The sequence below is a fragment of the Podarcis liolepis genome (assembly GCF_965112155.1).
Source record: "Podarcis liolepis genome assembly, chromosome: 16".
In the NCBI taxonomy this organism is placed as follows: domain Eukaryota; kingdom Metazoa; phylum Chordata; class Lepidosauria; order Squamata; family Lacertidae; genus Podarcis; species Podarcis liolepis.
This window is the reverse complement of record NC_139567.1, coordinates 7046329-7163511: the sequence shown is the minus strand read 5'-3', so window position 1 is coordinate 7163511 and position 117183 is coordinate 7046329. Positions and strand designations below refer to the sequence as shown.

The 117183-nt window shown below is 46.4% G+C and overlaps 3 protein-coding genes and 2 long non-coding RNA genes across 8 annotated transcripts; 1 reads left to right on the top strand and 4 right to left on the bottom strand.

The window, feature by feature from the left end:
• Positions 1-9173: 9173 nt before the first annotated feature.
• LOC310695763 (prolactin-releasing peptide receptor-like) lies at positions 9174-27556 on the bottom strand. The gene is made up of 3 exons (XM_083480714.1): positions 27416-27556; positions 21535-22424; positions 9174-16207 (listed from the first exon to the last, which is right to left on the bottom strand). Exons 2-3 carry the CDS (start codon positions 21951-21953, stop codon positions 15574-15576), a joined length of 1053 nt encoding a protein of 350 aa, XP_083336840.1. The 5' UTR covers positions 21954-22424; positions 27416-27556; the 3' UTR covers positions 9174-15573.
• Positions 27557-42503: 14947 nt separating this feature from the next.
• On the top strand, positions 42504-49204 carry LOC310695872. Of its 2 annotated transcripts, none has more exons than XR_014520319.1 (3): positions 42504-42864; positions 43389-43523; positions 48746-49204. It is a non-coding gene; the product is annotated as an uncharacterized lncRNA (long non-coding RNA). The 2 variants fall into 2 exon arrangements; XR_014520320.1 differs by lacking the exon at positions 48746-49204 and adding an exon at positions 47586-47862.
• An 8535-nt stretch (positions 49205-57739) lies between these two features.
• On the bottom strand, positions 57740-69478 carry GOT1L1 (glutamic-oxaloacetic transaminase 1 like 1). 2 transcript variants are annotated; one of them, XM_083480633.1, is made up of 9 exons: positions 69263-69478; positions 67074-67255; positions 66676-66802; positions 65534-65646; positions 64291-64383; positions 62676-62826; positions 61090-61255; positions 59862-60004; positions 57740-57985 (listed from the first exon to the last, which is right to left on the bottom strand). In XM_083480633.1, exons 1-9 carry the CDS (start codon positions 69372-69374, stop codon positions 57780-57782), a joined length of 1293 nt encoding a protein of 430 aa, XP_083336759.1. In that variant the 5' UTR covers positions 69375-69478; the 3' UTR covers positions 57740-57779. The 2 variants fall into 2 exon arrangements, with proteins under 2 accessions (XP_083336759.1, XP_083336760.1); XM_083480634.1 differs by having other exon boundaries at positions 69175-69311.
• A 2213-nt stretch (positions 69479-71691) lies between these two features.
• On the bottom strand, positions 71692-79645 carry LOC310695832. The gene is made up of 2 exons (XR_014520251.1): positions 78384-79645; positions 71692-71849 (listed from the first exon to the last, which is right to left on the bottom strand). It is a non-coding gene; the product is annotated as an uncharacterized lncRNA (long non-coding RNA).
• A 2721-nt stretch (positions 79646-82366) lies between these two features.
• Positions 82367-109550, bottom strand: ADRB3 (adrenoceptor beta 3). Of its 2 annotated transcripts, none has more exons than XM_083480545.1 (3): positions 106510-109550; positions 94606-94672; positions 82367-86808 (listed from the first exon to the last, which is right to left on the bottom strand). In XM_083480545.1, exons 1-2 carry the CDS (start codon positions 108138-108140, stop codon positions 94633-94635), a joined length of 1671 nt encoding a protein of 556 aa, XP_083336671.1. In that variant the 5' UTR covers positions 108141-109550; the 3' UTR covers positions 82367-86808; positions 94606-94632. The 2 variants fall into 2 exon arrangements, 1 of the variants encoding a protein (XP_083336671.1); XR_014520218.1 differs by lacking the exons at positions 82367-86808; positions 94606-94672 and adding exons at positions 103932-105130; positions 105511-106183 and having other exon boundaries at positions 106343-109550.
• Positions 109551-117183: the final 7633 nt, after the last annotated feature.

Genomic DNA, 117183 nt, shown 5'->3' with positions numbered 1-117183 from the left:
ACTGGAAGATGGAGAGGTGTGTGTAAAAATTAGCCTACAGGACTAAGGCAAATTTTACATTTGCTGCTCCTCCCATAGGACCCTTGGAAGGTTGCCAGAAAGGACAGAATGAGGCCCTCAGGCTAGAAAAGCTCCCCACCCCTGCCCTAAGGACTGGGATAACCCCACTGCAAGGAATCCCTGCTGAACACCCTTGTATTATTAACACACAGACAAACTTGAGAGAAAGAGAGAATTACTGTTGTCAGTTAACCCTTGAAGAATTATGATATCATCCAAGCCTGAAAATCCATACTGCTTCATTTTAAAAAGTACCTTATAACAGCAGCCCACAGAAATCAAGCATGAAGCTTTTTCCTGGAGATGTCATAAAGTAATGGGGAACAATTTGCCTGCTTAACTGTGGTGTGTCAGGCTGCTATCGATAGGCGCAGGAGCAGGGCTACTTATTTATTTTAACTAGCTTAAGTGTCAAGCTGAAATACAGATGGTGAAGCTGTTCTGATTGCTCCTTGATGCTGGGAAATGGTGTCTGTTGAATTTCTGTCCATGCTTTTCCAGGTATATCAGAGGGGAAAGGGTGGCATCATTTCCTCGATTAGAACATTCAGACTAAGATTAAGAGCTAGCTCTGAGTTCATTCTATACATACCAGTGAATAAACTTGCCCAGACCCACATTGGGATTAGATAATAGTTGTTCCACCTCAAAGGGAGTAGCTTCCAGTTGTAGACAATTCTGAATGTATTGAACTTCTGTTTTTCCCCCGAAAAACAAATTAGACTCTATTTCGCATCACAACAATCTTTTAAAAATAAATAAACAGGTCCTGCTGGCATATTGTTTGGCTGCTCCACAACTGAGCAGGTACTAAATTTAAACCTTAGACTAAAGCTTACCTGGCAGCTATGTTTATTTGGCTGACATGATGGAATCCAGTTTGGGAACCAGAAGTTCTCACCTTTTCTTATGTAGTAGAAATGCAGGCATTTTTGCCATCCAAGGGATTTAGTAGGATTTCGGGGGGCGGGGGCTATGTGTGCAGAATCACATTCTATATTGATTAATTAAACCATACTTGTTGAAACTAACATTGGACCTGTTATAATATCACTCTGCCCGACTTCTATATAAAAATGTATTACATGTGAAAACCTTATCTCAATATTTCATGCCTTAGAAGCTTTTTCAGTTGAATACTTAGTTATTTATAGATGGGACTGTTCTGTTGCTTGCTTATGTTGCAAGACAGATACAGCATAGCACAAAGCTGAACGCAGCACATTCTTCAGCTGAGTGGAATTTCCTTCTCTGGATTGCTAGGATGGAGATGTAGGGTTTTGGAAGATGGTGCTCCCTGAATGTGATTTATTCACAAAGTAACATTAAAGCAGGGACGCGGGTGACGCTGTGGGTTAAACCACAGAGCCTAGGACTTGCTGATCAGAAAGTTGGCGGTTCGAATCCCCGCAACGGGGTGAGCTCCTGTTGCTCAGTCCCTGCTCCTGCCAACCTAGCAGTTCGAAAGCACGCCAAAGTGCAAGTAGATAAATAGGTACTGCTCTGGCGGGAAGGTAAATGGTGTTTCCGTGCGTTGCTCTGGTTCGCCAGAAGCGACTTAGTCATGCTGGCCACATGACCCGGAAGCTGTACGCCGGCTCCCTCAGCCAATAAAGCGAGATGAGCGCCGCAACCCCAGAGTCGGCCACGACTGGACCTAATGGTCAGGGGTCCCTTTACCTTTACCTTAACATTAAAGCAAGGCATCTGTGAACTGCATGCAATCCTGAGTCTATCAATCCTGATTTCATGTGGCTTTAATGTCATGCAGCCTCCAGAAAGAATTTTAGAACAGGCCTACTCGATCAGGCAAAAGGTCTATCTGTTCCATCATCTTGTTCTCACAGTGGCCAGCCAGGTACCTATGAGAAGCCCACAAGTGCAACAGTGTTCTCCCTTTCTGTGATTCCCAACAACTGCTATTCAAAGGCATACTGCCTCCCAACAGTGTAGGCAAAGCATAGCCCATTGTGGCTGATAGACAGTGAAAGCCTTATCCTGTATGCTTTTATCAAGAGGATGCAGGAGTTCGCTTATGAGGAAAAGGCTTCAACCTTTGGAGCTTTTTCAGTTTAGAGAAAAAAGCATGTTAAGAGAAGATACTGTATAACAGATGCATGTTATGGAGAAAGTGGATAGAGAAAGTTTTTTTCTCCCTCTCCCATAGCACTTGTTGACATCCAAAGAAGCTGAATGCTGGGAGTTTCAGGACAGACCAAAGAAAGTACTGTGCATAGTTAAACTGTGGAATGCATTTCCACAGGAAGTAATGATGGCCTTAGAAGAGCACTTTACATTTTATTGTCATTTTCATTAACAAATGGATTCTCATGCACACTTCCCCCTAATATACAGTACATATTTTTGGTTGAAGGACTGCGTCTTTAAGAGCTTGAGCTTGCTTTCCTCTCCTTCCTCTCATTTCATTTTCCTTGTGTGTCATGTCTTGTCAGCCCGAGGGTAGGGTCCGTCTTAGAATCATAGAATCATAGAGTTGGAATAGACCACAAGGGCCATCGAGTCCAACCCCCTGCCAAGCAGGAAACACCATCAGAGCACTCTTGACATATGGTTGTCAAGCCTCTGCTTAAAGACCTCCAGAGAGCCTTTTTTTTTCCTTTCTAAAGGGTGGGGCAGAAATTCTGTAAACAAAGAAGTGCGTGACAAAATTCAGTAAAGAGCAACTTTCTAAGGACACCTGGGTGCTAGTTTACATCCTGTTTCAGGAAGTGTGAATTAGGTCGGTTCACATCAAAATGCAAACTGCTCCACATCACTCATCCACCAAATCACTCACCCACTCATCCCAGCCATAGGTGTCACAAGTATTTTGGGGGTTGGTTTGCTTAAAATAACAATTGAGCTAAAAGACTTTTTCTTTGATCAGTGTTGGGAAGGATGTAGAGGAGCACTTGTTTATTGGAGCACGTGCTGCTTAACTTCCAGCCTTGTCCCAAGATCAGTTGCCAACAACAATCTCTACTCTCCCGTGGGCGGTGTATGTGTTGTCAAATTTCCAAGTTTTGTCCAAAGGAAAACAGTGAACATGGGCGGGATATGTTGTAAAGGACAATGAGCATCAATAGCTTCTCTCCCCCCCCCCAACCCCCATTGTGTTGCTGATAATTTAGCACCAGACGGTCCTGTTCGTTCTAGAGAAACCAGGGAAAGAGCAGGCAGGTGGAAAGTGTGCCGCAGAGTTTCGGTGTTTGTTGGCTCATGGCTCTGATACGCTTCTGAAGGGTGTGGTGCTCCTTGACTCAAGAATGAGGATAGTTACTCATTTGCACATGGGTTAGCGAACAGTGATCTCACCTGTTTCGCATCCCTCCTGGCAGGTGCCCAGTGAAAGCCTTCTGTGCCCTGTGCTCCTTGCATACAAATTATTAGACTTGAGCTGAACAGGGAGAGCCGGGAGCCAATGAGGTACACTGTATTACGGACAGGTTGCTGGACTTAAGCTGGTGTATTCACTTCCTGGACAATGACTCTCACGATGCAACTGCATATCATCTTAGGAAGCCCATATACTGTGCTACAAACCTGTGTTCCCACACGTGGCACCTGTAAGGGAGAATCAGCAGGAGGGAGGAGCGCTTTAGCCCTCCCATGCCTGCCAATTTTCCTCTGCAAAATGCCTCTCTGCTGTAATTTGTATTTGCAGGCAAGGATCAACCAGAGTACTGGAACCACTCCTCTACCTGCCCAGGCTCATTTGAAATACATCTTAGATGTAATTTGTACTTGCTTAATTGCATGTGCTTAACCCCTACCGCACCTGCCAACTCTCATCGTATTTGAACTTGAAGGGAAGAATTGCCAGAGGGAGCGCTTAACTCTTCTTGCTCCCACCAACTCTCCCCCGCTTCGAGGAAATGTCGGTATCATAGCTCAGCCTGAGAGAAAACATTTTTAAGTGACATAGGGCAGGGTTGCGGAAGCCATGCCTCCGCAGGACACTGTGGCAGGTGTAATGGGAGTTTATACCCAACAAAATATGGAGGCCCACAGATTCCATGCCCCCGACAAGGAACTACTCTATGAGAGAACCAAGAGGTGGGGGAAAGGAACAGGTTATTCTTCAACCTGCTAATAGTCACCTGCAGTGCCTCCTCCACCCCCACCTCCAAATGGGTTTGCCTTATGAGAAAACCCAGAGGGCAAACTGGATTATGAGGGGGCAACCATACCTTTTTATTCACCTGCCTGTCCCAATCATATATAAAACAAGCTAAATGGTGTTGCCTGTGGTTGGCATAAAAAAAGAGTACATGACTAGGTGCCTGTCCTCTCTCAAGCATAGTCTGTTAACCTATCATTCTGCTGTATTCCAAAATCTTCTTAATCATTATTTTAAAACTGGAAAATCTGGAAATGCCTTTTTAATCATCACCATCATCACATCACCATCATCATAATGCAAAGAGTCTTGTGGCACTTGAAGGACAAACAGATGCATCACTGCAAAAGCCAAGGATAACCAATGGTGTCCTCCAGATGTTGATGGATACCAACTCCCGTCAGCCCCTGCCAGGATGGCCAGTGGTCAAGGATGGTGGAAGTTGGGAGTTCAACAACATCTGAAGGGCACCATATTGGCTTAACCTGGCACAAACTTTCTAGTCCACGAAAACCTATACCATAATAAACTCGCTAGTTTTCAGAGTGGTGACTCCATTATGCTTACTGCAAAAGATTAGCATGACGGATTGATATACTGTGTGTGTGTGTGTGTGTGTGTGTGTACTTGCACAAGCTTTCCTTGTGAGAGGAAGCCAGGGAGCCAGTGTGGTGTAGTGGTTCAGAGCAGTGGACTCGTAATCTGGTGAAACGGGTTCGCGTTTCCGCTCCTCCACATGCAGCTGCTGGGTGACCTTGGGCCAGTCATACTTCTCTGAAGTCTCTCAGCCTCACTCACCTCACAGAGTGTTTGTTGTGGGGGAGGAAGGGAAAGGAGAATGTTAGCTGCTTTGAGACTCCTTAGGATAGTGATAAAGCGGGATATCAAATCCAAACTCCTCCTCCTCCTCTTCCTTCCGTGAATACCTTCTCCTCAGTAACTACCCACTTGACTGGCAAGAGGTTATGGAATGCCTTTGAATTGCTTCAGCTATTGTTGAATCAGTACAGAGAAATCTACTGTGGGAGTAAACATTCTTCTGAGCATTCTTCATGCCTTAAAAAAAGAAAAGCAAACAGCTAGGGTTTATTTACTTTACTAACACACCCAGATTCGGAAGCTGGTGCAGGTTAGGCGATAGGTAAATAAATACAGAACAGATCAGAGCCTTGAGCACTGGGGAATAGTGGTGACAAACATAGGAAGCTGCTTTGTGTCGCCTAGGGAGAAACTTATTGACAGTAAGAGCAGTTTGATGATGGAACTAGAATGGCAGCCAAGGTGGTAGGACTGAGCTGAAATCTGTTGAAGGAAGTTCTGAGCTTAGCCTCTGCTCCTTCCAGTCCTCTTGCCTAAGCTGACTGCTTCCTCTTTGCTATTTCACTAGTATATGCATTTTTATGTACCCTTTAGCATACTATATAGGTCTACATTGCAATAGAGTTGGGCAGCAGCATTTGGAGGAGAACCGAATCGCTGAAATTTGCCACCGCATAAATTCCTCACAGTCCTGTTCTGGTCTTGCAGGGGACTGGGCAGCAAAGCATCAAGGTGAGGTATCGTCACACCATGGAGTAGCTAACTTGGCTCCAACAAAGGCAAGATGCACCAATGGTTTGAGTCAGTATTTGTCTAGTGATTAGAGTGCTGGGTCTAGGACCTGGGGTGCAAATGGTTCAAATCCCTTCTCAGCCACAATTCTCATGGGTTGGAGACCTTGGGGCCAGTCAACGTCTACCTAACCTACCTCACAGGGTTCTTCATCATCAAACCTTTTATTGGCATCACATACAAACATCCAAAACAAATCAATACAGAATTGCCACTTCCCCAGTGGCACAAAACATTTGCTAAAAGAAAGGAGGCAGAGGAGTCTGTCGTCACATCTCTTGGTTTCCAGGGAGATCAGACGTCTGCAGTGTATTTTGACGACAAAAAAAACAAATAGAGATATTTAGCCACTAACTTGGTGAGCTCCTGATCATTCCCCAGTAATAGAAAATATATGACCTCCAACTCTGGTTTCCATTTAGGGATACAGAGTTGATCTAGAAATTGCTGACGGAGATCAGCATATAATTTACAATTGAGAACCATAAGTGTAAGGGCTTCCACCAGGTGGTCTTCACATGGGCAAGTTCTTTCTCCTTCCACCACACAGGGTTCTTGTGAGGATAGTATGGGGAGGGTGAGAACCATGCACCCCACTTGGGACTCCTTGCAGGAAAGGTGGCCTGTAAATATAATAAATTTATGAATAAATTCTCGCTTCATGGTGTCCACTTGGCAATTTCCATTCACCTTTCATTTATTTTATCTTGATCATCATGTTTAGCTGAACACCTGAGGCAATGCCCTTAAACATATTTTCTCTTGTGCATCACTCAGAATCCCAGCCCACATCAATAAGCGTCCCTTGTCATTTTGCCTTCCCTTGAGGGCCTGTGGCCTTTCGAGAAAGAGTCATCTGAACCATGAAGAAAGCCTGTCAGGGTGTACAAGTCAGGCGTCTGATGCTCAGCAGGTGTGGTGATGGTGCAAAGCTAATTAAAAAAAAATATAAAGGGGAGGGAGGAAGAAGTAATCCTGTTAGCTTGCTGGTGGCTTCTGCTGTTGCACTCAGATCCTGCTTGGGAGCTCCTTATTGGCACCTAGCTGGTCATGAGGAGAACACAATGCAGGAATATATATAGGTCTTTGGTCTGATTCAACAGGGCTCTCCTAAACCCGGGAAGTCACTGTACGTTAGCATAAGAGGAGCCCTGATGGATCAGACCAAAGGCCCATGTAGTCTAGCATCCTTTTCTCACAGAGGCCAGTCAGATGCCCAGCGCAAGCCCACTAGCAGGACCCAAGGGCAACAGCATCCACCTCACTTAACAAAAGCTATTAAAGGTGTTCAGCAGGTGTAAGAAGTACAGATTAAGGACACCCCCAGCATCAGAGGCAGTATACTTCTGATAACTATTTGCCATAAGAAGAAGAAGATGAAGAAAGAAGAAGAGTTTGGATTTGATATCCCGCTTTATCACTACCCTAAGGAGTCTCAAAGTGGCTAACTCCTTTCCCTTCCTCCCCCACAACAAACACTCTATGAAGTGAGTGAGGCTGAGAGACTTTAGAGAAGTGTTGACTAGCCCAAGGTCACCCAGCAGCTGCATGTGGAGGAGCAAGGAAGTGAACCCGGTTCACCAGATTACGAGTCCACCGCTCTTAACCACTACACCACACTGGGGAAAACTATTGCCTTGATTTCCTGCTTGGCCACTGAGAGAAGCAGAATGTTGGGTGGGATGGACCTTTGGTCCAATGCAGCAGGATTCTTAGGTTCTTGTGTTCCCCTTAGGTAGATATAGGTCATTGGAGATACCTTTGGTGTGATGTGTCCTGTTACCTAAGCATGTGCTAAATGGCACGGCTGAGTGTCAACAAAGGAAATCTTTCACAGACTTGAATGGATTGCCTGATTTCTGACTGTTGACCTGTTTTGGGAACTTGTTTCAAGAATGCAAATGTCTAAAGTCCTGATGCAGAGGGTACAATGTAAAGTTGGGCAGTGGGTTGGAGATCTCCAGGTCATGGCTTCCAGTTTCCATGAATCAGAGGTCCTGCCACTATAGGAAGCAGCACATACACACGCTAATGGGTGTATGCACTGCATGTTCAATCCATACTCAAAGAAAATGGAGGGCATGGATCATGCATTTGGATGTGCCAGTATGCAGTAGAGACTTCCATATTACAATTTGTCCATATCCTTGAGCAGATTTGTTCAAGATTTGCCCAGAGCTGAATGCAGTACTCCAGATGAGATCTGGCCAATTCAGGAGAAAGCAGAGCTATTGCACCCTAAAATGCACTCATCATTTGCAGCAGCCATATCACACATTTTGCCCAGTATCTCTATAATAGTATTTGTCTGAAATACTCCAGTTAAACCTAATCACAGTTCTGCACATTTCTGCTATGTCACACACATTAACAAAAAAGGGACAAAAAATTCTTCTCATCTATTTTTACAGCTTTTGGGGGCTATCGTGCTCAGAACTGACTTCTGCACTGAGAGTGCATTTTTCTTTGTGCACCATCAAAGTTTGATTCAGCCTTCCCTTATTCAGACAATGGATTGAACAAATCTGTAATGTAAACCACTTTGAGTAAAGTGATTAATAAATATAAATCATCATCATTAAAATAATGGAAAATTGTTCTCCATAGTAGGGCAGAGCAAGTCCCTAAAGCAGAGCTTTCCAAACTGTGTCGGGACACATTAGTAGTGTGTCGTCTGCAGTGTGTAGGTATGTCACGTGAACACTCCCTGCACTCCTCCCGGGGCTGCAAAGGGGTTAGTATAACCTCCGGTTTGCTAGTAAAACTGAATTACTGTGTCACTAAATGATGCATGTCTAAAAAGTGTTTCACCAACCTGAAAAGTTTGGAAAGCTCTGAACTGAGGAATAGTAATGAAGGGGATGCAGGTGGTGCTGTGGTCTAAACCACTGAGCCTCTTGGGCTTGCCGATCAGGAGGTCGGCGGTTCAAATCCCCGCAGTGGGGCGAGCTTCCGTTGCTCGGTCCCAGCTCCTGCCAACCTAGCAGTTTGAAAGCACCCCAAAAAGTGCAAGTAGATAAGTAGGTACTGCTCCGGTGGGAAGGTAATCAGCATTTCTGTGCGCTGCTCTGGTTTCGGTGTTCGGTTGCACCAAAAGCAGCTTAATCATGCTGGCTACATGACCTGGAAAAACTGTCTGCAGAGCAGACAAACACCATCTCTCTCGGCCTGTAAAGTGAGATGAGCACAGCAACCGAGTCGTTCATGACTGGCCTTAATTGTCAGGGGTCTCTTTACCATTACCTTTCAATGAATATAAGGGCTGGGTGGGCTAGTCTTTTGCTTGGGACCCATCAGTAACATATTGTTGTTCATGTTGCTTTTCTCCAGGTGGTGAGAACCTAAGTTTCCTTTGGAAATGAGAGCATGTGAGACGTCTTGGTATTATATGATAATAAGGTTTATTTGCACATATATACAGGGGGAGCATAGGTGGAGCATCACAGCACTAAACATTGCAACAGATGCCTTATGAGTTCACTGTTCCCCAAGAGATTTCTAGGGAAACCACCAGACCTATCATGATTTTTTAGAGAAAGTAGATTTGCCCTTTGTGCCCCAATCTACCCCAGTTACAACCATCCCACCTGCTTTCTTTGTTCACACTTACCACATGTGCAGCTTACTGGTGATCTTCACATGGCCCTCCCTGGAGGCCTTCAGTGTGGTCCACGCAGTGCCCATGCCAGCCCTGCCACCAAATTCATTCTTGCAAAATTCCAAGGAGAGAAAAGCACTTTGCAAGTGATAAGTCTTGGTTGTCTTTACCTCTGCATAATGTTGGCTTTCCTGCCTTCCACAATGGACACCATGCACTATTAGCCAGATCCAACAGTGGAGGAAAGGATGAGGGAGATCACTGATAGATATTTATTTGCATCAGCAACAAGCCATTGCAATTTGTGTGCAAAGTACATACATATGTAAGACAATAAAGCAGATGAAATTGTCAGACTAAGTTAAAAATTATACGTTTTAAAACTAAAGGCGCATATTGTGGCATATATTTTAACGACAGTTGCTGGAAATGCTGTGGTGTTTGCCATCACCAGCATACCTTGATCCACAAGAGAAAACAGATGGAGAGTGTGGGTCTAAATGAGCCCAGCCCCCCCCCCCCCAGCTGCAACATGGTATCTGGTCACCAAACCTTGGGGCCAAATTCCTTCTTACCCCTGCCTTACACAGACCAAATTAATTAATTCCACAGTAGGAGCAGGTTGGGGAAATGTATCTGTATGATGTATTTGTATGCCACTGTTTTATCAACAAATGATGCACTCAGAGCTGCTCACAATAGCATTAAAAAACAAAACACTGCAAACACTGTAATATCAAATGCAATAGCATATAAAGCAAACAACAACACCAAATTTATCAAAACAATCGATACAGTTCAACAAAGTCATAGGCTTCCTAAAATGCTGTCTTCTTCCAGAAAAGACCAGCCAGCCAGCATTCTCCATTGCAAGAAAAAAAACCTGACTACCCAACCAGAGCCACTAGGATAATTTCTGGCAGTTCTACCAGTTCATCCAGTTTGGCAGACTGTCAACAGTCATAAACAGCCAAGAATCATGGGGCTAAAAGGGGCTCTGAGGTCAGCCGGCTCATCAATCCCTAATCTCACTTCAATATCTGTTTGAAAATCATTGCAGGAGACCTAACCTTTGACACACCACCAACAACATATTGCACTGTTGAAAGGGAATCGTGGAAATAGCACACAAAATTCAACATCTGGAGGAGAAGACCAGAGATACTGGCCCGCAAATGAAACTATTCCCAAAGTGCCCCCACCCTGATCCTACTGTAATCCACTGAGCAATCACCTCCTTTTGCAATCAGGTTCCTTGCCTTAGGTTGCAATGTCCAGATGCACCGTTCAAAGCCACCATCCAAAATTCCTAGGCCTGGTAATAAGCTTTGAGGGACGCTAATCTTTTGTAATCAAATGCTATTGTTAAGGGAACTGGGCAAGATCATTTCATGACTCAGAGGAAATGGTGAGCTTCTTTCTCAGAACGTTCCCCCCACCATCTCATCCTTTCTGCTACGGACCATGCTTTTCTCGTAGGCCATTTAAATCCACATTATTCTCCTTGCACCCATTTCCTATCCTATGAACACAGACAAATTCCCTTACTTGCCAGAAACTTTTATAAGGCTTGGTTATATTTGCAAGGTTTTCTCCAGATTTTAAGTGCTGCAAAACGGAGTCTTTGTTTTTTCTTCAGTCGTTCTGTCCGTTTCATCTCTGAAAAGCTACGTAATGATACTCCTTGATGCGTTCCATTGTGGAAGCGATGTAGCAGTCAAAATAGAACATTCCTCCCTAACGCCCATCTCAACTGGACTTTTAACCCAGGAAACCAGTGGTTTATTGAGAACCAGTCCAAGTTACAGTTTATAGCTCAGTGATAGAGTACATGATTTGTGTTCAGGTAGCCCTGGGTTCTTCGGTTCCTGGCATTTCCACTTAAGAAGAACCCGGGAAATGGTACTGGGAAGGACCTCGCTGTCCCTAAGATCTTGGAGTGTGGTGCCTTCCAGATTTTGTGCAACTACAACTCTCATCATCCCTGACCATTGGCCTTGTTAGCTGGGGCTGAGGAGGCAAAACCTGGAGAACACCCCATTGACTACCTCTGGAGTCTGCAATAATGGGGTAGGTGGACAAATTGTCTGATTCAGTAAAAGTTGGTCACTGTATATATGCAGTGAAATGCCCATCATAAGCTCAGTTTTGAGATAAACCACAAGAAGGGAGAATGGGGGCCTCAAAGCTGCCCATCCACAGTGAGCAGGCACCTGGTCAGTCTTCCCCTCTATGATGAGGTGCATTATATTTCTCTCTAAATTACAGTCATCATTTGTGAACCATAGATAGATCTAAATCATTAGATATGCATTAGCATCAATAGATACAAATTAGCACATGCAAATTTCATGCCATTTGCGTCCTTGTTTTTTGATGCATTTCCTCTGGGAGTGGCTGGGAGGTGTTCATAACTCGTCAGCCTAGCAATATTCTTTAGCAGGCTGGGGGCTGGTGTACAAATAGGACTATGCGTCCTAGAATTGTAGAGTTGGAAGGGACCACGAGGGTCATCCAGTTCAACCCCCTGCAACAGAGGAATCTTTTGTCCAATGTGGGGCTCAAACCCACAACCCTGAGATTTAGGATGCTGTACTGACTGAGCCATTCACTTTCTGGCCAAACAACCCAAATTCAGATAACAGTTAAAAATTAAGTTCTATTAAACATTCTTAAGGTACGGTTCACTCCACTAACCCACGATTCTTCTGAAGCCAGTACAGGGCAGGTTCTTGCAGAATAGAGAGAGTCTTCAGCAACATGTAATAGAGAGGCGCCCTCAAGCTGTGAACACAGGTGTACAAGAGCCTCTCCATTTTCATCTCTGAAATGTGCAAATATAAGCCTCCGTTCCTGTGACGCTTGGAGCAGGATACTCAAGAGGAGAACGTAGCTTGCTTGCGCAAGGGTGCTTAAAAGAAAAAAAACACTGCAAAAACAAAGCAATTAGCAGATCCTCTATGTTTATGCCTTCTGCTTCATGCTCAGGGCATCCATCTCATTATCATCAGAGACCGCAAAGCAATTAGCCTCCATGTGGCTCCTTTATAATGCACTGACCCTGCCTGAAGGCTGCCTGGAGTGGGAGACCTTAGCTACATACAGTGGAGACACATGCAGCAGTATGAAGTGACAAAATCCAGACCCACTGGCAGTTCTTTTCAACTAGCTTAAAATATACCTTTGGTTAATATATAAGAACCTCTTCTCTGTGTATTCTTTATGTGTTGAATATGCAAAGAACTGTGAATCACAAATGAGACACAGAAAGAATGAGTTGGCTAGCAGAGATTTGGTAGCTGCTTTGGGAGGGAATTGATAGCTTTTTAGTTGTTTTATTGAGGGTAATAAATATGCTGTAAGTCACTTCCAATGGCCATTACCTGGGAAGGTGACCAATAAATATATAAAATAAATAAACACAGTTATCTTTTTATTAACCCCCTTTCTGCTCAGAGCCTATTTAGCATCTTTGCAGAGAGAGCTAAATACCGCCTGGATTACCGTAGATCTTAGATTTGGGTGGGCTAACCTCATAGAGGTCAAAGCTTTCACTGTGTACACACCATACATTTAAAGCACATTCCTCCCCAAGAATCCTAGGAATGGCAGCTTACTCCTTCCAGAACTTCAGTTCCCAGAACTCTTAACAAACTACCCTTCCCAAGATTCTTTGGGGAATGCATTAAATGATTGGTGTGTACTAATGTACTCCCTCATTTAATAAATCTACCTTCTAGAAGCACAGAAAACAAAGCTTGACTTGATTCTAGTTACCAGGAGTATACCTTGGGGTTTGGCCCCTGCCAAGAACCACAGGCCCAGGGGGGTACAAAAATCACGCCTCTGGCTCAGAGTGGCTAGGAACCCACCCAATCCCACAGGCAGCTCCTCCACCACTCTGGGCATACACATGACATCATGTGTGTGACACAGATGTGTGACATCCCACACGTCAGGATAAGCCTGTGAGGCCCAACAAGGCCCTCTGCTGCTGCGGGGAGACCTGGCAGGGCCCAGCCCCTCAAGATTGGGGGGGGGCTCAGCCCTATCCCCGCATACTGGGGAGCTGTCCTTAGCCCCATAGAGTTGGTGCCTATGATAGCCCAATAGTAGAGCACATGGTTCAGTCCTCAGCATCTCCAGATAGGGGCTGGGAGAGACTTCCTGTCTGAAACCCTGGAGAGCCGCTACCAATTAGTAGTGACCCTCCAGATGTCATTGGAGTCTGACTCCCATCAGCTCCAGCCAGGATGCCCATTGATTAAGGAGCATATCTGGAGGGTCACAGCTTCCCTGTTCCTGGTGTAAACAGTACTGAGCTGGATGGAGCCGTGGTCTGGCTTGGTGTAAGGCCCCTTCTTGTCTTCCAATCCATGGGTTCTCCTGCAGTTCCATGTTTCTACCCTAATTTAACAACAAGAAACGCTTAGACTAATTTATGAAAGATAAGGCTCTCAATACCTACCCCCCTCTTGTTTACCATCTCCAGCATCTGACACAGCATGCCTCTGAAAACCAGTGGCTGGGGAACATGAGCAGGATATTCTTATGTCTTGCTCATGGGCATGTGGTTTGGCCACTTTGGGAACAGGAAACTGCACTAGATGGCTCTTTGCTCTGACCCAGCAGGGCTCTACTTACGTTTACAAGGATCTAAGCAGCAACATCTACAATTATCTTTTCTGTGAATGCCCCTGAAGCAATCAGAATTCATCCAGCATGTTTTAACGGTTGCCCTGTGGGAGGGCTGAAAGAGAGCCATCCTTTCATGCCTTTGTCCTTCTGACATCCAGTACCTGCTCTAGCAAAGATATCAACACTTTTGTAAATTGTGTTCCGTGGAAAGGGAGGGATGAGTCAAAAGCAGTGGAATGTACGTCATTACGGCTGGACTGCTTCAGAAGTGAGGTGTTTATGTTGGCTGTAATCTGATTAGAATGTAGTAAGAGCAATCACACATTCCCAGAGAGGATGAAAATCAAGTTATGTTGCATCTGCAGGATGTGGGAAAGAGCTGGAAATATTAAAGGCGGCACACGGCTGTTGAAGCCTAAAGGAAAATGGGATTATTTTGTAAAGCCCTAAGATTAGCCGTGTGATTATAGCAGGTAGTATATTGGGAATTGTCAAGAGAAACTCTACTTAAAACATGAGCCAAAGCATTTTTGTGCAAATGGCACAGCATGCAATGAACTGGAAATATAAGGTTACAGGTAGGTAGCCGTGTTGGTCTGCTGTAGTTGAAACAAAATTTTTTGAAAATTCCTTCCAATAGCATCTTAGAGACCAACTAAGTTTGTTATTGGTATGAGCTTTCGTGTGCATTGGTATCTGAAAAAGTGTGCATGCACATGAAAGCTCATATCAATAACAAACTTAGTTGGTCTCTAAGGTGCTACCGGAAGGAATTTTTATTTATTTGGAAATATAAGGGTTCAAGGGCCTATAGAAAATAGAATCACAGATTTTTGGGTTGGAAGAGACCCCAGGGTCACCTAGTCCAATAGCCTGAGGAGAATTCAGTATTCTCAGTTGCCACAGAATGCCGTGTGACTGTTTGGGAAGGGTAAGGAAATGGGGGAGAGGGAATTGGATGGAAGAGGGCCTGGCTGACTCTAAACGGGAGCACTTCACATTGCAGAGTCTCATCTGCCATCACCATCATGTGTGTATATACTAATAGATCATTGTATATACTAATAATGGACTCAAAACAGCACCTAAAGAATTATCCCCTCCCCCAAAAAAGGTCTCCCCTCCCTCACAACAGTCCAATGAGGACTGAACATGCTCAAAAATGAAGAAGCAGGGATGAAATGGAATATTCTGGAAAATGGTATGCCCGGCTGGCTGGCAGCCTGAACAGAACCACTCCATATTGCAACATCTCATTGCAGATTCTGTCTGTGTGTATGTTTGTGTGTGTGTGTGTGTGTGTGTGTGTGCATGCACACATGTGTATGAAAGAGGGAGAGATGGAAAAATAATTGGGTGCTTTTAGGGTCTTCTCTAGGAGAACCTTTCTCCTACAGAGGCGGTGGACTTTTTGCTCAAGAGGCTTCGCACTTCCAGTTCGTAAGACTGAGCTTTGGTGGGCTAGGGAGTGCAAATCTTATGAGCTAAGAACAACTAATCCCCCCCACCAACTAACTGCCATGGATCCTGCTCCAAGTCCAGCATGTCAGAGCATTACACTGACTGCTACACAGTTATTGGTGGGCATGATCTTCTGCTTGAAGGTGAACACCTCTTTCAATCCGCTTCGGAAGCGATCGTGCAGCCAGGCATAGAGGAAGGGGTTGCAGCAGGAGGAGCTCATGGCAAACCAGTGGCAGAGCAGCTGGATCAGAAGGAAGTAGTCCTTGTTGATGAGGTTGATGTCAATGTCACGGAGGACGTTGAAGACGTGGATGGGGAGCCAGCAGATGGCAAAGGCGGCCACCACCAGCACAAGCAGGCAGAAGATCTTCCTCTTCCGCAGGCGGTCGAACTCCGCCTGGTTCTGCGTCGGGTGGCCAGGCACAACGCGGTTCTTCAGCTTAATGGTGATGCAGATGTATGAGAGGGAGACGGCCGAGAGGGGGAGGATGTAGGTGATGATCAAGGTGCTGTAGGCATAGACCAGGCGCTCTTTCCCCTCTTCCATCCAGAACTCCTCGCAGATGGCAAAGCCTTCCTTCTGGAACTCCACATGGTAGGTGTGGGCAATAGCGGGGGCCACCAAGGCACCGGAGAGCAGCCAGATCCCACCGATGATGTACACGCAGGTAGTAAAGGAAATGCGCTTCTTAAGGAGGTGCACGGTGGTGTAGTACCTAGGGAAGAGACGAGAGGAAAGACAGTGACATCCCTCCTGCTGCTTTCTCTTACGAAAGCCCTCCGGATATCATTGGACTCCCATCAACCACAGCCAAAGGACAGGGAGGATGGGAGTTGGAGTATAGCGATTTAGCGCTTCTGCGCATGCACAACCACCGAAACCCAGAAGTAACCCATTCCAGTACTTCCGGGTTTCAGCGGTCCGTAACCCGAGGTATGATTGTATATGAATGAAACTGCCTTATCCTGAGTCAGTTCATTGGTCCATCTAGTTCTGTACTGTCTATTCTGACTGCAGTGACTATCCAGGGTTTGGGGCATGGGTCTTTCCCACTCCTACCTGGACCCTCTGGGGACTTAACCAGGGATCTGCAAAGCAGATTCACCGCCAATGAGCTATGCCCCCCCAGCTCCAATGAGAGAGAGGATAGCTCCTTATGGTTAAGGATACTTAAGATCAGTGGCCAACAGCTGCAACCTCAAACCAGAGGGAGCCTGTCTACAGGAGAGCAGCCTGGCTTCCCTTGCAAAGTCTCCTGTTTTAATTCTTTTACAGTGGTACCTCGGGTTAAGAACTTAATTCATTCTGGAGGTCCATTCTTAACCTGAAACTGTTCTTAACCTGAGGCACCACTTCAGCTAATGGGGCCTCACGCTGCTGCTGCACGATTTCTGTTCTCATCCTGAAGCAAAGTTCTTAACCCCAGGTACTATTTCTGGGTTAGCAGAGTCTGTAACCTGAAGCGTCTGTAACCCGAGGTACCACTGTAATGGGATTGTTTTAATTTTGTATTATATATATATATGCATGTTTTTAAATCTCAATGGGATTGATGCTTACAATTTAACATTTATGTAACTGGTTTTTATATTTTGTAAACTGCTTAGAAGCCTGTTTTGGCATATATTACTGATTTATTGGGTCTGTTTTATAGATTATTGTATGGCTTTTATTGTAGCGTTCTTTTTTTCCTGGTTTTAAGGTATGCTTTCTGCTCTTAAAATTTTGTAAGTTTCTTGGAGACTCCTTATATGTCAAGCCACTAATAAACTGAATAAATAATGTTGATAATAATTAAGTGGCATATAAAATAAACTAATAATAATAATAACAATAATAAAAATGTATTTTTGTAAAAAGGTAGGGCAGCATGGTCTCCCTTCCTGACGAAGAATTCTCAAAAGCTTGCTATCCTACCATAATCTATGCTGCCGACACAATTCATAAGACCAGTAGCCACAATGAATGATCCCCAAGGTCCCTACCATCTCTGTAATTCTATGTCTTATGTCTTGAGCAACTTGGAGGAAGAGTCAGAGACAAATGCAACAGCAATCTCGGGTACATTCCCTGGTTCGTGCAGCATGCTCACTGTGAGCCGCAAAACCCCTTACATGTCTACTTGGGAAACCATCCTACTGAGTTCAATGGGGCCTATTTTCAGGGATGCAGGTGCAGAACTATAGCTGCTGGCTGCCTTCTCCAAACAGCACTTGCACCATCTTGGACGTCTTTGACAGCTCTTGCTATACTCAGATCCTGGTTGAGTTCCCCACCCCCACCCATCCCTGGCACGGGCCATAAATGGTTTCTGTCTTAGAGCAACACTGGCAATATTGCAGTTCAGCAAGAACCACCAGAAACACTAAGAGTACTAGCAAATGGCTAATGATCAGCAGCAGAAAAGTCCAGGGCTGCACACAAAAGCAGCAGAAGGCCCATGTATTTAGTCAAACATACTGTTCCCCTTGCTTTGATTTCAATAATATTCCATTTCTATGCAAGTTAATTAAACAAGAAAGGACTGTCACAAGGCAAAGCTGGTGATGGAAATTACAGCCTTCCACCCCAGAAAAGCGCTACTCCTCGGGAACAGCAATTTATTCCATCAGAAGCCACGTTGCTGAATTAGGTCACGTGGGAAAGTAGGTATTGTAGGGGAATGAAGTAACACAGACTTTTATTTCCATTCAGCGGGAAGACTGGTGTTGCACAGAAGGGTTCCTACCAGCCTCTCCAGAAACTCACCAACCACCCAGAACACTCATTTAGATCTGACTTTTCCAAATGTGTTTCCCCCCGCCCTCTCTGAAGTGTGCTAAAGCTTGGGCTTCGAGAGATAAAGTCAAAAAGTGCCTTGAAGCCCTTTGGAACTTCAACGAGCTCAGTGAGAGGGAAGAAGAAAAGCGTCCCTGTATCTGCCTGTGTCAGGTGGAGCCCAGGCTTCTTGACCTCAGGGAACCTTTTCATACATGCACCCATCTGCCTAAGAACACTTATGTGTTGCAGAGCATTCCTTGGTGCAATTGAGGGCGCAATCTCCATGCGCTCCAGGCCTATTTGGCTTAGCTGTCCCCTGGCGCAGACTTTGCATGCACCATGCTGAGAATGGGGCTACAGCTCAGTGCTGGAGGGCCGGCTTAGCCCTCTAAGGCCCAGAGCAAGTGCACCCAGCTTCCCAAAACACACACACCTGCATGTATGTGTTCCGTAGTGGCACCCTGGCTATAGAATAGCTTCTCCAAAGATGCTTGCCTATGGTGCCTGGTCTTTTCAGTGCCAGGCGAAGAGACTTTTATTCACACAGGCTCTTTAATCGTGTTTTAAAATAATCTCGGGCTGTTGTAACCTACAATTCTCAGAGTGTTTGAACTGTCAATCCCTTTTCTTGGGGAACCATGGGAACTGTAGTTCTTTGTGGGGAACAGGGATCTCCCAAGAACTCTCGGCAGCTTTAGCAAACTACAGTCCCCAGAATTCTTAGGGGGAGCCATGGCTCTTAAAGGGGCATCACCTAGACAGCATCTTAAAAAGCAGAGACATCACCGTGCCAACAAAGGTCCGTATAGTAAAAGCTATGGTTTTCCCAGTAGTGATGTATGGAAGTGAGAGCTGAACCATAAAGAAGGCTGATCGCTGAAGAAGTGATGCTTTTGAATTCTGGTGCTGGAGGAGACTCTTGAGAGTCCCATGGACTGCAAGAAGATCAAACTGATCCATTCTGAAGGAAATCAGCCCTGAGTGCTCACTGGAAGGACAGATCGTGAAGCTGAGGCTCCAATACTTTGGCCACCTCATGAGAAGAGAAGACTCCCTGGAAAAGACCCTGATGCTGGGAAAGAGGACCAACAGAGGACAGAGAGATGGAGGGCACAAGGAGAAGGGGACGACAGAGGATGAGATGGTTGGACAGTGTTCTCGAAGTTACCAGCATGAGTTTGACCAAACTGCGGGAGGCAGTGGAAGACAGGAGTGCCTGGCGTGCTCTGGTCCATGGGGTCACGAAGAGTCGGACACGACTAAACGACTAGACAACAACAACAACAATGCTTTAAGTGTACTGTTTGGACGAGGCCACAAAGAGTCACTGCCAGTCAGTGTAGACAGCACTGAGCCGGGTGGACCAGTGGTCCATAAAAGGCAGCTTCCTATATTACCATTGCCTACTAGATTTATGTTGCCATGGAAACATCCTATCAGAAAGATATCCTTGCCCCCCCCCCCCCGTTAGCTTTTACATCACTGTCCTGCTTTTCAAAGAGAAAAGCTACATTCAGCCACCTGAACAATTTGTTTCTCTGCAGCAAATAAACTATCATAACATTAACCAGAGGTTGGAAATTATACCCAGCAGTGCAAAAATACCCCAAAGCCCTAGCAGGCAAAGACTTCCTTCTTTGATTGCTGAGAAAATTCAGTGGCAGCTCAAATAGGCACCATTCTCTGGTCTTACCCTGTTGGCTCAACTAGACCCACCTGGGGAGAAGAGTGGGGACGAAATTAGCTTGTTCGCCTACTTGGCTCGTCACAAGTTAGAAACATGATGAGAGCTTGATGGTCCTGCAGTGGGAAAGGGCAACTGTGAGGTACTGAGGGAAGATGGTTCACAAAGTGGGAACGGCAAGCAGCCAGCGATGTCTTTGTGGTTTGGTCCCAAATTGGAAAGACAGCAGGAGAAAGTACCCACTTAATGTCTGCTGCCCTGTAACGTCCCTTGGGTTGGTCAAGTTAAATCAGTAGGGCATCTGCGGAGCACAAAACCTAGGAAAGAGATGAGCTCGTTTGCAATCATCTTGATATAAGGGCCAGTTTCTGTGAGGAGCTGCAGCTCAGGGGTTACAGTGCAGGCTTCCCACGGTTGCAGAAGGTCCCAGGCAGGGCCAGCCCACCTATGAGGTGGATTGAGACAGCTGCTTCAGGCAATGGAACCGTGTGGCTGCTCTTGGCACCGCTGCAGAAGTGAGGAGAAGCAGCAGCAGTGGTGGCTTCCAGCGAGATCTCACAGAGCTCATGTGAGATTTCGTGAGAGTTACACAGGGAGATCTCACCGAAAGTCACTGCCATGTGACCCTGGTAAGTGAGGCTTTGGCAGGCGGGCAGCAGGGGGACGGCACCTTCCTGTTTCGCCTCAGGTGGCAGAATGGGATGGTATGGCCCTGGTCCCAAATTCAATCTCTCACATTTGCAAGTAGGGCTAGGAAAAGCTCCCACCTGAAACCTTGGGGAGCCTCTGCCACTTTGTGTAGAGCTCATTTCCCCAACGTGTTGAGAAAAGGCTCAGCTGGATTTCCTCCCGAAGGTAATTACATCTCTTTAATGAAAAGATGAGTTTAAGATGCAACCCACTGGGCTGCAACAAAAGTGCAGAACGTTGATGGAAAACATTTGTGATTGATGACGAACAGCCTTCTGTCAAAGCAGTGGCTGAATGCGAGTCCTTCTGAAAAATACTATTGCATGGGTAGGCAAACTAAGGCCTGGGGACCGGATCCAGCCCAATTGCCTTCTAAATCCGGTCTGTGGACGGTCCGGGAATCAGCGTGTTTTTACATGAGTAGAATGTGTGCTTTTACAGTGGTACCTCAGGTTACATACGCTTCAGGTTACAGACTCCGCTAACCCAGAAATAGTGCTTCAGGTTAAGAACTTTGCTTCAGGATGAGAACAGAAATTGTGCTCTGGTGGCGCAGCAGCAGCAGGAGGCCCCATTAGCTAAAGTGGTGCTTCAGCTTAAGAACAGTTTCAGGTTAAGTACAGACCTCCGGAACGAATTAAGTACTTAACCTGAGGTACCACTGTATTTAAAATGCATCTCTGGGTTATTTGTGGGGCATAGGAATTTGTTCATTTATTTATTTTTTAAAATATAGCCCAGCCCCCCACAAGGTCTGAGGGACAGTGGACCGACCCCCTGCTGAAGAAGTTTGCCGACCCCTGACCTGGAGCAATCTGGAGCTATGAAAAGATGCAGTGGTCTGGGAGCAAGGATGGGAATGGGGATAAGGGTTCCAAATCTTGATCAATCATTCAGGAAGCAGTTACCTGTCCACTGCGATAGCCGTGAGGGTGAAGACGGACACATATACCGTCATGGGCTGCATCAGAAACACAAAATAGCACAAGAACTTCCCAAAGACCCATCCCTGGGGGTTGAAGGCATATGCTAGAGTAAAAGGGACACAGGTTGCACACATCAGCATGTCAGAAAAGGCCAGGTTTCCAATGAAGAAGTTGGTGACATTGTGCATCTTCTTAGTCTTACAGATAACGTGGAGGAGGAGATAGTTCCCAAAAATGCCCACCAGCACAACCAAAGTGTAGCAGGGGATGATCAGAGGCTTGAAAGACTGGATCATCTGCACGCCGGTAAACTGAGAAGTGGAATTGGAGCCGTTTCTGAGCTCAACCTCATAGGTGCTGCCGTTGGACGGGCCATGGTCCCAGCGACCAGCGGATTCCATCAGTTGGTAGCAACCAGGGACTGCACTTAAAAACACAAGGAGGATGGAACTGCAGTGAAGCAAGTCTTCTGAAGTTGGCTTTGGGGCCACCCTGTGTGCACAGGGCCCTGAATGACTGACTCCTTTATTTTGTTCAGGGATGAAAGGCTGATGTATCTATTGCACAAAAGGAATACTGGGTTTAGCTTGCCTGGTGCCAGAAGACATCTTCTATTTCTCATGCAAATCTGTATTCACAGGCTACCCTTTGAAGAGCTTACTTCTGCAGCAATCACAGCTTGCAGGGCAGGATGAAATGCTTTCAAGTTTGACTCACTTACACCCATTAAGCTATAATATATCCTCCCCCACTTTGATGCCTTTCCATTTTCTTCTGGGTTGCCTCCGTTGCTACTTCATTATTTGGCTCTTGTGTTCCAAAATTGCAGCATTGCTACTACTTTTCAGGGGAATGACTGGTTCCACTGGTGTCTGAGAGATAAGATAGGGAAGGAAGCGGGGAAAAGGAGGTTTAGAATGACAAGGAATCGGGTAAACAGCTTTCCCCTAAAGACAAGCAAACTGGAAAATATGCTAAAAGGCATGACGAGCCCAGAGAGATGTTAGATGGAGAGCTTCAGAATTTTGCCACAAAGCAATTGCAGTTTGGTAGGAAACATCCCACTGTGATGTAGGGGTTGTAAATCTGTCCATTTCAGTTTACCATTTTTCAAACCATAAGTTCAGTTCTCTACATTTCGACATCAGTTTGTGATTTTAAAAGAAAGTCTGGTGACAATTCGACAGCATTGTACTGCAAATTTATCCCAGTATGCACATTTTTGCAAAGCAATTTCCCCCTAGTAGAATGCATTTTGCGTGTTATTTTCATGGATATACTGTATGCATTTATATGCGCACGTTACCCTAGTATATGCACACATTACTTGCTTGGAGAAAGGCACCGCAGCTATTGTTTGGAAAGCGCTAATCAGGTATGCTCTCCTTTAAATGCAAATGGAATTAAATTCTCTCCCATCCCTAAAGTGGAGGCAGCTCTCTGAGAGCTCTTAAGGCAAAACAGCAGCGAAAATACCCATTAACTTTTATTACAGTGTAACTTTTTTTATTTTCCAGCACCCCATCTTTCCCAGCACCCCACTAAATCTGTTCTAAGGGTTCCCCCAACCACTTGGAGCAGAGTTGGGGAGGGTATAAGGTGTACGTGATGGGAGGAGAGAGGTGAAGCCCACTGCGCAAGCAGGAATCCTTGCGCAGATGGCACAGGTTAGTTGAACATTACCCAAAGGCTCAGCTATGAAGCACACGGGGTGCCTTTTCTATGAGTTGCTGTCTTTCAGATCTGTTTTCCAGCGTTAAGGATAAAATTTGATAGGAGCCTGTAAGTAGATAAAGGGACTAGATGCGAGGCAATAAAGTGAAGCTCAATCTAAGACAGAGATACTGCTGGTGGGCATATGAACATAAAAAGCTGCCTACACAAAAGTGAGACCATTTGCCCATCTAGTTCAGTAGTATCTGCACAAATTGCCAGGGCCAGCCCTATAATGAGGCAAAGTGAGGCAGCTGCCTCGGACAGCAGGTGCTGAGGGACAGTGCCATGTGGCCTCCCCTGTACCTACTGTGCTAGCCTGCTGCCCTCCAGCACAATGAAAGGTATTTTCCTTTCACCAGTACTGGGGTAAAATACAACTGTCAATCTGTATGTGCCTTTGGGAAGGGCGCCATTGTGGTCTTTGCCTCAGGCAGCAAAACATTTTGAGCCAGCCCTGCCCATTGCCCACAAGTCTTCAGGGTTTCAGACAAGTGATGCCAGAGCCTGGCATGCTACTGATGTGTTCTGCTACTGAGCCACGGCCCTTCCCCAGTTTGTCTGCCCCTGAGTAGTGTTCACAGTTTGGCAGTGCTCATAGATTCAGCTTGTTCACAAGAGAGCCCAGCAACAGGGAGCCCCTTTCATGAGAGCTATCCATGCTCTGGCATCCTCCAAATTAGACTACTACAATGAGTCCTATGTGAGACTGCCTTTGAAGACTGCTTGGTAGCTGCCAATTAGGACCACCTACATTGGGTGTTCGAAAGCATGCCGGCTCCCTTGGCCCATAAACCCCATCCATCTGGGACATGGGTGGTGCTGTGGGTTAAACCACAGAGCCTAGGACTTGTCGACCAGAAGGTTGGCGGTTCGAATCCCCGTGATGGGGTGAGCTCCTGTTGCTCGGTCCCTGCTCCTGCCAACCTAGCAGTTCAAAAGCACGTCAAAGTGCAAGTAGATAAATAGGTACTGTTCCGGCAGGAAGGTAAATGGCGTTTCCGTGTGTTGCTCTGGTTCGCCAGAAGTGGCTTAGTCATCCTGGCCACAAGACCCGGAAGGTGTATGCTGGCTTGCTCAGCCAATAAAGCGAGATGAGCGCCGCAACCCCAGAGTCGTCCAGGACTGGACCTAATGGTCAGGGGTCCCTTTATCTTTTACACTGGGTGTATTTGTCCAACATTTAAACGGTTAAACAAACTCCTATCTATTGAATGGGAGGCACAGTGGTCCCTGCATTGCATAGCAATGAATGCATGTAAAATACACAAATACTTTGGGGAAAGGAGCACAGATCAATGAATCAGACAGAAAGTAAGGGGTAGTAAACAGAGTGCTTTCCCTTTTACCACGCTGCACTTTACTACTCCACCTGTGAATAAAATAAAACAGATAGAGAAAAGCCTTTCTGCATCTCTCACAACTCTAGGACTCACAGACATTTAATGAAGCTGAATGTTGGAAGATCCAGGACAGACCAAAGAAAGCAATTCTTCATATAGTGCACAGTTAGACTATGGAGTTCGCTGGGAAGAGGAATCAACTGTTAAACCACCCCAAAAATTGTAGCAGGGGCACTGACTTGCCCCCACATTGAAGGGGCCCAGCGTTGCGTGACATCATATGCACAACATCATGCACCAGGTGGGGGGGGGATGCCATGGGGGCTGTTGCCCCAGGCATGCAATCTGGGGGAAGCGTGAACCAGGAGATCCCAACAGATTCATTCATTTCAGTGAGACTGCTTTGAGTAGAACTTAAAACTCTTAGTGTCCAGCAGGAAAGTATCTGCCTTTTACAGGCACGTTTACAAAACCTTTAGCTGTTTTATCACTACAGTACTTTAACTAGAGCTGTATGGCATGTTAAGGGAAGGGTGGGGAATGTCGTGTTCCTCCTGGGGTAGTAGTTTGACCACCTGTGACCACCACCCTGCACTCAGCTCTCACCTGTGGCTCCTAGAAGCTGCCAGCATGTGACAATGGCCAAGCTCCAGGAACAGATTCAACTGGCCGGCTAAACCAGGTGAGGGTAGCCAATGGGTCTCAAACCCTCAGCGAGTGAAGGACTTCTCCTGTACAGTGGTACCTCAGGTTACATACGCTTCATGTTACAGACTCCGCTAACCCAGAAATAGTGCTTTAGGTTAAGAACTTTGCTTCAGGATGAGAACAGAAATTGTGCAGCGGCGGTGCAGCAGCAGCGGGAGGCCCCGTTAGCTAAAGTGGTGCTTCAGGTTAAGAACAGTTTCAGGTTAAGTACGGACCTCCGGAACGAATTAAGTACTTAACCTGAGGTACCACTGTAGTTGAAGAAAGGCTCTGGCGGACTGAGCAAACGTGACTGAGATTAAGTCCAACGGTCAAGAAGGCGGTTACTACACATGCTTTAGAGCCGGGGTCAGCAACCTTTTTCAGCCATGGGCCAGTCCACTGTCCCACAGACCTTGTGGGGGGCCAGACTATATTTTGGGGGAGATACGAATGAATTCCTATGCCCCACAAATAACCCAGAGATGCATTTTAAATAAAAGGACACATTCTACTCATGTAAAAACACACCGATTCCCCGACCATCTGTGGGCCAGATTGAGAAGGTGATTGGGCCGCATCCAGCCCCTGGGCCTTAGGTTGCCTACCCCTGCTGTAGAGGGAAGTGAAGGGCAGATGGGGCCCATCAGCCTGGGAAGGTAGCTCATCTAGGAGAAGGAAAATTCTGATCCTAAACCTCTACCGCCTTGTGGCTATACTCATTCATGGGAATAGCTCCACCACTGCTGCCTTGCAGCACATCTTTGGGTGAAGAAAATGCTATGCAGAAAACCCCACACAAATTCAGAGTCCCTAAAGATGATTGGATGGCATCTTGTATGCCTCCTTCCAGCAGCTCCTGCAGCCAAGCTGGTGCCAAACCTATTGCTTTCCTTTCCTTTGGACCACATCAGCAAGGCTGAGAGGAGGGGTCTTCTAGTCTGGGCAACCCAAGACCTCCATACACACTCCCCAGCCTTGTACCCCAGAGAGGTCACTTTGGTGCTGCTAATGCAGCAAAAACAACATGGGGGCAGCAGTTTCGGGTTCCCTGCCTCTGCAGCCACAGCAGGCGCTGTGATTCTCCAAAGGTTTGACTTCACCCCTGGTGGCACACTCCATTGTCTCTTGAGACAGATGGATGCCAGCAACAACTTTAACCGAAACAGTAACTAGGTGGGCATGCTTTACATTATTCAATATGCATACAGTTATAGAGAGCAGCCACATATGATATTGTAGCATATCCTTAATTTTGGCTTCATTTTATAAAATGGAAAAGAGAATTTTGCTCTGGGCACAGAATCCTACGGAAGGCAGCTCAAAAAAATACATCTTCCTTCCACCTCATGCTGAGTTGGTACTGAATGTTGTTGCTTTCTCCCCTAATAAATGTCATGGAAATCTTTTCAGAACGGAAGCACTGTGAGCTACAGGAGGTTCTTCAGAAAACATTTCCGAAAGAACATTAAATATTTTCCCAGCTTGATCCTGAACAAGGTTATCGGAAGCAAGCTTTGTTGAGTTTAGTGTGCTTACAGTGCCGTCTCAGACTTCTTTACTCAGAAGTAAGTCCTTTCGGTTTCAATGGGACAACGCTTGTCCTTAGTAAGGGTGCGTGCATATAATTGCAGCATTAAGACCCAGAACCTTTGTTTTCCATGGTCCATTGAGGACAAAACACATACTTTGAACCTCTGTCCAAACATACACACACACCACCTTAAGAAGGAACACCAAAAGACAAAAGCAGAGTACTATGAATGGAAGGAAGCAAACTCTCATTTTCAGCCCCTCCTCCCCTACAGAAGCTAGTGCTTCTACTTGCCAGAAACACTACTTCTGAACTGCATTCTTTACTTTCTGAACTTTTGGAAGACTTTTTACCAACAAGGTTTCTAAAAAGAAAATGGACACTATAACCCTGCAACACCTCACCACAAAGCTTTGACATCATTTTAAGCAAGTTCCTTTAAAAAAATATTATTAAATGACTCCCAAACTTGAAACGAGGAGAGAAAATGAAAATAAAGAGGGGATGCTCTTATTGCCTGGGATCAATTTGGCATGCATATGTTGCAAATAGGAAACCATGCAGTTTTTTCTTTCTTTCTACTGACCTGAACAAGCAGAGCCAAGTGAGGATAAGAAGACAAGCTAAGGATTCCTAGCACACAGGGTCTGTGCAAGAGAAAGTGTGTGCAAGCAAGAGAGAGAAAACGTTCAGGCTTTATCCCTCCTATGTTCCAAATGTGTACTGTACTCACTTCGCTTGGTGGATTCAGGTCTAAGCAAGCTTTCGGTTCACCAGCCCCCTCTGCTGGCTCCTCTCTCTTCTTTCTCTCTACAGTTTTTCTAATACGTAATGGCATTCTAATCTCAGACTAGTGGAGCTCGAAGGGATTTTGAGGGTCATCTAGTCCAACCACCGGCAATGCAGGGGAATCTCAACCAAAGCATCCATGGCAGATGTTCATCCAACTTCTGCTTCATAGCCTCCAAGAAAGTTCTCCCTGCTGTTTAGTCGGAATCTTCTGTCTTGTAACTTGAAGCCAATGGTTCAGGTCCTGCCCTCCAGAGCAGGAGAAAACAAGCTTGCTCCCTCGGCTATGTGACAGCCCTTTAGATGTTTGAAGATGTCTATCATCTCTAAATCAAGATGATGCACAGGTGGAGAATGGATGGCTATCAGGTGCTTACCTGTCACCCAAGCCTGTCCTATTTTCACTTGTTCCTGGTCTCCCACTAAGTTAAAATGCAGGCAATAACTGGCAGCAGAATCACTGCCTGTGTCGTTTGTGTGTGTGTGCTGAACTACTGTTTATTTCTTTTAATTAGAAAAGAAATTACTGTTTTTATTTCTTTTAATTAGAAAAATATCCTTCCTTTTCTAAGGTTCCAAGGATGATGCCAGGCAGGTGTTGAGCAGGTCATCAAATCAGGAGGTCTGAGGACTTATTTGATTGCAGTCTTCTTTATTCAGCAATCCGACCATCTTCTTCTTTGGCGATCACTCGTAGCCGAGTAAGATTGTCTTCCGTGAATATGGTCTTAATGGTGCGTGTGTCCGTAAGTGACTGTGGAGGCCAGTTCTGGATCCACACGTCCTTCCACAGTGGGGACATAGGTTTCCGAGCAGGAGTTGATCCCGTGCCTTCCTCTTAGCACGTTTCTCCCTTTCATCCTGAGTTTGAGAGTCTTCAAAGTCCATGGCACCTTTGGTAAAGGCTGTTCTTCAATTGGAGCGCTTGTAGGCCAGTGTTTCCCCATTGTCTGTGTTTATACTACATTTTTTTGGATTTGCCCTTTCAGACTCTTTTGTTGACCACCAGCATTACGCTTTCCATTTTTAAGTTCGGAATAGAGTAGTTGCTTTAGAAGAGGCTATTCTCCAGTTGGAGCGCTCCAGCTGGAATGATCAGGTATAGATTTGCTTGCATGCTTTCCCTTAGTAAAGGTAAAGGGACCCCTGACCATTAGGTCCAGTCCTGGCCGACTCTGGGGTTGTGGCGCTCATCTCGCTTTATTGGCCGAGGGAGCCGGCGTACAGCTTCCGGGTCATGTGGCCAGCATGACTAAGCTGCTTCTGGCGAACCAGAGCAGCACACAGAAACGCCGTTTTCCCTTAGTAGATCTGCACAATAAAAGATCTTGTCCAAATTGAGGATCCTGACTGCAACCTTTCTTGCAAGGCACTTTATTTGTAGTATTTATTTGTTCATTAAAATATAACCTGCCTTTTAGGATAGTTGCCCTCTAGGTGGCTTCTATGTACTATTTTCCAACCCCACCCCCCTATAAAAGCAGCCATAATAAGAAATTCTGCCACCTCTGGATTGTTAGTGTTTTGTGACAGGGATTTTACCATATACCAGAAATGTAGGTTTGCACAATTAAAACAGATTAATGTGCTTGGTGGAACAAATCTATGTTGTCCTCTAGGGAAGTGACTGGGAAATGCCCTAAAATATGTGAGATAAGCAACCGATTGATGAGATGGCATGGTATATCTGTGAAAGCAGATCAAGATGAAAGCTCATTATCATATAATTTTCCCACAAGCAAATAAGAACAAATGCATAGTAAAACACCATATGACATCCATGTAAACAGGTCGTCCACAAGAACCTCTAATCAAACCAACATAATACAGTGGTACCTCTGGTTAAGAACTTCATTCCTTCCGGAGGTCCGTTCTTAACCTGAAACTGTTCTTAACCTGAAGCACCACTTTAGCTAATGGGGCCTCCCACTGCTGCTGCGCCGCCAGAGCACGATTTCTGTTTTCATCCTGAAGCAAAGTACTTAACCTGAAGCATTATTTCTGGCTAAGCAGAGTCTGTAACCTGAAGCGTATGTAACCTGAAGTGTATGTAACCCGAGGTACCACTGTAATACCATTTAAAACATGTGAAACTTTATAGTCAATTAAATATCTATAGAAGTGCAAGAAGTTTTACATCTGAAATAGAGGGGTCTTTATGTGAGCATTAAAGTTCTGAAGAAGAAAAAAAAGCTACTTCCACTCTCCCTGGAAGAAGAGGGTTTCATAGGAGTGGGGAATAATGAAATTCCACAGCCTTCTTTTTAGAGTGAATTTAATATCACATCCTCAGGGCATCTGCCGTTTTTCTTGCCTCTCATACCCAGGACAAGTATTTCCCTTTTAAAAAGAACGCTTATCCTTATGTGAACGGGAGCAGAACAAAAGCTGTGCCAACAACTCCACCACAGCCAAGCACATTGGCTTTCTTCAGACTTTGTTCCTTATGAGGAGCTGCAGAGAGAGATTAGGAGGGAGCTTTTACAACAGCAGTCACTGCAGAGGGACAGAATTAGCCCGGGAGAAATTCCAAAAGCTACTTTTAGCTTATGGCTTTTTCATTATTACCAGCGCCCAACGGGGCAAAGGCATTAGTGTTTTCTTCCACATTAAAATGTTCATCAAACGCTCCAATGGTGTTAATTTGTGCTACATGTACCTCTTGCCATCTTGCATTATGTATGCAAAGTGCTTGAAGGCTGTTTCTCACTCAGGAGACCATAACCAGCAAAAGGGCGTACTTTGTTAATTCTGCCTCCCATGCTAATCTCTGTCTCCAAGCCCCCCCCCCCCCCCCGCATAAAAGTGTTCTGCAGGGTGGCATTTGCAACAAAGAATTTATATTTATATTTCTGTAGCGGCACTCATCTCAAATGACTGCACGGCCATTTCCAGCAAGGAATATTCATGAGACAAAAATGACATGTAATGTAAAAACGAGAACGGCGATGCAGGTATCTCTTTGTTTTCTAATAGGAGCCCATATACAGAGAAGCTCCCATTTTAGGTACAGCTGAAATGTACTACTTTGTGTGGGGCTGGCAGCAGCTAGCAGAAGGAACCGCTTTTGTCACAAAAGGGCCCCAGTCACATAAGTGTAACCCGCCCCCCCCCCTCCCACCGCTAGTTCATTGCCTATTCACAAGCTTTGATTGTGAGGGTGTCATTTTGGGAAAATCTCATAGGGAATAATTATTTTTGAGTTTCAAGGAAGCACAGTATTTATTTATTTAAACAATAATTCCCTGGGAAGATGGACTGGCTGTTAAATCATGATGAGATGTAGCACTATGAGAAGAATAGGGGGGGTCTCCTAGCAACTCTCAACACCCTGAACAAAGCACCTGTTTGGGGGAAGCCATGATTACTAAAGTCGGGGCGATCCACACTAAACTTTTGCTCCACGCTTTCCAGGCAAAGGTCCGCATTTTCCTAGTTGGTGCCCAACCCCCCAACCCCCGCTGCCTTCCCCAGGAAACCCACTCAGTCAGAACAAACTGAGTTTCCTGTGTAATGCTGAGAGCATTAAAGACATACCCTCCAACATTTCTCCGATGAAAATAGGAATGTCCCATTGCATAATGATAATTTTAATATTTATACCCCACTCATCTTACTGGCTTGCCCCAGCCACTCTGGGCAGCTTCCAACATATAAAAACATAATAAAACATTTTTTAAAACCCTCCCTATACAGGATTGCCCTTCAGACAGCTTAGGGAGTTGGATAACTCCATACCCTCCAACATTTCTCCAATGAAAATAGGGACATCCTAAGGAAAAGTGGGACCTTCCAGGATCAAATCAGAAACAGCAACGGCTTCTCTAAATCAGGGACGTTCCTGGAAAATAGGGACACTTGGAGGGTCTGTAAAGAATGAGTTTTCATGGGGTAAACTGTGAAGCAAAAAAGGGGGCACTCGAACCCAGAACCCAGATTTTTCTCAATGCCTAGAAAGCATAGAGGAAACTCAGTGTGGATGAGAAGTAAGTACCATTGTGTTTAAAGTGTGCAGTGCAAATGTGGCCTAATACTGTGTCTGCATCAAGAACTCGTGGCAGAATACAGCCGCAATGAAACACCGGTCTGGAGAGGCCTTTACTTTAAGCCTGGTGATGGGACATGTTAAGTTGTGGGTGAACATATCAGACGACACAGCGATTCTTCCGACAGCTCTTGTTTATTCACAGGCCAGAACAGAACTGAACAGAAGGGTTCAGCCAACCTGCTTATATAGAGCTCCACTACAAAGCAACAGTAACATCTTTCTGTAACTATCCAATCACTGAACGTCACTTTCAATTCCTTATTTGCATATGCGGACCTGAGTGAAAACTATCTACAGTATCCCCCTGCTGGCCCAGGGTGAGAACTTCAGTACATAACAGGACAGAGTCCTCTGCTGCATTTGAGGGTAGTAGGATAGTTTAGGGGGGCTCTGGGTATGGCCGTCACAACTCTGCTCAGTCTCCTCTTTTCAGCATTGGCCTTGCTCTGCCATGTTTCTCTTATCAGTCCTGACGAGCTGCTTTTAGGAAAGTGGTCTGTTTTAGAGCCACAAGGCAGTAGCAGCTGCATAATGGACTGGGAGACCTCAATGTGCAATTTAGTTGAAGAAGAACTCGCAAAATCACCGCGAGGGATGCTATTATCCCTGGCGACACAGTAGGCTGTCAGCCCATCAGCAAATTCATGCAGAGTTCACAGAACCAGCCAGAGATCTGCTAGGTCTGTGCATTTAGGGTTTTTATCTCAAAATAGGTTTCATTGATTGGGAAGTTTCTGGCGTTTGCACCTGAAGTGGTCATGACTACCTGGGGGTGAGGGGGTGGGGAGCGAGGGCCACAACAAAAAGCTCCCTCTGGTGTGTGTGTGGGGGAATAGCTATTTCAGGGAGCTGCAGCTATAAAAAAGGGAAAGTACACTGAAAAAAATTACTAAGAAAGGGATCAACAATGAAACAGCAAGTATCATGTTGTCATATACAGTATAGCTCTATGGTGCTGCTCAGTTATCCAAGGCGAAAAGGATATTACAAGCAGGGCTTGTAATTTAGTCAACAATCATCTATGCCCTTTTACAGAATACTCCATTCCATCCCCACAGTTTTCTTTCTCCTCTCCCCCTAGCCAACAATGAGCCAGCATTCAGTGGCAACTCAGCATGCTTGGTCCTCACTAAACCACTTTGGGGCTGCTGCTATTTACCTCTTTGGGGTTTTCACCCCTAAATCTTTTTCTTCTGCTTCCACAGACCCTAGGTCCATCCAGACCTCCTGATGCCTCCTTCCACTGGTGGGTGTGAAATTTTGGCTGCCTAAGGATAGACATTCACTCCTGAACTTTGGAAATAGAGGGATGATCTGCAATTTGGACCTATTAATGTTTTTAGATGATATTGAAGAGAAATGGTTCAATACAGATACCAGAAAGTCATATCATAAGACACTGGAAAAATAAATTGGAACATTTTTTGGAAATTTTGAATGACAATAACCAATCAGTGAAGGGATCAGGGTTTCCCCATCCTCTCCCATCAAAGGATGAGATAGACCAGGCTTCTGGAGAGAAGACGGCAATTTTAGGCAGACTGAGAACAACACAGATACCTGAGTTTCACCCTAGTCTCCCTCACACCATACATTTAAAGCACATTGCTCTCCCCAAAGAATCTTGGGGAACTGTAGTTTGTTAAGGGTGGTGAGAATTATAGTTCCATGAGTAGTTAAACTACTGCTTCCAGGATTTATTTATTTATTTTGGGGGGGGAGCCATGTGCTTCACATTCAAGGTGTGGTTGTGACCTCTGTGAGTGTCTGAAGGTTCCTTGAGATTTCATGTGGGAGCAGCGGACTGTTTGCTGGAGTATTTACCGTATTTTTCGCTCAACAAGACGCACCAGACCATAAGACGCACCTAGTTTTTGGAGGAGGAAAACAAGAAAAAACATATTCTGAATCTCAGAAGCCAGAACAGCAAGAGGGATCGCTGCACAGTGAAAGCAGCAATCCCTCTTGCTGTTCTGGCTTCTGGGATAGCTGCGCAGCCTGCATTCGCTCCATAAGATGCACACACATTTCCCCTTACTTTTTAGGAGGGAAAAAGTGAGTCTTGTAGAGCAAAAAATACGGTGAGCTTTGTCCCTCCCCTTGTGCTCAGTCAGTATAAATGCAAATGTTACCAAATGCCAGCAAGCATCCAGTTGCCTCCTTTCAAAGGCAACCAAACCCTGGTAGGTGCTGCACCCACGGAACATCTTGCCACTTGGAGGATTGGCACAAACACTCCATGGGAGGTACAGGTGGGGATGTATTTCTTTGGAGAGGAACTTTATTGTGGGACCACAGGCAGGGAATGTTTTTCTGCTCATGGGCTACATTCCCCGCTGGGCAATCTTCTTCCTCAGACTCAGTGTGTTGTTCTTGTAGAAGTCAGCAGGGAGGGGGGCAATACTAGAATTAATTGGCTTTTTCTGTCATTGGCTCTTGGCTGTGCTTGTCATTGGTTCTGGTGCCACCCACTCTTGGTCTCCATATTTTCTGCTCCACCAGTCCCAATATCTTCCAGCTACCCCTGGGTATGAATTGATGCTTTTGAATTATGGTGCTGGAGGAGACTCTTGAGAGTCCCATGGACGGCAAGAAGATCAAACCTATCCACTCTGAAGGAAATCAGCCCTGAGTGCTCACTGGAAGGGCAGATCCTGAAGCTGAGGCTCCAAGACTTTGGCCACCTCATGAGAAGAGAAGACTCCCTGGAAAAGACCCTGATGCTGGGAAAGATGGAGGGCACAATGAGACGACAGAGGATGAGATGGTTGGACAATGTTATAGAAGTGACCAACATGAATTTGACGAAACTCCGGAAGGCAGTGGAAGACAGGAGTGCCTGGCGTGCTCTGGTCCATGGGATCACGAAGAGTCAGACGTGACTAAACAGCAACAACAACCACTGGGTATGGCCCAAAGGGCCTGAGCCCAAGGTCTTTTGAACTGGACCCCACATTTCCTGGACCCCACATCTCCTGCCCCCACATCTCCTACCCCCTTTCCCTTAACTCACAAAACATTTATTAGTGTCTCATACCAAATGTAAACAAACTGTGAAAAAAGACACTATGAATTCAAATTGGAGAACCTATGTACTTTCCCTTGCTTATTTGTTTGTTTTGTATCACAAAAAATATTTAATAAAAACTATTTTTTTAAAAAACATCTTTGCTTAAAGGCTTCCAAGCATGTTGCGAAGCTCTGTATGTGGTGAGAGCCCAGGGGCCCACCCTCCTAACTTGCCCAGAGGCCTAAATCTGTACCTTTACACTAGCATAAGCACATTTTACGCAAAACCATCCCCTGTGACTTGAGACTTTTAAGTACCTCCCAATTCCTCTAGTTATAAATGACTGTGGGGTGGACTTATAACTAGTCAAGGCCCTTTAGAAAATTGGAAAGCTTTTGTTACATTCCAGAATCGATTATGACCACGTGAGAAAGAAGGAATGTTAAGGAGCTTGGACAATGCTTAAGTCCTACCAACAGATTCCACAGGGCTTCTGTAAGGGATTGCATTCAGCGCAAGGAAAGAGGAACTAATTCCCTCCCTTTGATAAAAGGAGAAATAAATTATTTTCCTCCCTCCGGTGGGAAGAATGAGAGGGCCACTTCCAAGCTTCCTGCGCTACGCATTTTGTGATGCACATAGAGAAATCATGAACAACCTGTGTTTGCTCTTTAATTGTTCCTGCTGCCATTGTGCAGATCTAGGAAATGACAGTGGTTATCAAATGCCACCGAGGACAGCTGCTTTCTCAGCACCACGGGCTTCCCTTAATACATTAGCCTGCCTGTTGGTATGGAAATAGAATAAACAAGAGAATGATCAGACAAAGAATGGAACAAAGACTAGACAGCCTGCCCAGAGCGGATGTTCCAGTTCCAATCAGAACCAATTCTCCCTCAAACTCCATTCTAATCCTTATCTCCCATCTCAAATCAAGCCCTATCTAATTCTCTCCTCCAGAAATTTCTCCTTTTATTCTCCTTCCCCAAATGCTTCTCTTCTCCTTCTGCCTGGGTAGCCAATCAGAGAGAGGCTCCAGCTCTCTGGTGGAATTCTGAGGCACTGCATCACCAGACGCTGGTCTAGCTCACCTGTCCATCACAACACCCTTCCCTGACCCTACTTTGGACTGGAAGGTGCAATGGAGGGAGCAGTGGGCAATGCCAATGTTAACTGGAGCACCAGCCATTTCCAAGCAGTTATCATGACCGCTACTACACCAGTGTGGTGTAGTGGTTAAGAGCGGTAGTCTCATAATCTGGAGAACCGGGTTCACGTCTCCGCTCCTCATCTGGAGTACTGCATTCAGCTCTGGGCAAATCTTGAACAAATCTGCTCAAGGATATGGACAAATTGTAATATGGAAGTCTCTGCTGCATACTGGCACATCCAAATGCATGATCCATGCCCTCCATTTTCTTTGAGTATGGATTGAACATGCAGTGCATACACTCATTAGCGTGTGTATGTGCTGCCTCCTATAGTGGCAGGACCTCTGATTCATGGAAACTGAAAGCCATGACCTGGACATCTCCAACCCACTGCCCAACTTTACATTGTACCCTCTGCATCAGGACTTTAGACATTTGCATTCATGAAACAAGTTCCCAAAACAGGTCAACAGTCAGAAATCAGGCAATCCATTCAAGTCTGTGAAAGATTTCCTTTGTTGACACTCAGCTGTGCCATTTAGCACATGCTTAGGTAACAGGACACATCACACCAAAGATAATACTATGTATCTCCAATGACCTATATCTACCTAAGGGGAACACAAGAACCTAAGAATCCTGCTGCATTGGACCAAAGGTCCATCTCGCCCAACATTCTGCTTCTCTCAGTGGCCAAGCAGGAAATCAAGGCAATAGTTTTCCCCAGTGTGGTGTAGTGGTTAAGAGCAGTAGTCTCCTAATCTGGTGAACCGGGTTCACTTCCTTGCTCCTCCACATGCAGCTGCTGGGTGACCTTGGGCTAGTCAACACTTCTCTGAAGTCTCTCAGCCTCACTCACTTCACAGAGTACTTGTTGTGGGGGAGGAAGGGAAAGGAGTTAGCCGCTTTGAGACTCCTTAAAGGGAGTGAAAGGCGGGATATCAAATCCAAACTCTTCTTCTTAGAAACCTAAGGGCACTGGAAATCAAAACGTAGCTGCATTTACCGGAAGAAGAAAAAAAAGAAATCAAGATAACAAACTTTTTTAAATAAAAGAATGGAAATGGTTTATTGAATATTTACAAATAAACTGTAAACGGATGAGAACACGGGCAGGATTATTGTAGTAACCTGCAGTTTTATAAGAGTATATATTTAAAGTAGATGAATAAATGAGCAGATTAAGTTAATTTGGATATGCAGAAAATATTAAAAATAAATTTAAGGAACCGCAGAAAGAGGGGGAAGGAAGGAAGTCGAGTTTTGATATGTTAAAATGGTTGTAAAATTACTGAAATGTATAAAACTGAAGTTGATGAATATAATAACAACAACAACATGTAGCTGCAAGAATGAAAAGAGGAAGTGGTATTGCCTATGTAAGTGCGTCCACTGATGACATCAGCAAGTACAGAGCCAAACCCAGTGCAGGTACGGCCCCCTTGCACTTTCAGTCGGCCACACCAGGGGGAGGCAATGCCAACCCACCATGCATTTCCTTCTTTTTCGCAGTGAAACAGGACTGAGCTGAAGGGCACTAAACTCAAGAAAATTAAGAGACTGGCCAGGCTCCCCAGGCAATCCAGTCAAGTGACCATTAAACAGGTAACCTGGCAGACAGGAGGTAAACAAAGCACTCAGATTTCTGCTATAGACCGCCCTTTCTGTGATGTAGGTATGATGTATCAGCGGGGGTGGTCTTGAGCTACACCCCTTCTGTGATGTATGTATGATGTTTCTGGGGGTGGTCTTGGACTCCAGGGAGGGAATTTAAAATGTCTATATAAGAGCTTGCACACCAATGTTCTGGGTTCCTCCTCCCTCCTCCTGTATGTGAGGGGAGCACCCTGTTGCAACAGATCAATAAAGATCAGGCTTACTAGCTGCTTTGCTTCTCAATATTCTCTGGTTGGCCTCTGTTATTTTCTCCTACCAATAGGGAACCTACGTAAGGACTCTATATGGGCCCTTGGATACCCCATAAGGGGAAAAGGGTAGATTTTTGTTTACAACAGTGCAGATTGAGGATAACGTGTGGACTGTGCAAAAAAAAAAAAAGAAAAGAGAAGAGACCAGAGTGCACTGAACACATTGTTGAATGTTGTGTGCACACAGCTAGGACGTCAGGCAGAGACATGAGCATAGCCAGGATTTTTATTGGGGAGGGGCAGGCCTTTTGTTGTGTGGGGGGGTAGAAACTCAGCTATGTATTTTTATTGATTTTTCTTGATGGGGGTGGGCAGCTTCCCTGCCTTGCAACCCCTTGGCGATGCCCATGGGCTGAGACCTTTGACAGTGACTGCTTCCCGGTCCTCTTAATTAGATGTTTAATATCTAATAAATATTTCCGCATATAGACCCACCAGGAGAGGAGCAACAAAGTGTTTTTGTGTGTGGAGCAGTGTGGAGTTGTGGCATATTTAAGCCAACGGCCATTTGATTCATTGAATGGTAGCTTTGCTTAATATTTAACAGTCTCTTTGTGGTATACAAACATAGAATATGGAAAGGGACATAACACTAAAACCAGACACATACGAGCCCCCCCCCCCCAATTGTGTGCACATTACGGGTTTTCTGGCTCGCTCCCATTGCTGGTGCTTGAAGCTAAGTACAAAGGACATTAGCTGCCCTCCCTAGGTATCCTTTAGCTTCTTGAGAAATGCTGCTGTTTGATGTGCTGTTCTTCAAAGTGGCTTTCATCTGATTAGTGGTTAAGCTGTGGCATGGGCAATGCATTTCAGGCAGCGGTTGTGCATGCACAGATGACGGATGCTGTGAACTGGATTTTGGCGTGGAGAAACGAATCAGGTGGTGATGTGCATCAGGTAGAGACATCCCTGCCCTCTCTCTGGTCTGTCCAGCAAAATAAAGAATGAGACTTGAAAATAGCTGCTGATGCGTACGTACCCAGTGCTTTTGTTCCTTGCAACTGAAAACCACCTCTGAGGTTATGAACTTCTCTCTGTGTGTCAAACAGGAAGGAGGAGCTGCTTCATCTTTTTCCTTCCAGCCTTTTCCCTGCTCAGAGTCAACATCATGAGCAGTTTTTCATTATTTCCGTTGGAGAAAAAAGCCTGCTTGCGAGGATAATGCTGAGCAGAAATGTCAGAAAAAAGGGGATTACACAGCCCTTGCCCACACTGTCCTGTAAACCTGTCAAACATTTCTTTTCCAGTGTTGAAGAAGAGATAAAATGCACTTATGTGTATCATGTAGTTTGGCCTCCAGAAGCCGCTAAAACAGGGGTGGGGAACTCTTTTCAGCCTGGGGGCCACATTCGCTTCTGAACAACCTTTCAAGGTCCAGTGATGGGCAGGGCCAGAAGGAAAAGCAGGTAGAGCAACAGATATATATATATTTGTTGTTGTTGTTGATGTTTAGTCGTGTCCGACTCTTTGTGACCCCCTGGACCAGAGCACGCCAGGCACTCCTGCCTTCCACTGCCTCCGCAGTTTGGTAGCTTCGAGAACAGTGTCCAACCATCTTGTCCTCTGTCGTCCCCTTTTCCTTGTGCCCTCCATTTTTCCCAACATCAGGGTCTTTTCCTGGGAGTCTTCTCTTCTCATGAGGTGGGCAAAGTCTTGGAGCCTCAGCTTCAGGATCTGTCCTTCTGGTGACCACTCAGGGCTGATTTCCTTAAGAATGGAAAGAATGGATAGGTTTGATCTTCTTGCAGCCCATGGGACTCTCAAGAGTCTCTTCCAGCACCAGAATTCAAAAGCATCAATTCTTCGGCGATCAGCCTTCTTTATGGTCCAGCTCTCACTTCCATACATCACTACTGGGAAAACCATAGCTTTTACTATACGGACCTTTGTTGGCAAGGTCATGTCTCTGCTTTTTAAGATGCTGTCTAGGTTTGTCATTGCTTTTCTCCCAAGAAGCAGGCGTCTTTTAATTTCATGGCTGCTGTCACCATCTGCAGTTATAATGGAGCCCAAGAAAGTAAAATCTCTCACTGCCTCCGTTTCTTCCCCTTCTATTTGCCAGGAGGTGTTTATGTGTGTGTGTGTGTGTGTGTGTGTGTGTGTGTGTGTGTGTGTGTGTATAAAAAAGGTAAAGGGACCCCTGACCATTAGGTCCAGTCGTGGCCGACTCTGGGGTTGCGGCGCTCATCTCGCTTTATTGGCCAAGGGAGCCGGCGTACAGCTTCCGGGTCATGTGGCCAGCATGACTAAGCCACTTCTGGCAAACCAGTGCAGCACATGGAAATGCCATTTACCTTCCCGCTGGAGCGGTACCTATTTATTTACTTGCACTTTGACGTGCTTTCGAACTGCTAGGTTGGCAGGAGCAGGGACCGAGCAACGGGAGCTCACCCCGTCGCAGGGATTCGAACTGCCGACCTTCTAATTGGCAAGTCCTAGGCTCTGTGGTTTAACCCACAGCGTCACCTGCGTCCCTCATTCATATATATATATATAAAACCTTCGACAGTAAGCCACTTTCTGCACACATGCACACACATCATTTAGACAAGGAAAAGGCATTAGCAGAATTCAAGGCAAGCACACCCACATCTTGTGTGACCAGCTTGTGTACTCCACACCACATGTCATGATGTTGGTGCTATGTGACGCCATGACCAGTACCGTGGTGACGATTGGGCCAGGGCCTCTACCTCAGGGCCTCTTTTGAGGCCTGCTGCAGCCACAGATGTGCTCCAGAGGCCCTACAGCAGAGGTGCAGGCCCCAGTCCAGTTGCCGCCTCAGCGCTGGAGCACCAGACGTAAGGCGATGGTGTGTGGCGGTGGCAGAGGCGGAACCTAGGCACCCACAGCACAAAAAATTGTGGGTGCCTGGGCCACCAGGGCCTCCTGAGTTGACACCAGTGATTCAAGGACGCTTTCGTGCCTGGCAAAAATATTAAAGGTGAGAAGCAGGACCAATGAGCCCCTAAAACCAACATTAATTTTGTTCCTTTGGAATGCTACCAGCAGGGAGGGTCAGTCACAAGTTATAATGATTCCCGGACATCCTGCTGCTGGGGACAGTAATGACTGTGAATTTGTCTGGCATTATCAAGTTCCCCCTGCTTTTCCTCTTCCTCCTCCTTGTGTGAGGTGGCAGAACAAATTTACACCCCTTAATTGATTTTAGCCAAGGACAAGATGAAAAATGCATAGGGTAATGGCAGGATCTAAAGGTGTAACTAAGTAATGTAGGACGATTGGATGTAGCCTGGAAAGGGGTTTTCTGTCTGTTCTCTGAAATTTAGCAGTATACCAGAGAGTATTTCACACATCGCACATCAGCTGAGTCACCTTCACTGTTAAGTATAGACACTCACGGAAAACCTTAGCTATTCCTGGCTCCCCATTGCAGGTACAAGACAAGGAGGGAGCTCATCAGGAAATAAGGAAGAAACAAAATGGGGAAGAAAAGCCTGAAGCAGGAGCTCAAAAATAGTATTTGGCCACTATCTGTAAATTGCTCAGCTCAATATTAAATCTGGTGCACCAAGCTAAGAGGCAAGAAAACCCACCATCCCTGAGAAGCTCTTATTTCTTACTTTAAACACATCCCACTGACACATAAGAGACATGTTAAAACTATCAGGGGAAGCTAACATGGCTCTCTGGCGATCCCTCGTAGCCAAGTCTTCCATGAACATGGTCTTAGCAGTGAGTCTGTAAGTCACTGTGGAGGCCTATTCTGGATCCACACATCCTTCCACAGTGGGGACATAGGTTTCCGGGTGGGAATTGATCATGGTGAGGGTTTGCCAAGCGTGCCTTCCTCATAGCACGTTTCTCCCTTTTGACCTGAGTTCAAGCATCTTCAAAGCCCATGACACCTTTGGTAAAGGCTGTTCTTCAGTTGGAGCGCTTGCAAGGCAGTGTTTCCCCATTGTAGGTGTTTAAATTACATTTTTGTAGATTTACCCTGAGAGGGTCTTTAAACCTCTTTTGTTGACCACCAGCATTACGCTTTCCATTTTTAAGTTTGGAATAGAGTAGTTGCTTTGGAAGACGATAATCAAGACATCTGAACAACATGACCAGTCCAACGAAGTTGATGTTGAAGAATAATTGCTTTGACACTGGTGATCTTTGCTTCTTCCAGGACACTGGCATTAGTTCACTGCCACCCTCCAGATGTCAGTGGACTCCCAGCTCCAGAACCAGCCCAACCATGAGTCTCAGTGAGGCAGTTGCCTCAGGTGGCAGGATGGAGACAGCTGGGAGATCCAGCAGATCCGGGGGACCCAGGTGTGTTCCACGTGCTGCCTCCTGCATTTGTCACCTGCACACTGCTGTCTGCTCCTCTCTGGCCTCCTCCCCCCCCCCCGCCACCTTCAGTACACCAAGGCTTCCCCAGACCACCTGTGGTCTACTGAGGTGGTGGCAGCAGGGACACAGGCCGAAGAGATGCCATTTTCTGTTTTGCCTCAAGCGGCAAAATGTCTTGGGCTGGCCCTGCCCAACTGCAATCGTCCCTGACGATTGGCCAGGTTGTCCGGTGATGATGGGAGTTGGAATCCCACAACATCTGGATGTTGGCTACCAGGGAGCTCTTGTCACTGTCTTACAAATGGAAGCAGGTGTCCCTTTCTGAGGACAGTATCTTCTCACCAGCACCACTAGGAAGCAGGAAGCAGAAAAATGACCTATTTTGAGCTCAATTTTCCAGTGTTTTTGTGAAGAAATGTGGATGGGTCTTTTTTTTTTTAACATTCTCCGTTTTGTTTTGGGTGTGAGTGATTTGACTGTACTGGCTGCATCTCCATGAACACAGAAGGAGAGACAGTATTAGATAAGTCTCTCTCTAAACGTGATAGAGGAGAGGAGAGCTAATGTTTCTGTGTGAAAGTATGTGACACAAAGAAGTACAGAGGTTGATGTTTTCCCAAAGAAACAGGAAGGAGAAGCGAGCTGGAAGGAGAAAGTGGAAACATCTCAGAAGGAACTGCATGGCCAAGATGGTTCATGGACAGAAGGCTGAGTGCAAGTCCTGGAAAGAGAGAGAGACAGGAAGAAGCTGCACTCTTCAACTAAGTAAAACTAAGCCCATGCTTACATTAGCACGTAAATGTAAATACTTTGCATATATTCTTCTTTAGCTATATGTTTTGTGAGCAAAAGCTTTTGAATATTTTAACGAGTGTTTGGGCATTGTTCTAATTTCAAGAAGAGAGTCAGTATTGCACATGATTTGGCTTCCTAGCTGCAATTTAGCTACGCTGCCAACAGGGCATTTGTAACATATAACCCATCATATTTATAATTAAAGAGGAAAAGAAGGAAAAAGAAAAAGGGTGCATCAAGGGGAAGAACTATTATATCATGAAAGGAAACATTTCTAAAGCCAAAACTTCCCAACCCCTGACCCACAACATTCATAGCCGACTTAAAACCTTGAAATGAATTCCAGAAGCCCCAATTCCATTGGATTTCATGAACCTTGTAAACATACATCTGATTTGCATTCTTGTTTGTATTTGGGGTTGTATTTAGCATATTTGTTCAGAAAACTTGGGGGGGGGGCTGTCTGTGCTAGATCAAAACCCATTTTAAAGAAACATAATGATTGCATAATGTCTGTTTCCAAAACCTAGTGGGACATATGTGAAAACAGTTCATGGAGCTGTGAAGCTGTTGCTGCTGGTACGTCAGCTTTGAAGGCTCCTGGAAGCCCAGCATGGACTGGAACGTTTTACTGGTGCCATATTGCAGGGAGTACAGCACTTCAGGTAAGTTCCATAATTAATTCCCAAGGAAACCACTTAGCTCTCTTTTGATAGAGATCTTGTTAAATGTGGTCATGGAGAGGGAGTGATTTGCATGACAGCCTTTCAACAGCAAAGAAACAAAACTGGCAAGGGAGCACAACAGAGAAAAGCAAAGCCCACACAACTGCTGCCCTCCTGGGAAAGTTGCATCTCTAGAATGTTTCCAAAGGGCTCCTGTAGCAATTGAAACACAGAGCTTCTTTTGCTCTGATGGTCATAGCAAATGTACACTGGCAGCACACAATCTTGTTAGCAGGTGGCCATATTGCCCTGGTAGCCAGCTAATTATTTGACCATCTGGCCACTTTCAGGAAGTAGCAAGAGAGATGGCAAAGCAAGTTTTTCTTTGGCAAGCTTTTTTTCCTCCTCCTCCTCCTCCTCCACCACCACCACCACCGAATCAGAAAGAGTTAACCTTCTGTGCAGCTGGATGACATCCCGTGAAACCTAAATGTATTTTTATATATTTTTATATATAAATATTTATTAGGTTTTCACAAATTTTAAAAGCACATACAATACACACAATACAAAAATATACATACAATAACAAACAAACACGTATAATTTCAACTCCTTTTTCCCCTTAAACTTATTTCCTCGACTTCCCCATACCTCCCCTTTCTGCATTCCAATTCCCCAAATTTTTTCAGCAAATCCTTCCCCTTAATTTTGTCCGATTTTTCCCTTTTCTTTTCTTTTACTTAATCTTTAACAGCTGTAATTCCTTACTTTATGTAACCACAACATTTTAACATTCATTAATTTTGCAATATTTCTTAAGATAAATTTTAAATTTCTTCCAATCTTCTTCCGCCGTCTCTTTCCCCTGGTCTCGGATTCTGTCAGTCATTTCCGCCAATCCCATGTAGTCAATCACCTTCATCTGCCACTCTTCCAAGGTGCCTAAATGTATTTATATGTATTTAATGTGCACCCACATCCACACACCCAGCTAATTAGAAAGAAGTTTAGAGTATCACTGAGCCGCTTCTATAGGGAGTGGTTGCCAAACCAGGGGCCTCTTCCTGCAGAGCTTTCCTGGGCATCTTAGATGAATGCTGCTTGTTGTTCTGATCTAATGATGCCACTTCTGCAATTGTTGCAATGTTTGGAGACCCTAGAAATACAATGATAATATGAACCAAGATGTTGTTGTGCCTTTTTCTGATCAGTTGAGGAGGTTGAGAGTGCTGCTGAACCCAGCCCTGCTTTTAGAGGGGAAGGTAATTGGGGGTGGGGGTGGTCAAGTTTCAAAACCAAAAACAACCCAGAAGACTAGAAACCAAATGTGCTGAGAAGGTTCTCAGGGAAATGGTAGAAAAAATCATTTTGGGGCGGCAACAGGAATTCAGTGCTGCTGGTTTGATCGGCTGAAAGTTAAAAGAAAGACACAAGGATTTTTCTATATGAGATTGCTCAGCCTCTGCCCTTCAGTATACCAGCTGCCAACCCAAATGCACCTACCCTACAGTTTCGGGAGGAATATCAGGGCCAAGAGGATGTCTTATGTACTGAGTTGAATAGGATCCAAACTGCAGCAGTCTAATTGGTCCTAGAATAGGATCCAAATTGCAGCAGTCTGATTGGTCCTAGAACAATAGGATTCAGAATGCAGCAGTCTGATTGGTCCAAGAACAATGCAACAGTATGATTGGTTGGCAGGAACCACCCAATCATGCTCCAGATATAAGTGAATCCACAACCTGATTGGCTTACAGTAGAATTCCAGAATTAACCAATCATGTGCAGCCCATTGTGTAAATACTGTAATGTATATAAAGCAGATACTTTGATGGGACTTTCATTCATTCCTCCTCACCACTATGAGCTGAATAAAGAGCATGAAATCACTTTGCGACTCTGAGTATATTTCAGGATGGAAACGGATGAAATAGACAAATCAGAGCAGTCTCATAAAAATCTTCAAGATAAGATCAAATTACTTTTAGCCTACAACCAACGAGAGGAACTCAATGCCATAATCAGTGCAGAACACCAGAACTTGATCTCCTCTGAGCAAGTCTCCCCAGTGGCGTAGGAAGGAGGGTGCGGGCTGCCCCGGGGGTCACCATTGAGGGGGGTGGCAAAACGCCGGGCGGTGGCTTGGGCGCAGGCTCCGCGCTGCCCAAAATGGCAGCGTGGGGCTTGTGTCTACCCGCCGCCTTCCCCTCAGCTGCCTCCCTCTCATTGAGGCTCCGCTGCTGCTGCACGAGTTCCAGCCGCTGATGGATCGCGCGCGCGTGGCTGCTGCTGGAGGGCAGCGCGCGAGAGGGTGATCCGGCGCTGCTGGAGACCTTCGCCACTTCGACCGAGCTGGTGCCGCGCAAGCAGGAGGAGGTAGCGAGGGCGCAGCCGGTTCCTCCCGGGGCGCGCAGGGTCCGTGTGTGCGTAGGCAGCGGAGGCGCCGTGCGCGCTGCTCTTCGTGCTCTTCCGCGCAGGATTCGCTCGCGCCGCCCCCGCGCGTGCCAGGAGCGGCTCTGCTGAGCGAGATCCTCCACGACGTGCGAGGCTCTGTGCAGCGCACCGTGCCTTGCTCACCCCACCTCCATCCCCGGCTCGCCCCAACCCCTGGGCGCAAGGCATGTGCGCTGCACCGGGCGCCCGAGTGGCCAACTCCGCCTCTGAGAAACAGATGCCTATAACACAGGATTCAGGCCAACTTTTGGAACCAACTCCAGCCCTGGACACTGAAGTTGAAACTTCACCCTCTGGACTCCAACCTGGAAAAACCCAGCATTAACCTCAAGGAACGAGGCGACTGCCAGTGCATCCAGCCCCCATCCCAGGAGAGGGAGATAAATATGGCAGATCTGCATCAAAACGATTTATACCCATCTGTCACCATTGTGAAAAGATGGTCATCCCATACAAAATCTAGGGTGAACGAGGTAGTCAGTCCAGTGGAAGATATAAGGTTGCTAGAGAAAGAAAGCAAAGAGGCAGAGCTGTTTCTATTTGTTTAGCTATGGATATCCACAACTGCATCCAAAAGCAGAAGACAGCCAGGGAGCCCCAGACACATGCAGAAGCAAGGGCCAGCAAGTGAGTGATGGGAAAGATCTTGACTTGGTTGGTTGCTGCCAGTCCGAGCATACCATACTGGGCTAGATGAACCAACACTCTGGTGTGCCATAAAGCAGCTCCCCATGTCTGATGTGTGCTTCTGGGTATGTATGGCGCAGCTGTGGTTCTAACGATTAATTGCTCCCATTGTGAGCCGGATGTGCATTATGTGACTAATTTTCGCTGCATTAATGAATCCCCAGATTGACATTCAAAGACTTTCTCCCCTTTCTTCTTACAATAACCTCTGCTGTTAATGGATTTTGATGGACTCTGGTAAGTGCACGATGACGGGAACACTACACAAAGGTTCTTGTTAGTGTTTTTCCCCAAACACAGTGTGGGTCATACTAGTCACGGTTTGTACTGTGATGGTCTTCTCCACATGTGGGCACTCACTGCAAAAGGGCCACTTCCTGAGGGTTGACCCCAGCTGGAGCTTTTGTACTTCAAATAACTGCATCTGAGCAGGGATTTGAATCTGAGTATCCCACATCCAAACCCATCAGCTCTCTATGGAAGCACCATCCCAATATTATTATGGCACATGGGGACAACAATCGGATTTTGGCACATGCCAAGGAAACCCTGGAGGTAACATGAGCCCTCCACAATTCAGATGCTCATCTAAATGACCACAGAAGGGTGAGCAGGTCTGTTCACATTCCTGGCAGGTAGCCTCACTAAAAGAGCATTTGGCAGAATGTCTGAAAAAAAGCTATGAATGTGCAAACTGTGGGCAGATCTACACCATACATTTAAAGCACATCCTATGCACATACAACAAAGCATACAACATCCCCCAAAGAATCCTGGGAACAGTAGTTCTTTAAAGGGTTCTGTGAATTGTAGCTCTGTGATGGAGAAACTACAGTTCCCAGCATTCTTTGGGGGAAGTCAGGTGCTTTGCAGATGCACACACACTATACCTTTAAAGCACATTTATTTGTTTTACAGTCATACCTCGGGTTGAAGTAGCTTCGGGATGAGGATTTTCGGGTTGCGTGCTGCGGCGACCCGGAAGTAACGGAGCACGTTACTTCCGGGTTTCGCTGCTCGTGCATGCGCAGATGATCAAAATGACGTCGCGCACATGCGCGGATGCAGCAAATAGCGACATACACAGACACGAAGACGCAGGTTGCGTTCACTTCTGGATGTGAACGGGGCTCCAGAACGGATCCCGTTCGTAACCAGAGGTACCACTGTATTTCATAGAATGTATACACTGCTTGATTTTAACACCAAAAAATCCCCAAAACCCTCATTGAAACACATTATTTCCCTCTGAGCACAGAGTTACCATCCCCAGCAACACTTAATAGTACCATCACTGGGGCCCATCATTGTCTCTTGTGGGAATGAGTTCCATAGTTTAACTATTTCTTTTATCTGTCCTGAATCTTCCAACATTCAGCTTTACATGGGTGGCGCTGTGGGTTAAACCACCGAGCCTAGGACATGCCGATCAGAAGGTTGGTGGTTTGAATCCCCATGATCGGCTGAGCTCCCATTGCTCAGTCCCTGCTCCTGCCAACTTAGCAGTTCGAAAGCACGTCAAAGTACAAGTAGATAAATAGGTACCGCTCTGGCGGGAAGGTAAACGGTGTTTCCGTGCGCTGCTCTAGTTCGTCAGAAGCGGCTTAGTCATGCTGGCCACATGACCTGGAAGCTGTACGCCGGCTCCCTTGGCCAGTAAAGAGAGATGAGCGCCACAACCACAGTCAGCCATGACTGGACCTAATGGTCAGGGGTCCCTTTACCTTTATGAGTTCTTGTGACCTGAGAGAGAGAGAGTTTTTCTCTATCCACTTTCTGTATGCCAGGGATCAATTTATAAACTCCTATCATTTCACTTATTTGCCTTTTCTCTAAACTAAGAAGTCCCAGACTCTGCAACCTTCCCTCATGGGGGAATATAAATACAAACGAAGGAAAACAAATCTTTATACATTTGCCACTGCTAATACTACCCACTTGAGGACACTATATATTCTTGCACTTTATAAAAATCCAATTCTGTGAATAATTGCAAATTATGTATAATTGCAATTGGGATAAGTATGAATAAAGTATGCTAATTAGACATCTTATCTAATTTACTGTCACGTTGATAGCGTCTGTCTTTTGAAGAGAAGCAAAATGCCAACGATGACGTTTGCTCGGAATGAAATACAAAGGCAACAGGGGAGAGAAACATGTGCCGTAAGATGAACATAATAAAGCAAGAGAGATGTATCTAGGGAGAGCTAATGAAGTAACTACTGGAAAACAAGAAAATCTACAATCAGATGGAAGCTCAACTAAAATGGTGGCTCTGCACATGGGCACATAAAACATCAATATTATCCTACAATGCTTGGCCACGCTGTCAAGATCTTTCTATAACATATACTTAGACTTGAGTCCTGTTCTGCAAAGGACCCCAGCAACACTTTATTTTCATGATTTCTGCCTCCAATTGCTTCCTGTTCAGCAGGGGTGGGAAACTTTGTTCAGCCCAAAGGCTACCTTCCAATGTAGATAGCTTCTCCAGGGGCACATTCCAGCGCTGGGCAAGGCAGGGGCAGAAGTGAGTGGAGCAATAGATCATAGAATCATAGAGTTGGAAGAGACCACTAGTCACTCTTCTCCAGGATGAAGAGGAACCATTGATGAGCACCCTTTGGGTTCGGTCAGTCAGCCAGTTACAAATCCACTGAGTGGTAGCATAGTCAAGACCGCATTTTACCAGATGTGTGTCTTCCTTTTGTACATTAGATTTCATCTCTTCTTTTTTAAAATAAATAAATATATTCAAATTTTGAAATTTACAAACAACTGTCAAACGACCAAAATAAAAAGAGAATTCCGTAGATTCCTCTGGACTTCCCTCCTCCCCTTTGTGGGTCCTTAGTTAACCTTTTCCTCCTGCATCTTCTCTATTAATCCAAATCTATTAAGTCTCCATTACAACCATAATTCAACGTTAACCTACAGGTATTATTCCAATCCTACTAATAATTTTCATTGTTTACAATGATTTTTAAGGGAAATTATATATTTTCCCCATTCCTTATTAAAGTTTTGGTCTTTCTGTTTTTTGATTCTTCCGGTCATTTTTGCCATTTTGGCATAGTCCATCAACTTAACCTGCCATTCTTCTCTGGTAGGGACTCTGTCTTCTTTCCATCTTTGGGCTAGTAACATCCCAGCAACAGTGGTTGCGTACATAAATAGTATTTTCTGATCTGTTGGTATTTCAGCACCTAGAATTCCTAGAAGGAAAGCTTTGATTTTTTTTAAAGAAAAAAGTTATTTTCAACATTTTTTTCAGTTCATTATATCTCCCAGAATGTGCCGCAATAGATTACATTTCAACCCCACAAAAGTCAGGGGGTTATATATGCACACATACCTCTCTCCATTTCTGCAACCAGCCAAGAAAGAGTTCCAAGATCCTAGTTTCAGGATACACCACTGTCAGGAAAAATCAGTGAGTTAGGGTGTGCAGCAGAGCTCCCTGGCAAGAGGGATTGACTGGTAACATGCTTTATGAATTGTAGCTGTAGCAACTCTTAGCACCCTTAAAAAACTACACTTCCCAGGATTCTTTGGGTGGGGGAACCATCACTGTTGTGATGGTCAGAGGCAAGTTTGCTTCAAAATACCAGCTGCTTGAAACCGGAGGGGAGAGTGTGTCTGGCATTACGGCTTGCAGGTTTCCCATAGGCATGGGGTTGGCATGCACAAGAACCAGATGCTAGATAATAATAATAATAATAATAATAATAATAATAATAATAATAATAATAATTTATTTATATCCCGCCCATCTGGGACGCGGGTGGCGCTGTGGGTTAAACCGCAGAGCCTAGGACTTGCAGATCAGAAGGTTGGCGGTTCGAATCCCCGCAATGGTGTGAGCCCCTGTTACTCGGTCCCTGTCTGCTCCTGCCAACCTAGCAGTTCGAAAGCACCTCAAAGTGCAAGTAGATAAATAGGTACCACTCTGGCAGGAAGGTAAACGGCATTTCCATGCGCTGCTCTGGTTCGCCAGAAGCAGCTTAGTCATGCTGGCCACATGACCCGGAAGCTGTAAGCTGGCTCCCTCGGCCAATAAAGCGAGATGAGCGCTGCAACCCCAGAGTCGTCCACAACTGGACCTAATGGTCAAGGGTCCCTTTACCTTTACCTTTTACCATCTGGCTGAGTTTCCCCAGTCACTCTGGGTGGCTCCCAATCGAGTGTTAAAAACAATACAGCATTAAACTTGCCTAAACAGGGCTGTCTTCAGATGTCTTTTAAAGATAAGATAGCTGCTTATTTCCTTCACATCTGGTGGGAAGGCGTTCCACAGGGCAGGTGCCACTACCGAGAAGGCCCTCTGCCTGGTCCCCTGTAACTTGGCTTCTCACAGGGAGGGAACCGCTAGAAGGCCCTTGGCACTGGACCTCAGTGTCCGGGATGAACAATGGGGGTGGAGATGCTCCTTCAGGTATACTGGACTGAGGCTGTTTAGGGCTTTAAAGGTCAGCACCAACACTTTGAATTGTGCTCAGAAACGTACTGGGAGCCAATACAGATCTCTCAGGACCGGTGTTATGTGGTCCCAGTGGCCACTCCCAGTCACCAGTCTAGCTGCTGCATTCTGGATTAATTGCAGTTTCTGGGTCACCTTCAAAGGTAGCCCAATGTAGAGTGCATTGCAGTAGATGAACCATTTGCCTGATCCAACAAGGCATCTTCTTCTGTTTTTACTGATAAAGTGCTTTAAATGTCTGATGTGGAAGCAGACTGGAGAAAAGGAGAAAGAGAGAAGACGGAATTGACAGATTCATCCATCAGAGAGAGCCGGTGTGGTATAGTGGTTAAGAGCGGTAGACTCATAATCTGGTGAACTGGGTTCGCGTCCCCACTCCTCCCCATGCAGCTGCTGGGTGACCTTGGGCCAGTCACACTTCTCTGAAGTCTCTCAGCCCCACTCACCTCACAGAGTGTTTGTTGTGGAGGAGGAAGGGAAAGGAGATTGTTAGCTGCTTTGAGACTCCTTAGGGTAGTGATGAAGCAGAATATCAAATCCAAACTCTTCTTCTCCTCCTCTGCTTATTCTTGTCCTTTTCTGCATTGTTAGAAAACAGAACATACATAAATGTCCTTTGCGAGGTGTCAAAATGACGTGTATGGTTCTCTGGGCCCTTGAGAACATTCAGTACTTGCAACTTCACGGGGAGACTGTTCAGAGAAACAACACAGGTTGTGAGTTTGGTAACACGTTGTTAGTTATTTTCCCTGAACGCTTTTTTTTAAAGCTACTTTATCGGCTTTCCTCATTTCCTGCCTTGTTGTTAAAATATCCGCACCCTCATTTTTTTGAGGGCAGAGGCTGTTGAGTCCTTTCTCTTCATTAGTATCACTTTGGACGCTTCTCTCTTGGACATCTAATTTTTCCAGACTTAGCACACTCCGGTCCTCTGCAATTTGCTTGCCTCCCATTGTTTGATCTTCTCAGTCTCTGCTTCAGGCACGGCCCATGAGGTTGCCATAGAAACCACTCAGTTAACTAGCCTTGCCACAGGATTTCACACACACACACACACACACACACACACAAAATACAAACTAGGTGTGCTGGTCCTGAGGGTTAACCGTGCGGCAAGGTCTGAGTCCAGTCCGAGGTCGAGGGTGCAGTATGGAGGCTGTCCATCAAAGCTGAAGCGGGGTCCAAGGCAGGGAGTCTGGTGAGGTCAGGAACTCTGGCAGAAGAGCAGGACAGGGTACAGGCAGGAACAGGCTACCAACAATGTTGCTCCCGCAACCTGGGACTGCGGCTGGCTGGCTTTTATCGGCCCTGAGGCATAGGGCGGCCCTGGTCCACAGGTGACTCGCCTCTCCTGGCCTGGAGGTGAGCACTCCTCCTGCGGGAACTTAGTTCCCTCCGCCTCTCTGCCCTGAGCCTCTGCAGCTCAGGAGAGGCTGGAGGGTTACTGGACCCAGAGGCAACCTCAGCTTCCCCTGACAGGGCTGAAAGTGGAGCACCTGCAGGCAATGGGTCCTCCATCACTTCAGGAGCCAGAGCAGACTCAGTTGGTGCCTGCACCTGAGGATCCAACACAGGTGAGGACCCTTCAGGCTCATGCCCCAGCCCCAGCCCCAGCTCAGCTCCTGTGCAGGCTGGGATTCCTCAGGCTCAGCCTCCGAGTCCGAATCCCAGGCCATCAGACCAGGCCCAAATAAGCCCTAAAATGCTTTAAATGGAAAACAACAGTTTGATGATTAGCTGTATAATGACATGGCATCTCAACACTTCACAGCTGATAAACAGGAGCCCTTCAGAATCACAGCATCGTAGAATTATAGAACAGTAGGGTTGGAAGGGCCCCAAGAGTCATCTAGTCCAGCCCCCTGCAATGCAGGAATCTCAGCTAAGGCATCCATGATTGAACTGTAGAGCTGGATGGTTGTAGATGTTGAGATGATCCTCCCCACCCACACATCCATACACCTTGAAAGAAGGCATGAGGCAGGTGGTGAATCTAAGGAGGCTTAGCATGGAGGAGGAGGAGGAGTTTGGACTTGATATCCCGCTTTATCACTACCCTAAGGAGTCTCAAAGTGGCTCACAATCTCCTTTCCCTTCCTTCCCCACAACAAACACTCTGTGATGTTTCACAACTTCAAAAACCTATCTGTAACTTGGAGAAGTGTTTTCCTTTGAAGTATGAATCAACCCCCCCCCCTAATCCATGGCAGTATGCATAAAGAACTAACATGGGCAAGTGTCCAGCTTATGGTCCAACTGTGGCCCCCCCAAAAAAGTTTTCTGGCAAATAAACTGTGACCAATGTAACGTGACTAACATAACATGGGAAAATTCATTGATCAACACCCATAAATAAATCCTCTTACTTCCTCTATGCCAGGGATACCCAATGGAATGCCCTTCAGAGATTGTTTGACTATATCCGCAATCGTTTTAGACTACCAACTATCCCAGTGGGCTTGATGGGAGTTGTAGTCCCAGAACATCTGGAGGGTACCATGTTGGCAGCCCAACCCTATGGCAATCAGCCACAGGCAAACTTGAAAGTTTCATTATTGCCTCATTCATTTGCCAGAGCAAGTTGAGATACCAATTACCTTGCAGGTCCAGGTGGTTATTTTGCATCATTTTATTAAATTTCTATACCAGCCTTCATCTGAAGATCACTGGGCAGTTTATACCAGCACTCCTGCTCTGAAAAAGGACCAGAGCTGTGCTCCTCTTCATCTCCCCTTGACTATGCCACCGTTAGCTTGGCCCTTTGAAAAGCCACACTTGCCGAATCGTCCTCTTCTATACATGACTCTATTGCTGGGATGGAAGAAAGAGCCATATAGTTTGTGGGCACACGCGCTAAACCCTGTCTGTGGTGCCTACCCCTTTACCCCAAATGATGAGACAAGAGACCAGAGTATGGGTTCAAATTGGCCATAACTTTATTGAACTTCAGAAATGGGAAACTTGGCACAGGCCTTGACAGGTAACCCTCTCAGCCCACCTGGCTGAGGATACACAGGCAGATGAGGTTCAGTGAGAGGGGACTGCAAAGCGCAAACTTACACAGCATGCCCTTCCACCGACCTCGTCCTGGGAGTTTGACCTACATGCCGCTGCTCTAGGGCCAGGGACTCCCGGTTTTGGCCCTTTAATGGGCCCTGCAAGTGCTGCCGCATGGGGAGGGAGCATGAATGTTAGACTAAACTTGATGTTAGACTAAAGGCTACCTTGCCAAGGCCTAAAATTCACCACCCGAGGCCGTAAGGGGCCTCGCCGCCAAGTCCCACAACTGAGGACCAATAAAACCCTGCCGTCTATCCAGTCCCCAAGGACTCGTCGCAAGTCGTGGAGCCAGAGGTCATTGCCCAGTGGGGTCAGGTGCACTCCATCCTCCCGGAATAGGTCAACTCTATCTGCTGTGATGGTGGGATGTGGGATAGAGAACCCACCAATTTGCTGCATGGTATTGCGCATGGCCCTGTTAATTTTTTCCACTGCATAATTGATGTGAGAGGGATTGGAAGCCCCCCTCCAGTGAAGACGGGGTAGGAGATTGGACCAGCCGATAGTCATTGTCGGGTGCAAGACATGCAGGCTTTTTATATCTGCCCCTGCAGCAAGAGCCAGGGCAATGCCTTTTTGTTCCACTAAATCATTCTCTCCCGCATGTTTAATCAAGACCCTCGAAGGGCCATGCGCCGTTGCTGGGATGGAAGAAAGAGCGATATAGTTTGATGGAGAAAGTGAAGATAAACAAACAAACTGGGAGGGGGTGGGGGCTCTAGTATTTTGGTCATCTTCTTCTTGGTTTCTGCTCAAATCTCAGTGTGCATTTCTGGCACTACTGAATTTTAAATAGGCTGGCAAATACATAAACCCACAAGACGAGAGACAAAGCTAATCCTGGAGAACAACAGCAAGAGCCCAGGAAGGACTCCTGCTGCTCTTGCTCAAAAACCAATCAGGCAGCCAGAGCAAATGATCAAGCACTTGAGCAAAGAGGCTTGGAAAGGGGAAATTTCACACAGCTACATCCAGGAGCCACACAGAGACATTCAGAAAATCATGACATGGGCCTGCACAGACTAGCTCAGCAAGCGAAGGACTTAGAAAAGAATCATCCAGGATTATCGGATACTGTCAAACAAAATGAGCCAAATCACTTAGTTTCATAAAGCAGGGATGTAAATCCAAAACGCCTACGCAGTACATCTTTTTCTTTTCTTTTGGTGCATTCATCATGATTTGCGCTGATATAGAAAAATAGGGGTGGTTGTCTTTTGCTGCCCAACTCCCCAAGGGACTGAGTCCCCTAAGTCCATGATCAGTCGGAGATGAAAGGATGGCGGTAGGATGCAGTGAAAGCAAAGCAGATCTTTATTTTTCTGTTGCAACAGAGTTCCCTCCCCTCCTAGCAAGGAGGCAAGAGAGACCCAGAACCAAGAGGAAACATCTCTTTTAAGGGGATGCATTTTGGCGTGGAGAAGGAGGACAATTCCTTCTATAAACAGACAGACACCACACATAAGATGGCGTTACTGTGGCTCAGGCAGGCCAAGGTGGGATATTCCTGAGGATTTATGAGTAACAATTGACGGAATTGTGTATGTTTCGCCTAGGAAAGAGGAGATATTATAGCCATCTTCAAATATCTAAAGGGCAGTCACATGGAAGATGGAGCAAGCTTGTTTTCTCCTGCTCTGGAAGCTAGGACCTGAACCAATGGCTTCATGAGAAAGTTATGAGAAAGGAGATTCCAACTAAACATCAGGAAGAACTTTCTGATGGTAAAAGCTGTTCAATAGTAGAACGGTCTGCCTGCCACCTCCTCCTCAGCTGTCGGGCGGCTGAGTGGGAGGAGGCAGACAGACTCCGGAGGCCCCCCCTGCCCCGGCTGGCCCTGCCCTGCAGGTGGCTGGCTCTGTCCCTGGGTGCAGGGCACACACGCCATCCCAGTCGCCCGATCAGTTTGCTCCGCCGCTGCCCTTGAGGTCCCTTCCAACTCTACAATTCTGTGATTCTGTGGTAACAAAGTACAGTCATACCTCATGTTATGTTTGCTTCATGTTACGTTCTTTCAGGTTACGTCCCACAGTGACCTGGAAGTACCGGAAAGGGCTACTTCCAGGTTTTGCCACTCGCACATGCGCAGACATGCAAAATGATGTCACGTGCATGCGCAGAAGCGGCAAATTGCAACCTGTGCGTGCGCAGATGCGCCGCTGTGGGTTGCGCTCTTTTCATGTTGCAAACTGGCCTCTGGAATGGATCCCATTCACAACCAGAGGTATCACTGTACAGTGGTATACCTTGGGTTACATACGCTTCAGGTTACATACGCTTCAGGTTACAGACTCCGCTAACCCAGAAATAGTACCTTGGGTTAAGAACTTTGCTTCAGGATGAGAACAGAAATCGTGCTCTGGTGGCGCAGCAGCAGCAGGAGGCCCCATTAGCTAAAGTGGTGCTTCAGGTTAAGAACAGTTTCAGGTTAAGTATGGACCTCTGGAACGAATTAAGTACTTAACCTGAGGTACTACTGTATCTCTAAATTTCATTAGAGAATAAAATGGCAGATTTGTCCATCCTTACGTCCAGGTAAGTGGGATTAGGACTACAAGCAGTGCTTTTTTTCTGGGAGTACGAAAGGGTATGCAGTCCCAGCTTCCCCCTCCCCCCCATTAATAGTGTGGCACTTGGACACAGAGCTTTAAAGTGTGAGCCATGTCTGGAAAATGCAGAGGAAAGGTAAGTGCAGATAATCACTGTACTGTGTTCAGTTCTCTGCGCAGATATTTAAGAACACGGAGGAGCTAGAATGTGTCCACAGGAGGGTGATAAACATGATGAAGTGCCTGGACACTATGCTCTATTAGGAAAGGTCGAAGTCACAGGTTATGGTCAACCTGGATAATAGATGTCTTAATTGGTGATATGATAGCCATCTTCAAATATTTAAAGTGCTGCGACATGGTAGATGGGGCAAAGTCGATTGCTGTTGCTCCAAAGGTCAGGATTTGAACATATATTGTTCAAATGGCAAGAACAGGGTTTTTAAAATAAACATTCCAAATAACTTCTTGATGGTACAAGCTGTGTGGGACAGTTTGCCTTGGGAAGTGGTTTACTCCTCTTCAGCAGAGGTTTCCAATAAAAGCCTGGATGGTCACCTATCAGGGATGCTGCAGCTGTGGATCTCCTGCATCAACAGGGGGTTGTACCAGAGACCTTTAGGTCATCCTCTGACCCTCCACCTAAAAATCTAGATGGCAGGGGGGAACAGATCTAAAGAGAGCCTTCATTCTGACATGTTGTTTTCTATGTGCAGCAATTATCACTTGTAGTTTGGAAGTGATGCAAAGCAATCAAATCAAGAAAAGGGGCTTTGTTGTTTAAATTAGCTAACAAATACATAACTGAAAAGGTGGCTTTTGATGTCTTTGTAGTAAAGTACAACAGATTGTTTTAATGATCAATGGTGGCTGGGTAGCAAACTTGACATTTTGCATCCAGAATAGGAGATTACGTTTTTAGAAATTATTCATGGCTTGAAGTCCAAACAAATACCTTTGATCTAATCTTATACAGAGGCTTTGCAAAACGAAGTTTTATTGCACCTATTAAAAAATCATTCAGGTGGACTCTCTTGAAGGTTCATGGCTCTCACTCGAACTCTCCATGAGCTCACATTGGACTTGAGGGATTGTGGTCACAATTGCTTCATGGATGCTCCGTGCAACATAGTCCAGGTTCTTTGAATTAATGCTGCAGATGTTGATCTGCTTGTTTGCGAGGAGGTAGATATGTTTGTGCTGCGCCAGGAAGTCCACTTGGGAAGCTGGCAGGAAATAAGTAACAGTATTGGCCTGGGCATAAAACCAGCTACGATCAAAAGGCTCATCACTGCAAACAGCCTCAAAAGAATTACGAAACACACAGGATGCAAATGAAGCATGCATACAAATAATGCACGCGTTTACTTAGCTTGAATGGCTACAGAGTTTAGGGCTGACGTGATGCAAATCTGCCGCTTCGAGAATTTCCCATCCCCAGTGTAATGGATGATGATGATTAAAAAGTTATATCTCACCCTTCCTCCCAAAGGATTCCAGGCAGCAGACACAGAAAAAATAAAACCATTAATCTAACTTATTTTATTTTTCAAAAAAATGGTCCTGCCATTCTCCTGATTCTGCCTGTTCACTCAGATAATCTCTGAGCTGGAGAACTTGCTTCATTTTCATGCCCAGTCTGAATGAAGTGGACGTTTCAATTTCTTATTTAACTCTAATACAGCTAGCTAATTGGGAAATTTAATTAGTGCAGAATCCAAAGCTTTTGTAATCATTCATGAATCGTGACTTTGTGGAGAAACATTTTGTTTAGAATGAAAACATTTCGAAGCATGACTCACATATTAAAAGCATCCACCTCAATCCAACAAAGATTTGGGGACCTGTACCTCAATACATGTTTTTGGGGTGAAATCTGCAGGTCTGGGGGATGATTCCCCCCCCCCCCGCAAATTACTTGTAACCTCTGATTCCATCCCTTGAACATAAACAAAAGTTAGAGAGAGAAGTGAGATCATGGGCCCCCATCCCAAGATCTCTTATAGGCAGGTGTGGAGTCTTCACCTCCACCTTCTGGTGGCTCTGCCCTGTGAGTGGTATGTGAGCCAGGAAGTCGCACGTGTATAGACTCTCAATCTCAGTAGGAATCTGGTGCACTCAGGGTTCCCACTGACATGCGCAAGCACCTTAACTGATGTTCTGCTAGGGATGGGGTCCAAATTAGTTTTTGTTTGCAAACTGGCATCTGAGCAGCCGAACAGAAAGGGGAGTGACCAAGAGAGTAGGAGGAATAGGGAATGATCTGGGAGACAGGTGGGGCAGTGGATGGGAATAGAGTAGCCGGGGGGACTGGGAAACAGCTCAATGAGTGTGCTCAGTGGCTACAGAATTATGACTCACTGCTGGGGAACAAAACAGAAAACCACGAGAAGGGGAACAAATGGGAGAGACTGGAACCCTGAACAAAAGCACTTCATGCTGCAATGGTTTGTTGCACCTCCAACTTCCACCTTTTAAAAAGCATATAGAAAACAGTGCAGAGGCTGTGATTTCCCCTCCTCAACACATGTTATTTGAGTTCTATCTCTTAAGGGCAGTTTAGAGATGTGAGATGGAAGTTACTTCCAGGTGGACAGACCACGCCAAACACACAGTGAAGCAGTCCTGTTGTTCCTCTACCATGCATCCAGATCAATGGCAACTCACCATGGCGAAGCAGGGAGCAAAGAGAGATACATACCCCTGGTAAGGTTTGAGCCTAGTGCTTAGGAAGGGCACAGTCCAGATGCAGACCTGTCTTGGGCTCAGCAACAGACAATGGCGGCTGGTGCCCGTTGGGCCTTGTAGGGAGGAAGGCAGGGAGGTGAACAGTAGACAGAGCAAGAGCCAATGGCAGGCAGAGCCAACTAATTCTAGATTTGTCCACACAAATCCTCCTCTCTGCTGAGTTCTACAAGGCAAACACTGAGTCAAAGGAGGAGGAAGCAGATAGCCACTCCCTCCAGCCTCTGGACTGGTTTTAAGTAAGAAGGCAGCCAGGTGGGGGCTGACTTAAGGCAGACCAAAGTGGTGGAGCAGTGTCCCATTTGCCCTAATGGACCGGCTTCCACTGGCAAGAGAATAGGCTTATTGGATACATACGGAGGAGCCCGATAAAGCTTTTGACTCCTGATTGGGCTGTGATATGTTCCCAGGAACCCGGTGTCCCCAGGATACGCAGCTTTTCCTTCAGTTTTTCTCTAATCAGCATAATTCTCTTTACTAGTTTCAGCAGACTCTGTTTCCTGAGGACAGGGATAGAAAAGATATGGCATGAGATCCCCCCGCTCTCTCCTCAAAACGGCTGTGAAGTCTGGTTCAGACATAATGATTACAGCCCAACAAACTAAAGTTTGTTGAACTAGGAATGAGTCATGCGTCCACATACTCCCACATTATTTCTTTCCTCCATTCGCTTTCATGCTTTAATTCAATGTTCAGTTAAACCACAGTTTCCTTTTGATATCCATACCAAGAAACTGTGGTTTGAGCAATCCATACAAATTACGATATCAAACCAGAATCAAACCAATCCCTGGATCTAGGCATCTATAGATTTTAAGAATGAGGCATTTCTCCTTTCACAGTAGTACCTGCTGTGACATGTCCACGAATCCTCTAAAAAAGAAAGAGGCTTTTTTGCTTTAGCAGCTGGTCTTATGTATAGGCATCTATGCAGATTTAAAGAGTGGATGAATGAACCAGTCAACCACCCATAAATTAACCATTCCTGATTTCTTTTGACAAGTGGACAACCCTAATTTTTTATACTAATGATATAATCTGTATATGAGATCTCTGAGTGCTTTTAAATGTTCCCGATCATCCCTTCATCCTTAAGGGTACCAGGGCAGAATATTACAGGCATGAATAAGCCAACCATACCAAGACAAAATACAAAAATGCAACAAAAACAAAACAATCAATAAAACAGTTCACACAACAGAGCAAACCAACAGCGTAGCCAACATTTTAAATGTCCAGGCAAATAAAACGGGTGATCATAGTTGGCACCGCTTGCAGCCACACTAGCTGGGACTGATGGGAAATGGAGTCCAGAGGGCTGCAGGCTCCTCACTCCTGCACTGAATGCTATTACAGCACTGGTGCCTGCAGAATATTTATTCAACCCTTGCCTGGGTTGCTCATCTCCCTCTTTTCTCTTGCCTTTTCCCACTCACAATTGCAATTGTGCAAAACTATTTTGGGAAATATCTTCATTACAGGTGCATCAAAATATTCACAAAACAGCAGCAGTCTGTATTGGACGATTGCTTTTTTTTTGTCCAATACAAGCCCCGACCGCGGAGTTACCTGCCTTCCTTCTTACCACTCGTACAGCAGTGCAGGGCTGGTCAGCACCATTGCGATGACCCTTGCCCCCAAGCTGGTGGGGCTAAACCACGCCATGCATATTTGCTTGGACAGCTGGGATTGGATTCTGATCAGTGTCTGGTTGTTTTTCGTCACCACAATGAGATTTCCAACCCGCTCCTCTGCATGAAATAATAGCAAAAGGGAACAGGGCATGTTGAAGATGGGGTTGCCAAATCAATTGTATACCAATCAATTACATGCGTACGCAGCCATCTCTCCCCACACAGAACAGCTTCAGACTACACTTCCTATACCTCCACCAAATTCAGAAATTGCTGGGGCTGGTGGGAGTTGCAGGGAGTATCCCTGAGGCTGCCAGTCCAGAGGACAACCCACCCAAGCTTTCAAAGGAATATAGGAGCATGCCTTGGTCCTGAGTCAGTCCACTCAGGACCATCAGCCATACGGTCGTCTACACTTTCACCATATGAACCTGCCCTGAGATCGTCACCTGAGCCCCTTCTCTGTATGCCAGCTCTGAAGGACATTCAGAGGCTGGCCGTGAGAGAACATACCTTTCCTATAATAGCTCGATATATATGAAAGGCTTTCCGCAGGGTTTTGATTTACTGGGTACTGGGCAGTACCAGTGATTGGAAGTCTGCTTTATGATTATTATTTTTTAATATGCTTGTGCATCTTTATCATTGGATTTTTATATTGGTTGTAAAATCACTTTGGGGCTTTTTGTGGTGGGATTTAATAAACCGAAATCTACACTGTCAGTGACTCCCCAGTGCTTCAGGTGGGGAACATTCCTAGCCAAAATCAGAAATACTGGGGATTGAACCTGGAACCTTCTGCATGCAAAGCAAATGCCCTCCCACTGAGCTACGGCTCTTCTTCTATGTGATTAGTTCCTGAAGAGGATCAGTCAGTTTTTACCCCTCCCATTCAATCCAATTTTGGAAGCGCTTTTGGATGGCACACAATAGGAGTGGATTTTTAAACCACTCCATAAAATCATCACAAGCATAAATGTGATATAAACTGGGCATTGATGTGGCAAGCTGAAGTCTAGGATTTCTACCAGAAAAAGAAGAGAATAACTCGGAGTGAGTGCACTCATTGTTACTCGCTAATTTCTGAACTCCTTTCTCTTGTCTTTGAGGACCTCTAGTGTTTAAATATAGGTATGATATCTTTTCAGAGCAGTCATGGACTTCCAGGCAGCCTTCCCAACTTTTTGACACCTGCTTTATCTTACAGCTCCTGGGTCCCCATGATGACGGGTAGATTTTAAATGCAAGTGACAAACAAACAGACTCATGCACTGAGAGCATATGCGAGGGGGGTGCAGAGCTGTGCTGCCTAGGCCTGCATCACGCCATCAAGACACACGGCAGCAATGGATTTGGAGCAATGTAACACAGGTTCCTGATACGGTGATAGGGGACGACGTTACCTGGGATGATCCCACAATCCTCTTATGCATGCTTTTGCTCTTCAACGTGAAAGGGGTTTCTTGTGATTCCACTGCCCTCCCCCAAGATGCTTGGTCTGCCTAAGACCCACTTAGTGTGACCATGAGAGTCCTACCGTATAGGCCAAACATTTTGGAAAAAGACTGAGCGCACAGAAGCTCAAATCCCTTTGCTACAAAATGCCGCACTGTCCAGGCATCCTTGTCCAAGTTTCCTGAAGCCAGTCCTTGAGCTGCGATGTCGAAAAAGGGGAAGAGGTGCTTTTTCTAAGGACCCAAAAGAGGTGGGAAGAGAGAAGAAACAGATGCGTTGTGAATTTGGGTGACATTATTGTGAACGATAGCTATGGGTTTACCTAAAAACAGCTTTGCATTGAAACACTAGCCTGGCAATCGTGACAAGAAATTGTGTGTGGGTCAGTAAACGGAATTCCATAGAAGTGAGTGAGTGAGGTAAAGGAGGATGGATGGAGCACTCTGTTCCTTCTCTGTAGCCCAGCATACAAAGCAAATTTGCTATCAGAGCAGGGAAGCCCCCTTCTCTATGCCTAGCACAAAAATATAGCAGGCTGCTGTAAGAGGACTGGAGCTCCAGCAGAATAGAGGTTTTGTGTTGTTCTTTTAGGCAGGCTAGTGACTTTTATGGTCTTATTTACAAGGCTGCTTAAAAGTGCCTCTTGATGGGTGTCTAGGATTTGACTAAGGAAGCTTAATGTTCTTCCTAATGGCTTGATGTTATTTCCTGAATGCACAATTCACCTGCAAGGCGGGATCTCAGAATGTGCATGGGGAAAACAGGCAGGCAGTAGGTTTTTTTTTTTAATGGAAGAGAAAGGGAAAGATTTTGGGATGTAGTCTCTGGTGAATGTGCAGCCTGTTTTGCCTCCGCTGTGATTTGCTTGTAAATTTGTAAATCAAGCCAGTGTTACAAACAGAGCTGAAGTCTCTTAAGTGTCCACTCATCGAAAGAACAAGAAAAACCCTAAAGTTCTGCCCTAAAACATCTCACTTCTTGGAAGTGGGGATGGCATAATTATTTGCAGTGAAGCATGGGATATACTTGCACATTATCCTTTTTCCCAAGTAGGACCTGCAACAAACTGGGTGTCAAGTGCTTCTCCCCAGGATTCTAACCACTCCACTCCATAGTATGCCCCTTTTCCCAACAAATTTCCATTTTCCCACTATCAGACAGGCCCCATATCCCCTATGCTTTTAAAGCAGCATCATACCCAGGCATAGGCAAACTCCGGCCCTCCAGATTTTTTGGGACTACAACTCCCATCATCCCTAGCTAACAGGACCAGTGCTCAGGGATGATGGGAGTTGTAGTCCCAAAACATCTGGAGGGCCGAGTTTGCCTGTGCCTGATCATATCACTTTGAACAGTCACATCACCCTCTCCACCACCAAAGAATTCGGCTAACTTTACTTCCTTAAGCTGCTGAGAGTCATTAGGAGACCTCTATTCCATTAATGGATCTACTGTTCCCAGAGTGGTTTAACAATCGATCCCTCTTCCCAGAGAACTGTGAGAATGGTAGCTCTTTGAGGAGAACAGCGGTCTCTTAACAATTCTCAACACTCTCAACAAGCTACATTTCCCAGGATTCTCTGGGGGAAGCCATGCCTGTTTAAAGTGGTTTGACTCCTAGAACATCAGGAGGGCTGCAGCTTCCATATTCCTGGTCTGTCCAGTCATTGGCCTCTCTAGTGGATTCCTATATTTACCTCCATCACTGCTGCAACTTCTTCCCACTGCTTGGGTGTCAAGCCAGTTTCCTCAGGAGAATGCAGATACACGATGGAGCCTTCTGGTGCATCCTGAAACCAAACCAACCCTTATGTTGATTTAAAACACTGGGGGTCACAGAGGTTGGGTGGGGGAGAAGTCTGGGAAGAAAACTGGGATTGCCTGAGGCAAATGTTATGGTTTATCAATGGCTGTTGCTATTATTCTGAAGTATAAAACCTTCACATTCAGAAGCAGTGCACTTCTGATTACAAAACGCTAGGGACACAGAACAGGAGCGATGGTTTGTATCGGGCACATGAGCGCGAGGGGCACGACACTATAGCTCAGTGTCAGAATACATGTGTTGCTTACAAGAGGTCCCGTGTTACAAAGGAACAAAGGAGGCTGCTTTATACTCATCTCAGGGCTCATCGAGACTTGCATTTGCCCTGAGGTTAGAAAGTGTGGGTCTGAGAGGTTTTCCTCCTGCCCCATCGTTTCTTCCCAGGGGAAAAAGCCCACTCGTTGGCACAAGGTCAAACAAACCTCCATCTGGGAAAAATGATGTTTGCTCTGATTCAGTGATAACAATTGGGTCTTCCCAGGGGAAGGCGGCAGGGGAAGAGGGCATGTGGATGAGCCCATAACTGGTATGGTCTATGCTTACTTGAAACCGATTTCCATGATTTCAGCCAAGTGTCTTTTCCAGCCTTGCTTGGAGATGCTGGGGATTGAACTTGGGACCTTGTGTATATAAGGCAGCTGCCTCCTTCACTGAGCTATAGACCTTTTTCAAGGCCAAGCATCTCTTAGCAGCATCAGGAGGCAGACAATGAGGAAGACTTCAGACTGAGGCTCAGCCAGGGTAGATAATACTAGGCTAGATGACACAGCTTCCTGTGTTCTGTTGACAACTGGGTGGGCACTGCTGCAGGGGTCAGAGTGCACACACCATCCCTGTGAAGTAGGCCAGGCTAAGACACAGTTACTTGTCGGTGGGGCAAGCAACCCTAAGGATGTTAGTATAGTACATGGAGGAAGGTCAGCACAGGCTAGGCAAGAAAGGATAGTCTAGCTGTTCCTTTCTCTCCCTATTCTTTCCCACACAGACACATCAGCTTCCAGTGCAAGCTTGGTTTCATCCCAGCATTCTCACTGCAAGAATCTGTAAGGGTGAGTGCAGTCCATCTCTAGCTCTGGCTGATCAAGTACAGTAGTCTTTTATTCTCAGGACGTTACCTGCAGCTCCTCCAGGAATCCTTCTGTGTTGACAGTCAATTTGATGGGATCCCAGTAGTGGTAAGAACGGATGTCTGAAAAGCCAGCAACTTGGAATATGCAACCAAGATTGTCTGAAAAGATAGAAGGGGGAAGCTTGTGGGAGCTTTGTTTTGTGCCAGCTTTGTTTTTTGGTTGAAAATGAGGGATGCACTCGCATGTAAGAGATGAGGAATGGGGCAGAGTTCAGTGGTAGAGCACATGCTTGAATGCAGAGGGCCCAAGATTCATTCTCTAATTACGTAAATGATGTCAGGGAGAAGGGCTGGGAAAGACCTCTGCCTGAGTCCATTTATTTTTCGCTCTTAAGACACACTTTTCCCCCTCCAAAAATTAAGGGGAAATGTGTGTGCATCTTATGGAGCGAATGCAGGCTCCATGGCTTCAGCAAAAGCAACGCAAAGAGATTGACTCTCGCAATACAGTCTGAAACTCTGAAGCTCTGAACAGGGGTCTCCTACGTGTTCTCAGCACCCTTATTGAACTACATACCATCCAACATTTCAGGGCGGCAAAGCAGAACACCCCTCTCACGTCCTCCCTGCCTGATCTCACCACTCTTTCGCCGATTCCCTGCCCAATCCACATTCTTTCTCACCCCCACCCATCCACCTGATCTTCGCTCCAATCTTTGGGCCTACCTGGTCTCTTCCTGGCCACCAGAATTGGTGTGCCCACTTTCAGAGATGTACTTCCAGATGTGCTGTGCCCGCTTCTGGGAGTACAGCAGTGGCAGAGAAGGTTGTGGAGGCTGCCATGGCTGCCCCAGAAGATGAGGATGAGGAGGTGAGGAATCCAGGATTTCAAACAGAAGCCGGGGCAGCTGCTGTGAATCTGGGATGTCTCGCTCAAAGCAGGATTGTTGGGTAGTATGGAACAGCTCTCAGAATTCTTCGGGGGAGGCAATAAGTTTTAAAAGTGGTATCATAGTACTTTAAACATATGGTGTGTGTGCCCTCTAGATTATGTTTTCTGCACTGCTGGCACTGCTACAGATTGGGATTCTTTTTTTAAATCACAGCAACATTTCCCATGGGCTTGCAGCTTCAACTGTAGGGCTACGCATCAAAGTGGTGCTGGGAAAACAACAACAGTTTATATACCTAAGTGGGGTGCGGCGATCAAAACAGTTGCTGGAGCTGTGCAGTAGCTGGGCTTGTACCATTGGTGGAGAAATTCAGCTCCAATCCACAAGGCTCCGGTTCCACCATTTGTCTGAACACCACATGCCTATTTACAAAGGAAGGTTTTGGGTAAGTCAAGACGGGGCAAGAGTAGGGATTTAAGAAGGCATCAACTTCCATTCTGCCCTGCATTTGCCATGTTCCGCTGCAGCTCCCAGTTCTGTTTTTGTCATAATTCTCCAACATCTCTAGACAGAAGGACCACATAAGTGAAGCTAAGGTACAGGATAAGCACAGGGTTAATTTGTGTACAGAATGGCTTAATTAGCACGGAGCTGACTTCTAATTTAGCTGCTGTTGCTGATAAAAGCTGTTACCCTGTTGTCTAGGAGAGCGTGGCTGTCCTTGCCAATAGCTAGCTCCATGGCTGCTCGGGTGAATTCCAAAATTCCGAGCTGTGGGAGGTATTCGTGGTTCAGTGTTGGGTCCTCAGGAATTTGAAGCAGGATTCGTTTTACCACTGGTGGGATCCAAACTTCCTCCAGATCTGTCTGGCAGCCTGGGAAGAAAGGCAGTGCTGATGTAAGCTGTACCCACCAACATTTCAGAGACAAAAACAGGAGGGCACACCCATGCGTTTGGTCATGCTCTGTTTCAGTTCTGCATCCATAAGGGACTTTGGAGGTTCCAAATTATTTGATCTTGCTGACAGTTGAAAAAAATATGGCCCTCTCTTTCTCTCTCGGTAATCACCTTGGGTCTTTGCAGCTTGCGTCCGCTGCCAAAGTTATGTGCCTCTCTCATCACTAGGGATGGGGATGAAATCTGCTCCAGTTAGCATTTAAAGGCAAACCTATCTAATTCATATTTTCTGAAACAATACAAAAATCTCAACGAGAATGTGGAAATCTGAACTTAAGTTCGGGGAAAATGAGAAACTGATATTGATAGTTACAGATAGGTAGCCGTGTTGGTCTGCCATAGTCAAAATAAAAAAAAATTCCTTCCAGTAGCACCTTAAAGACCAACTAAGTTAGTTCTTGGTATGAGCTTTCGTGTGCATGCACACTTCTTCATGTGCAAGTGTATCTGAAGAAGTGTGCATGCACACGAAAGCTCATACCAAGAACTAACTTAGTTGGTCTTTAAGGTGCTACTGGAAGGAATTTTTTTATTTTGACTATGGCAGACCAACACGGCTACCTATCTACTATGTGGAGTTAGTCTGCCTGCTGGTTGGCTGCACTCAGAGAATTGGTTTCTGCCTTAGGGTGAGAATCTGTTGGTCAAACCTGCCCTCCACCCCCCGGTGAGAGGTGGGACATGTGTGTATTCCCCCTGGATGAGACATGACAATGGCCTGCTTAGTGGAGTTTTTTTGTTTTGTTTTATGCTGCAGGCTGATTGATGTTCCTGGCATATATGATTTATTTTTTATGTAACTGATACTGTTTTGATTTGCTTAGCATATGAATTATACTTCTGGTTCATTCATTGTGCTTACTGAATCTTTGGTGTGTGCGTGTGTGTTCTGAATTAGGAAGTGTTCTTTATATTGGTTAATCCTTCGTTAATCCCTCAGAGCTGCTTTCAGCTAACTTCCCTGCTGGAAAGGGGGTGTTCAGATATAAAATCAAAATATAGAAAGGCTCTGCACTTTCTGTCTGTATGCTCAGAAGTCCCTCCCAGAACTCCTGTGGGTGCTAAAGGTAAAGGTAAAGGGACCCCTGACCATTAGGTCCAGTCGTGACCGACTCTGGGGTTGCGGTGCTCATCTCACTTTATTGGCTGAGGGAGCTGGCGTACAGCTTCCAGGTCATGTGGCCAGCATGACTAAGTTGCTTCTGGCGAACCAGAGCAGCAAACGGAAACGCCCTTTACCTTCCCGCTGGAGCGGTTTCTATTTATCTAATGCACTTTGATGTGCTTTCAAACTGCTAGGTGGGCAGGAGCAGGGACTGAGCAACGGGAGCTCACCCCGTCGTTGGGATTCGAACCATGACCTTCTGATCTGCAAGTCCTAGGCTCTGTGGTTTAACCCACAGCGCCACCTGCGTCCCGTGGCGTCACTGCCATCCTGTGGGTGCTAGCTTCCCTCAAAGCCCTCCCCGGACACCACCTTTTCTGTTGGCTCAACCCTTGACTTCCCATGCACTACTGGAACAAACTAAACACCCATGCAACTTTAACAACCACATATTGCTTCCCTCTGCTCCCCTTCCTCGGTTGCATCTACAGTATCCATTCCATTATAATTTTAGACTGGAAGCCGCTTGGGAGCAGGGGACTGTCCTCTTGGAAAATACTTTGTACACTTAGGTCAATGTATCTATATGTCTTATGTTTTTGCCTCTCAAAATCACAGTCGTCTGGGTGGCTAAGAAACAGTAAGCCATTAACCTCAGAAGAGCAGAAAAAGGTTGATTCCTTATGTGCCTCACATCTACAACACCATGGTCACTGAATGTTTCTTCTCACCTGTGACAACATTGGAGTTAAGTTGTGCAACCTTCCCTATTGAAACAGATTATTGTTGGAAGGAGCTAGGCTTGGCTAGGAAATCTACCTGCATGGCCAAGGTACACCTTTTGGGGTGAAGGATCTGCTCTGTACGCATCCAAGGGAACGTCTGCTGCTTTGGCTAATGGAACATCAAGGAAAACCGAAAGAGTCGCCATGGCCCAGCCTGGCTAAGACAAATGAAGCTTTCACTTGCACCTTCTTCTGCTCCAACAGTGGGGCCAACATACTTGCTTAAAGTCCTCCAGAAGAACCCACATTGACCCTCCATCTCATGGAACTGTAAGACAATTGTTTCCTGGGGTACCATGTGCATTTAAACTCAAACATTCCAAAGTAAGGACCTGGATAGAAAATAGCCCACTTAGTAAAATCCAACATGCATGATTCTCTGGGACTGCTCCCTCTCTTCTCCTCTACCAAAGGGGAGAGGGGGGAGAAAACCCCCGTATAAAGTTATTTGCCATTGCGTGAAAGTTAGGGCTGTGCAAGCCGCAGCTTCCCGATTCAGTTCAGATCCAATTGGGTGGCCTGGATTTGGGCCTGATCAGACCCAGATCAGACTTTTTGATGCTTAGGGCAGTGCAGCAGTTCAGTGTGGTAACTCATGGCCATGCCTCCAAGGATAGTCCAAAAGCAAACAGACTAAAGAGAAGGTTAACCCTGTCAAATTCCAGACAGGTAGATCCAGGGGCAGGATAGAGGTCTTCTAACAACTCTCAGCACCCTTAACTACAGTTCCCAGATTTTTGGGGGGAGGAAGTAATGACTGACTAAAGTGGTATGATGCTCTTTCAAATGTATAGTGCAGATAGGGCCATTGTCAGTGGGGGTAGCTCTCTTTGCTCCCAGGCACAGAGAATGACCCTTATTTGCCCCTGGTGAACATTACGTTCAACAGCCTAAGACCAACCCTGCTTTGTCAGTCCCATCCAGTCCAGCATTCTGTTCCCACAGTAGCCAACCAGATGCCTATGGAAAGTTCACAAGCAGGACCCAAGTACCCCCATTAGTAGAGGCAGAACACAGCCTTACCCCCCAGGAATTTGTCTAATCATCTTTTAAGGCCATCCAAGTTGGTGGCCATCATTATTTCCTGTGGAAATGAATTCCATCAATTAGCTAAGCTCTGTGTGAAGAGGTACTTTCTTCTCTCTGTCCTGAATCTTCCAGCATTCATCGGATGTCCTTGAGTTCTAATCTGCTCATCTTCTGCATAGCAGCCCTTCAGACAGGCCTCTTCATTGCATGAATACCAGTAACACATTGCATAAAATGTGCCATTTTTTTTTACACACACCCTTCAAAGGGTCCCAATGCAGCTTATGTAATTATTTCAGAAGTCTTTTTCCATGGAGGAGTGTGGTGCAGTTGTTAGAGCCTAGTTAGGATCAATCAATCACTGGTTCATCCAGTGACCTTGGGTCATAGTGACTAACACTACCTATTGCAGGAGCGAATTCCACTGTGTGCTGCGTGCAGGAATACTTACTTTTGTCAGTTCTGAATCTTCCAACATTCAGTTTCCACCAATGTCTCCGAGTTCTAGTATTATGAATGTTTGCTGCTAATGCTTACTTGCTTGAGTATACCATCCAAACACAGCTTACCAATGGAGAGAAATTCAAAGAAGAAGAAGAAGAAGAATATAAGAGTGTAATTTGTGAGTTTGGGGGCTGTGCACACACATGCATGCATGCACAAACCAACCCAGGACTCTACCCTGACCCAGGGAGTACATGCTGTCCTCAAATCAACTTTTTGGGAGGGAGAGCTAATGTTTAGGGTTAATGTGGTTAGCCCCCCAAATGGTGTCTGGCATCCAAGACCCTCACTTCCACCTCAGAAACCCTTGTGCCAAGTTTCACAATGATATCTTAGGAGGCATCCAAATTGGTGCAGGTTGGAACTGTCCCACTAAATGTGGTAAAGACCCACCAAATGGTGTGTGTGTGTGTGTGTGTGTGTGTGTGGAACATTCAGAGGTGTCCAGATTGGTGTAGTTTGGACCCCTTATGCCAAAAAAGGGTTAAGCCACTGCAAAGTCACATTTTGATCCATCATCTTGATTCAAAATGGCACCCAACATCCAAACATCGGCAAAGACCACCATTCCCACCTCGGGAACCCTTGTACTAAGTTTGGTTACAATATCTCAAAAGGTGGCTGAACCTATGCCAAAGTGATGTTTCAGTCTGCCATCTGGATACAAAATGGCAGCCAGAGACACACACGCGCGCACACACACACACACACACACACACACACTGGGAAACCCTCACAGCAAATTTGGAGATGATATCTCGAGAGACATCTGAATGCATAGAAAACATAGGCTTCTCAGCCTTTTGGCCAAGATCAAGTATATATATGGAGAAATAATTTTCCAAAATATATAGTGGGCTGGTAATATTTTAACCACAGAATGCCGCCAAACCAAGAGGACCTCATGGCACAGACTGGAAGAGAAGAAGCTTTTTTTCCTCCTCTAACAAATATTTAATAACCATTCCATAATATAATCTGTTGGTAGCATTTGGAACCATCTGAAGCTGTTCGTTTGACAGACTTCCTCCAGACGATGCTTGCCACAACGAGGAAATGGGACATCATCGTTGATTAGCTTCTTCTTCCTAAGGATGGGGGATACAGCAAAAGATCAGTTTTGAGAGCTCAAGTTGGTACAATCTTAAGATTCCCAGTTCAAAGGTGCTAACTGCTGTTGCCACCTTTTCATTTCTATTTTTTCCTTATTCAGCCCATCTGGGAGCTTTGTGAGCTGAAGAGAGGGCAAAAATGCTTTCATACAGAGCTGTGGGGCCTGTGGCCTTCCAGGGGTTGTTGAATTGCAGCCCACATCAGCCCCAGCTAGCATGGGCAATAGCCAGAAGTGGTGGGAGCTGCAGTTCTTCAACATGTGGACGGCACCACAATGACTATCCTTGCTGCTGCTTCCTTTAAAACCACATTAATCTTCAACAGCTAGCTTGAAATGCATTGTTGTTGGCATCTGTCCATCTCAAGGGTCAATGGAGTGAGTGCACCTCTGGGGGTGAAGTCAAACCACTTCGTTAGCAGCACTGAAGTGCTGGGGCGCAAGCCATGATGGTGTGTATGGAGATCCTTGGTTGCCCAGACAACAAGGCCACCACCCCTCTCGGACTTGCTGATGTGGTCCAAACAAAAGCAGAGCAATATATCTGGCAGCAGCTTGGTTGAAGGAGATGCCAGGCAGAGGTGTACAAAACACCATTGAACCGTCTTAGGGACTCCATTCTGGATTTGTAAAGCTATGGTTTTCCCAGTAGTGATGTATGGAAGTGAGAGCTGGACCATAAAGAAGGCTGATCGCCGAAGAATTGATGCTTTTGAATTATGGTGCTGGAGGAGACTCTTGAGAGTCCCATGGACTGCAAGAAGATCAAACCTATCCATTCTTAAGGAAATCAGCCCCGAGTGCTCACTGGAAGGACAGATCCTGAAGCTGAGACTCCAATACTTTAGCCACCTCATGAGAAGACTCCCTGGAAAAGACCCTGATGTTGGGAAAGATGGAGGGCACAATGACAGAGGGAGAGATGGTTGGACAGTGTTCTTGAAGCTACCAGCATGAGTTTGACCAAACTGCAGGAGGCAGTGGAAGACAGAAGTGCCTGGCGTGCTCTGGTCCATGGGGTCACGAAGAGTCGGACACGAATAAACGACTAAACAACAACAACATTCCTTATAGCCTTTTCTTTTCCCAAATATGTCCCACAAGGCAGTGGAGGTTTAGGGTCAGAGTTTTCCTTCTACTAGATAAGCTAGTGGATGAGCCCCATCTGCCTCTCCATTCTACAGTATGTGTAGAAGCCACTTCCTTGACCCTTGGACTCACTCTCGGTCTCTTCTGCTCAATCCACTGGAGCCTGTCTTGAAATGCTGCTACAGAAATCAGCTCAAAATATCCCACTCTTCCAAAGAAGCCAGCAGAGGGAATCAGAATTCATTGGTCACAGTATAAGTCAAACCTCAATGCAAAACAGCAACTTCTGGGATTATTATTTTTAACCCCAGACATGCAGGTGAACTGTACAGCTCCATTGGCAGAGCTGGCTCAATACATTTTGCTGCCTGAGAGGCAAGGACAAAGTGGTACCCTCTCCCCATTCCACATACAGAAGCCAACCAGAATGGCAGCTGAATCTTGCTTCAACACTAGTAATGGGTTAGCATCCTTCACTGCATCTTAGTGATGGGACAAGGGCAGGTCACGAGGCATGCAGAGTTCTGTTCTCCAGCAGAGGGGATTGGCTGATTGGCTGATAGGGTCAGCCCTAACCATTGATTCACAAAGGGTGCGTTCAGACGTGATTATGATGCCTGATTAGAATGCTAGTGCCTGTGTCCAATGACCCTTTCACACTGCTATACCTGCAGTATACCAGCTCAGTCGGTAGAGCATGAGACTCTTAATCTTTGGGCAAAAAAATGTGGCATTGCAGGGGGTTGGACTAGATGATCCTCGTGGTCCCTTCCAACCCTACAGTTCTATGATTCTATGATCTAAAACCCATGTGTTTTGAATAGAACTGAAATCATCACCACTTAAAATTGTCTTGAGACTTCAAAAACTCTGAAAATTTGTTAGCTGCACAAATATTTGGCCAGGTGATATTTGGTATCAGCATTTTGGCATCCAACCATTTTACAACAGTTAATGTCTTGCCATATCCAACAGCCAAGTTACTATAGGATTTATTAAGCTAGTTCTCTCTCGTCCAGTGTTTGGGCTGTTGCTTATGCGGCCAAAGCAGTATCATTCAGATACAGGGAAGGGCTGTCAGAAGGAGGGACAGGGAGAGAAATGCAATTTAGTTTGCATGTAAAGGCAAATCTACCTAATCATTATTTTTGGAACAATATGCAAATCAAAACACAACTGTCATTTGAAATCCACACTTGTCTGTATTGTATCCAAAATGCAAATTGTAGGGTGAAATGCACAGATGAATGCATATATTACTGAAAATAACATCAACATGCATTACATTAGTGGAAAAATAATTATTATGGAAACAAGGCTTGCAAAAACGAGTACATTAGGCAAAACAGCCTACAAAAATGAGTACATTAGGATAAATTAGCACTAAAATGCTGCTGAATTTTCATGAGAACTTTTGTTTTTAAAAAAAGCAATCCCAAATTATTGTAGAAAACCGAATTTAAGATTAGAGAAATTGAGAAATTGAGAGGAAGAGATGGAGTCACCCATCCCTAACATGGAACTGACCATAGTCAGTGCCACCAGGTAAGCAGAATACCTGTGGGGAGGAGGGATGGGCAGAGGCGAGTGACTGATGGCAGTTAACAGCAGTAAAGCCATGCTGATGGCAGCAGCAATGGGAAGGAGCCATTGGTGGGAGACCAAGCATGCCAACTACCAACCCTGAGGGTGGTCAATGGTAATTACGAGGAAGACAACCATGGGAAAGAGTTGCTATATTTCAATAAAAACAAAATCAAATTAATCACATCTCCTGCATGAACATAATACTTAGCTTTGCCAACAAAAGCCCATTATAACATATCCAGTGCTATTTTTCCAGAAAAAGAGGTATTGGAACTCACCATGAACACCTCCCTCGTTCTCTTATAATAGCAACAGAGAGGTGCCAGAACTCACCTGAGAGGTGCTGGAACTGAGTTCCAGTGAGTTCCAGATGAAAAAGTCCTATATATAGCCACGCGCTCACCCAGCACACTAACATCAGAAATGAATTACTTCTTGCTTTGCAGCAAGACTGTCCCTCCAGATGTTGTGGAACTACAATTCCCACCAACCATGGTAAGCATGGCCAATGGCCAGGGATGATGAGAGTTGTGGCTCAGTAACATCTGGAAGGCCACACCTGACTGACAAGAGCAATAGCTGTACAACAACAAAATCCTCTATATCAGGCATCCCCAAACTCGACCCTCCAGATGTTTTGGCACTACAACTCCCATCATCCCTAGCTAACAGGACTAGTGGTCAGGGATGATGGGAACTGTAGTCCCAAAACATCTGGAGGGCTGAGTGTGGAGATGCCTGCTCCATATCCTTGAGAAAGGCCCCATCAAACCCAGGGCAGATTACATCTGAGAAGACTTGCATAGTGTTGGAAGTACACCTGTCAACACCAGTTGCTGTGAAGCACCAGAGGGAAAGGCACTGGTGCATTCAGGCCACACTTGCAGCCTTCCCAGGCGCAGAGGGCGCTGACTTGGGCGCCACACTGTGGGTGCCCAGCACTGTGGGTGCTCACTATGACAGTGGAGGCAGCCATCTTCCCCTGAGTCTTGATAAATTGAGAGATGGTGGGGGAGGACTTGCAGTGCTTTGCTCCTATGCCACTGACCCAATTCAAGACTATTTTCTTTTATATATATATATAAATATTTATTAAAGTTTTCACAGTATTACATAATAAAAAAGAAAAAATCCAAAATAAAAAACAGTTTAAAATAATTCCATCTTTTCGTCACTTATCTTTCATTTACTTGTTTCCCGGACCTCCTCATACCTCCCTTTTTTGTATTCAAGTTCAATTTATTAGTTCAGCAATTCCTTTCCCTCCTTATTATCCTGATCTTTAATCTTAATATATTGTAACATTAAATTTTTACCTATTAAAAATCCAATTTTTCCATATTCTTTTAAACCATTACAGCTAGAAACCACTTAACTTCAATCCAACATCATTCTAACATTCCTTAATTTTGCAATATTTCTGTAAATAGTCTTTAAATTTCTTCCAATCTTCTTCCACCGACTCTTCTCCCTGGTCTCGGATTCTGCCAGTCATTTCCGCCATCTCCATATAGTCCATCATTTTCATCTGCCATTCTTCCAAAGCGGGTCTTGTGTCTTCCAGTACTTTGCAATAAGTATTCTTGCTGCTGTTGTAGCATACATAAAGAAAGTTCTGTCCTTCTTTAACACCGATTGGCCGACTATGCCCAGGAGAAAGGCCTCTGGTTTCTTCAAGAAGGTATATTTAAATACCTTTTTCAATTCATTATATATCAATTCATTTTATATATAACTCAAGACTATTTTCCAGCTGGAGGTCCACACTTCCTCTTGGCCAATTTTTGGGGTGGGGTGCATGGCTGGGGCTGAGCTGTCCCTATGAAAACCAGCTCTTTAAAGCTGAATCGGAGCAAACATCAATTCAAGCTTTCAATGGATTTATGTTTGCTAAGATTGGGCTTTAAATAGTGGGTTTCTGTGGGGAAAGCTCCGGAGCAAAAAGAAGGGTGCTCAGAAACTGAGCTTTAAATTTCTTCAATTTCTCTTACATGCCCCGACATTACAGCTCACCTGACAGCAACTTATGCAGTCACACTGGTTTCTTTAGGTTCCTCCCTCTTTTCTCTCTTGTTGGAATTGTCTGCATATGTGCCTTCAATATTTCACCCTTACAAAACTCCAGTTCTTCTTAGACTACCTTCTCTTGGCATATTTCTGGTCACGGAATCTCACCCAGTAGTTCCTTAAGCTTTTTGAAATCCGTTCAGAGTGCATGTCCAACTACACTCAACTTTCCTTTGCCTCTGTATCATGAAACCTAGGAGGACATGATCACTTCCTCCCAAGGTCCCCAGACAAACTCCATGAGCATCTAAATTAGAACAGGAGTGAAAACCTCAGGACCAGGGGCTAAGTGAATCCCCACCCAGCCCTGTCTTTCTTTCCCCAGGGCCATATGCATCACCAGACTGCTGTGTGCCCCTCACAAGTGCTTTTGCCTGCCTGGAATGTGTCCTTAAACTGTGAGCATTGTAGCTAAACCAGTAAGAGTCACCATCTGTTATTCCACCCACTTCTTGCCTTTAGCCCCACCCACCACTAACATATAGCTCACAGAAGGCTGCCCATGAGGGAACAGCCACCTTGAAAACTCAATGATGAAACAGTGAGGTGTGCTTAAAAATAGGTGGCACAGTCTTCCACATGCCATTTTCAAATGCTGCAACAGCCTTCCCCAGCCAGGTGCCTTCCAGCTGAGGCGAGTTTTAATCCAAAACATCTGGAAAGCACTAAGCTGGGCCTACGTGTGCCATAACAAAGGCTGAGCTCCACTCGGAGTCCTTGGTAGGTAAGACAACTTGGTCCAGGTTATTGGTGTGGGATAAATCAGCCTCATATAACCAACATACTTAACTCTAATTAATACATGAAGGGGTTAAGACCATAGAGTAAACTGCCCTGCCTTGCTTAGCTAAGTCAGACCCCCTTAGCTTGGGAGGAAGGGCTACCCAATTCTGTTCTTTCTCTCTTCCACCATGAGAACCCTTCCAGTAAGGAGGTCTAAGCTGGATGCTCCAAGCTTAGGCAATCCATCTTTGTGTTTCTATACAAATAATTTAGAAACCTTTACCATTTTGGAACTAACCTAAGTTTTACTGCCTGACTTTCCTTGCTGCTATATGGAAAAGCACATGAATCTGACCTTTGAAAAGAGGTATTCCCAGATATTGGAACTGCGGGGAAGGGACATAGCTTGGTGGCAGAGCATTTGCCTTGTACGTAGATCCAAAGTTCAACCCCCAGAATATATCCCGGTAGGGCAGGAGAAACTGTCTGAAACCCTGGAGAACTGCTGCCAGTCATGGTAGATAATAAAAGGTAAAGGTAAAGGGACCCCTGACCATTAGGTCCAGTCGTGGACGACTCTGGGGTTGTGGTGCTCATCTCACTTTATTGGCCGAGGGAGCTGGCGTACAGCTTCCGGGTCATGTGGCCAGCATGACTAAGCCGCTTCTGGCGAACCAGAGCAGTGCACGGAAACACTGTTTACCTTCCCGCCAGAGTGGTACCTATTTATCTACTTGCACTTTGACGTGCTTTCGAACTGCTAGGTTGGCAGAAGCAGGGACCGAGCAACGGGAGCTCACCCCGTCACGGGGATTCGAACCGCTGACCTTCTGATCAGCAAGTCCTAGGCTCTGTGGTTTAACCCACAGCGCCACCCGCATCCCCATGGTAGATAATAGCATAGACTAAATGGACCAGCGGTCTGATTCAGTGCCAGGCAGGTTGCTATGTTCCCATGTTATTTATCATGCGCTACTTAGAGGGTCCTGAATTTCACTTAGGGAATGAGCATAAACTACACATGAAATAAATGAACGCAACTTACTGCTTGTGCTTGTGTTTGTGCTTGTGCTTCAGCTGCGGTTTCTCCTGCAGCTTCAGGACCATACTGCTCCACGTCCTGACCATAATTGCTCTCCCCGAAGTCTGCTTCATTTGAATAATCCACTTCTGGCGCCCCGTAGTCCCCAGGTCCATAGCCTTGGAAAAGAGAGTTGCAAGGCAGGACGAAGTAGAAAAACCAACAGCAGCACAATTGTGCTCCTTTGAAAGGCATCGCCTCCTTCCCTTAACAAAAAGTGCTCTGGGCAAAGTGGTGAGGAGGAGAGTGAAGAAAGAAATGTCCTGGGTTGCGCAGAGAGCCTTCCTTTAATAGGGGAGCGCAGCCAATGGACTCCACAGCACAAAGAGTTCTGTGCCAGTTAAGTTGGATGTTGGTGGAGAGAATAGAAGCAAGAGCAGGAAGTGATGTCACAATGACAGCAAAGGGTGGCGTTTGTAAGAAGAACCTGATGCTGGAAACTGGCACACTGGCTCCTTTTATTTTAAAAGTTGGCTACAATAAAAGAGTTTCTTCTAGGGCTGCCCAGTGGATCCAGGCGCTGGCTGTATTGAGTTGAGGTATCCCCCAATCACACTGGGTCCACACAGATTGATCTGGGACTATCAACGGATTCTGAGAAAATATCTAAAATGAATTGAAAAAGATGCTTAGATTTTCATTTGGGGGGGGGGGGTAAACCAGAATCCTTTCTCCTAGGCATCATGTCAGAGGAAATGAAAAGAACGGTCAGACCAATATTTATGTATGCAACTACGGTGGCCAGGTTATTGATTGCCAAATTTTGGAAAAGCACAGCATCCCAACTAAAACAGACTGGTTATCTAAAATGATGGAATACTTCCATATTGCCGAACTAGCAGGGAGGATAAGAGGAGATATGGTAGAAAAAGTGAATAAAGAGTGGGCTATCTTTAAGGAATATATCAAAATTTATGTGGAAGAAGTAGAATTTTTGACAGATATTGAGTGAATCCAGAAAATGATTAGAGTGAAAGGAGAGTAAAGTTAAGATAAAAGAACAGATTAAAGAAGTAATTAAATGTGTTTACGCTAGTTGGAAAAGTAAAGTAGCACAACAAGAACGGCTGGAAGTCAAGTCCCTTGGTGGGTGTCCGTGTGAGGTAGGTGTGTAGCTATGTTGATATGTACAGTATAGGCAGGTATTATATAGAGTAATGTAGGCATGTTTTATGTTATGAAAATAAGGTAGTGTGTTATGTACGTGTATTGTGTAATTGTGTAAATGTATATGTATGTGTTTTATATGTTAATAAAATTTATTTAATGAAAATGTATTTTTTTAAAAATGATCTGGGATTGTCAAAATGGGGGGGGCAGTCTGAGGGGGAGGACCAGGGAGCAGGAAGAGACAGGTGTACAGGCAGCTTTGTGCAGCTCCTTCTCCTGCCACCCCGACTCCATGACTCTCCCAATTGGTTTGGGGCTCAGAACCAAATCAGATCCACTTGGAAGTGCTGGACCAAGCCCCAAATCAGATAAAGCAGGCAAACATGCTGCCCTACATTTTACAGGCATAATTGCAGCAGGGAAGGGGCTGAGCAAGGAGGGGGTGCCTTGAGCCTGATGGGGAGACCCCAGGGGTTGCATCTGGTTCACAGGTTGGCTGGTGGTTCCCCACCCCTGTGATAAGCATTGCCATTGCTAGATGCCTCCGGTGGCCAAGGTTTGGCAAGGTTCAGGCAAGGACTTCCCCTATAGAACAGGTGGTCGTGGGTGGGATTGAAGGTGCCTTTTTGAGAATTTACTATTGCCAGCTTGAAATCATTACTAATGCCTCTGTATTTAATGGTGAGAGCCATCGTGTTTAATGGTAGCTGGTTCTTCAATGAGCTGTATGTCAGTTTTGTATATGTAAGGTTAGAAAAATGCAGCTTATAGAATGGCATGCCCAACAAGTGAAACAAAAGCTAAAAGCCTCTGAAGGGCTAAAATTATTATTTTTAAAAAATATTTTTTTATTAGTTTTTACACATATTTTCCAGCATAACATCCTTCTGAAATTTTTGGCTATCACAGCCTAATACTTCCTTCGACCTCGACTGATGGTTTTCTAAAGTCTTTCTAATTATGCATTTTGTTACTATAATTATTGCTATAAACTCAAATTTCCAGTGCATCTATTCTTAATTCTTTTCACAAAAGCAGCTTATAGAATGGCATGCCCAACAAGTGAAACAAAAGCTAAAAGCCTCTGAAGAGCTAAAATTAAGCCTGATGTAGGAGACACACAAACTTTGTCTCTTTCCCCCCAAATACTCATACACGCCACCACAAGATTCCATGGGTTCCAGGTGTGCTTTACCTAGGATTTGTGTTTCCTTTTGGAAAATAAGGAACAGCGGAGAGAAAAAGTTGTGTTATACCACTTCAGGCTATTTGTTCAGTCATCTACTCTCAACTGGCAATGGCTTCTCTAGAGTATCTGGCAAAGAGTTTTCCCTGGCCCCATCATCAGATTTCAGGGAGTCCTTAATCCGTGAACGTGCAGCATGCCACTTGAACCTGTTTTGAACACTCAAGAATGCCAGCACTTCTGAGCATGTGCAGAGTTCCTTTCTAGTCATACCAAGACATATCAGAGCTTGCCCTCTACCGCAGTAAATATTACAGGTGAGAACGTTTTGCCCTCCAGATGTTGCTAGGCTCCCAACTGCCATCATTCCTGGCTCTGCTGGCTGGGGCTGATGGGAGTTGGGAGTACAACATCTGGAACATCACAGTTCCCGAGTTCCTGTCTTAACTGCTGCATATTAAATGGCAGTTAAATAAATGGTTACAGGGACCAATTAAGAAGTTGGCAACCTTTAGCTAGAGATGCGACTGATGAGCTGACACGGTGTAAATTTCTTATGACTTTATCGCCTATTCCCCATTTGCAGGAAGGGAAATAAATGTAGATTCAGCTTTAGCTCATGCCTGTGGCTTTTATACATTAACTGTGCTGTCCCATGTGGACTGTGGCTGATTTTATGACACATGAAAGGACTCAAGGGCACAGAATGGAAGGATGCGTGTCTATTTTAAGTCATCTTGTTAGCCTGTGTTTCATGAAGAGAAACCTGTATCCAGCAGATGGCAGCAGACCTTTGTTCTTGATAAGGTGACCAAAACACAAGTGTACAGTGAGTGTATGCACTGGCGGAGGAACAGGGGTGCGAGGGGAGTGCCCCGCCCCCAGGACGCGCACCAGCCATGCCCTGGCCTGCTCTCTGCCCCGCGCCCCCACCACAGCTTGAAGCTCCACCACTGAGTGTATAGGGTGTTAGAGGAGGGGTAATGCCTCTGGTGGGGGGCACATTGACCCCCACCCTGCACCCAGCTCTCACCTGTGGCTCCTAGAAGCTGTCAGCATTTGACAAGGCTCAGAAGGCTCATAAAGTAGAGCATGAGACTATTAATCTCAGGGTCAAGATTTCGCCAAAAATCCAACATCATCCAATTCACTTCAGACCAGTGCCAAACACCAGGAAAAGGCCCCCTTTAATGTTTGGCAATAAAAAGCCCACAGCGCCCTAACCCACGGGGTCAATATTTTGCTGAAAACCCTGTGTCATCCGATTCACTCCAAAGCAGAACCAAACGCTGGCAGAAGTCCCCCTACAATGTTTGACGGTCAAAACCCAATGTTTTAGGGCACCCCACAATATCACCCCTTGACCCCTTCTCTGATAAACCGACATTGTCCGATTTACTCCAAAGTGGTGCCAAACACAAGGGCAACCCTCCCTGCAATGACCCCTAACCTGTGGGGTCAAGATTTGCCAAAAACCCGAGAGTTATAAGCCTGCAACATGGGGAGACCCACACATCCTCTCCACCCCTGCTCTAATCCCAAGGGCCCCTTATAAAAGACTTATCAAAAGTGTCGATGAACCTCAAAGCCAGGATCTGAAATGTGAGCATGATTGCTTCTGATTGTAAATAAGACTTCTCAACACTCGCAATGTTTTCAAGTTTTTATTTTTATTTTTTTTACAAAATTTACATACATTGATGGTTAAAGAGTTCTTTGATGGGTATTTCGCTGGTAAGGGGAGGATAGGTGAAACAGAAGTAAAGTAACTAAAACACATTTATATTCACCATCCAAAATGCCATTGGTATATGACTGGAACAGCCAAGGACATCTCACCATCTGTCTGAGACTGCCCTCAGCCACCTCCCACCCACCTGTGTTCTTACATACAACCAATTTGGTGGGTGTCACTGGCTGGCCATTTCTGCTCCCCTTGTAGACGTCAGCAGGGAGGAGGCTGGGGACCAAAGTAGAATGAGTTGGCTGTGCCTGTCATTGGCTATGGCGCCACCTAATGTTGATCTCCCTGCCTTCCACCCCAACAGACACCAGCCGCCATTGCTCCTTCGGTTCTTATTAGTTGGTGAGGACCAGGGAATTTCAGCAAGCCCTGATTCTAGTGGCACAGAACTGCAGGAGTGAGAATTAAGCTGGAGTTGCCCAAATCCTCCTTGCTACCTAAGCATGACAAGTGCAGGGAGTCCCTTTTTTTCTATTGTGACTGTATGTAGTAAGCACTGAGGACCTGCATGCAAAGGTACCCCCCAAGATAGGACTTTCCATGGGGTGTCTGTGTACTCCACAGCAAGAATGGAAAGAACCTGACCCTATTGGACTCCAAGGACCCATCAGGCCCCAGCCAGCATGGACAATGGTCAGGGAGGATGGGAGCTGGAGTCCAGCAGCATCTGAAGAGCTGCAAGTTCCCCACATTTCCATCACTTATTGCCCAGCATTGTTTGGGCCAGAAGAAGAGGCAGGTGAACAAGCAATGGTGAAGAGGAGAAGCAGATCAGGAGGTTTGTCAGTGGGCCTGCCCATGCTGACCCTTGACACCACCTAGAGAAACAGCGTCATAGTTAACCCTTTCTTCCACTAAGCTTAACAGAGTGCTCTAGTGAATTTTCCCCAAATATATTATAAAATATGAAAACCAAAAGAAGGGAGGAAGAGTGCATATGAAGCTAATACTTTGGCAGAACTCCAAAGCTTTGGCTTCTGAGGTAGATAATTCAATACAAGAGGCATTCCCTCTGTGGTTGCTTTTGGGGATTTTACAGAGCTGTTCTCTGGCCCAGGAAGGACTGACAGTAAAAAAAAAGGTGATTATCTTCATGGATCAAATATAAATATTCATGGACTTGGACAGATATTTAAATTGCAAGTATTTGAAATGCAAATTGGCATACATTTCAAACAGGATCCATTCCAACTCCATTTTGATTAGGCTGTGGGCTTTTTATTCATTTTAATAAATAGAACTGGAAATGAATTTCCAAGGAAGACATTCGCTGCAATCTCTGCACCTTTCGACTGAATTAACACTACGTTCCAGATTTGTCAAAACTCGCATGAAATAAATGCCAATGATAAAATAATTACAATCTCAAACAAACTGGCACTGGACTAATCCTATTTCACAGGCATTTTACATTTTCAGATGAGTTATGGAATTTGCATATAAGTACATTAGGGAAGAAAAGCATTTTGAGTCTGCAGTTCTAATTTGAATGGATGACTTCTGAACTAGTGCAAAGCATCAGAGTGTATAGATTGTTTCAGAGGTAACATAAGAAGAGGCTGCTGAATGAGGCCAATGGCCAGCATCCTGTTCTCACAGTGGCCAGCCCAATGCCTGTGGGAAACCTAGAAAAAGGCCCTAAACACAAGACCCCTCTCCCTTCTTGCATTTTCTAGCAACTGGTCCATCTTTGTCCCCAGGGCTGCCTATCTTGTTTCACTGCCTGAGGCAAAGAGGGAAGGCGCCTTGCCCCTGTCATCTCGCATACTGGGGTTGCACAGCTGCAGTAAGGTCATGGTAAAGGGACCCTGACCATTAGGGCCAGTCGTGGCCGACTCTGGGGTTGCGGCGCTCATCTCGCTTTATTGGCCAAGGGAGCCGGCATACAGCTTCTGGGTCATGTGACCAGCATGACTAAGCCGCTTCTGGCAAACCAGAGCAGTGCATGGAAATGCCATTTACCTTCCCGCCGGAGCGGTACCTATTTATCTACTTGCACTTTGACGTGCTTTCGAACTGCTAGGTTGGCAGGAGCAGGGACGGAGCAACGGGAGCTCACCCAGTCGCGGGGATTCAAACCGCCGACCTTCTGATCAGCAAGTCCTAGGCTCAGTGGTTTAACCCACAGCGCTACCCACGTCCCAGCTGCAGTAGCTCCTGGCAAAATCCTGCCGGACGATGCCACCACTTCTCCTTCCTTCTCCAGGGATGGATGGAGTTGCCCATGCAGGCACTGTCCCATGGCATTCCACCACCCATGGTTATCACATCAGTCTGCCTCTTGGGTGGGCTGGCCCTGTTGGGTGAGCTGGCCCCTATTTATACTGACTGGCAGCTGCTGCAGCTTCTGTGGCTCATTCTAAAATGCCGCCAACTGCTTTGAGACATCAGAACTCACGGGACTCCAACAGTTGTGTAGATCAGGAAATGTCAACAGAAGCAGCTTCACACGCTCCTGACTGGCAAGCTATGTGTGCCAATATTTCCTGCTCTTCTAAAAAGCTAAAAGGGCCTCTGCCAAAGCTCTGCTAAGAGGATCCTTGTTCTCCTCTGAAACTGGCCGTTCAACAGAGAAAGAGAGAGAGAATATGTCCTTATGGGATAGATTCTTGAAGGCAAATCTGTTAGATTGCAAAAGGCTTGGATGAATTGCATCTGGCCCCTTGGAAGTTGCAGCTATATGGTGAAAGTTTGCAGTCAAAGTTGGACCAAACAAATAGATGGATCAATCAGCAGTATAGGGCAAAAAAATTCACAGCAGCTAGACTGTCATTCCTCAGTCCCACCCTGGGATTTTGAAACTGCATGAGAGAGAAATCCAACAGATGCAATGTTTCTGGAAATTATTATGAACCTAATAAGCTGCCTTCTATCAGCAAAGGCTATTGATCCATCTAGCCCAGTGCTGTCTACTCTGACCGGCAGTGCCTCTCCAGGGTCTCTGGCAGAGGTCAGCTGTCAGCTGCCACCTGATGGCTGAACGGGAGAACCTTAGGACACTCTGTGTGTAAAGCATGTGTTCTACCATTGAGCTATAGCAGGGTTGCTGCCTAGTCAGGCAGGTGGGAAACAGTCTCAATGTTGCTGAACTGCAACTCCCATCAGCCCCAGCAAGCATAGGCAATGGTTAAGACTGATGGGAGTTGTAGTTCACCACTGGTTCCCTACACTTGCTTTACAGGTTTCAGCCCCTAAAAATCAGCAGGGGAAGCTTTTGACGGCATACTGCTATAAACATTAGCACCTGCAAATTAGCACCTGCAAATCAAACGACCAGCTGAATGCTGGAAACCCTGAAATGTGGTGATAAGACAGCCCACCCCTGTTAATTCTCTGCCATCACTGCAGAACAACAGGGCCTAAAACAGTCTTCCCTAACCTGGTGCCCTCCATATATTTTATTTTACAGATCCCATCATTTCTGTCCATTGACTGGGATTGATGGGACTTGTAGTCCAAAATATCTAGAAAGCATTGGGTTGGAGATGGCTGTCTTGAAGCATGATTCCATATTCACCCTTGTTTGATCCTTGACCATCACTATCAAAACCAATCATGACAAAATCCATATCCCTACCCCCACCTTTGCTACGTTTGCCTATTGGTAGATTAGCAGCAGAAAGCCTAGAGCTCTCCAAATACTCCTAACATCCCTAACCATTGGCCATGCTTGCTATGGCTGCTGAAAGTTGGACTACATCAATGTCAGGAGGGACACACCTTCGCTGCCTCTGTTGTAAGTAATGAAACTGCATCAAGGAATGGCTTCATCCAGCCATCATGACTTGCTTAAAGTGTTGTTGTTCCTTCTTCACAATGACTGGCTGCTGGAGGAAAGGGGAATTATGACGTGTGCATTTCAAAATACCTGAGTCAGCATCAAAAAGACAGACATCTATACATGTCAAGTAGGCACCCATAGAAGCAGCTTATAGCCGGACTATGGATGAAGGACTTGTATTCCCTCAGTGTAAGTTCCATGTTAAACCAGCAGTGAGCATCTTGGGTGGAGAAACAGTATTAAAGGGACAGAACTGCTTCTAGGATTTGTAATTTAACGAGCAAGTTAAATTATAGCTGATGATTCTGGGATCCAGAGTAACTACTCCTGTCCTTTCTCAACCAAAATACCCCCCTCTGGAGTATCCCTATCAGATGACGGCAACTTCACTGTCTCTGGGGAACACATGATAGCCATTCTCCAAACTGAACACAAAAGGAACAAACTGGTTATTTTAAAAAGGGAGTTTTTCCTCCTCCTCCTTTTCTGAACACTGATGTAGAGTCAATTTTAATTATTTGGCAATCAGGAGATTCAGACCCCTCCCAGCCAAGCTTGCGTTGCTGTCCTGAAAAGAAAGAAGAAAAGGGAGTTTGAAAAGGGAAATAACAGTTTGCTGATGCACGTCAATTCCTATCAAAGACAACAACAGACCCTAATCCAACACAGCAATTTAGCCTGTCATTGACAAATCAAGCCAGGCTTAGGTTTCATTAAGGCAAACAAACACACAGAGCTGGAATCAATAAGCAAGTGTGTGTGAATTGATTGCATAACTGGTTCTTCAGAGCTCCTGGTGGATTTCTCTGGGGGAAATAAACCGTAAACCATTTCCGTCCCAAGCTAAGGCATAAAGCCAACGAAAGCAAAAGCAATTCTACGGTGACACACATTTTACTCCATCAAAATGCTGGCCCCTTTGCCTCTGTACCTGCAGAGCTATGAAAATGTGTAAACCAAGAAGACAAGAGATTGTGTGCTTCTCAGCATACATGAGTGCCATTGGGGTAAGGAGCCAGTCTTGTGCTTTGGAACTCTCTGCTCACTGATGTTAGGCAGACACCCTCACTACTTCCTTTTAGACCAGGGACTGGGGAACCTGAGCCAGGCAAGACTGCTCCCAGGCAGCAACCGTAAGAACTTTGCCACAGCTGCAGCTGTTTCCAGGGAGAACCCTATTGTTGAGGACAGGGTTTGTGATGGGCAGTTGGCATTTGCGGTGAGAGCAGGAATGCGACTCACAAATGCACGAGGTGTGATTCATGCTGCGCCCGAGTTTTTCCTGTTCTATATCTTTATTAATTGGTTTACCAGATTTATGTTTTGTATTTTTGTGTTTCTAGTTGATGCACTTTTATTTTATTTTGGGGGGGGGGTATTAATCTATTCACTTCTTTGGGGGCCTTGGACAAACAGCAATATATAAAAAAATCAATGAGGATTTGACTCACATCGCCGTTTCTCCCTGAAACCAAACCCACTCCCCCCAGGCCAACGTCAGGATGTTATATATGGTATCAGGTGTGGGGAAGGTAGAGAAGTTGCTGGATCATAAGGCTGCCAAGCAACTGACAGGTGGCTTGTCTCACCCAAGTGTCAGAGTTGGTTTAAAAGGTCTGGCTTATTTTTATCTGCACTTTAAGGGAAAATATGCAATGAAGATTTGCCTTTTAAATGATTCTGTGGATTTTAGCTGCCTTTGATCTACAGTTTTAGCTGGACATCGCTTAGAGAGCTCTTTGACGAAGAGGCTTCTAAATAAATGTGTTCTGTGGATGCAGGCAGTCACACAACGAGAATGGGAGCCACTGTCCCCAACCGCAAAATTCCTACCCACGACTGCTCTACCCTGACTCCTAACCTCCTTCCACTCAGGGGGAAGGGCTGCAAGGGTCCCCCCCCCATGCATTGTTCAACTGAATGTGCCTTTCAGAATCCCCAGCCCAACAAGGGAACGGGGCACATTCACAACATTATCATTTAGTTATTATTTTATTCCTTGCATTAATACATCATCATTTTCTCCAAGGAGCTCAAGGGCAGTGGTGTAGCGTGGGGGTGCAGGGGGGGCCGGCCGCACCGGGTGCAACATCTGGGGGTTAGGGTTAGGGTTAGGGGGCGCAAATCCACGGGTTAGGGGGCGCAAATTACTTGCCTTGCCCCGGGTGCTGACAACCCACGCTACGCCACTGCTCAAGGGGGCATCTGTGATTCTCCAACCCCCCCCCCAATTTAATCCCCACAACAAACCTGAGAGGTGGGTTAGGCTGAGAGGCAGTGACTGGCCTGAGATCACCCAGTAATCTTCATGGAAGAATGGGGACTCAAACCTTGCTCTCCCAGGTCTGGGCCCGAAACTCTAACCACAACACTGGATTATTCATATTATTATTTTAATTTATATCCCACCCTTGCTTTTGAAGGAGCCCAGAGCAGAAAACACATCAATGATAAAACATTTTTTGAAAAACAAATGAACGGTGATCTCAGGGTTGCCAGTAACAGTGTCTTTCAGCCAAAATCCTGAAAGTCAGTAATACTTTAAATACATTTAAAGCACATTACTTTCCCCAAAGAATCTTGGGAACTGTAGTTCACCCCCCCACACACACACAGAGCTACCATTCCCAGCACCCTTAACAAACTACAGTTACCAGGATGCTTTGAGGGAAGCCCTGTTACTTTTAATGTACTGGGCTCAATTCAAGGTGTTAGTATGGGCATACAAATGACTCGGGAGCAGAGTACCTAAAACAGTGGCTTCCCCAATATCAACCATCTCCACAACCAGCTGGTGAAATGGTGGTGGTGCCACCAGCAGCAGCAGGGGTTTCTTGGTCCCCAAGGACCTTGGACAGGGCCTTATCAGTGGAAGTTCCCGGCTTGTGGAAAACCCTCCCAGGTGAGGTTCATCTGTCTCCTTCTTTCAGGAGGAATTTGAAAACCTTCCAGGCATTTGACAGCTAAGAAACACTCTTCCTTCACTATTTTTAGAATCATAGAATCATAGAGTTGGAAGAGACCACAAGGGCCATCGAGTCCAACCCCCTGCCAAGCAGGAAACACCATCAGAGCACTCCTGGCATATGGTTGTCAAGCCTCTGCTTAAAGACCTCCAAAGTAGGAGACTCCACCACACTCCTTGGCAGCAAATTCCACTGTTGAACAGCTCTTACTGTCAGGAAGTTCTTCCTAATGTTTAGGTGGAATCTTCTTTCTTGTAGTTTGGATCCATTGCTCCGTGTCCGCTTCTCTGGAGCAGCAGAAAACAACCTTTCTCCCTCCTCTATGTGACATCCTTTTATATATTTGAACATGGCTATCATATCACCCCTTAACCTCCTCTTCTCCAGGCTAAACATGCCCAGCTCCCTTAGCCGTTCCTCATAAGGCATCGTTTAGATTGCTGTTGTTGGTGTTAATGTTTTTGTCACCCTGGGTTCCTTTGGGAGGAACAGCAGGATATCAATTGAAATAGTAATAAGAACTAATAATAATACTTATTAGTCACTCACTACAAACAAAGCACCAAAGCATCTTAAATTAAAAGCCTCAGGCATAGAACAAAATCAGATATGCCTTCCAAATTCCAAATATGGCATTTAGATCCTGGGAGCGCTAAGAAGATTACGAGTATAAGCAGGAAAGATAAAATTCTCTGGGTAAGCTTGGCGACAGAAAACGCTTCTGATGTTTTCCCTGCACTTACGATCCCTGCCTCTGGACTGCCTTCTTGTCCAGTCCAACATCCACATGCAGTCACCAAAGCTTTAGATTAAGAACTTAGGCTTGCAGCAGCAGCCGAAACATCCATCCAGCTGCAACTTTAAAAAACTAAAACTGTCCAGCCTGTTTGTCTCTTGAAGGTTCTGTGGTTGTGCTGTGGTTGTTTCTCCTGCTATCTAAAGAATACGACTGGTTGAATTTCTTGAATTCTTGGTAGAAAAGCCCCCTGGCCTGATTAATTTGCATGGTTAAACCAAGGATTGGAAAAGGACATAGCCTGGGGCCAGAACATTTGCTTTGCATGCAGAAGAACCCAGGTTCAACCTCCAGTAGGACTGTGGGAGACCCCTTACTCAACACTGGAGATGTGCTGCCAATACCGAGCTAATAGTCTAACTAAGACAGCTTTCTCCATTCCTGTGCAATATCTGCATCGTACAGCATGACTAAAAGAGCTTGCCAAGAAGCCATTGAGCCTTTTCAAATGAATAGGGGCATGATTCAAAACCTGGGGGAGGGATTGGGTTCTGAAAAGCACAGGGAGCCCCCATGAGTACAGGAGGCTCTCCATTTTGTTCAGCTGCCCTCCAACTCAGAGTGTTAACTGTACACGGTATCAGATCACCTAGAGCAGTGTTTCCCAACCTTTTTTGGGCAAAGGCACACTTGTTTCATGAAAAAAATCTCGAGGCACACCACCATTACAGCCCCGTGACGTCAGCGCGCAGCGTCACGCCGGGAGGGACATGAATTGCTAGCAAATTACATAATCACCTCCTTGAGGGCTGGCTCATCTTCTCCGAAGGCAGAACCCCATTAATTAACAGCACAGACTCACACCATAGCCAAGACGAGGGGGGAAAACCTCAGTCATGCACAGTCATGCACATGTGGGGGCTAAATGAGGACGAAGACCGGGCAGAGAGCAGGGTTCAAATCACTCCACCTGGCCAGGACAATCCCTGGGTGCTCCCTTGGGCCACTCGCCTGACCCACCTCGCAGGGCTGTTGTTGCGAGGATAACACGGGGAAAACCACGCGCGCCCCCGGGAGCTCCTTGGAGGAGAAAGCGGGCGATGAATGCAATGCACGAAATATATGAGAGGCGACCAGGTTTTGCAGGTGAGGGGCCCCCGCCAGCCTCCGCTTCCAACACCCGGCGCAACGACGCCAAAGTTTCCCCCCGGGCTCGGCTTGGGGAGCAGCGCTGCTCCCCCCCCGGCTCCCCTTCGCCCTCCCGGCTCTCTCTGCCGCCCACTGGGGGCCCCCCTCACCTGCCAAGTCCGGAGCGCCGGTGGAAGTTGCATGCATGCATGCAGGGCGCCGCGTTGCCATTGCATTGCACTGCACTCCATGCAACGCCTGCACGCATGCATTGCCTTGCACACCCGCCAAGGGGTCTCCCCGCGGTCCGATGCGTCCCCTCCGGCGTGGATGCAGCATTGCAAAAATAAAAAACCCCCGACGCAGCCCTACCTGGGGGGCAGCCTCCGCCTCCGCCGCTCCGCCTCCGCGGGGATCCCCGGACTCCATCCTGCCGCCCGATCTCTGCGGGGGCGCAGGCAGGCTGTGCGGGGTCTGCGCGGAAGAGCCCCTGCCCGCCCGGCCGCCGCCGCTGCGCTCATTCCATGGCCGGGAGAAGAGCGCTTCAAACAAAACGCCCGGCCCGCCAGGCCACGCTGGGAAACGTAGTTCGCACACCCCGCGCGGGCGCGGAGCCCAAGGGCAAGGGGACTACGGATCCCGGCAGCCCCCGTGCCGGGGATGGAGGGGGAGAGGCCGGGTGCAGGGATGGAGGGACTGGAGGGACGGGTGGGCGAGCGAGTGAGTGAGTGGCAGCCGCCAAGCCTTGGCCGAGAGCCAGGAAGGGCCTCCCTGGAGGAGGAGGGAGGCGCAGAGTGGGAGGGAGGGAGGGAACCCCAGGGGTCATCTAGTGACGGCACCCCAATCGAAAATTTGACTTTAAAAAAAAAAAATCTTTCGAATTTTTTAATTTTTCCCGCGGCACACCAGGCAACATCTCGCGGCACACTAGTGTGCCGCGGAACAGTGGTTGGGAAACACTGACCTAGAGAGGGATTTGGAATCCTGCTTCCTCAGCTGAAGGGCTGGAGCTGAGAGGGAGAGTATTAGCTCTTATATGCAGGAGGTCCCAGCTTCCATCTCCATCTTCTCCAGGTAGTTATAGGTGGAAAAAACGCCCAGAGGGCTGCTGCTACTCCAAGCAGGCATGAGGATCTCTTCCAGTTGGTAGAGCATCAGACTCTTAATTTGTGGCTTCAAGCCCCACATTGGGCAAGAGGTTATTGCATTGCAGGGGGATGGACTAGAATCTAGATGACAGTTCTGCCATTCTATGCTTCTATTCTTTTTTTCAGCCCAAGGACCACAGTTCCTTCTGGGCAGTGATCTCAGCACTGCATGTCAGTGGTGGGTGGAGCCAGAGGCAAAAGTGGGCGGGGTCATGAATGCAGACACTACCTTTGAACAGTAGCCTAGGTTCTACACACATACACACACACAAACACACTTCTCTAACCTCCATCTAGGGCTCAAGCAGGGCTTCTTTTCTGGGGGTACTCCAAGGTACACAGTACCAGCACCTTGCCACCCACCCCCCACCCAAATGTTAAAAGTGTTGCATTTTTGTCTATTATTTTAAAAAAGGCTCTGGGCTCAAGGGCACATCCCAATGAGGCAAAAACACTCATAGGTGGTGCAAAGCAGATCCTGTGAAGGATGCTACCTGGGGAGGTCCAGACAGAGTCCAGAGGGCTGCATTCAGCCCCCAGCCCTGATGTAGACAGTACTATGCAAAATGGACTTAGTGGATTCCTGGTTTCCAGTCTTTGCTCCCCAATGAGTGAAGCTGGGCAGCAGTGACACAATGTAGGAAGAAGGAATAACTGGTGCACCTCCCTTTTCCTATCACATGATTCCAGTTGTGTGAATCTTTGAAAATCTGCACTGGCCTATTACACTCTTAATGAAGGGAGCAGAATGCGCATAAGCAAATTAATGCATGAGGAGAGGTCTATCCACGAAGGCTAGATGGAACCTCCCTGTGAGGCAGTTTGCCCCTAAATTTCCTAGTGGTGATGCTAATTTTTATTCCTTTAGAAGATTTATAATCTGCTTTCGGAGCCCATGTTCCACAAAGCTGCTCACTGTATCAGTCAAAATGCAAAACCAAATACAGCCATACCTTGGAAGTTGAACGGAATCCATTCAGGAAGTCCATTCGACTTCCAAAATGTTCGAAAACCAAAACACAGCTTCTCATTGGCTGCAGGAAGCTCCTGCAGCCAATCAGAAGCAGCGGAAGCCCCATAAGATGTTTCGCTTCCAAAAATAGTTTGCAAACTGCAACACTCACTTCCAGATTTGCGACATTCAGGAGCCAAAACAATCGAGAACTAAGCTGTTCAAAAACCAAGGTACGACTGTACAATATAACACTGCTTAATATATCCACTTAGAACACGAAACCAAAAATCCAGCTTGACATAGACAGCAAAATTCTAAGAAGAATTCAACTGTACAGCAGCCCCAAGGAGAGGCTCCCAGTTTATACTGCATGACCAAATATAGCAGGTGGGGAACCTTTTTGGCCTACTAGGCTAGATCTTTATCGCCCTCAATACACTCCATGGGCCAACTTTGACACATGGCAATCTACTGATGTCAGGTGATTGACAAGTGGGTGGTTCTGTCCTCCTGTCAAAGTTGGCCTGCAGGGCAGTGGCGTAGCGTGGGGGTGCAGGGGGGGCCGGCCGCACCGGGCGCAACATCTGGGGGTTAGGGTTAGGGGGCGCAAATCCACGGGTTAGGGGGTGCAAATTACTTGCCTTGCCCCGGGTGCTGACAACCCACGCTACGCCACTGCTGCAGGGGTGAGGGAAAGTAGTGAGCAGAGTTCAAGTGCACCAGTAAGTTCCCTCTGGAGAACTAGACTGAGCACCATAAGCAAGCAGGATTGAACTGCCCAACCCTCAGTTGATGCACAGGGACTTCAACTCTGTGCAAAGAGTTTTCCAGACAAAGGACCCAGTTGTGTCTCCACCTGCCGCATCCCTTATGTTGCATATAATGTCAGGTGGCTGTGGTTTGGGGAAATTGGCTTAACAGGCCAAACTGGGTTCCTGAGCAGGAGGTTTCTCACTTCTGAAATACAGGTTATACCCACTATTGGCCCAACAGTACAGTGGTACCTCAGGTTACATATGCTTCAGGTTAAATACGCTTCAGGTTACAGACTCCGCTAACCCAGAAATAGTGCTTCAGGTTAAGAACTTTGCTTCAGGATGAGAACAGAAATCATGCTCCAGCAGCGTGGCGGCAGCGGGAGGCCCCATTAGCTAAAGTGGTGCTTCAGGTTAAGAACAGTTTTAGGTTAAGAACGGATCTCCGGAACGAATTAAGCACTTAACCCAAGGTGCCACTGTAATTTTTCTGCCACCGCTGCATCCTTGGAGCACCAGCAAACAGAACATGTCATCCTGATCAATCTTCTAAGGCAGTACCGCATATAGCAGATTGTAATAATCCATCCAAAGCAAGGGCAACTGAGTCTGCGTTCAAAGGCAGAATCTATCAAACAACCTGCATGTTTGGCTCAGAGTTTCAAAGGGATACTCACTGTATTTTCTTTGGCTTCTTCCTTCTCTCACATTCTAGGACAATCTGTCACTTCTTTGGTGGGAAATCTTTTTTTGAAAAGAAAAAGGCAACAAGAATAAAAACAGTTTAATTTACCAGTCAGGTTTTTTTCTTAGCCAGTCTTTTACAGCATTGAGAACTGGGTCTTGTTGGACGCAGGTGTTTCAAAGCAGAGGTTGCATCTGATCAGAGCAGATTTGCCCATGGAGCAAATCCTCAAAGTGTTCTCTCTCTCCTCCTCTGGTTAGTCTGTCATTGGCACATTTCATATTGTATTTCTTTTATTATACATATACACAGTATCCCACCTTTCCCCCATGCAGGTGAAGGTGGCCCTCCCCATTTTATCATCACAACAACTCTGTGAGGTAGGTTTGGCTGTCTCAGTCTTGACTCTCCCAGGGTCACCTAGTGAGCTTCATAGCTGAGTCATAGCTGTCAACTTACAGATTTGAAAATAAGGGACCAGCAGCCTCGAAAATAAGGGATCAGCAACCAAAATAAGGGATCAACAATTACTTTTATAAAATACCTATTTTGTTGCGTGCAAATGGCTTTAGATATCTATTAGGTCCATAAATTACCATATAGCATATATTCAACACAAAAAACAGCAACAATTTGTTGTTGACAAAGCACAGCTGGACATAGAAAGGGCCCTTTTACCTTCAGTAGCTTATTTAAGAGACATCATCAATAAGGGACAGCAGCGGGACATGGCGCTGGAATAAGGGACTGTCCCGCCAAATAAGGGACGCTTGACAGCTATGAGCTGAGTAGGGACTGGAATCCTGTCCTCCCAAGTCCTGGTCCAGCGTTCTAACCACTGCTCCACATTGCTACCCATAAAAAGTCTTCAGAAATTAATTAAGATAAGCTGAAATGGGCCCCTCTGAGGGGTGTGTCTAAAAACTGGCAAGTTTTATTCAATGTGTTACTGGTATTCATGTGAGGAAGAGGCATGTCTGAAGAGATGTCATGCAGAAGATGAGCAGATTAGAACTTGGGAACATCCAGTGGAGCTGAATGCTGAAAGATTCAGGATACACAAAAGAAAGTACCTCTTCACAAAGCTCATAGTTAAACTACAGATTTTCCTTCCAGGAACATGGAGGCTTAGACAAATTCATGGAAGATTAAGCTAACAATGGCTACTAGCCACGACAGCTATGTTCCACATCCACAGTTGGGAGGCAGTATGCCTCTGAATAGGGACGTGGGTGGTGCTGTGGGTTAAACCACAGAGCCTAGGACTTGCTGATCAGAAGGATGGCGGTTCGAATCCCCGTGATGGGGTGAGCTCCCGTTGCTTGGTCCCTGCTGCTCAGTCCCTGCTCCTGCCAACCTAGCAGTTCGAAAGCACGTCAAAGTGCAAGTAGATAAATAGGCACCGCTCCGGCGGGAAGGTAAACGGCGTTTCCATGTGCTGCCCTGGTTTTCCAGAAGTGGCTTTGTCATGCTGGCCACATGACACGGAAGCTGTACACCGGCTCCCTCGGCCAATAAAGCGAGATGAGTGCCGCAACCCCAGAGTTGGTCACAACTGGACCTAATGGTCAGGGGTCCCTTTACCTTTACCTTTTATGCCTCTGAATACCAGCTTCTGGAGATCACATAGGTGGGGAGAATACTGTTGCACTCAGTTCTAATTATTATTATTATTATTATTATTATTATTATTATTATTTATTTATTTATACCCCGCCCATCTGGTTAGGCTTCCCCAGCCACTCTGGGCAGCTTCCAACAAAATATTAAAATACAATAATGCATCAAACATTAAAAGTTTCCCTAAACAGGGCTGCCTTCAGATGTCTTCTAAAAGTCTGGTAGTTGTTGTTCTCTTTGACATCTGGTGGGAGGGCGTTCCACAGGACAGGTGCCACTACTGAGAAGGCCCTCTGCCTGGTTCCCTGTAACTTGGCTCTCGCAGTGAGGGAACCGCCAGAAGGCCCTCGGCACTGGACCACTTAGGGTTGATTGCATTCAAGAAGTATATAGAATCATAGAGCTGCAGAGTTGGAAGGGACCCCGTGTGTCATCTAGTCCAACCCCCTGCAGTTCAGGAATATTTTGCCCAATGTGGGGCTTGAACCCACAACCCTGAAATTAAGAGTCTCACGCTCTTCTGACTGAGCTATCCCCATTAACATGATCCAGAAGACTCTTATTACATTAGATTTGTTATCAGTGGCTCTAGCCCAGCCCACTTTTTCAGTTTGGGTACCACTGCACCGGGATGCATGCATCCATTCATGTAGGTACCCTCTTTCAGTGTCTGACTCCTTTTAGAAAAAGCTACGCTTGGCTTGCTTCATGATCTCACCTGCAAATCAACCCCCTCAACCCTGTTTTCCCCAGAAAATAAGATCAAACTTAGAAGTACGGGCAAGAAGACAGCATGAGATTGATGCAAAAATACCCAACCACAAGAACGAAATGGATATGGCCATCTGTACGGAGGCATGAGGAGGTGAGGGAAAGAATGTAACTGTAAGTACTGGGAAATAGTGTAATGGGTTGAAGATGTTGCTGTGGAGACCCCTAGTTCAGAGGCAGAGTACATACTTTGCATGCCTAGGGTTTAAACCTTGACATTTCCAGACAGAGTATGTTAGCTCTGCCATTCAGAAAGGACAGTATTAAACTCCAGAGGTCAATGGTCTGACTCACTTGAAGTGTGTGTGTTGGGGTGGGGGGGGGATAGCTCAGGCAGTAGAGCATGAGACTTAATCTCAAGATTGTGGGTTCAAGCCCCACGTTGGGCAAAAGATTCCTCCTTTTGGAGGGAGCTGGACCATATCACCCTCGTGATCTCTTCCAACTCACTCTATATAGGCTAACAGCTAAAGCTAAATGGTTTGAGGTGGGGAGATCTTCCAGCCCAAGGGCCACCTAGCCTTCTGTGGGCCACACTGACAGTGGGCAAGGCCAGAGGCAAAAGTGGATGGAGCGACAGGTGTACCATTGTACCTTTGTAATGATAGGTTAGTTCCTACACGACCGTCTCTAGTCTCCATCCAGAGTCATTATTGGAGATCAAAGACATGCTCCAGTCAGGCAAAAACACTTCGGGTGCAAAGCAGGGCCTCTGAAGATTTTGGCCAAGGATGGTCGTGTGGTGTAGGGGGAGCAATGAGGGCCAGATAAGAGAGACTTGGAGGGCCATATCTGGTCTCAGGGCGTGAGGTTCTCCATCCCCTGATCTAGACAGAAGACCTTCTGGGAACTTCTTCGGTTGCACTGAAGAAAGGAAGGATGTAAAATGAAATAAAGGAATAAATGCAAGCGCTTGTGACAGTGCAATGTAGCCAACTAAGTTCTACTCAGAACAGACCCACTGAAATTAATGAGCCTATCTTTGCTTTGTCCATTAACTGCAATGGGTCTACTCTGAGTAGGGCTAGCTAGCACTGGAAAAAAAACCCATTATTTACATCTTGTTTTTCCAGCTTTCAAAGCAGCATGCAACATGGTATGAGAGGAATCATTGGAAATTAAGGACATGCACCCTTTTGTGGGGGCATGTTTGCCTCAAACCGGAGCTGTCCGTTGAAGAGACGAGGACACAGTCCAGACACATATTGGTGGCCAAGCCTATCCTCCTATAAAACTGAAAGACGCTGACTGTCCCCACTGTTGAACCCTGGTTTTGAGACCTTTTGGAACTTTCTGCTTACAAATGGGGCTGATATTTCAGACTCCAGGAAGAAGATACATTTCAAGATATTCTAAAAGAGTCTAAGAAGCAAGCTCAGTGCAGTGTTAAGAACGGAATGTGCTTTTGTTTCTTTCTTTATTAGTAATGCTATTCTTAATATCTTATTTGCAGACTTTAGTATGCTGAGATGTCCTATAGGCCTATTTTTGACATTTTATATGGACACTGGATGTAAGCGAAGCTATTCTGTAATTTATGCCCAATCTGTAAATGTGCACAGATAGGGAGGGGGAAGGTAAGCGGGGGGGGGGGGTAGAAGCAGGAAAGCTTGTGATAAAAATACAGCTGTTCACTTTTTTAAAAATGCCAGGATAAAAATCAAATCAAATAGCAATAAATAAGTTCTCAGTTCAGCAATGTATGCCAAGATCCTCCTTTTGCTGAAGAAACCACTTAGGCTGTGCACATGTCTAGCCTTTGAAACACACAAAGGACATTTTTTCACAGGCTGCCCTTGCATATAGTGGCTAGCAAGTAAACCCACCTTTGCACAACAACCTAATCTAAAGTGAAACAAAATAATAATAATAAAAATTCCTTCCAGTAGCACCTTAGAGACCAACTAAGTTTGTTATTGGTATGAGCTTCCGTGTGCATGCTCACGTCTTTTGTTTCAACTACAGCAGACCAACATGGCTACCTACCTGTAACTAATCTAAAGCAGCAGCTACTTCTGTGTCATCGGTACACACAGATGAGCAAATTTCCACTAATTTCCACCTCTCAATTAGTGTTTCCACAGTACTTTTTTTTTAAAAAAAATCATTTCCCCCAACCTTTCAAAAGAGAGGAGCTGGAATTTGGTGTGTTGGTATACTATATTGGTATACAGAGTAACTGTACTGCCTCCTATTTTGAAGGGGACCGGTAAGTATTAGAAACCCAAGAAAGTTCTCTCTGTATAGTACTCAGCCAGGAAGCAAGTGCTCAAGAAGTACATTACTGGAACAAAATGAATTATACCCAGCCCAGAAGAATGCACTTTATATTGGCAAGTAGTGTGGGCCAGGGATGACTTGGGGATGATGTCATGTGTACAGCACCCCCAAAAAGCACTCGCATCCAGCACTAAATGCACATTGTCATGCTATGTGTATGTGCCCTTTGAGACGGCTGACCAGGGCAAACACACATTTGAAGCCCTGGGGGTGGGGGAAGATCCTGCAGAGGGTGGAGATGGGGAAGGGTTGTAGCTCCATGGTAGAGCATCTGCTTTGCATCTGGAAGGACTCTGGTTCAATCTCCAGCAAGTCTCACGTAGGGATGGGAGAGATCCCTAGAGATGCGGCTGCCTGCTAGGGTAGACAATGGTGGGCTCAATGGACCAAGGGTCTCACTCAGTATAAGGCAGCTTCCTATGTTCCTCAGGGTCCTCCTCCCACCAGTTCACCCCACCCCAACATGAGCTGGCTTCTCCTGCTGACATTTGTGTGAAATGTATAGTTTGGACCAAAGGACGCTTTGCCCGCTGAGATATATTGAGGCTGAGTCACACTCTGAGATGTAGGAAGGGCCATGGCTCAGACTTACAGCAGCCCTCACTTTAAGAATCCAGCACCAACTTTAAGAACCAAAAAAACCAATCCACCCTGTTTGTGTCTTTACAGTCCTGAGATAGTACTATGCCATCTAAATAATCCTACCAGTTAAATGTCTTAGAATCTTGATAGGGAAGTCCCAAGTCTGGTTAACTTATATGGCTAAACTGATGAAGAGGCGTAGCTCAGTGGTAGAGTAGCTGCTTTGCATGTAGAAGGTCCCAAGTTCAATACCTGACACCTACTGATAGGGCTGTAAAAGACCCGTGTGGAAATCTGGAGAGCCGCTTCCAGCCAGGGTGGACAATCCGGAACTAGATGATGGATCAATGATCTGACTCAGCATAAGGCAGCTTCTCCCATTTCTTAATCGTTGGGAAAGGATTATAGGTCAGTACTAGGGCATGTGCTTTGCATGTAGAAGCTCCCAGGTTCAACCCCCAACATCTCCAGGTAGGTCTGGAAAAGAGCCCTGTCCGAAACCTGAAAGAGAGGCACTGCCAGACTGTGTAGATATTTAGAAAATACTGAGCTGGATGGGCAAACTGACTGACTCAATACAGTGGTACCTTGGGTTACATACGCTTCAGGTTACAGACTCTGCTAACCCAGAAATAGTGCTTCAGGTTAAGAACTTTGCTTCAGGATAAGAACAGAAATCGTGCTCCGGCAGCGCAGTGGCAGCAGGAAGCCCCATTAGCTAAAGTGGTGCTACAGGTTAAGAACAGTTTCAGGTTAAGAACAGACCTCCAGAACGAATTAAGTACTTAACCTGGGGTACCACTGTATAAGGCAGCTCCCAATGTTCCTAATCTCTGGAAAGTATCCCTAGTTATAAGTAGATCAGTCGCAGGCAATGGGAAAGGCTTTTCTGTGTCTGAATCCCCAGAAAGCTTACTGCCAGTCAGACTAGAGAATATTGGACTAGTAACTGGTATCCATGCAGAAGCTCTTGGACTGCAACTCCCATCAGCCCCAGCCAGCATGGCTAATGGTCAGGGATGATGGATGTTGTAGCTCAGTGACAACTGGTGAGAACCACGTTGGCTAGTCCTGGATTGGGTTAGATCAGGTGTGGTGAACCTGTAGCTCTCCAGATGTTGCAAAACTACAACTCTAGTCACCCCTGGCTATTGGCCATGCTTGCTGGAGCTGATGGGGAGTTTTAGTCAAACAACATTTGGAGGGCCAAAAGTTAGTCACACTTGGAGTGGACGGACAGATAAAACCGCCTTCTATGAACCTGTGAATATGAGTTGCCAGGGAGCTACAGCTCCATCATGACTCTTCACAAATATACCGTAGTTAGAATGCCCTTTTACACATGTCAGTGTTCACCCTGAAACACATGATGGGATGCATCTGCTGGGTGAAGGGTGAATGTCTAATGGTCGGGGTGTATCCAGCAACATCTGGGAGGAGGGAAGTTTCCTAGAAACAGAAGACAAGCCCTAATAAATTAGTCCAGTTCTCAGAGTGGTTTCAAAGTCATTCCCTATTCCTTGGGAACTCTGGGAACAGAAGCTCTGCAGGAGGAATTGGAGTCTCCTAGCAACTCTCAGCACCCTTAACAAACTACATCTCCCAGTATTTGGGGGGATCTATGGCTATTTGAGGGACGCGGGTGGCACTGTGGGTTAAACCGCAGAGCCTAGGACTTGCCAATCAGAAGGTTGGCGGTTTGAATCCCCACGACGAGGTGAGCTCCCGTTGCTCAGTCCTAGCTCCTGCCAACCTAGCAGTTCAAAAGCACATCAAAGTGCAAGTAGATAAATAGGTACCACTCTGGCGGGAAGGTAAACGGCATTTCCGTGCGCTGCTCTGGTTCGCCAGAAGCAGCTTAGTCATGCTGGCCACATGACCCGGAAGCTGTACGCCAGCTCCCTCGGCCAGTAAAACGAGATGAGCACCGCAACCCCAGAGTTGGCCACAACTGGACCTAATGGCCAGTGGTCCCTTTACCTTATGGCTGTTTGAAGTGGTATAATTGCTTGGTCTTCCACACAATGTGTCCTCATTGCACATTAGCGAGATTGAAACAGGCCACAAATAAGAGACAGAGGCACTCTTCAGCACAGGAATGAGGAGACTGTGCCCCGCCCCTAGGTATTGTTGGACTTCAGTACCCATCATCCCTGGCCATTGGTTACATTGGCTAGGACTGATGGGAGCTGGAGTCCAACAGCATCCCCAAACTCGGCCCTCCAGATGTTTTGGGACTACAACTCCCATCATCCCTAGCTAACAGGATCAGTGGTCAGGGATGATGAGAGTTGTCCCAAAACATCTGGAGGGCCAAGTTTGGGGATGGCTGATCTAGAGGCTACTGTCTCCCCACGTCTGTTTTAGTGTCTTGGGTGTCAAGGGGCCAAAGGCATCTACAGTATACCATTTGCCACTTGAGTGTGCCAAGTAGAAGTTGCCTGGAGTGAGCAACCAAGATGCAAAGAGATTTGTTCTCACTGGAAGCTGAGATGGATGCTGGATTTTGCACATTCATCCTCTTAATTTGTCCCTGGCAGTGAAAGAAGAGGAACTGAGTGACAGCAAAGACTGGAAGCTGTCATAGACGATATCGGCTTTGTTTCCCCAAACACAGCAGGGGGTGAGGAACTACCTCATCTGTATTTAAAACACAGATGTGTGAACTTTTGCCTTCGAAAATGACAGCAGCTGCAAGATAAGTTGCATAGCAACTCAGTCTACACCAGCCAACCGCATCATGTTGAGGAAGACTTACATGGCTCCTGCTGTATAGTATCCAAAGCCAAGCACAACACAGTAAGAGACCTACTGGACCGTCACCAAAGACCCATCTACTTCAGCATCCTGTACTCACAGTGGCCAACAAGATAGTGGTGGGAAGCCTGCAAGCAAGCAAGACCTGAGCACAGCAAAACTCTCCTCACCTGTGATTTCCAGAAACTGGTAAAGTTGGCTCTGTGAGCTGGGAGATGAGCTTATGCGCAGCAGTGAAATGGGACGCACGCCTGCATTCATCATTTGCTTAATTAAGCTGACATGCTCAACCTCTTGTTGAGGGGCTCGTCCACACTTCCGCTTGACTCGTGCTTAGAAAGTACGGGTCCGAGCAGTTTTCTGTTTGTCCCACATTTTCTAGGCATGGATCCAAGTGGTTCCGCCTTTGCCCTGCTGCTTTCCTGTTATGGTGATTTTAATAGTACACTGCCTATTATAATGCTCTGTATTGTTTTTCTTATGCTCTGTAAAATACGTTCTTAATATTGTACACCACCCTAGGGTATTTTGATATAGGGTGGTATATATATCTAAATGATGATGATAATATCCTTAAAAAAAAACCCACCACTCTTTAGTGCTAAATCAGAACAAATGACAATTTGTGAAGAACCTGATTGCCATTTTTCTGAATCAGTGCTAAATCACAGATTTTCCTGGGGGAAAGTTGTAGGGTAAACGGATGGCTGGTTATACCCAAAGTGAAATGATATTACATTTGAAAGGCTATTGACATGCATTGGGAATTCTATAGGCGGTGCAACTTGGAGTAGAAAAAGAGGAGTGGGAGAAGGATCGAGGTCACACAGTCATGCATAGACACATACCACATCTCTGCCAGTGAAGAAGAAGAAGAAGAAGAGTTTGGATTTGATATCCCACTTTATCACTACCCGAAGGAGTCTCAAAGCAGCTAACATTCTCCTTTCCCTTCCTGCCCCACAACAAACACTCTGTGAGGTGAGTGGGGCTGAGAGACTTCAGAGAAGTGTGACTAGCCCAAGGTCACCCAGCAGCTGCATGTGGAGGAGCGGAGATGCGAACCTGGTTCCCCAGATTGCAAGACTACTACTCTTAACCACTACACCACACTGACAGACTTTGGGCTTTCAAATTTCAGTGGCATCCTGTGCAGCACCAAAATTTGGCAACCCCCCCCCCTTGCCTTCCATTCTAACTCATTGTTGCAGCGTCCCCTGCAGCAACCTCTCTGCCTGGCGCCTAGTGTGGGTGAATCAGTCTTGCTCCCCTAAATCCGCCTCTGTCTCTGCTCCAGATTCTCCCCTCCAACTTTCTGTACTTTATTTAACAAAAATGGTAGGTGCTCCTATACATACATTCTGTGCAACATATAGAGTATGTTTTTTTCCCTAAGGTTGTGTCATAATCCCTCACCTCCAGCCAGATTTTCTTTTGGAGGCTGAATTTTACATGCACTGAACGTTTTCATTTTTCTAATATACAGGAACTTGCAGCACAACAGCCAAAGAATGGAAAGTACTAGAACAGGGGTCAGCAAACCTTTTCAGCAGGGGGCCGGTCCACTGTTCCTCAAACCTTGTGGGGGGCCAGACTATAATTTTTTTTTGGGGGGGGGGAATGAACAAATTCCTATGCCCCGCAAATAACCCAGAGATGCATTTTAAATAAAAGGACATATTCTACTCATGTAAAAACACGCTGATTCCCGGACCGCCCGCAGGCCGGATTTAGAAGGCGATTGGGCCGGATCCAGCCCCCGTGCCTTAGTTTGCCTACCCATGTACTAGAAAGTTTCAGTAAGTTAAGCCAAGATCAAAACAAGGAGACCCCCAACTACATAAACTCACTGCGGCTATCTACACAGTAGAGACTTAAAACGAAACATGATTGCCACCCCCACCCAGCCACCCACCTGGGGCTGCATTTCAGGTCGCATTTGCATGTTGCAAATGTTGCAACCATCAGAGAGGGAGGGGGATGTCTTCACCCAGTGCATACTACCTGTTGGTTGCAAACCCCTCTCGACAATTCCTATTCAGGAGGCTGTCATCTGCACGTGTCAACCAGCTATCTCAAATGTACACACCTCAGCTTAACTGCACAGTGACCTAGTTTGAGGGAAAACACATCAAACACCAGTATTTCTCAAGGAAGTCCAGGATAGATGTGGATTGTGGCCAATGTCATGTGTACACAGCTTCAAACACCAGTGGTGAGAGCACACTGGAGCCAGAGCAATGATAATGAGCACACAGCTTGTGCCTTCAGCTGTGACACCTGATATGGTTCCTCCCCATCCCTCATTCCTACTCTTGCACTAGCTCCCTTTCACAGTCTTGGCTGCGCTTATAACTCCCTGAATCCAGGGGCTATTTGCACTGTGCTCAGCACCGCACCTACCATGGCAATCACACTCATAACGCTTCCAGGTATTCACTTATATCAAGGTTGGAGGCTAAGTCGACATGGGAAGCAGGATCAGATGCCCCCAATCCCACCTGCTCCTGCGTAATCCATTCTCCTACACCACGCATATAGCAAATGCAGACAGGCTGGCAGCATCCCCATTGTTGGCTAGACGAATTTGGGACCCCCAACCTTCATGGGCTGGGAGCATTTGGGTCCTGATCTTTCTGAACATAAGGTCAGGAGGAAAATCCTGCAATTTCTGAATGTGGGGCAACTTCCTACCATTCAATTATCTCTGTGGAAAGAGAAACAAATGAAGGAGCCCTACACACACACACACCATCATGTTTGAAAACTGCAGGACCAAAAAGAAAAATTGGGGGAACTGACAATGAAAGAAAGCACAGCAGAGGATCTGAGGAAGCTGCCCTATCCCAAATCATGTCATGAGTCCATTTAGATCAGTATGGTCTACATGGACTGACAGTGGCTTTTGTGGGATTAAACCGAAAACCTTCTGCATGCGAAGCATGTTTTACCATACAATCACAGCCCTTCCTTCAAGTGTGCAGCTCTTTGAAATGCTGCAGTAGAGAAATACCACAGGAAAGTTCCTTATACCCACTCAGATCACTTGTCCCCATAGCTCCAGGCTGTCTACTCTGACTGCTTTCTGGCAGAGTTACCCCATCACCTGACACCTGACTTCTTTAACCGAAAGAAATGCTAGATTAAATTTGATACCTTCTTCAAAGAAAGCATAAACTCTGAGGCAAGGGTGAGGAACCTTTGGCCCACCAGATGTCACTGCAACTCCCATCACCCCTGGCCATTGGTCCTGCTTGCTAGGGCCGATGGGAGTTGTAGTCCAACAACATCTGGAGGTCCAAAGGTTCTTTACACCTGCTGTAAGTCTTAAGAGTCTAAGCTTTGGGTAATCAGTCCATGATGCAGCCTTCTGGGCACCAGTCCCAGTATGATGGGTGCAATCCAAAATGTGCTAATTAAGGAGCCAGCCTCATTGAACATACCAGGACTTACTTCCAAGTAAACATGCGATTCCTTCCCTTTTCAGTCCCCTCCCACACCACCCTGTGGCACACCGCTGGAAAACAAGAGGAGCACAATATTTACCCCTCCCCCAATTGCTATGGACCAGTGGTGGCCAAACTTTGCCCTCCAGCTGTTTTGGGACTACAGTTCCCATCACCCCTGACCACTGGTGCTGTTAGCTAGGGATGATGGGAGTTGTAGTCCCAAAACAGCTGGAGAGCACAGTTTCGCCACCACTGGTCTATAGCAATCACTGCTATAGACCAAATGTAATGGACTACAACTCCCATCAGCCCCTGCCAGTATGGCCAATGGGCTAGGCTGATGGGAGTTGTAGTCCAACAAAACGTCCGGCGGACACTAGGTGGAGGAACCTTACTCTACACCTTCAAGACACCCCTCCCTCATTCCTGACACCTACTCTTCCAGCTGCGGGCACAAAGTGACCTGCGTGCCTTGAAGCTGGGCTTCCCGCAGGGGGCGCTGCGCGCAGCCGTGCCCATTGCTGGCGAGGTACAAGAGCTTCGTTTCGCCAGTCCGGCTGCTGGAGCGGCTGCTGGCGCTGCTGGAGCCCACGTCCTCCTCCTCGTCGTCATCGTCCTCTCTGGCTCCCTTGGCGATGGGCTCGCCCTCCTTCTCGGGCGGGGCCCGGGGGCTGAAGGCGCAGGGGCAGCGGCGCAGGTCCTTGGAGACCGCGTGGAGGCGGCGGTCGGCGCTCCTGGGGCAGCACAGGAGCTTCTTGAAGGCGCACCTGAAGTCGGGGCTGCGACAGTAGATGATGGGGTTGAAGGCCGAGTTGGCGTAGCCCAGCCAGTTGAAGAAGCGGAAGAGCTGGTCGGGGATGAGCGTCCGGGCGAAGACCTTGAGGATGTTGGCCACGAAGAAGGGCAGCCAGCAGAGGGTGAAGATGCCCATGATGAGCCCCAAGGTCTTGAGAGCTTTGTGCTCCTTGATGGCCAGCAGGAGCCGGGAGGGTCTCCGGCGACGGGAGCCCTTGGCGGCCTCTTGGAGGAACCTGCCCTTGTCCTTCTCGATGGCGTGCAGCTGCCGGGTGGCCACGGCGAAGACCCTCGCGTAGACGAAGAGCATGACCAGCAGCGGCACGTAGAAGGAGATGATGGACGACAGGATGGCGTAGGGCATGTTGGTGACGAAGTCGCAGCACTGCGGGTCCTCGTAGCAGCGCAGCGCCTCCTCGTCCGCGCCGTCGCGCCACCAGTGGTTCATGATGGGCAGGAAGGAGATGAAGGCGGCCACGGCCCACACCAGGCACACCACGCCGCGCGCGCGGCCCTTGGTCACCAGCGCCTCGTACTGCAGCGGCGCCGTCACGGCCAGGTAGCGGTCCACGGCGATGGCGCACAGGGTCTCGATGCTGGCCGTCACGCACAGCACGTCCAGGGACGTCCACAGCTCGCAGCCCGTGGTGCCGAAGGGCCAGCGGCCGCTCAGCACCAGCGTGGCGCCCGGGGGCACCACCAGCAAGCCCATGATGAGGTCGGCGCACGCCAGCGACGTGATGAACACGTTGGTCATGGTCTGCAGGCGCGGCGTCTTGGCGATGGCCACCACCACCAGCAGGTTGCCCGCCACCGTCACCAGTACGGCCAGGCTGAGAGCGGCGCCCAACGCCCCCTGCCGGCCCAGGCTGCCCGCCGCCCCGGAGCAGTTGCTGCCGTTGCCCGACGGCGCCGCGCCCGCTGCCCCCAGCCACGTCCCGTTGGGCGGCCAAGGAGGAGCCATCGCGGCTAAGACGGCGACGGGAGCCAAGCTCGGCGCGCCTAGCTGGAGGCAGCCCCTCGACGGCTTTAGTTCGACGGGCCCGCGCTCCGCCACTGTCGCGCAGGGAGAGCGGGCTCCGCGCGCGTCGGACACTGGTGGCCCGCTGCTTCTGGCTCGGCAGCCCAGCCCATGCTCCTGGGGAGACGGAAGGCGCCTCGGCAGGGACGGCTCCCTCCCCTTCGGTGGGGATTGCGGAGAGGAGGAGTCCTTAAAGGCGCAGGGAGCCTGGAGGGAGAGACGGGACACGCCCCGGGCACAGCTCTCCTGCATCTCCGCCCTACCCCACCCCGAGCCTGCTGCGGGAAGGCGAGCGAGCGGCGCTGACGTCTAACAGGGTGGTGTTTCTTTTACAAAGCCGCCTCTCCCACTGCAGAGATCGACCCGCACCCCGGTACTTTTCAAATTTAAGTTGCACTGAAATAGCTGCAACGCGTTGCCCCACGTGCGAAGAAGTTGCATTTCCCTCGCATTACTCTAGGGCTCTTCTCGGCATCGATAGTGCTTTACAAACCCTCTGGAATTCAGGAATGGGAGGAGAAGCAAATTTTTGGCTTTCTCTGAGTTGTTGGACTACACGCTCCCATCATCCCTGACCACTGGACGTGCTGGCTGGCGCTAATGGGAGTTCAACAGCCTCTGGAGGGCCGCAGATTTCCCATCTTGGCTGTTCCTTCTAAGACTCCCGGGTTGCAGACCGCTGGAAGGATGGCGCTGGGGCGGGTGGTTGTGTGTCGGCCAGCCATAGTCCTACACATCCTCCTACTTTAAAGCAAACGGATTGATCCCCCAGTTTCTCGTTCGCTCCCTCGGGATCTCCCCTTTCGGGGCAGAGCCACTTTTCACTGTCCGCTTTTGTCACCTCCGGCCCTTCCCAGCACCACATCGCATTTTAGCGCAAACACAGCAAAAAGCAGAGGGGTGGGGACTCCCCGTGGGAGAGAAACGGACGGACTCCCGGGTACCACCGACGGTCGGAGTGATGGCGAGGCTGGCGGGCGTTGATGGGTAGCGGAGCGAACCAAGTGTGTCCCCAGAGGCCGAGCGTGGAACTGCGGCATTTCACGGATGTCTCGCGAATGGAAACAGAAAAGAGAACTGTGCGCATTCACCTCAGCCCAGTGGTAGAGTGAGGTAACGAGAGGCAGCAATGCCAGGCTACTGTCGGGGGTGCTGCAATTCAAATCCTCGCTCAGTTTGCGATTTTGGGACTGTCTCTCTCCTAGTCAAACCCACCTCCCAGAATTGTAATCTGTGCGCATCCATTACCAAAATGAAGGTCTACCAGGCTGCATGTTGAGCATGCTACTTTATGGAAGTGAGCCGTGCACAGCATCCACATGCCTGGAAGATTTTGGGCATCACATGGCAGAGCAGAGTCTTCAACAAAGATGTGCTCTCTCATGCCCACATTCTCAGCATGTACACACTCCTGCCTCAACAACCTCTGTGCTGGCTTGATCGGATCCTCTGCATGGAAGATGCAAGGATCCCCCAGGCTGGGGAGCTGGCTTCAGGCAATGATGGGAGTTGTAGTCCAACAACATCTGGGGGCCCAAGGTTGAAAAACTCTTGCATGGATACTCTGGGTGGCTGTGCCTGCCCACCTCTGCTCCCCTCTTCCAATTACCGTATTTTTTGCTCTATAAGACACTCCTGACCATAAGAAGCACCTATTTTTTGGAGGAGGAAAACAAGAAAAGCCCGCAAGAGCCGCAGAAACACTCGCTCCTTAAAGATAGAGCGGCTCTTGCTGGCTTTTCTGGGAGGTGGGAGAAGGGACAGACAGGCTGCCCTCTGTCCTTTCTCCCACCTCCCTGAAAAGCCAGAGCAAGGTGCACAGCTATCGCTGAAGCCAGCAGAACAAGAGGCACTGAGCAGCTCTCGCTCTTGCTCTTCTGGCCTCAACAATAGCTGCGCAGCCTGCATTTGCGCCATAAGATGCACACACATTTCCCCTTACTTTTTAGGAGGAAAAAAGTGTGTCTTATGGAGCGAAAAATACAGAATCTTCCGTTTCCAGGGCCCACTCCATGAAATCTCAGGGTCTGGAATGCTCCTGACCTGACACCCTAGTCAGCACAGTACACATAATAAATTAATAATAACAATTTTTTATTTGTACCCCACCCTCCCCAGCCAGAGCCAGGCTCAGAGCGCCTAACATCATGTAAATAATACAATATGCATAAAAATATGCACCAACAGAACCAATCTACCTCTCCTGCTGATGGGCTTGCACCACAATGATGTCCCTTGCTACAACACCCTTTACTTGCTGGGTAAGCAACAGCAACCCACCTGCTGACAAACTAGCATAGCAGCCCTCCCCCACCTGGTGAGCTGCTTCTGCCACACAGATTTGCCTTCCTCTTTGATTTCCATCATGACAGGGTTAAGAGCAGGAGGCATCAAGAACAGCTAGAAACAGTGGCCACAAATAATGCCCCAGCTCACTTTACAAGTCAATGAGTTCTCCTGGGCAATGAAAGAGTCCATCTAGCAATGAAATCCCATCCTGAGGGGGGAAGGGGGGGGAAGCCTGGCTCCTGAAATTGAATACAGTGTAAATAAGAAGACAAAAATAGAGGCATGTGCTCATTTGGCGGGACTCACTCGCTTTCTGGAGAAAGACACAAAATTCCAGTCTCTTTGGACACCATTATTACAGAACAAAGTCCCATCTTACACCACACATTTAGAGCACTTGTATACCACTTTAACAGTCATGGAGAATCCTGCAAACTACAGCTTTTACAGGGTACTGGGTATTGTATGTCTGTGAGGTCAGCTCCCATAGCGAACTATAGTTCACAAGATTCTTTGGGTGAGGCTGTGACTGTTGAAGCAATACAAGACTTATTATTATTTATTGCATTGATATCCCACCTTTTTCTCCAAGGAGTTAAAGTTGGTGTACATGGTTTTCCCATTCCTCATTTAATCCCCGCAACAATCGTGTGATGTAAGTGGTGTTGGGAGACAGTGGCTGGCCCCAAGAAACTTCCTGGTTGAAGGGGTTTTTTGAACCCTGGTCCTTTAGGTCCTGGCTTGACACTAACCACTGCAACACACTGGCTCTGAAATTTATGGTTTGGGTGTGACCCAAAGTGTCAAGATCCTGGAGAACAGCTGAACTCTGAGGAAGCTCTGTATTATGATTTCTTCCTGATAGCAAAGTAGCAAAGTTTCACCCTAAAGGGATACTTTAAAGGTTATTTTTAAACAGACATTTCTCTGAACATAGGTGAGCAAGTTTGTTTTCAAAGCAAGGACTTGCAAGTTTCTTACACTGGAGTAGATTCATTGCCTCTTCTTGGAGCTGGTAGGATTAGAACACAGAGCTCTGTGCAAAACTGCCAGTGAATCTGCAGGTTAGAGGATGGGAACTTTTTTCAGCCTGAGGACTACATTCCCTTTGGAGCAACCTTCTGAGGGCTGTATGTCACTGCTGGGCAAGATCAGATGCAAAAATGGGCAGAGCAACAAATGCAAATTTTGCCCTTTTACAGTAGGCTCCTACACACACACACACACACACACACACACACACACACACACCCCTCTATCCTCCTCCCAGACAAGCAAAAGGCATTACGGTTTCAAGGAAACATTCCAGCCAGCCAAAAACACTCTGGAAATGTGCAAATCAGGGCTGACGAGGGGTCTGGCTGGAAAGAAAACCAAGACAGAGAAAGTTGGAGGGCCACATTCAGCTCCCAGCCACAAGGTTGCCCATCTCTGTCTTAAATATGCAGGGGAAATAAAGCAGTCTCAGACAGGAGCCCTGGGTGAATCTCCTTGCAGCAAATACATACAGCCCCAACCTCAAGTGAGCCTTGCCAGGCACAACCCTTAAAACCCTATTTTATCAATTTTAGGTTTGTAAAGGGTTGCTGAAAATTGCAACTCTGTGTTGAGTGAGCTACAGTGCCCAGATTTGTTGGAGGAAAGAATGTGCTTTAAAGGTACAGTGCCTCCGCAGTCTCTGTGCATTATGCCAAGTTGTGTCACTGTCTAATGCAGATGCAGCTGTGCGGTGCAATCTTAGGTGTGTTCATTCAGAAGCAGATCCCATTGTGTTCAATGCAGCTTACTGGGTAAATGTGTGTAAGGTTCAAGTCAAAGTCTCTTCCTAGATCAGCCATGGCCAAACTTGGCCCTCTAGATGTTTTGGGACTACAACTCCCATCATCCCTAGCTAACAGGGCCAGTGGTCAGGGATGATGGGAATAGTAGTCCCAAAACATCTGGAGGGGCGAGTTTGGCCATGCCTGTGGACCTAAGATGGACTTCAGTATTGCTGGACTGCAGGCTGGTATTGCCATGGATGTTAAGCCTCAAGAAAGAGAAAGCCCGTTGTTCGAGAGAGGAAATGAATTACCAAAGAGGACACCTATTTTCATAACATTTGCATCTGCTATTTTTTGGTATAGATTCAAATTTAGAAATTATCACCATCCACATCTTCACAAATCACCTTTCACATATAAACAGCTAACACAAGGTTTATTTTTTTATAACAAGTTTTATTTGGTTTTACATATTCAAAATTACAATCATTCCATGAAATAGCCACTGTTAAGAGTCCTCTGAATCTCTGGACTTCCCACCTTCCCCTCCAATGGGTTCCATCGTTAAACCTTTTCTACTGCATCTTTTTCACAAAACCAAGTTTTTTATAACTCCATTATATCCAAAGTTCTCATTACATTACAAGCGTTATTACAGTCCTGCTAGTGTTTTCAACTGCTTACAGTGGTCTTTAAGGCAACATATAGATTTTTCCCATTCCTTATTAAAGTTTTGGTCTTCCTGGTTCCTGAGCTTTCTGGTCAGTTTTCCCATTTTGTCATAGTCCAACAACTTCATCTGCCATTCCTCTCTGCTAGGGACTTTATCTTTTTTCCATCTCTGGGCTAACAACATCTGTGCAGCTGTCGTCACATACAAAAAAGTATTTTCTGCTCCCATGGAATTTCAGCTCCTACAATGCTTAATAGAAAAGCCTCTGGTGGTTTTTTAAAAAAAATAAAAGTTGTTTTAAACCTTGCTAACACAAGGTTTAAACAGTATAAAGTATAGCTGAAGATAATACAAAATGCATACCTAAGGCAGAGACTTCTACATCTAACTGTAAAAAAACTTGGGGAAAGAGAAATGTCTTCAATTGTTTCTGGAAAGTACAGGTACTGGGCACCTGTCGCAGCTCAACAGGGATGCTGTTCAACAGAAGAGGGGCTGCCAAACAGAAAGCCCTGCTCTGAGTTACTGTGGAGTGGGCATCAGATATTTTGGAGACTTGAATGAAAAACTCTCCTGCAAAACCCCTGGACCTACTGGGTATGAATAAGGCAGTTTCTCAAGTAACACATATCTACTAAAATACATATCTCTAAAGTGAGAACAAGACTGTGGCCAGGTGACCTTTGCATCTGCTCCATTTGCTGCCCAAGTGCTTAGTGCTGATGGACATCTTCATGGCCCATTTTATGCTCCTTAGGGATCATTCACACTTTCACTTTTCCTGTGCCTAGGAAGTGGTTTGTGGGATGTAATCCACTAGGAGCAGTCAAGTGCAACATTCCTTGTTTTCCTAGAGTGGACATGCAAGGGAATGTATGGCCCAGCCAGTTGAAACTTCCTCTTCCTCCTGGCCTGGAGCATCCTTCCTTGCATGTGACTAGTGGGTGGGCATGACCTTTCTAGACGTGGTAAAAGGACAAGGCATGCTGCCACTCTTTCTCTTTTCCATCTTCCTTTCACCCTGCGAACTTCCCGTACTGCTAACTGCAGTCATTAGGTCAACCCGCATATGGGGTAAACCTGTTTGTATATGCTTGTAACTTTAAGCCTTAAGCCTGCCTTCAGGGATCACACTGTGCTCTGACTGATTGTGAGTAAACTTTCTTTTTATTGCTTATGAATAAGACTGTGGTGTCTTTATTCATTTAGGAGGGATTCAAGGGGTCTTGCCAGAAAAATATTACAACACATTTCAATCCGGACAAGCCAGATTGAATTGCGTATTGTCTTAAGAAACTCACACGAGTTTTCAACTAGTTTTTTGCTGTGTTTGAGAAGGGGAATGTAAACTCTGCTAAGTAAAGGAACTTGCTAGCACAAGTTAGGAAAGATATTATTAATATTCCCACATGGTTTTCCACTTGACCTGCTGCTTTCTCCCAGAAAACCTGCTCTTTAGTGCTAAATCGGAACAAATGGCAATCCATGGAAAACCTAATGGCCATTTGTTCCAATTCAGCACTAAAGATTATGTTTCCCTGAGGAGGGAAGATGATGTGGTTAAGCCCTCAGTCTTGGATCTGATAACCCTTCAAATAGGACTGTCCTCTGACAGCCATTCAGATTGACAATGGGCAAATGTTAGACAGGAATATGGCCACCACACTTGTGTGGCCTGATTCTGTGTACATCTATTTGGAAGCAAACTTCACTAAGTTCAGTGGGACTTCCTCACAAGCGAAAGTGCTTAGGATTTGAGCCATAGTAATATTTGGGGGCCTGACAAAACTCTGTTTATAAATATTAATAAACAGGGAATGTTGTGAATATTTTCCCATAATGTTTATGTGAGGACTGAATTAGCCTTGCCCAAAGACCATCAAAGAGGAAAAGAGGGGGGAGAAGCAATGTAGGAAACTAAATACTGTAGCTTATTAAGGAAACCTCAAAGTATAACTGTGTAACCTGAATTTGCCAGTATGTGATTGAATCTTACCCCAAAATAGCAATGGTGCCCCTTTTCTCCAGTTTCCTCACCAGTTTTGTCTTCTCTGGATATGATCCCATTTAGTAAGATCCATCTTAAACCACAGTGCCCGGAACACAATACTCTAGAACTGGGTTTTTAGCAAAGACAAAAAGGGGAGAGGAAATCTGGGAAAATATATTTGGGGATAATAGACATCGTGTTTTATACATAATTTCACCAAGCATACTTTTCTCGTTTCCTTTATAACAACAACAACAACAATAAAATTTATTATTTATACCCCGCCCATCTGGCTGGGCTTCCCCAGCCACTCTGGGTGGCTTCCAACAAAACATTTAAATACAGTAATCCATCAAACATTAAAAGCTTCCCTAAACAGGGCTGCTTTCAGATGTCTTCTAATAGTCTGGTAGTTGTTGTTCTCTTTGATATCTGGTGGGAGGGTGTTCCACAGGACGGGTGCCACTACCTAGAAGGTCCTCTGCCTGGTTCCCTGTAACTTGGCTTCTCGCAGTGAGGGAACCACCAGAAGGCTCTTGGCGATGGACCTCAGTGTCCAGGTAGGACAATGGGGGTGGAGACGCTCCTTCAGGTATACTGGACCGAGGCCGTTTAGGGCTTTAAAGGTCAGTACCAACACTTTGAATTGTGCTTGGAAACATACTGGGAGCCAATGTAGGTCTTTTAAGACCGGTGTTATATGGTCTTGGCGGCCGCTCCCAGTCACCAGTCTAGCTGCCGTATTCTGGATTAGTTGCAGTTTCTGGGTCACCTTCAAAGGTAGCTCCACATAGAGCGCATTGCAGTAGTCCAAGTGAGACATAACCAGAGCATGCACCACTCTGGCAAGACAGTCCATGGGCAGATAGGGTCTCAGCCTGCATACCAGATGGAGCTGGTAAACAGCAGAATTGACCTGCGCTTTCATGGACAGCTGCGAGTCCAAAATGAGTCCCAGGCTGCACACCTGGTCCTTTAGGGGCACAGTTAGGACCGGGGAGTCCTCCACACCTGCCTGCCTCCTGTCTCCCAAAAACAGTACTTCTGTCTTGTCAGGATTCTACCTCAATCTGTTAGCCACCATCCATCCTCCAACTACCTCCAGACACTCACACAGGACCTTCACTGCCTTCACTGGTTCTGATCTGAAAGAGAGGTAGAGCTGGGTATCATCCGCATATTGATGAACACCCAGCATATTGATGCATATTGATGAACACCCAGCCCAAACCCCCTGATGATCTCTCCCAGCGGCTGCATGTAGATGTAGATGTTGAAAAGCATGGGGGAGAGGACAGAACCCTGAGGCACCCTACAAGTGAGAACCCAGGGGTCTGAACACTCATCCCCCACACCACTTTCTGAACACAGCCCAGGAGGAAGGAGTGGAACCACTGTATAACAGTGCCCCCAGCTCCCAGCCCCTCTAGGCAGTCCAGAAGGATGTTATGGTTGATGGTATCAAAAGCCGCTGAGAGATCCAGCAGAACTAGGAAACAGCTCTTACCTTTGTCCCTAGCCCGCCGGAGATCATAAACCTGTGCAACCAAGGCAATTTCAGTCCCATGATGAGGCCTGAATCCCGACTGGAAGGGATCCAAATGGTCCGCTTCTTCCAGGCGTGCCTGGAGTTGTTCAGCAAACACTCACTCAATCACCTTGCCCAAGAATGGAAGATTTGAGACTGGGCGATATTGGCCGCATCTAAAGATGATTTTTTAAGAAGCGGTTTAATGACCGCCTCTTTCAGCGGGTCTGGGAAGGCTCCCTCACAGAGGGAAGCATTCACCACCCTGCAGAACCCATCACTCAGCCCTTCCCGGCTCACTTTTATCAGCCAGGATGGGCAAGGATCAAGGAGACAGGTGGTTGGTTTCACTCGTCCAAGCAGCCTGTCCACATCCTCGGAGGTAACAGATTGGAATTGGTCCCACGCAACTTGACTAGACAGGACTCTAGCACTCTCCTGCCCCTGCCCTGCTCCCAATCCTTTATTGCTCTATTTCGCCTTTTACACACCTGATGATGCATTTTTCTTTTTATGATGGATTCACATTCTTCTGTTCAGTATCTAGTTGTGGCTATTTTTCAGTGGTCTAAGTGGCAGATGAACAGTTCTATGCAGCCAAACAATTTTTGCAGCTGGTTCAGTTAGAAGTATCACCCTATCTAACCAATGTCCATTCTTAGTGCAGCACAAGTGACCCATTTCCTGTTTTCTGTTTGGAAAGAAGAAGAGAGCAACACAGCACTCTTTTTTCTTTTTCACATAGGAGGAACCCTGCCTTGTTTCACACAGCTGGGCTTAGTGCAGATGTCTTTTCTTCTCTTGCTAAATGTGAAAAAAAGAAGAAGCACTAGATGTGAAAATCCTTGGAACCTTATATGTATATCTAGTACAAGATGTTGCAAGATTGCTCTCCTGTGATCTCTCTATCCTGGAACATTGAGAACATACTGCAGAGTGTTGCTATGGAATCCCAGTGAGAAGCGGTAATGTCACTTGTTATTCATACATTCCTTGGCCAACAGCTCTGGGAATTGTCACTGGAAGAAAGGAGAGGCATTTCAGTTGGAAAA

Coding starts and splice junctions, on each gene's coding strand:
- LOC310695763 (XM_083480714.1), bottom strand. CDS start 21,953: ATGGAATCCGCTGGTCGCTGGGACCATGGCCCGTCCAACGGCAGCACC. Junction 16,208..21,534: donor ACGGCTATCGCAGTGGACAG/GTAACTGCTTCC, acceptor TCTCTTCCCTAG/GTACTACACCACCGTGCACC.
- GOT1L1 (XM_083480633.1), bottom strand. CDS start 69,374: ATGGCGACTCTTTCGGTTTTCCTTGATGTTCCATTAGCCAAAGCAGCA. Junction 67,256..69,262: donor GGTGTACCTTGGCCATGCAG/GTAGATTTCCTA, acceptor CTTTCTTCCCAG/GCTGCCAGACAGATCTGGAG. Junction 65,647..66,675: donor GATCGCCGCACCCCACTTAG/GTATATAAACTG, acceptor CTATCTTTTCAG/ACAATCTTGGTTGCATATTC.
- ADRB3 (XM_083480545.1), bottom strand. CDS start 108,140: ATGCAGGAGAGCTGTGCCCGGGGCGTGTCCCGTCTCTCCCTCCAGGCT. Junction 94,673..106,509: donor TTGTGCCCGCAGCTGGAAGA/GTAGGTGTCAGG, acceptor TTTCAAAAAAAG/ATTTCCCACCAAAGAAGTGA.